The sequence below is a fragment of the Pseudorca crassidens genome, chromosome 4 (assembly GCF_039906515.1).
Source record: "Pseudorca crassidens isolate mPseCra1 chromosome 4, mPseCra1.hap1, whole genome shotgun sequence".
NCBI classification, from domain to species: Eukaryota; Metazoa; Chordata; class Mammalia; order Artiodactyla; family Delphinidae; genus Pseudorca; species Pseudorca crassidens.
Genome location: NC_090299.1, coordinates 5648480 through 5792658, shown reverse-complemented (window position 1 = coordinate 5792658; position 144179 = coordinate 5648480). Strand labels below are relative to the sequence as shown.

At 39.0% G+C, this 144179-nt stretch overlaps 1 protein-coding gene across 1 annotated transcript; it reads right to left on the bottom strand.

Annotated features, from left to right (window-relative positions):
• Positions 1–37524: 37524 nt before the first annotated feature.
• SLC7A11 (solute carrier family 7 member 11) lies at positions 37525–128920 on the bottom strand. The gene is made up of 12 exons (XM_067735064.1): positions 128254–128920; positions 124536–124662; positions 120195–120310; positions 113088–113213; positions 108261–108360; positions 101361–101405; positions 63116–63239; positions 61128–61231; positions 60284–60380; positions 58565–58714; positions 57147–57324; positions 37525–45109 (listed from the first exon to the last, which is right to left on the bottom strand). Exons 1-12 carry the CDS (start codon positions 128528–128530, stop codon positions 45042–45044), a joined length of 1512 nt encoding a protein of 503 aa, XP_067591165.1. The 5' UTR covers positions 128531–128920; the 3' UTR covers positions 37525–45041.
• Positions 128921–144179: the final 15259 nt, after the last annotated feature.

Genomic DNA, 144179 nt, shown 5'->3' with positions numbered 1-144179 from the left:
TAAATTTCTTTCCCTGACGGACTCACATCAGAATGGCATATGATATATTTGGAATCTACGGTCCAGCCTCAAGTGGCCAGAAAACAAAAGCTGCTTTCAAATCATTTCTAAGCAAAAAGCCGAAAGGCCAAAAATCACTGGAGAAATTCACTCTGGTGAGATTTTCAGTTCTATTTTATTCTCCCTTGCGGTTCCAACAAATATCAGATAATTATCTTGAACTTGGTGATGAACCAAACTCAGATTCAGACAATGGCTTCTCAGAGGGTCAGCCCTTCCATTTAGACTAAGGCAGAGCTTTACAGTGATGAGTCAAATGGGGTCAGACGCTCCACACTTGGCAAAAGCCTCAGCTGTCATATTGAAACAATGTTGACAGGACGGCGGGCTTTAAATAAACCCCCGGTGGAGGCTACTGATATCATTGTTGCTTTCCCTTCTGTCTTATTCAGCCTTGCTGCTTTCTGGAGCACATGCCAATCACACACAGCACTTACTAAGAACTACTGAGACTAGGCGACAGTATTTCAGCAACAGGAGTCAGTCCTGGGCACACACACAAGGGCGCTTCCTCGACGCCCCAGCCCAAGATAAAACACACCGCTGACACCCATCTGCCTCAACGATCAGAAAGCAACCAAAGCCACCACAGCCTCACCCACGAGCAGTTAACCCTTTTCAGTCAATTTGACCGAATAAAGTGGGCACTGAACACCAAGAGTTCTTCTCCTCAACAATCCATTTTGGCAAAAGTTCTGAGAATGTTGATTGATTTCAGTTCGGCAACATCTATCCGTGTTTCTGGTAAACGAGAAGCTGGCTTACCGACTTTGAGTTAAACACCATGTCAGGATTAGAAACACGGATCAATTAACTCTTTGGGTGGTACCATTTCTCTACGATAAACTAACTTGGACTGCTTCAAGTATAGCCTAAAAATGTAACCCAAATTATGACAAGGCTAAAGCTTTGGGTTTCCTGACCTTTCGCTGCGCCGTAATCAACTGTATCAACAGATACAGAGCTAGCCACACTGTGAGGAAAGTTAACTTTTTGACACATTACTCCTCTGTTCCAGAGGAACGGATCGTCCCATAGAGGTAAGAGAATAATAGGAGAATACTGTAATTAAAAGAAATATAATTGGATATTAAGGTGATATTGTTTTAAATGGCTCCAATTATCTTTGCCTTTGGAATCTATGTAATACAGTAATTTCAGCCCATGTACCTTTTGGTACTAAAATTCTGAAGTTGGTAAACAGATATCTCGGTAAGCACACTGGGGTGTCCTAAACCACCAGACCGCTCAGGTAAATGGGCTTTACTACAATGAAAAGTTGCAAAACTACTAAAATGAAGGGAAACGTTGAGAAAAGAATGTTCTTCTAATGGGGGGTCTTAGACTTACCCCATTCTTAGGTTATTCATCATTTTAGTGCTCTCAGAATTTTACAGTCATGGATAATTAAAAAGCTAGAATTTGAAGGGGTCAGAAGATGGCTTGATTTGGTCCTTTACAAATGGGTTACAACGCATCATTCTGAGGCTACCCAAAGGCGAGAGCCGCGGGCTGCCCACGCCTGCCTCCTTCCGGGCAGGTCCTCCACCCTTCAGCTACTGGTCTTGTAAGCAGAGTTTCTTTGGGGAAAATAAAGTGCACTGTTAAGGGAAGCATTAAAACTCATGGCTCTTGTCCATACTCATTTAACAAATGCATAAATTACACACTAAATAAAAACAGGTAACCCACAAGGACCTACTGTATAGCACAGGGATAGCACAAAATACTCAGTATTTTGGAATAACCCATAAGGGAAAAGAATCTAGGGGAAAAAAATAGATATATACGTGTGAATAACTGAATCATTTCACTGGACACCAGAAACTCACGTAACATTATAAATCAACTACACTTCAATTTAAAAAAAAGTGAAGTTGAGCAAGGTGATCAGGCTCCCGTCACCGACCTGGCTAATGACCAGGTCAGAAGTGCAACAACTGTTCCCACTGCTGACGCCAGAACGCGTCAGGCTCCTTCAGGAGACACCGGTTTTCCTCATGTTGCTGTTTCTTCTGTCCGCAGTACCCAATCCCCTCTTTTAACCTTTTATGTCCTCCTCATTTTCCCAGGATAAATCCATGAAGCCCTTTTGGGATCCCAGGCACGTTCATCCCTGTCACCACACAGCTGAGCACTTACCCAAAGCCTGAAGGAAAGCACAGGGAGAAACTGGCATCAGAGAGAAAAGCCAAAGCTGGGGTGACACCTTCACTTCATTTCAGGATTACGTCACCATCATCATGATCATGATTACGTCATCATCATCTCCTTCATCATCCTTTATATTCACACTGCACTCTATAATGGTTTACTAACATGCACGTCACTTCATTTGATGACCCGTCAACAAGTACTAGGAAAGCATCTTAAGAAACTGAGTGCTGGGGAAATCGAGAATTCGGACGACTCTGTCCTTTTAGACAGACTGCTTTGTCCACAAGTTGCCTAACGTGTGAAATTTCTCTCACAAAACAGATTTTCAAACTTTTGAGGTTGTCTGTTATGCCTCCTGTACCTTTTTTATTACACAGATGTCTAACGCAGAGACACGTGTATAGAAAACAATCTGCAGATGACTGGTTAATGGAACTAGAAATAAAGCCAACACCCTTCACCACAGAGTCCAATGGCGAAAAGTTGGGTTGAAAGTGGAATCAACTACAGAGGAACTGCAGGGGTGCTGCAGCCCTGACGACCTCCCTGCCGCTGCTGATGCTAATGACCATGCCCTCCTTCCTGAACCTTCCATGCCCTTTGCTTCATATATCACTGCTCTCTTCTTGGCCCTTTGAAGCTTCCTTCTCAGTGCCATTTTATGGCTTTGCTGACCCTCCACGGATGTTCATGCTTCTGAGTATTTGCTTATGACATTCTTTTCTGGCTTCATCTCTGCTTGAACTTCTCACCTTCCCAGATTCACCTCAATACTGCTTCCCTTCTAAATTCTTTCCTGACCATCCAGGCTGGAATGATTTGCTCTTGCCTCTTTTCTTTTTAAAAAATACTTTTAGTTTTTCAAACAAGAAATGCATTCACAGGGTTCAGAAACCAAGAACATACATAGGCATGCAGTGACATCTCCTTTACACCATTGTTTTCTGTCGCCCAATTTTTCTTCCCATTGATTGATTGGTTGATTTTTGTGTTTCCACAGATACCTAAATAAGGAAACACGAGCGTCATTTTCCTCTGGTTTTACACAAGTGGTGACGTACTACACAGTATGTTTTGCACATTGCTTTTTTTTTTTTCCACTTAATGTTGTGTTTTGGTGAGAGGTGCTTTCCTATTAATACACAGAGTATGGTATCATTCTCTTATATTCTCTTATGCTTAATATTTTATTGCAGGGTTATAAATAGTATATTTTAATCAGTATCTTATTGATGGAAATTTAAGTTGTTTCTAACTTGTACCATTTTGAGCAATGATACAGTTAACAGTCTAATAATACGTTTTTGCACATACGTACTATTATACCTACAGAGTAAATTGGAATTGTTCTATGAGAGACTATGAAATTCTGATAAACATTTTCAATAGTCCTGCATGTCTGTGTTGTAGAAATTTATATTTTCTCAAGCAATATGTGAAGTGCTTATTTGTCTCCCATTCTTGATAACACAGGATTATCAAATTTTCCTATCTCTGTCAATCTTAATAGGTAAGAGATGCTATTTCAGTGTAATATTAATTTTCATTTCCTTTATTATGATTAAGGTCGAGTACCATTTCTTAGTTTTAAAGGTCACATATATTACCTTTTTAATGAATTATTTGTTTATATCATTTCCACATTTTTCTACCAGATAATCTCATTTATTTATAGATGCTCTTTACATATTAGGGAAATTAGATCTTTTTTTCGGTTAAATGAGCTGCGATTTTTTTTCCAGTTGTGCTGTTTGCTTTTGATTCTGTTCACAGCAACCTACCTCATTTTCTAGCTGCTCATTAACTATTCATTGAACTTACTATGTCATAAATGTTTCTATATTTGCTATTACAAACAAATATTGTTGCTGTTCGACTTTGAGAATCTCAAGAGCACATATCATTTCTTATTCAATTTTCCATGACTTTTCTACATGAGCACAATGCCAGGCACCTAAAGGTGAGCAATCAATCTTCTGTGAATGAACTGGTGTTTGCTCTATTTTTTTCTTTTGAGCTTAAATGAAGGCTACACTGGAAAGGTTAAATTGGTGTTAACTACATGTATTACATAAACAGCATTTACAGCACTGCTTTGTTGTGGCTCTCTGTTTCCTTTTCCCACTCTATTGATGCTTAACTGAACAATAACAAGCAGAAATTATTCAGCAGATTGGTTTTAACTTGGGGTCCAATTCAAAGCATGTCATGAGAGTGTGTCTGTGTGTGTGAGGGTGTGCGCACATGTGTGTGGGAGACGGAAGTGGAGGAGGCATGTTCACGGAAACATTTAAGGGCCTGAGCTTTTTTTTTTTTAATCTATAAAAGAAATAAGCGCCAGAATACAGCCTCCTGGAACACACTGAAGATTTTGTGCCAAGATTCCTAGTCCCAGAAATCTATTTAGAAATTATAGCTTTGAAGTCAATCAACAGAAAATCCAAGGAAGAGACTTGCCCTTCAGTGAATCCAACATCAATCGGGACTACCTCTGTTTGTTCTTTATTTTCCTCCTTGCATATCCTAGATACACATTTTAAGATATCTTTTTTAGAAAAAAAAATGACAATTTAATTTTCTAGGATCAGCCACTTATTCTCATACTACTGCCTCTCAAGTGTTTCTGTGGTTGAATGAAAATACAAGGACAGGGCTGGAAGGAAGGTGTGGAATTCCACACACACGTTCACCCATAACTTTCTCTTGGGTTCAGACCTTAATGAGAAGCCAAGGTGATCCCTCGCTTCGTCTGGGTTCGAGGTCTCTGTGCTAGCATGTGCTGGCTCGAGAGCAATTCACCCAGACTCACCTTCCCTTTTCGTTTGTTTGTATCTTTTTTTTTTTTTCTCTTTCTGCCACCGATAATTGCAGAAAGAAAAAGAAACAGTTTTCCTATGGTGCAGTGAATAGCAGCGAAATATGCCAGGGCAAGGACCCCTTTTCTAGAAAATGAAATACAACATATGGAAGGAAACTAAGAACTCTTGTCAAAATTATTCCACTGTGAAACTAGTTACATTCCACAAGAAAATACAATCATGCCAAGGGTTTCTTTCTTCAGTGACTCTCACATAAACTGCAGTAGGAGAAAAAAATCGAATCTTCAGCTTCATAAGCTGTCAGTGCCATTGGCTACCTAAACCCATTCATATTCGATTATTTTCAGTCCACTGCAATTTCTATACAGCCCTGGTTGATATTTCTTTGGTTCACTGAATAAAACATTCACATCAGCCTATGATTGTGCTGTCGCTGTCTCTGCTATGATTAACACAGCAACAGATTAAAAACTACTACTTAAAATAACTGGTGTACAGTTCACTTCCAAACAGAATACACATAAAAAAGATTATCCCACAGAGAGCTGCCAAACGTACTGTAAACTGGAAGGATTTCAATATCCCTTAAACACTCGGCTAGAAGCTAACTGAACCACGTCTCTGCTGTCAGCAGAGCATGAAACCCTGAGATCTGTTTCAGTTCCCATCCAGTCTCTGCCAGTTAAAACTAAAGACTTCCACAGGGTAAATGCATATTTCCATTTTTACTGGCATTGTCTACTTACTCTTTTCCAAGCAATATATTTCCCTCTCAAGGATGCTCGAGTCTTTTATGAGATGACATTCTGAAAAGCACTATGGTGTAACAAACTTTCCCAACTCTGATCACTTTCCCTCGTCTCTACGAAGGCTTTCTTGGGTGCACACGGTTGTGAATGGCACCGTAAAGGAAATCTAATAGACCCTATCCTTTTTCCAATGAGAATGTATCACAGAAAAACACACACACACTCTGTAGAGAAAAAGAGGGAGAAACGAATGCAGACGGTAAATCTGCTCCACTGAATTCCCATTTCTTATCAAATCAAATTCAATTTTCTCAGCATGTCATTCAGAGACTTCCACAGTGTGAGTCTAGATTATCTTTCCAGCCTATGTTCTAGCAATCTCCTGGCTGTATCTCCCACTCCTAGTAAACCAGATTACTCGTAGCTCCTGTGACATTGGCGCTTTCCCATTATTTGATCCTACTTCCTATTTAAGCAGAGAATCAGGGCCGGTGGAGTCAACTCGTCTAGGGTATGGGGTGTTAGATGCCTGCTTCAAAGGGAGGGAGGCAGGGGCCTAGGAAGGAAAAGGTGTTCCTTGTAATCTTATCAACAGGCAGCTGGTGTGCAGCTAAGAAAGGGATCTGAGCCCGACCATTTCTCAGAGTCGCTGAGGAGGAGAGCCATGCAGACCGTCCAAATAAGTTGTCAGTTGAAATGAGTGCTGCAGAAATAAGGTTTCTGTGATGAAACCAGGAAGACAGAGATAGGGCAGGAGGCGTTTTAAAGCGGAGGCACTGAGATGCAATCGAAAGCTGAAGGAATGAGAGGAGAAATGAAATGACTCCCTAATAGTGACTGCTCCTCTGGGCGGCTGGGGACAGAGTTAAGGATGTGAATGGAACCAAGTGCCCCCTCAGGGCTCCTATTCATGGCATTCTTTCTGCAAAGAACATCTTCCTCCACTGGTTCCAATCATATCCAGCCTTCACAACCCATCTCAAAGAGCATCTTTTCCATGAAACCTGTTCCTATCCCTTCAGAAGAGGCCACCCCCTCCCTCTTTTTCACTGCATCAGACATGGCTGGTACTTCTTTACGGCCTTCGGTAGATTGTATATTACAGTCTTCCAGTTTACTTGTCTCATACCTTTACTGTATTATATACATTGTGAACTATGCATTTATTCTTAATATCAACTGTAGCAACTACAAACCCTGATGCTTAATTGTTGCTCAATAAATATTGTTAATATTATTTTACTAACATCTGGGTAGGGAACAAAGATTTGCCTGATCTCTGGAAAAACGAAAAGGGTATCATGGTCCGAACATATCTCTGGGTGTCCTCCCAGCTGTCCAGTATCACTGGCATTCCCACAATATGTTTTAGAGAGATAACTAGTTACGTTCCCCTTATATTGAATATTTATCTACAGTTCCTTATGGGCCTAGTCAATCAATTTGCTAATTTGTCAGAATAAGATTATTCACTATATTCTCAAGGTACCTGGAGGGTGCTTAATAAATATCACTGCAGAAATACAGAAATGTCCGTTTTAATATTCTCTCTTAGCACAGCCAGGAAGCCATTTCATCCCACCTACCAGTCTGATACCAAGACTAATTTAGGTTATGTTATGATTAAAATTTAGTTTGCTATTTTATTTTAGTCAACAATTATTTCTCACTATATTATCTGTTTGTTAAATTCATCATTTTGAAAATATATGCTTGAAATACATATTTCACAGAAACCAGTGGTAGGAGCCACAGGAAAAAATCTTACACTGCTATCAGGAATAAAATACTTGAATGTTGTCTGTATTAGTTGCTAGGAAGATTGAGGTCAAATTTTCAGCCAAGCTAGAGCAAAGCCTATTGGACATTAGGAAATATATTTTATGGTTAAAAATTATCCCCAGATTTATTTTACTTTTCCTACTTATTTCTCTATTTTCCAATTTTATTACTTAAAAAATTAGTATTTTACAAGTCCCTTTAAATATTTTTTATTTTAACAATGAGGGGCATAATAATAAACACATAAAATTAATCTACTCTTATGGACACTTCGATATCCTAAAGTCAACTATATTACACAGAAGTATAATACTATTAAATAAAAAAGAAATTGCCACTTAGGTATATTTTCTTAAAAGTAGAATGATTTCAAAACTAGCTGGAGGGTTCTGGAAAAATTTATTGATCTAATTGGCTCCAAATATTGAGGGAAGCCATTTATTCATTTTTCTCTCCTTTTTTTCTCTAAAGGGTAAGGTAAATGAAACTCTTACAATTCACTTTTACAATTCTATCATAAAGTAGAAAGGTGACAAATATTGGCCAACTCACTTTTACAATTCTATCATAAAGTCGAAAGGTGACAAATATTGGCTTTCAAAATCCCTTGCAATACTCACAGAGCTGGAAGATGATAAGAAGTGCGGAGTGGTCCTATTCATTAAGGACCTTGTTTTCCAAGGCTATAGGCATGAATCAAGAAAACAAACTATAAATATGATACATTGTTGGCCATTCAGCATTTGAAAGACCGACACCTTTAAAATACGTGGTTCTCTCACTAAAATAAGATGAAAACTTAGAAACTGAAGCTGATGAACAGCAAAATCATTGCAAGTGTGATGAAATTTTGTCATAACTTCTTTTTATTTCCAAAACTTCCCTATCCTTAGTAATGCTATGTTTTGCTTTTATTTGTATATGTTCATTTCCAGTTAAAATGTTTCAGAACTTAATGTTTTGACTAAAAACAGTCATCGAAAGGCCAGTCCAAAACATGAAGTTTCACAAAAAACAAAGTCTTTTCCTTAAAAAACTAAAAATAGAATTACCATATGACCCAGCAAGCCCACTACTGAACATATACCCTGAGAAAACCATAATTCAAAAAGACACATGCACCCCAATGTTCACTGCAGCACTATTTACAATAGCCAGGACATGGAAGCAACTTAAATGTCCATCGACAGATGAATAAATAAAGAAGATGTGGTGCATATATACAATGGAATATCACTCAGCCATAAAAAGAAATGAACTTGGGTCACTTGTAGAGACGGGGATGGACCTAGAGTCTGTCATACAGAGTGAAGTAAGTCAGAAAAAAAATAACAAATATCATATATTAACACATATATGTGGAATCTAGAAAAATGGTACAGATGAACCTGTTTGCGAGGCAGAAATAGAGACACAGATGTAGGGAACAAACATATGGACGCCAAGGGGGGAAAGGGGAGGGTGGGATGAATTGGGAGATTGGGATTGACATATATACACTATTGATACCATGTATAAAATAGATAACTAATGAGAACCTGCTGTAGAGCACAAGGAACTCTACTTAATGCTCTGTGGTGACCTAAATGGGAAGGAAATCCAAAAAAGAGGGGATGTATGTATACATATAGCTGATTCACTTCACTGTACAGCAGAAACTAATACAACATTGTAAAGCAACTATACCCCAATTAAAAAAAAACTAAAATTAAAAATGTGTTTAAACAAACTATGAGGCTTTTTATGAACCAGTTATTTAAATGTGTGGAAGTGAGCAAATGTTATCTTACTGTTGACTCAGAAGAAGACGCTGTGTGGGCAGAGAATGCGGAAGCTGTTTGTGAGGGAAGAGTTTGTCGTCTAAATTAATGTGGTAGACTTGCGTCATAAGCTATCTCCACCGCCCTGCTTTATGACTCTGCTGGGAAGAGTCAAGGTCAATATTCCACTCATTTAGAACACACAGAACCTATTTATTTACTAAGGGACTCACATCCCTTCAGGTTGTCAGGATACAATAAGACTCAGGTGAAAAGCTTCTTTAAGAAATCAATTATTCAGGGAAATGAATCAACTACTAAACTTGAACAAATATGTCAAAATCCTGCTTGCTCTCCTCTGCTACTGAATGCCACGACTAGCCTACCCAAACAGAGGAGATGGTCACCTACCAACTCAGATTTCAGTGCGGTTAAAGAGGATCCTCCCCGCGATGCAATATGTTTCCCTCTTTATGTGTTCGTTGAAGGCTTGATTTCTATTATTTTTCCCCCAAATCCTTTAACAAGGAACAAGGCATTTCGTTGCTCAATTAGACTTAAGAATTAAACTCCTTTATGCAGAAGGAGTGCTGTATTCAATACGGCGACCATGCTCTCAAAAAGCAGAAAGTGAAAGCAGTACCTGGAGACTAACAGAGAACAGGAGACACTGAAAGTGTCAGAAATCAACTTTAGGGGGTCAACGTTTTGCTCCTGGTTTTTGCTGAAGGTAATAACATACTACATGTACCTAGGATAAGGACTGGAGAATTCGTTCTGAATATTTAGACCGATGATTTCTATTTATAGGAAATAATCATGGCTGGTCATAAAATTAACTGAATACTGAACAAATGGACTCTTCATGGCCCTGTGGGCCAGTTTCCAACAGTGAACATAATCTTCGTACCATTTTGTTCCCAGAGATGCACAAAGAGCTGCTGCTTCGGTTTTCTTGCCCAGAGGATTAGTCCATTCAGTTCATCCATATGGTGCCCTAGACTCTACTGAACAGTCAATGAATTATGTGGGTGAATGGCAGTGGACCACTTCTACATCCTCATTTTCTTTTCCATTATTTGGGGTTTTAAAACTTTAGTTTGAGTTCATTTTGATTGCTAATTATTAAGTCTCTATAGCTGGTTAGAATTGCTGAGAAGGAGCTGGGAAGATGGTAGAAAAAGGCAAGAAGCTGGGAAAAGACTCAAGGTTGGTATGGGCCAGTGACCAGCTGGGTTGCCCATTTCCTAGTGCTCCAGAGAGATCTCTATATTACACCTTTTCTGCTAAAGTCTTTGCTTCAAAACCAGACTAATTCTCTAACAACTTCTTTCAGATGATTTTTTTAAAATACTCGTTCTGCACCCATTATACAGGAAGCACTGTGACAGACTTTCAATTACAAAAATATTTTTTAAAAAATAATTCCTGTTTTCACGGAGCTCAGGGTCCTTGCGAAGGTCAGCATGAAAGCAATACAGCTGAATAAAAACTATTATAAGAACTGGCGGCAGATTATGAAGAGATGCAACTGTCTCAGAGAGAAGAGATGGAAGGGTTACTTAGCAGGAAAAACAAAGATCATGAAAAAGGTAGCACTGGAAGGAAGTCTTAAAAAATTGTGATTGAGAAATATGATGTGATTTCAACATTATGAGAACCAGGGAATCACTTCCAATTCCTCACCACCTGAGGGTGCGTAATACAATTGGGGGTTTGTGTTTCCATCCTATGCACTTTTAGCTACTTCCTGTTTCTATTTATGCACCGTTAGCTGGTTGGCTGGAAACTATGCTACCACGTGTTCATCCTTACTCGTCTTTCATTCTTTGTAAAAAATGACTCAACTTCTGTAAGATTCTATGAGATTTTCTCATAGGTCTCTATTTCCCTATAATTTTATCATCTTTAGGCCCTTCCTTGACCATCTGTAGGCCCTATCAATTCAGCTGTAATGGGGCTCTCCAAAGGGCAGAAGTATCAGACCTGGGGCAAATCAAAATTGGTTTTCCTTCTCCCCTAGGAAGTACGGTTAAAAAAACATCAATGAAATCTATGAAGGAACTAAACAGAGAGGAGATCTCCCAAAACCAACTGACATGAAGCAGAGTAAGGCCTGCTTCTTCCTCTTGTTGAGGGAACACTGTCATAGAGGAAAGAGGAGGGACTCGGCCACTGGGAGCCTCTCCCACCTTTTCTCCCTGTGCTTTCCACGTGATACAAGGCAGCTAAACCCTTGGTACCCACTTCAGGCCTGGATTCAGGTTGCATGTCTGTGCTTGTAAGAGCCCTCCATTCGGCTGGAACAGAGGAGACTAACTTAGTTGTCACAGCAGATAAGAAAGCACACGCAGTAGCAGTGGAGTTGGCAGAACAGACAAGAACACACGGGTGTTGTGGAGGGCTTCCAGCCACCTGAAGCAGAAGAAATCAGGCCGAGCTCACACAACACAACCCGGAGCAGAAATGCTGTGTGTGTTCAGCACACATTCATCACCCTTCCCCTCCACTCACTCATTCTTTAATAACTGTATCCTAGAAATCGATGCTCTATCTCTTCCATCAGTTATATTTTCATTTGCCCAGATGTACTTTTGCTCTCAGCCTCTTGGCGTAAGAAACAGGAGGATAGAATGGCCACTATTCTCCTGAAAAGCAGATTCCATCTTCAGTAGCTTATTGAGAGGCTGACAATAATTCATTCCTACCAACCACTTCCAGAAAGTCAGAGAAGGAACAGCCTAGCGCCCTGAAGGAGAAAGTTAATTTCTCTGGGATTTTTAAATGTACAAAAAGAAAAATCTCTCCTGCAGCATTGGCTATAAACTGCACAAACAATAAATTGTTTTGAAGATTAAGCTCGCAAGAGTTGCTATGACCATTAATTAATGGCATCAGCAAATTGTACATGACATAAACAGAGCGTTTGTGAAAAATCAACACGCACAACTAAATTTGGTTGTAATCTGTTCAAGCCATCTTAGAAATCTCACGAAAATGGAAAACAAAACAAGTATTAAATGGTACAGACGTCTAAGTATTCTGATTTTCATTACTACTGCACCAGCAGAGTTGGATCTTACATTGTAAAATTTTAGGGTAAATTTTGGTTTAGAATGTGTTCCCATTTTCAAGGATGTAGTTTTCTTAGGCCAAAAACATAGTCTGCAATAACTGTAAGGTTTTTTCCCCCTATATTTTTGTATCTTTGACAATAATACTTTATTTAACCCCTTTTCTCACCCTGTGTATTTTCTACCTACCAGAACAAATTTGAGGTGAATGAATAACCTATCCAATTTAGCAAGCATTTTCTTTTATTTTTTAAGATTTATTATTTACTTATTTTTATTTTTTTTTTTGGCTGTGTCGGGTCTTAGTTGCGGCACGCAGGCTGTTCGTTGTGGCGTGCAGGCTTCCCTCTAGCGGGCCTCTCTCTAGTTGTGGCGTGCGGGTTTTCTCTCCCCTAGTTGTGGCGTGCAGGCTCCAGGGCACGTGGGCTCTGTAGTTTGCAGCACAAGGGCTCTCTAGTGGAGGCGCAAAAGCTCAGTAATTGCGGCACGTGGGCTTAGTTGCCCTGTAGCATGTGGGATCTTAGTTCCCTGACCAGGCATCAAACCCGCGTCCCCTGCATTGGAAGGTGGATTCTTTACCACTGGACCACCAGGGAAGTCTCTGGCAAACATTTTCTTTTTTAAGTTTATTTATTTATTTTTGGCTGCATTGAGGCTTCGCTGCTGCATGCAGGCTTTCTCTCGTTGCGGCAAGCAAGGGCTACTCTTCGTTGCAGTGCACGGGCTTCTCATTGTGGTGGCTTCTCTCGTTGTGAAGCACGGGCTCTAGGCACACGGGCTTCAGTAGTTGTAACACGCAGGCTCTAGAGTGCAGCCTCAGTAGCTGTGGCGCATGGGCTTAGCTGCTCTGCAGCGTGTGGGATCTTCCCAGACCAGGGCTCAAACCTGCATCCCCTGCATTGGCAGGTGGATTCTTAACCACCGCGCCACCAGGGAAGCCCCATGAGCAAGCATTTTCAATCGTTAAAAAGCTGATGTAATGGTAGCTGAATATAACCCAAGAAAATAGAACGGATCAGTGTAGGATTACCTGAACCGTACATCATCCTAAAGCAGAGGGGTCATCTCTAATCGTTCTTGCACCTCTTCTTATTGCCTAATACAGGACATGGCATAGAACAGGTTCTCAGAATCGCTGGGTGAAAATGGTTAGAGATGAATATTCTTATCTTGTAAGAATACAGTAAATTTTGTTACCCACCTCTTTCAAATGGCCTCTATGGAAGCAGGAGACCATCCTGCCTCTTGGCACTAAGCTTGAAAAGTGGATTTGCCAAGGTCAATGTCAATAAGGCCAGTTACAGGATCATCCTTAGTAATCAGATCTGTGCTGAAAATTTAGTTCTATATGTGTGAATTAGAAGTGATCTTATTAGAGTTTTATTTATTTATTTATTTATTATTGTTTTATTTATTTATTTATTTTTGGCTGCATTGGGTCTTACTGCTGCGAGCAGGCTTTCTCTAGTTGCGGTGCACGGGCTTCTCATTGCGGTGGCTTCTCTTGTTGCAGAGCATGGGCTCTAGGCGTGCAGGTTTCAGTAGTTGTGGCACGTGGGCTCAGTAGTTGTGGCTCACGGGCTCTAGAGTGCCGGCTCAGTAGTTGTGGCGCACGGGCTTAGTTGCTCCGCGGCATGTGGGATCTTCCCGGACCAGGGCTTGAACACGTGTCCCCTGCCTTGGCAGGTGGATTCTTAACCACTGCGCCACCAGGGAAGTCCCAGAAGTGATCTTATTAGGCTTTTAAAGTGTGAGACCTGACCGCAGTTTAAATCAAAATATCTCTTCAAGGAGGAGTCATGTATACAGGAAGAGCGCTGAGGTAGGAGTTGGCTGACAGAACTCTACCCTGACTGGGTCACTCTGAATGAATCTCTTTTAACTTCCTAGGTCTCAGCATGCTCACCTATAAAATGAAACAAGTTGAACCCCCAAATCTTCTATGTGTGTCAGGGTGAAACTTTTTAAGTAGCCTGTTGCCTTTCACCTAGTAAACCAACAATTGTGAGAAATGACCAGAACGGAGGTCTTTAAAATTTACCTTTAATAATTATTTAATAATAACAACAACTGAAATAAAAATGTGATGAAAGGGCGTCTCTTACTTGATTCCTTGCCCACGGCCTTGGCTTTCCTCATCACTTTTTCCTCCTCTGTCTGATGCTGTTAGAACCTGTGGGAGAGTGTGTGAGTGTACTTCTGGTCCCACTTGCACTACCGCGAGGGCTTAGTTTCTTGGATTTCCCCACAAGATTCTATTTGTCTGCCTGTGCTAGCACTTCTGTGATTTTTTAGTAACTGCTTCTCTAATCCTCCAACATCACCCTTCCAGAGCATCACTTCCTCAGCAAGCTCCCACATTCGTCTATAGTCTAATTTCTTCCACAAAACCTAATACATCTTTTATTCCCATGGAACTTAGAGTGGCTCTGTTCTCCTAACTGAAAGCTGATGGGTACAGTGGCATGACATACCATGGGGACCACCAATTATAGTCTCTGACTTGTTGGCATATGTTCAGTCTCTACCTTCAAATCTCTTTGTCCTCAAGAAGGTACCCCCAAGAGAAAAGGACAGTGAACTTCCCTGACAACGTGATACATGCAGAATCACTGCATACCTATGTACCTATTCTTTACCAGGTGGAACACAAGGTCTTAAAGACGCTTCCTGCTAAAAGGAGATCCTCGCCTATTCTGCGAGTATGAGAAGAGAAATCGTATGAAAGAGAAGTGCTTCCGGGCAGTTCTCTGTTTCAGCACCACTCCTAAAACTGTTCCCGAAGGGAAGAAGGTGTCAGGAAAATGGTTATCACGTGAAACTCTTGTCCGTGTCCCCAAGATCTTCACACATTTTAAAATCCATTCATTCTCTCCTCAGAAAACTTAGGGTAAAATGCAGAAAATAATGAGAAACTGAAAAATAGATATGAAGGAAGCATTGAGTTAATGAAAGTCAGTATCAATAGACGTAAAACATACTAAAGAATAAAAGTAAAATCCTATTTTATTGACAAATAGATTTCACATTGTTCAGTGACGCAGAAACCTAATCACTAGTGGAAGTGAGGGAAGGTAAGACCTTCATTACTTTGAAAGGCACTCCGTCTTCTTTGTCCTATTGGTTTTCTAGTCCATTTCTAAGTGCCAATGCCCTATCAGATGCTCAAATGCGAAAACTTGAGTTCAGGTAATTGGCAACACTCAGCTGGACTGTTTTTCATTCCATCTTACATTTCTAAATCATGTTTATTTCATAACTTTAAACTCAAGCCAGATGAAATCCCTTGACAAAAGAACTGAACAAGTCCAGACTGATCTCTTAACTGGATCAATAGAAACTTAACTGAAATGGATTGGGGATTTAATCAAACTTGATATAGTAGAACACTAATGAGATCACTTGCAACTCACACATACAGAACTAAATTTTCAGCACAAATTGATCTGATTATTAAGGATGAATGGTCACCTTTAATAATGGATTAAGGTGGTAAAGAATTATCTTCTTATACAAAAATCCTTTTTTTTCTTTTAAACTACTGGAGATTGCTTTAACTTTTCTTCTTATATTGAACTTTACTTGCTTCTTACACGGTCAGGTTTGAGTTTGGGATTGTTTTAATTTTCAGAATTTGACCTGAAGTTTTCAATTCAGAAATATCTTCTGAGGTATTCTCAAAAAGGAATTTTGTAACAGCCAGAAAAGTCACGGTGATACAAATGTACTGCTCCAGTAAACCACAACATCCCTAAAAGCTGTTTGTAAAATAAAGCAAATAGTAGTTAATAAAGCCGTCAGTATGACAGAGGATTGTACATTTGAAGTGTTAGCTTTGTCCATTTTGTGACTATTAATATGATAATCCGGATATACATTTCTTAGAAGATCTGTTACACATTAGAATTTTTAAATATTATTCATAAAACAAATGCATGAAAATTTGATGATCAATCTTCCAGTTGGTTGGGGTAAAGACTTAATATAGTGATGAATAAAGGCCAAAAATTGTCTCTCTCTCCAATCCATTTGAAACATTAGAATATTCATCCATCCAACATCCATCTCTTCATTTCTACATTCAGTGCCTAGCTCCTGCAATGGTGTCAAGTGTTGGCTCAGAACGCTCCCAGCAAGCTTCACTTTTCTTCACCAAAGACAAAGAGTGGTACTATGAAATGGTCAGATCCTAGGAGACTCTGTTGGACACTTTGTTAGTGAATGCATGTGAATGTACCTTTTCCAGATCTTTTCTTCCTGGGATCATAGAATAATGTTCCATGACCTAAACCCCTTGAGAAAATCAGTCAGTCAATCTCTGCCTCTCTCTGTCTGTCTCTCTACTTTTCCTCTATCCCTCCCTTTCTCTTTGGTCTCTCTTCAGGTCTTTAACTCTACTGACTCAAAATCTCCCCGTCTAACATTAGGTAAATAGATCCAAAAGCAGAGAGCTTCTCTATACCTAAGAAAATGTTCAAACACTCAACCAAGGCTTTGTATCTTGTTCCTGCATTCTCCTTTGCTTACTGGTGGGTGTGCTCTAAATTAGAAATTCTTAAACATACTTGTGCTTCAGCAAGGAAAGAACAAGATAGAACATGTGGTCTACTTTTTGCTTCTAGGTTCTTAGAACATAGATGGTTTAGATGGAGAAAATCCATCTAAAACGTTCTCTGTCTTTCTGGTTCAGGGTAACTCACAAGAGTTTTATATTGGAGTAGGGGTCTAAAGCCCTAGAACTTCTGCAGTATCTTTGTCCCTCGGGATGCCTTCTCTGTTCATCTTTGTGCCCAGAAGCGCACACACACACAAAGGTTGATTTGTCTAGTGTAGATCTGGATATAAATCTGTTCCTAAAACTAATACCACCATAAGGGTCACACACATCTTTCAACACTGGGAACTATAAGAAATATAAAAATGAACAAGATATTACAAATGTTCTCAAGTGACATGGAATTATCCCTGATTTCCCTGAAGTCACTCTCCTCATGCAGGACTCTTAATTTTTATGTTGTTTTTGAAAATAAGTTTATTGTATTTTTTTCTAAATGTAAAAGTAATGATGTGCTTATTGTAAAGTAAATATTTGGAAAATATAGAAAACAAAAAACTAAAAGAAATAGAAACTCATATATAGTCTCACAACCCAGAGAAAATCATTAGGCTTTAGAGAGGAACTACTCTGTGTTTAAGTTGAAAAGTTCTGGAGCTGAAGCGCTAAATTGAAAATTTCTTTCTGTTTCTAGACCAAAGCCCAAATAATGGCCACATATCTTGGATATTCAATGCAAGTAAAGGTCACCATTTCAGAAAGAAGAGTGGTCAAGATATCCAAGAGACATAGAATAGTTACCTCAATTTTTATTGAGTTATTAACTGATCCCATCCCCATTCCACTCACCCATCCTACCTGATTATGTTGGAAGGAATTCAAAAGAGAGAGATGGCAAATATAAATGGTCTAAATGAGAAAGAGGATGCTCCCAGCTACCGACAGTACCAGACCACTCCGGCCCTGCACAGAGAAAGCCCCTACCCATTTTCAAGTGGATGATAAGGCCTCTTTGGCTTTGAGCAACACATCTCCTAAAAGCACATTAAGTGGACTATTCCTACCTCTTCTGCAATAAGGAGTCAAGAGGTTCTGTGGGGAGATAGGGTTTGAGCTCCTTTGAGAGACCAAAACCATAGTCTAGGATGTGACATGAGTATGGGTAAGTAAAGTGGAGTAGTGGCAAAAGTTAATTAATGTGAGATAGTGGACAAAATGAGAGCTGAGGATCATTGCTTGCTGTTAGATCAAATGTTACTACTTCCCTTCTTTGAGTGACCCTCTTGGAGGGATGCTTCAACATCCCCACTCTGCTGAACCTAGACGTGCTTTGGCCAAATAAATGTGTGTGAAGTGGTGTGAGTTAAAGAGATGTAGAGGTTTTAAGAGCCTATTTGTGGTTTGCCATGCCTCTTTTCTCCTTCCAGCTAGAGATGGTTCCATTACCCTAAGTTCTAAAGGAAATACGAGGAACAGAGTCAACATGAACCAGTGAAGGATATTAACATGAGAAAAATAAACATTTATGGTTATAAGTTAATAGGACTTGTGTGTCGTTGATTACTGTAGTGCACAATAGCCTACTCTGATGAATACATGCCACGCGCCAAAGATTTCACAAACTGATGAGAGATAGATAATAATAGATGCTACCAACAAGAAGGGGTAGAGCAAACACAACTGTAAGAACTGAGCTGCAAAAGAGATTTGTTTTTTTACGTAAGAGTGAAAGGTGAACTCTGGCCGCTGCATAGGCTCAATTTTTTCACTGTGTATTTGAGTCATAGATTAATGTTACTCAACGTAATACTGTGAGCGTTTCTCCTGTTTTAAACATTTTTGGAAAGCAACATTTTTAATGCTTATGTTCTATCCCATTTATTTACTTATTGTGCCATTGCCAGTTGTCTCCTATTATATACCATTTCAATGATACTCTAAAAAATATCATCATCTTGATACTCAAGTTTTGAATATGTAATTTTATAACCTCAGTTGACTATGAATTTTACTTATTTAAAATCTCTTTTTGTACTGTCCCTTGCATTAGACTGTAGCTCCTCATATGCACATATTACGTTTATTATTTTCTCTTAATTTCCCTTGACATTTATTTCAGTAAATGACACAGAGCTAATACATATAGTAATTATAACTGGCCAACGAACCCAATAGTGCTACGAACATACTTTTCTCTGACTCTTATAGCGATAACTGACAAGATGGTGGAGTGTTTTCTTAACAATAGCTGCTGTATGGGTGATGTAACTGCATAAACATTTATATTTACTTATAGGAAGGCTAACTCTGAGTTTTATTCTACGTTTGATACAGATAGCCAGGCTCTCATCAAAGTTCTTTAGAAGACAAATTAAGAAAACTGGCAGAAGCCAGTATTTTAATACATCCAAATCCCTATTTCCCTTCTTATTCAATAACTAAAGGCTATTAAACACAGTAAGATTTTACAAAGTCAAGATCATGACTGATTCAAGTGTGGAATAGAAAAGTCTGTGACTGAAAGAAAAACTAAAGTCTATACAATTAATCATCCGTCGATGACACGTATTCACGCAGAAAATCTAGATAATTCCAGCAGGGAGTGAAGGGGAAGAACTAAGCTTCACCCCAATTATCATGTATGCTATACAATTAGATTCTAAATTCACCAAATGTAATGTGTGTAGATAAGATAGAGTGGGGTGATAGTTGAGAATGACAGCCAAATTTCTGACTTGAGCAATGAGGTAAATGGTGATACCATTCTCTAAGAGAGGGAAATCCAGGTTGAGGGGCTGGGTGGAAGGGGAAATGTCTCACATCGTCATGAACATGTGGAAAAAATGTGAGGCCAGGGTGTCTGACGTGTCTATGTGCCTTTATCCATTTGTCAGTTTCGTGGTAATTTCTCATGTGTATCAACCTGGTTGGCGCAGGTTGATAAGTATCTACGGGGTATCTAATCCTATTCATTAGCTAGTTACATACTGTTATTTAAACTTACAAGAGAATAGAAAAGCAGTGGAGAAACAGGACAATGTTTTACCAAGGCAGAAAAGTCGGGAAAATAAAGGCTTACACAATAATATGCTTTAACTCATTTGGAGTAAGTGCTGGCCATTAAATATAGTCAAAACAGTTACCAGATTTATTCTCTAGGTAGCAATGTGCTGCAGATCGGTGTCTACTTAGTTACTTCGGAGTTTTGAGTGTAGCAATAAATCTAAATAAACACTATAGCCTTTCAAAAGTTAAGGGGCCTCCAGCCCAACCTAGTCTACTTTTAGCTTCTAAGAGTATACTTCGATCTGAACTGCCAGTGATCCAAATTCACATCGTCATTGCAAACTCAAAGCAAGTCAAAGATTATGCTGTATCGACCTCCCATACCCCAAGAGTTGTCTCCGAACAAAAGTTGCTTCAAGAAAGGCAGTTGGCACTGGATATTCATTCATTCATTCAACCATTTTATTGAGGATCTATTTATTGTCAGACATCATGTTGTACTGATATAATCAAAATACTAACTGCATCTGCCCTATCTCTCTTTGGGACCTAGATATATGGCTTGAATTGCAAATTTTAAAATACTGGCAAAGTCAAAGCCTTTCTCACAATTGATATGATTCCAGAGCCCTACTTTATCTTGAAGTCATCTTTTTCCATACCCATCCATATCTGAAACTTAGCTCCTTTAACAGAAGATATACACACACACACACACACACACACATCTGCCTATTCTCAAGTTTAGTAATGCTATTAAAAATACTGTACACTCCCAAGTATAGAATTATATGGCAGAATGTACAGCCTTCTCCCGTCTCTCTAGCTCCCTGTCTCTCCCCATTAAAACTCTCTCCTCTTCTCCACTCTCCTTCACCTCTCAAGACCTAAGTGGCAGTGCACTCGATGGTCCTACAGATCTGTCTCTTGCTTCAACAGTGTTTAGATGCACCAGACCCAGGGACGCCCCTTGCTTCAGTCTCTGCCCACCCTCCAACCTTTTTTCCAGTCTCAACCTTTCGAATCAGCCACTCATCTACCCTCGGCCACCAGGACCTGCCAACACCATTTTTCGATCTTAACTCCTGATTACCGATCAACCATGAGCTCCCAGATTCATCAGAATTATTTCACTGAGGTGGAGGCTGTCGTCAACCACCTGGTCAACAGGCATCTGCGGGCCCCCTACACCTACCTCCCTCTGGGCTTCTATTTCGACCACGACCATGTGGCTCTTGCCGGCGTGGACCACTTTTTTTTCCCGCGAAATGGCCGAGGAGAAGCGAGAGGGCGTCCAGCGTCTCTTGAAAATGCAAAACCAGCGCGGCGGCTGCGCCCTCTTCCAGGATGTGCAGAAGCAGTCCCAAGATGAGTGGGGCGAAACACAGGGTGCTGTGGAAGTCACCATGCTCACGGCAAAGAACCCGAGCTTGGCCCTTTTGGAGCTGCACGCTGTGGGTTCCGCCTGCAGACCCCGCCTGTGACTTCCGGGAGAGCCGCTTCCTGGAGGAGCAGGTGAAACTTATCAAGAAGATGGCAACCACCTGACCGACCTCCGCAGGCCGGCTGGTCCCCAGGCTGGGCTGGGCGAGCATCACTTGGAAAGACAGCCTCAAGGACAGCTAGGAGCCTCCAAAGCCCAACAGCCTTTGAGGAGCCCCTCTGGTGTCAGGGTTTCTGCCCGAAGCCCCTCTCTGCAGCCACTAGGCAGCTTTCTAACTACCCTGGAGCCCTCTCCCAAGCCTTGGACCAAATGGAAACAATAAAGCTTTTAACAGAAAAAAAAAAAGACCTAAGCAAATTCTTTTCCTAGTTGCATGCCTGACATGTCTGTCTTATTTTATTGAAATGTTCTTACTCAAACCCAAGTCTCTCTCTAGTCTGCGACGTTCTATTTCCCAATAAAATCTCTAATGTATAGAGCAAGGCTGTTCAGTAGAACTTTCTGCTGTGAAGGAAATGTTCAATATTCATCTGGTCCATAAAATAGCTACTAGCCATATGTGACTACTGAACATTTTAAGTGTAGCTCATCCAAGTAAGGATCTGAACTTTTATTTAATTTTAATTAATTAAAGTGTAACTAGTCACATATGGCTGGGGGCTACCATCTAGAACCACTCTAGATCACGTAATCTTTGCTAAGCATTGGAGTACCTGCTCAATTATCAGGGCTATATTGGCAACCAGATCGTTAAGTGTATCTTTACAGACCTCATCTTCTTCACGTTAAATATTCCATTCTCTTAATGAAAAAATGCCAAGGACTGAATCATCAAACCAGACTCACTTGAACCAGAGTTTCAAACTTTAGTAATGATTTTGAGTTTAAAATTAATCCATGGAACAGGCAAAGCAAAGAGAAATCTAGAATCCCTAGGGCAGGTCCCCTGATGCTTTCTTATCACATCAATACCTTCCAGCCCTGATGAATGTATGAGATCACTAATAATGTATGTGACTACAGTACCTACACAGAGGGGATCTATTTTAATCCTGAAATTCCTTCACTTTAATACCAAATAGCTTTCATGACACTTCCTAGAAGGCCATGGCCACACATCCATAGATTTCATTCCCCGCCCCCCCGCAATCCACAGACCATCATAAGCGATCATGGACAGACCAGGTGCATCAGCTCAAAGTATTCCATAGATAAAAGACTCTCCCACTACTGAATGCATTAGTGCTTTCCCGAGGAGCTCTGTAATTAGAATGTCTATAAGAAGATTGACTGGGTCACCTTCGTTCTTTCTTGGAGGCATTTTCCAGGTAAAGGAAGAGAATGCATTGAAGACCTGACGCTTAACCATTTTCTTCCTACTCAAGAAACTGTGTTCACTGATACTCTGTTGAGTCCTAACTTATACGCATCCAACAGTTAGGCGGCTATGGGGAGAATGTATTACTGGTTAAGCATTATCCAAGATGTACTTCCATATTTGGTCCAAGTTCCACAATCCCAGGGGAGCACTGAAAAATGAACTCTTACTATCAGCTGCAGGTTACCTGGACTATGGAAATCTACAGTTTTGAGGTCCGGTATAGAAGCCACTAGCCACATATGGAGTCCTTGAACGTGGCTAGTTCAAATTCAAACATAAATACAAAATGTGCACCAATTTTTGAAGACTTAGTGTCAGAAAAGGAATGTGACACAGTACATTAATAATTTTTATGTTAATTACATGCTTATATGAAAATATGTTGGATATATTTTGTCAAATAAAACATATTATTAAAATTAAGTCTACTACTTATTTTTACTTTTTTAATGTGACTACAAGAACATTGAAAATTACCTGTGTGGCTTGTCTTTTGTGATTCACATGATGTTTCTATTGGGCAGCACTGTTCTAAAATATTCTATTTCAAAAACCCTTTGCTGGGCTTCCCTGATGGCGCAGTGGTTGAGAGTCCGCCTGCCGATGCAGGGGATGCGGGTTCGTGCCCCCGTCCGGGAGGATCCCACATGCCGCGGAGCGGCTGGGCCCGTGAGCCATGGCCGCTGGGTCTGCGCGTCCGGAGCCTGTGCTCTGCAACGGGAGAGGCCACAACAGTGAGAGGCCCGCGTACTGCAAAAAAAAAAAAAAAAAATCCCTTTGCTAGTTAAAGCTCAAAGCCTCTTTGTGATCTCTTCAAACTCCCAGATATTACATTTCCATGGCACTTTTGCCAAATACCTCCTCTATCCACACTGTCTCTGTTTTGCTCTATGTTAGCTCAGCCCCAAATTCATAACCTTTATCAGTTATTAATTTAAAGGATAGGATTTATAAGCGTAGAAACATGATTGACAACTTACGGACCGGAGTTGCATCTTAAGATCTCCTGCCTTCTCTTTGCTGCCTTTCTTTTTATTCTTCATTCATTCTTCCTTTTCCTCTCCTTTCTTCTCAGGAACAAAACAATCTCTCTCTCTTTCTCCCACAAAGCATCATATTTTATTTAAGCACGCTTTTGAGGTCTCTCTCTTTACCTAAATCCAGGCAAAATTTCTCCTTCTGATGAAGTCTAGGGAATACATTTTTCTGCATTTTATTACACTTGCAGTACAAAGATGAAAGCCACTGGGGAGACCCTTAGTGTATTCATAATCTAGAGGGGGATACAGAGAAGTTAAAACAAAAATGAAAATGGAATATGGAAGGAGCCATGATCAAGCTATGTACAAGATGCTGTGAGAACATAGGGAACCGACAACACGAGTTGTTAGTTACACAGATGGATAAACGCAATCACAGCTGTATGGTTTTGGCCGCATTCACCCTATGCTCTGCCAAGCGACCATGTGACGTCCATCATTCGCTCTACCCCAACTTCTCTACTCTAGAGATTTTCATATTTTAAGTACAATTTTATTAAAAAGCCCCTTATTTAAATAAAACCCTATGGAAAAAATGTGAACCTATGACTCACATAAAAGCACAGTCACTCTGATTTTGGTGAGCAGTGCGGAGTCCTATTTATTCACTCCTCTCTGCTACTGTGAAATGCAGTAATCCCTAGCGGGACTTTGAGGGGCACAGTCTGCTCTGTTGCCTTGGTTCTTGAAATATTCCCTTTACCAATTTTCTGACAAATCCTCCTTGGTCAACGTTGAGGGCTGCTCTTCCAAACACCCCTAATGGCGGCTCCCTGTGGTTCTCCCCACTCTCAATTTCTCCCCGTGTGTTTTCGTCCAACACGGCTTCAACTCTGCTCCCTAAAGGCTGGAAACATCCAAATCTAAACTTCCAACACGGTTTTCATCCATGCTTCAGGTTCACATAGCAACATACCTGCTGGATAGCTAGACGTCTCCTGTTGGCTTGAAGTTCCACAGGCACCCCCATCTCTACGTGCCCCTCACCTCACACCTGAATGATACCCCTCACACCTGAACGGTTTCTCCTCCAGCATACTTCATCACAGTTGATGACACCTCTTTTCTTAAAGTCAGCCTGGTAAACAGCCGGGCATGTTTTACTTTCTCTTTCAGTCATCCCACAGCATCTTCGTAAACCACCGAGTCCTCCTAAATATTTTTTCAACATGTCCTGTGTGGTAGACAGAATAACGACCCGTCAAAGATGCTTCCATCCTTATCCCTCAAACCGGTGGATATATCACCTTACGTGGCAAAAGGGACTTTGTAGATGTGATTCAGTTAAGGGTTTGGGGATGAGGCTAATGACACAGGATGGTATTATCTCGGTGAGCCAACCCCAACGTGATCACAGTCATTATAAGAGGGAGACAGGAGAGTCACAGTCAGAGATGTGACGACAAAAACTAGGAAACCAATTCATCCCTTATCTCAGTCTCTATGTCCATAGCCCTGGTGTGGTTCTTGTCACGTCTTGTCTAGAACACTGTCACCACCTTTTTATTATGACCCTTCTTACACACTGGTCCTCTAGAATCCAGTCTCTACGCACTATAGGGTTTTGTGAAGGCTGCCCCTTGCTTACCCCCCAAGGAATCCTATAAAGATTGCTCACCAAGGCCTATGTGATCCCAAATGACCTGGCCTTTGCCTCCTTCTCTGGCTTTATGCCTTTATACCTGCCACGAACAGCACCTGAGGTCCTGTAACAGAGAAGAACACACCTGACTCCATATTGGACCTGTTCCTTTAGCCCCATCCCTTACACTTGTGCTCTGTAGCCTATGCTTAGTCACGCTGGCTCTGCACGTTTTGTAAAAGAATGTTGCCTAAAGCCTGAAATATACAGGATAGCCCATTCTCAAGGCTCTGATCTTTAAAGGAATAACACTTTTCCATTCATATAGAGATACAAAGTTGCAGAACAGAGAACAACGTTTGTCTGGCTGGAGTTTTATAGGAAGCTTGTGACAGGCCCCACATGGATGGCTGCAAGAACAAAGGATTCCTGCAGCAAGAGGTGTGTCACAACCTGCAACACTCTCTCCCCTTTTACTATAAAAGAAGCCTGCCTGCTAACTCAGGTAAGATGACTCTTTGGGACACTAGTCCACCATCTTCTCGGTCTGCTGGCTTTCCAGATAAAAAGATGGAAAATCCATCTAAGATAGCAAATGTTGTATAGAACAGACCAGGGTTGCCATGGTGTATTTCCAGTTTAAAAGTATAAATTACCTTTGCATTGGTATGTTGCAGATAAGACTCATACTTGGTCAACGAAGGAAAAAGAGTTTATAGGATAAGCAGTAATTTAAAATCCATATTCATATTGGAACACAAATGGAAGTCTCTGGAATGATCTCCCATTGCCATATTTATCTTATATAGCTGAAAGGTTAATAAGCCCATCTCAAGGCTTCTTTTCATGTTTCATGTACTATAGAGTTAAATGTAAATTGTGGAGACTATCTTATGATTCATGTGATATTGGTATTTGAAAATTATACTACCTGGAAACTTCCGATTATTAGGTCAAAAGTTCTGCCAGGCAAGGTGAGAAGTGAGAAAGTTTGTTCTCTGAAATCTAGAAAACAGGACTGAACTCCCTGGAATGAAGCAGAGGACTGCAGTAATCCATGGGTGAGAGGGACTTCTCTTGCTAACATGGTAAGCTAACCATCCTTATTCTTCTTTACTTTTTACTCTCTCTTTTACGGATCTCAGACGCATAAATAACTAAGAAATCTGTGGTAACTTACAACACGCACTGACAATTATTTCATTGGTACATGCATTTCTATCACAGTTCCTCAATATCAATTTAATTTCCTGTAAAATAACCCCCCTTCCATTCTAAAAACCGATTTGAATGGAACACATTCTTATTGCATGATGGCAGTTAATTTATTCAAAACTATTGTCGTTTAAAAATACTAGTAAGCGGTTTCTCAGTTCATGATCCTTCATCTTGATCAACCTGGGCAGTCTCTGTCCTGGTTTTGGTGCTGTTGTGCTGTTATTATTGTTATTATTTTCCCCCTACATCTGCATCTCCATGCTTCTTGCCTTCCAAATTTCCCTCTTAGAATGCTTTACCTGTCACCTAAAACTCCTGGCTTGTTTTTGCTCTTCATTACCATGTAGTTCAAAGTATTCTGTAAAATATTTTTACTTAAGAGTTTCTTACAGTCTCTTTTTAATATTACAGATATACAGACTTTTTAAAGCTATCTTTTTATTATTAGATAATAAAAAATTATTAGATTTATTAAAATAAATCTAATAATAAAATAAAAATAATTTAAAAATTATTAGATTTATTAAAATTTTCTAATTTTATTACATTATTATCATAATCTCCAAGATATTGATTCCTTGAGATTTGGTGGGTTTTCACTGAGTCCCAGTAGAAACTCAGTTTTGGTGGATGGTCCATGGATGCGGAAAAATAATATTTGCTTATTAAATATATACATATGTAATTTTATATATAAACATAATTTATATATAATTAAATATAATTATGATTTTCAAACATTCTAAACTTCATGTCTTGTGTCTGTTAAAATTTTCAATTAAAATTCATAATCCATCCAAATTTCCCTGTCATTCTGTCCACTGCTCACCCCTTCACCCCTACTAAAAACAAGTCCTGAAAGCAAGAAACCAAAAGGAATGTAGAATTGTCAATTAGAAGTAAAATCGTTTTTTACTAGCTACGGCCTTAGGGCAGGACTGTGGAAGTGAGGTCTGTAATTTGAGGTGAATTGCCTTACTATTGGCAGGATGTTCCAGTGGTGAGAGAGAACCTGGCGAATTACACTTCCATTCTTAACATCTCCCCACAGCTGGATAAGCCATCATCAAAGTGAACATCATTATCCCACGGGTATCCCAAAGAACCAGTAATACCCATCATCAGTCCTCCTACCAGTGGAGGTTTCTTCTGCTTTTGCCCAGTAAGCAAAGAAAATTCAATACTTAGGAACAAACTGAAAAGAAAACATTTAGTGGTTGAAAAATAGGAATAATATTTAAATGCTTTTATGCAAAGATATCTGAAATGTTCCAGGCACTTACCATGTGACTTTTGAACTTTTGATGCTTTGGACTTAATTCCAACTTGCCTCTGTTTCTTCCTAATTGTGAGAACCTCCTAAAGTCGCCATGAGGATTAAATGAGATAGTATATAGTTAGTGCTTAGAACAGTGCTAAAGGCACATAATATGTATTTGTGAAACATTAGTTATTTTTATCTTATTCCCGCCTACATTTCACTCTTTCTATTCTTTCCAACTTCTTGAATGATTCATGCTTTATAGAATGTGTGTGTGTGTGTGCGCGCACGCGCGCGTGTGTCTAGAAGCCTTTTATCGTTACTAAAATCTCCAAGAATTCTGCTTCCTCAAAACCATTCACCCACTCAGTTATGCAGGAACCTGAAAGCCATGACTGGATTCTGCTTGGGGTTAAAATTTGTTACCTGGAATTGTGACTAAAAGATTTGATTCTTCGTCTGAGTTTTTCTCTTGATTGGAAGAGATGTATAAACTCAGGCATTGTGTAACGAAGGCCAGTACAGGGAAGAATAGAAGTATAATAGAGTCACACAGAGACAGAGATAAGAAATGGAGAGAATGTGGCCTAGCTTCCTGTAGCTTTCCAGTTCCAGACATGTGTTGCTTTCTAAGGCCAGATTGCATTCCTGACAAATGGTTCTTCAAGACATGGCTACATCCATATCCCATTCCCTCTTGTGCTTCAATTACTTGAACTGGTTTCTGTTACTTGCATCTAAAAGAGTCCTAAATAATATAATACAACACATCACAACCACCTTGTTAAGGCTGAAAATTGTCTTTGATGGCTTCTGGGATCAGAAGGTAAAACAGTAATCATTGTTCAACATCTTTTCATTTACCACATACCTGAAACCACAAATCCCAGAATGGCTGTCAACCTGACCAAAATATGAGAAATAGAGAATGACATCATTGGAAGTGTTCTGAAACTACAATACATCATGCCGTCGTCCAGAACAGACATCCCCCTAGATCCAGAGTCTTAGTAGGTTTTCCTGTTTAGTTCCCCTGCCTTTTTCCATTTCCTACCTAGCTCATGCAGGCTTACTCCATGGGGTTACACGCTTCTCCTCTTACACTCTCTCCAGTGGAAATCCATCAAGTTACATCATCTTCAACTGCCAACTTTATATTTACCCATTTAATCAAAAACTATTTGTTGGGTAATAGACATTTTCCAAGTTCCATGCTTGAGTCAGATTGTGGATAAAAAATAGAAAAGACATGTTTTCTGAACCCATGAAGGTGCGTTTCTATGCAGAGTACTCTTTTTTTTCCTTAATAAATTTGTTTGTTTATTTATTTATCTATTTATTTATTTATTTTTGGGTCTTCGTTGCTGTGTGCAGGCTCTCTCTAGTTGCGGTGAGCAGGGGCTACTCTTTGTTGTGGTGTGCAGGCTTCTCATCGCTTCTTTTGTTGCAGAGCACACGCTCTAGGCACATGGGCTTCAGTAGTTGTGGCACCCAGGCTCGGTAGTTGTGGCTCGCAGGCTCTAGAGCGCAGGCTCAGTAGTTGTGACGCACGGGCTTAGTTGCTCTGCGGCATGTGGGGTCTTCCCGGACCAGGGCTCGAACCCGTGTCCCCTGCATTGGCAGGTGGATTCTTAACCCCTGTGCCACAAAGGAAGCCCCAGAGTTCTCTTAAATGTGATGGGCTGGGCAGAAGGAGCGATGGTTCTTTCCCATAGCTGATATTTACTTCCATGTAGAAGGCACCATGTTAGGGAAACACCCTTAGCCTCATTCTAGAAGAGTAGTGTCTTAATCTTATTGGTGAGTTTGGAAAGAAAAAAAAAACCCAACTGTATGTCTTTTCTCGCTTGGGAGCCATCCTGACCTCAGAGGACATTAATTCTGCTGTGCTGCTCCACGTCTTAAGTTTTACAGGGGCAGAGACCCATGCGAAGAGGCCTGAAATGGTACAAGACTGCCTGCGGTGGGGTGAGTACATCTCTCTAACCCCAGAGTTCAATGTTAGAAAGCCTACTTGCCCATAGCTATGAATCACATTCTCCTATATGAGCTGTATCACAAATAAAGGCGATATTTTGTTCTCCTATCTGCCTTCCAGTTTCGACTTCTGTCTTAATTGATTCATAACTCAAGCAGGGAAGAGAGGTGCTATTTATAAACCTCCACCAGAACATTAACGATGTATATCTAAATTCTCTCCTCTCACCTGAGCTCTTGACCTATAATCTGATGATCAGGGGATGTGTACAGATGGAATTTTCACGACCTCAACTTTAGCACTTCGCAAATGAAAATGTGCTGTAACCTCCAATCACCTCATAAAAGGAAATCAGATGTTTACCACCAAAAACCTCTGGTCGGTCACATGCCCCTTTGTTTATCAGCTCATTCAGGCCTGACACCACAGAGTCACCTATGACTTCTCTTCCTCTTAATCCTCCAGAGTGAGTCAGGCACGACGTCCTGCTGCTTTTTTTCTCCAGAATTTCTCATTCATCTGCCCTTTTATTTCCCGTCCCAATCTAGACTTCTTCACACCTGTTTACTGCACAAGCTTGTCAGCTAGATTTTGCTGAAACCAGATCTTTCCTCATCAACTCTAGCAGAGTTGACAACCTTGCTCAGTTGCCACTTTGACCATATGATTCCCTTCAGAAATGTGTTCAGTGGCTTCTATCTTCAGGTCAAACTCATTTTCCTGATATAAAGGCACTGGCATAAGTGGACATGATACAATCAACTTCTCTGTATTTACCCTCCTCAACTCCACTCAGAATTAGCTCTGTTATGAACCAAAAGCATAGTATGCTTTTAATACATGCCTTCCACCAAACTGCAAACCACACACACTTCATCCAAAGTCAACATCTACCGACCCGACCCCCTCCTCCAAATATTTAAGAACTAATGCGAAGCCCAACACACATTGTCACGGTTAATCACACACTGTATTCAATGATGTGTTCCTGCGGTTTATTATTAGACTATAGATTCTTCTTCATCCAAGCTGAATTACTGTGAGTTCCTTGCGCTGAAGAATCAGGGTACATTTCCCATACCATAAAGTTCACTGTTAATCATATAGCAGATACGAAATAAACATTTAATGACTGATGGATGTATAAATATAACAAAGTAATTGTCTTTACCTGAGAGATGGTTTGATCCAAGAGTCAGGAATTTAAGAGTGATCTGATAATCAGAATTTCTACTCTGACCTTTTTGACTTTCTCTGTTGCTTGAGGCAAGGCATGTTAGCTATCTTGAACTCATTTTCTTAATCCAAAAATGGAAGTAAGGCTTGTCGCCTCTCTTATTCATAGAGCGGTGACGAGTGTCCCAGGCAATGCAACGCACGTGGCTGATGCAAGGTTGATGAAAATGATAAATAACAGCTATTACAAAATTGAACCGTTGTTCAATTTCTTCTGCCCTTTCAGTCCTTTGATTCAATATTCTCTCACTGAAATCTGAGCGCTTTAATTTGAGAAAGCGTTTTACTAAGAATCATAGACTTTCTACATGAACCTTTTGTTATCATTAGGCACGCCTGGATGGTATCACATTATTCTCTTAAGGAAATCAATATGTCACTATAAGTGCATAGAGAAACACCTGGTAATGGAACTTCAGATTAGGGAGACCTGGGTAGGAAAATCTGCTTCAGAGCAAAATGGCAAAATGATTTCATTCCCCCTCACAGAAACAGCACTGCCCACAGACAAGACGCCCTTGTGAAGATCCCAGGACGTAGGGGTGAGGTTGAAGCACCCTCCTGGACCGCAGAAACCAAGAAAAGACGCATTAGAAGGGTGACCGAGTCTCCCCTCCCTCAGGTCAGTATGCCATCACACCTAGCAGTTCTCCCCTGGCCTACAGTTTCTCCAGGGGGAAAAGGAGAGCCCAGGGCAGACACCCAGCTTCCCCAGCATCCAGGAAGCTTCCCAGGAAACCCACTTAGGTATCTCCTCATGGGAATAACTGGGGGAACAGCTAGAGCTGGAGGAGAGAAGCAGGCTCACAGAAACGAGCGTCTAGATCTCGGCAGACAAATTTCTGCTGGCAGTGATTTTAGCCTGATCTTAGATCTCAGCCAGCAGCTCTGCCCATCTGCAGACCCAAGCCGGTGGCCTGTCTAGCCAGAGAGCTTAGTAGAAGTTCTGCCCAGTTTGGGTGCACAGCCGGCGGGCTGTCCCAGTGGCGGAGCCCCTCCTCTAAACCCACCAAGAGAGTGAAAGTTTGTGAGCAGCTCCGTTCAACGGCTAGACATAGCCTCCAGCCCTGCCTGACCCGCAAGCCCAGCCAGAGACCTTGGGCAGCTGTGACGCTCATCCTGGAGCCCAGCTGAGGCAGAGAACCAGGCTGGCAGCCCCAGCTGCAGAGCATAGCTTCCAGCCCCGTCTGCAAGGGAGCCCAAACCAAGACCCCAGGCAGCCTCCAGCCGAGCCCGCAGTGCTTGGGGCTGAGCACGGCAAGCTTCCTCCTGCAGGCAGGGGGCCCAGCCCGCAACCCTGCCCAGTCACGGAACACAGTCTGTGGCCTCACTAGGACTGCAGCCCCACCCACCGCCAGGTAAACCTGGAGACCCTGCTCCACCAGGGATCCCAGACAGAGACGTCGCCTAAGAGTGGAGCTCAACCAGTGGACCGCCCGATCCCAGGCGGCAGCCCAGCCTCAGCGGAGTCCAGCCAGTGGCACCATCCGGCTGGGGAGCACAGCCTGATGAACACAGATTCGAGAATTCTCCACAAAATCCTAGCAAACCAAATTCAACGTTTAAAGGATTTACACAATGACCAAGTGGGATTTCTTTTGGAGATGTAAAGATGGCACGGTATCTGCGAATCAGTAAGTGCGATTCATCACATGAATAGAATCAAAGATTAAGATCGTACGATCTTCTCAATAGACGCAGGAAAAGCATCTGACAAAACAGAATATCCTTTCATGATCAAAACTCTCAGCAGATTGGGTATAGAAGGAATATACCTCAGCCTAATAAAGGTCATACACAGCAAACCCACAGCTGACATCATACGGTGAAAGGCTGGACGCTCTTCCTTCAAGACGAGGAAAAAGACAAGGATGCCCACTCTTACCACTCCTATTCAACATAACACTGGAAGTCCTAGCCAGAGCAGTTAGGCAAGAAAGAGAAATAAAAGGAGTCCACATCAGAAAGGAAGAAGGAAAATTGTCTTCGTTTACTGATGACATGATCACATATTTAGCAAACTCTAAACTTGCCACCAAAAAACTATTAGACAAATACTCTTTGATCTCACATATGTATTATCTAAAAAGTTGAACTCATAGGAAGGAGATTGGTGGCTACCAGGGGCTAAAGGGTGGGGGTACTGGGGAGATGGTCAAAGGGTACACATTTTCTGTTAGAAAATGAATACATAAGGCACATGTAACGTACAACACGGTGACTGTAGTTAACAATACTGTACTGTATACTTGAAATTTGCTAAGAGAATAGATCCTTATGTTGTCACTACAGAAAAAAGTAGTCACTGTGCGAGGTGATGGATGCGTTAACTAACCTTAATGTGGTAATCATTTCACAATACGTACATGTATCAAATCATCCCATTGTACTAAACTTAAACAATATTACTTGTCAGTTACATCTTAAGAAAGCTGGGGGGAAAACTGTATCAGAGAATTCCCCGTTTTCCATGGAAGTGTTCTTTAAATAATCTCAAATAATTTTTCTTACTTTATTTCCTTATTTCCTTAAATGAAATTCTTGTTCTCTTGCTAGAAAAGTCACTTTTCATCCATCGTGAATTATGAAGAGTGGGAAAAAAAAACACTAAAAGTTCTTCTCTGTGTTTCTACAGAACCAGAAAAAATTTCAAATATCTATAGTATTGACATTTTTCACATTGACCCACTAGAGTCAGATGAATGATACCTTTATTCATAAGACAATAACTCTGTTAATAATAGGTCATGCAAGGTAGATTTTTGTTTAATGTTTTCATTTGGGCAAAAAATAAATTTAGAAGTTAAGAATAGATTTAAAAATTATAGCACCAGAGGAATCTCTCTCTCAAAAAAAAAAATTACAAACCACCCTAGAGATAGTTGATGAATGTTCAACACTGTAGATCAGATGTTAATCTAACTTGGAAGAGAGAGGGGAAAACATGCTAAGGAGAGACAACAATAAAATTCCCAGAAAAAAGATTTCCCTCGTACGTTGATTACATATTCCTGTAATTACTTCCTCTTTCAATATTAGACACTGAGCCTATTGCAGTTTACAGATACCTTTGGCAGTGTGAACTAATTAGATAAAATATAGGAATAATACGAAAGTGGTAAAACAAATTATTTTTACTACTGAAAAATTCTATTTCCAATTTTAGGAGAGGGTAAGATTTGAAATTTTGATAAAGTTCAATGTTCATGTTGTGTGTGAATTTCTTTTTGTCTGTGACATCTCCATTATACTGGGTAAAGACCAAAACTTTGAACATTGCCTAATAAGTCCTCTACAATTGCTCCTCTTTTAAAGTGCATTATAGACTTTGTCCCGTGCTCTAGTTGCACCGGTCTTGCATTTATTTCCTTTAACAAACCTTGCTTTCTGTGGTTCAGGGTCTTTATCACACAGTCTGCTTTGCCTGTAACACTCCTCATCCCACCTTCCCTTTACCTGGTTAATGAGCACCCATCCTTCAATATCAGTTCATATCACATCCTCAGGAAAGCCTTCCCCAACCTCCTAGACCAGATCACATTGGGGTATACTGCCTTCTAGCACTTGAGATCTACCCTAATTCTTAACAATACAATTGAGCGATCAAGAAAAAGTATCTCTGTCTTCAACTTCGTAAGCACAGGCAATACCAACTGTTCAGTATTGTATTTCTAGCACCCATCTCTTTGCTTGGCATGGGGAGGTTCTTGTGGAATTTTTCTTGAATCAATAAACAAATAAACTTTGACTTTAATGCCTTGAGTAACAAATTCTTAAAGGAACATGGCAGAGTGGGAGTGAGAAGTAAACCTAAGGTTAAGGTGGAATTCAGAACATGAGAAAAATTTTATGGCATATTTAGATTTTAGGAAATGGAATACATAAAAATAATGACATATTGTTATATAATTACAATGTTAATTACTATGACAAAAGTAAGATTAGTTTCTCTTATTTTTAAGAGAAGTTAGAATAAGAGGAAAATAACTGGTTTGCTCATACCTTTCTTAGGGTTATACTCATTTATACTTATTAATTTAGTTTATTACAGCTAGAGGGGATTTCAATTTTTATAGTAATTTAACCTGAATTAACACCTTTGAAATCCTGTTTCATATCTCTTTTCAGAGATTAATAAATCTTCAAAGCTAAAAACTTAAAGGATATGGAATCCTAATTCTATTTTTATTTCTAAATTCTTTCAAACATCAAACATTTTAAGATCATAGTTTTTAGTCAACGTCTGCTGGTGACCAGGTGTTCTTAGGCTTAATACTATAAAAACAATAAAATCGCTATGAAGACCTGACCTTCTAAGTCAGATTCCTAGAAAGTCTGCACATATAATTTTTAGGGCATGTGGAAGCAAAAGCAACAGTACAGTTATCCATGACCTGCCCACCCATCCCAGGATACATCATCATCTCAAATTTTTATAAATTAGACACAGCCTAAAAATTACAGTAGAAAATTATTAGATGTAGTTCAGCTGCAAAAAGTCATTGTGAAGCTAAACCAGCATGTTTAAGAGCCTAATGAAAGTTTTAAAAAATTATTAGCCATTACGTATTATCTAATTTTTCCTATACATTTTCGTTACACTTCCAGTCATATTCATTAATTTTAAAATAAGTATATCTACATATCACATGGTTTGTATTTCTTTTCAAAAGTGTTTAAATTTAACAGGTGCAGAAGTTACGTTTCCTTTTTTATTGATCTCTCAAAGTATGTCATCAGGAAAAAGTGCTACTTAATCTCCTGTGTCTACTTCAAAGAGAAGTTTGGTCATCAGAAATATAGATTTTCTTCTGCTCTCCATTTCAGACCATTATTTGTTTTCAAGTTAGTATTATGAAAAAAGATACCTTATCAATAACATAGGAGCCCAAATGCATTTTCATGGGAAGAGATCATAGTAGGTCATTTGCTCATTTCCTCTATTCAAGACCCACCTACCAACATGAACTGGGGATGCAGGAGTGGGGAGAAAGAGAGAACGAACAGGAGAGGAGAGAGTCTGAAACTCTCCAGTTTCCTTATATTCTGAAGGTAAGACATTTCACAGAATTTCACAGAAGCTAACAGATTGCTTAAATTTAAAGGTACTGTAAACTACTTCGGAAAAAAGTTTATCATGAAACCTAATGAATAAAAGTCATTTGTTCATTTATTGAATGTATGAATCTAAAGCACTGAGCACCTACTATACTTTAGTCAGTAAAAGACAACTAAAAATTGGCAAATCCAGGCAGAGAAAGGAATCGAGCATATCGATTACAATGGTGTACAGCGAGTTCTACAAAAGAAGCGCACCCCAGAAGATGGAGATGGTCAGGGCTCAGGTCCTGAACGAGCTTGGGGAAAGTTTTTGGAAGAAGTGACTTTTGAATCTCAAACTTGAATGTTGAGTAGAAGTACGCTACGCTGGGTATAGGAGATAGGAATGGTAGAAGAAAATATAATTCCTGTAGGAATCTGCACTATGTCAAATGAAATGATGGCATATTTTCCTTGTTAGACTACTAGAAAGACATTTAATATTGTGGCAGAGAATATGGAAGTGGTCACTTGTACCTGGAGAAAGAAACGTGGCAGATTATGGAAAGCCCAGTGTGCTGTACAGAAGTATGGATATTACCCACCCAGAAAAAAATATTAATAATTACTAGATGTGAAATCATAGAGGGTTTTTTTAAACATGTACAAATCTCTTTTCTTAAAATAAATTTATTTCACTTACTTATTTTTGGCTGCGTTGGGTCTTCGTTGCTGCGCGCGCTTTCTCTAGTTGCGGCGAGCAGGGGCTGCTCTTCATTGCAGTGCAGGGTCTTCGCATTGTGGTGGCTTCTCTTGTTGTGGAGCACGGGCTCTAGGGTGCGCAGGCTCAGTAGTTGTGGCGCACGGGCTTAGTTGCTCCACAGCATGTGGGATCTTCCCGGACCAGGGCTCGAACCCATGTCCCCTGCATTGGCAGGTGGATTCTTAACCACTGCGCCACCAGGGAAGTCCCCATAGAGGGTTTTTACTATATTTGTGTTTCAGAAAGAACATTCTGGGGAAACATGTGAAGGCTGACTTATAGTGAGACAAGAAATGAGACTTTTGTTAAGAGGTGGGAAATAAGAAGACCGAATTAGGACAGGTGAAAAAAGAAAAGAGAAGTTGCTAGATATTTCAGAGCAGAGGACAGATGGATGTAAGCCATGAGGAAGAAGAATGTCTACAGTGTTTGCTAAATCCGCCACCACTTTCAGTTTTTCGTACAGGAAATCGTTGTGAAGTGGGATACTTCAACAAATTCACATAATGAGTGACAGATAAATCCAATCATTAAAACCAAAGCCTTCAATTTAATGGAATGGACACTGCTAAAAAAAAGAACACAAAACAAACACAAAACAACCAAAAACACAACATGGTTTTTATTAGGTAAACTATCAAATGTTTATTTAACTTCCATGTCAAATGTTTTCTACTAAAGATATGTACAAAAATATATATACAAAGGTTGAAGCAACTAGAAGCATGACAGGTATACGTATACATAAATACAATTGAAATTAAATTCAATGCAACATTGAGTGACGTCATATTGCACCAAAATCTATTCCATACAAAAACACAAGAGTTTCCATCAGATGAAATCACACTTATTTCATAGCATCTTACCACTCACACAAATAGCCCGTAAACACCATCTGGCAGTGTGATGGCTGTACCAGAACCCTCCCTGGAGGGAAATCATTAAGCTGTAGAAAAACCCATTTTATGTCACATATCACATGCTGGTATAGGCATCAGTGCCACAGAACCCTAAGAAACAGCACAGTCCACAGATGAAAGTCCCTTGGCACCATTTATATTTTCATAGTTAATTATCTTAGTACTTCTAAGATGGTTGGAATGTAGATACAGAAAAGAAATGTTGCTCTTTAAGAATTTAGCAGTAGAAGATATTGTGCAAAATTTGTATAAAATAGCACAATCCCATTTACTGAGTTGCATTATCACGATGCTAAGATGAAGAGACCCCACCACAGATGAGGACCATGTAGGATGTCAGGCCTCCCTCTCCCTCAGCTGAACTTCTTGTTCCTGTATTTTAGAGCAGCCCCGCAAGCGCACCCGCCCCGACTCACAATGAATGGTCCAAGGTCATGATGAACCCATTCCAGATCCAAGTTAATGGATATAGCTGGTCTATAAATGACAATCTAAGCACAGATCAAAGAGACAGCTGCCAGAACAGCCCTTCAGGATAACCGGACTGCTTTCCCACTGGGTAAATTGATTGCATTGGCACATGTTATTGAAGCTTATCATAGACTGTGAAAAGCACTGAAATACATTCATATATAGTACCTAGTAATATGTTAATGAACATTACAATACATATGGATTTTTCTGCCCCTTGATAGTTGAAAAAGAAATTATTGCTACCAGGTCAAATTTTAGCACAGAGCTCGCTAAACCCATGTTAATAAAGTCAATACAGATATACAGACAATAAAACAACGTGAAAGATTCATCCTGAGATGAATTCTGAGTCAATAACTGAAAACCATGTCTACCAGTACATCACTACCATCTAATCTGCTCTCTGATAAGTAAAAACCAAGCTCTCTGAAACCCAGAGTCAAATCTTTGTCAGAAAATTAGGACAAATTAAGTTCTCGAAGCATTCAGTACAAGAAGCCATTTGTCTTGCCTCTCTGTGACTTGCACTTATTATAAAACTGCAGGTAGTCAACATTTAGCATCAGTGAAACAATTCTATCAATACACGTTTGTTCACCAGTTTGGCGTCAAGAGAAGACACTGCATTACATGGTAATAAGCAATTTTTGTTTGTTTTTTTTTTAAAACACATCTGATGCTTATGTTCGCAAAGTTCCCCAAATGCTGAAAGGTACCCCTGAAAATTCATTACTATTGTGCTGCAATCCATCTACAAAAAGACAGAAATTTGGGGCAAATGTCTGTGTCCACAGTAAGCAAGAGTAAGGTGATATGCCACTCTCTGAACACAGATGGATACTGTCAAAAGATGAACCCTGTTTTCAAGATACTAAGTATCAACAGTTAAGTTCTAGATTTAAAGCAGCAGTAACAACATTCACAAGGAAAAACCAAAAGGAAAAAATTTCTCCAAAAAGAGGATCAAAATAATCCCAGACTTAAAAAAAAGAAAAAAAAAAAAAAAAAGAATCCCAGACTACTTAAAATCTTTGCAGGGGTCTTGTGTGCTAACCATAGTTATATGTACTGTTTTTGCTTCCAGAGCAATTTAAAAGTGCCCCGTGGTAGTGTCTGAAGTAATTAGCATACACAGTAGTTTAACGTAGATCATTTCTATTGTTATAAGCGTACGCTCATTTGAAATAATCTGTGTTTTACTTCTCCAAAGTATTTTTACTTTATATTCCATTAGTCAGTAAGTGGAAATTTGGAATGAAGGAGAAATGCTAGGGAAAAAAATAATTCAGACATGCTTTAAAATAAGACAGCTCAAACCTCAAACCAGGGAACCACATTGCATCGCCTCCTGGTGCGCTATGAATGTGCTTCAGAGCATGCACAGAAGAATATTAATCAGTAGGAATAAGTGGGCTCTAACTTCACAATCCTCAGTTCAGTCAGGCCAATCACAACCCAACCGGTTATACAGCTGTAACAACCAAAGGCCTAATCTGTCTTCCCACAAGACGCTGTACAAAATACCCTGCTGTACAAAGTACTCAAAATACAGTCACTGCTGCAAAAGAGATAACTGTGCATGTCTTTTTTTTTTTTTTTTTTCCTCTCCAGTTTTCAACATGGCCTTTAGAGGCTTCCACAAGAGGTAATAAGGATTCGGGAGGCAAGTCTTCTAACCAAGAAATTAATTCATTTGAAAGTCATACTTTTAAAAATAAAATCAGTAGTGTACATGTTGAGGGAAAAAAGTATGCTCACTTTCAAAACAGTGCGTCCATCTGTACGGCCGCTAGACACCTAAATGCTCCACAGTTTCTTGAGAGATTATCTATAAAACTGTTAAGGCACTTATTGATACTATAAAGGTACCCTTGATCCAAGTAGCCAAAATGCACACGTGTAACAGATAACTGTCTGGAGACTGTAACCATCTTCCACTGACATTTTAAAGCCAACGGTAACAGAGAGAAGGGGGCAGGGACACACACAAGGGCATAACCGGAGTGGTAGTTTCAGGCTAAGAATATCAAGTAATTGTATAAAATGAAGACTCACTCCTATCTTGAAAAATATCATGTCAAAAAAATAAAACATACAGGGAACCATGTGATTAACTCGAAGGAAACAGAGAACCGGTTCAGAAAGATCAAGTTATTATCCTGACGAGACTGTAGGGACGGGCAATTATCTCACAACATACGGAAAACTGGTGAACTTTCTGTGAGACCATGATGTATGCCTCTGTGAATTTGTTATCAGACCTAAAAATAGACCAAGCATTTATTTTTAGACTCCAACTGATTTGAAAAATGCGACAAAAAGAAGGATTAACTCCCAAAACTGGCTATTTAAATATCTTTTTAAGTACAGTACTAATAATACCTAGAGGTTACACTTTTAGGTATTATATATATTGAGATAAATTAAAAATACCGTTTATGGGAAAATTAACCTAAAATACATTTATAGGTAATAATTCTTTTACCTATATATATAAATAATGTAAACAGAAGCTGCTAAGATGACTCTATCTACTCTAATTTATATCCACCATGAGCTTCTTGTCAGTCACACAACGCCATGCTTTAATTCCTGACTTCGAATGGTTACGGAAAATGTAGCTCTGTAAACATTATCAGCACCAACATACAGCATATCACGTAGGGTGAAATGAAACAAGGTTTTATTTAACTAAAATCAAATTTCTTGACTCCTCTGCATTCAAATTTCAAATCTCTCTCTATTTCTTTCCAAACTAAGAAAAAGAGATACAATTAAAATCCCATTCATTGTTCTTCTATCATTCAGAATTGACACATAAAATATGTCCAAAGTGAAACTCTCTCCTTATATACCACATATAATATGTACTATGAGAAAGCCACTTAGTTATATAGAGATATTTCAATTAACTCACAACTTTACTACTTAAAAATATATCCTACAAATACCCCACGCTTATTTCTAATAGATAAAGTAATGGGAGTACTTTGACCTTTCTCACAGGGACAGATGCAGATTTTTTTAGGGCCAGAAGTATATATAATTTTGCTAACGTTCAAGAAACGTAATACAAAATTCCTAATGAAAAATTAGGTACAGGACCTAGGAAAGGGCATGTCTAAGTAAGGGGCACTGAAGCTTACATTTCATTAGCTTTTAGGGGATTCACAAGGGCATAATCAAAGTCCCTGTGTACAGCAGACAGTTAATTTTTAATATTTCTCTGATTATATTGCATAATAAGTTAGATCAAAATATCGTTCCCTCCAATCACATACTAACTTTCATTTCCTGCTACTCTGACCTTTAGTTTTCCATCTTTTCATAACCCACTCCTCAATTATAAGAAATCAGCTATAGGTCAAAGATGCTCCCTTTCTCAGTTAGCATTACATTCATCTCAAATAGAGATAATAAGTTTCCTGAAGACTGATTCAGTTCAACATAGAATTCTATTGAGTTATGTAATTACACTCATGTTAACCATCTGATGATATATCAAATAGCAACTGGGGAAACAACTGTACCAGACACATAAAACAATGTAGAAACTTGTTTCAACTTGCATATCTTAGTGTTAGAGAAACTGCCGTGAATTGGAAATGTAATTTAATAATCTGTCCTATTTTTGTGCCAGCAGAGGCAGGGGAGATACGGTATAAGCACGTATGCAAACGTGTGCATACACACATCTAACGTTTATGTTTGGCGCTGGAGTCAGCCATCTTTTCTAGGGCAAATCTTTAATCTCCTAAAGAAAGATAAGAAGAGGGTCTACTCCTAGCTGACCAAGACACCAGTTGTAATAGTCAGTTTTCTTCATTCAATCTTAGAAAAATCTCAGAAAACTAGTCTACTATTTCTTAAAAGGGGTCAAAAACGTTTACTGAAATATTCATAATTATTAAGGAGAATCACTCCATTTCTCCTAGCAAATTGTTTTAGCTTTGGAGGTCTTTACTAGATCTACTAAATTCATATTTAAATACTTGAGAATCTATGCACCAAAAGAGCGGAACATTTGAAAATAGTGTATTAGCCGTCGTAAACTATATTGGCTACTTTTACTTTTTTGTGTTACAATAAACTGATAAAATGTATTTAAACATTTGAATATGCACACTGGTACAAATGTATCACATCTAACAGTTCGATATATGAGAAAAATATATATGAGAAAAAATTTTCCTAAATATATGAGAAAAAATTACTTAGCATAAAAATATATACATATAAAAGTGTGTAAGAGAGTTTTCAAGCTAGAATCTGCTTGACATAATACCATTCCAAATAAATGGTACGACTATTGAATGGATGATTACAGAAGCCCTGTATCTTGTCATGATGTATCCTAAGGATAAGTAGAAATACAACTTAATCCTCATCGCTTTAAAAAAAAATTACTGGGCTTCCCTGGTGGCGCAGTGGTTGAGAGTCTGCCTGCCGACGCAGGGGACACGGGTTCGCGCCCCGGTCCGGGAAGATCCCACATGCCGTGGAGCGGCTGGGCCCGTGAGCCACGGCCGCTGAGCCTGCGCGTCCGGAGCCTGTGCTCCGCAACGGGAGAGGCCGCAACAGTGAGAGGCCCACGTACCGCAAAAAAAAAAAAAAAAATTACTGACTGACTTTCTATCAGGTTAAAATGGTATTACAATGGCATTAGCAATTTAACAATGCAAAAATAATTTTTTAAAATGATGAAAATAATAATGAATATGTAATCTAGTTAGCTTGTATAATGACATATTTAAAGAGAAATTAGAACTAAAACTAAAATAACTAAAATCAGGAGACCTATCTCCCACTTTTGATATAAGCACATTACCTCAGGAATTAATCAGTAACTATACAAACTTCTCCATGAGACTTTACCATTTTTTTTTTCATTAGAGGAAAAAAACAATTCCAGGAGAGTTTGCTGGTTTAGATTACATGGGCCTAGACTGTAAACAAGAATATAAAGGAAATCTGTTTCCACCGATAGCAACAATTTAGTGGGGACAGATGTAGGCAAATGGATATAAGCTGTACAGACTACAGATCAAATTCTGAAAATCCATGGTAAGAGAAAAAGGAAGGAATTTTTATAAATTCACTTAAAGACCCAAACACTACGTTTGGCTGACAAAATTTCAATCTCAGATAGATATTAAATTGAAATTTAATTGAATGAAATTTAATTAACTGAATTAAATTTTGAAATTGAAATTAACGAATTGAAAATTAATTAATTGAAATTGCCTCAAATTATCATCATTTCTACTTTGATCAACTGTCTATGAACTCTATATATCTGCTCTTAATGATTTGAATCAGTGTAATTCTTCCAAAAATTCTTCTTTTCAAATGGACAAAAATTACAGAATGAAAAAATTCTGGCCATGACTATTTACTCTGAGGCTTAAGTAAATAATGGTTAACAAATTTCATCATTATATTATTCTTATTTGAAAATTCCACAGTATTTTCTAAACCCAGCATAGTAAATATCTGTCTGAATATATACATTTCATGTACAGTTTCTTTCAGTGAATTTATCAGTTATCTCTTTTACTTTGTCTGGAAATTACTGATAAAGCCTAGAGAGAGAAATGGAAACATTCTTAGAAACATCAGTTGTAAATCTTATTTAGCAGTGACATTTCTTCCTTAATTTTTATGTAAATATATGTCTTTTCCTAATTGATCTGGACAGTTTTGTCCAAAGAGATATTTTAACAATATAAAATGTATAAAGAAAACGTAAAACTGTCAAAATTCATCACCATGTAAAAACAGCTATGAGATTTTTAAAAAATGTTCAGAAACACTAACAATGTATGTAGAACTATAGAGTTGGGCATAGTATTTTGGGCATTTTCTTTCTTGGTGATTTCCGTCTCCTGTTGATATTGTAACTTGAAGATTTAAAAATGCACATATTTAGATGTATTTATCAAAGAGTAAATTATTAGTGAAACACATGATCATGCTTAAGAGGATTTAATACCAAACTGACTTTTGTTTTGCTCTAAGACAGGCGTTACATCCTTTCCTGATCAATTAGGCTGCCATGAAAACAAATGGCACGTAACTACGGAGCTTCCTGATAATGAGTGAAAAAAATCCTAACATAATAAATTCTCAAGTATTTTTTTTACTTAAACATAATTCCTGAATTTGCCTCATAAACAATAGCCCCTAGAAACTCTTCTTTAATGTATTCATCACAATTAGGCATACCCCTAAGCTTTTTTTCTTTTTCAAAATGCTCTGGGTATAATCCATTAAAACATGTATGATATCTAAGTTGATATCTGTGGGAAGCAATGCAATGCCAATGTAAAATAAATTTCTTTCTTTCCTCTGTCCATAATGATGACATACACTTTTTTGTTTTCCCCAGAAGAGTAGAAAACAATTTTCACAGTACAGTTATCTATAGTATATAAAAATTGTTTTTACAAAACCATATTAAAGAAAACATCTCAGTTTTCAGTCTGAAGGTTCCTAGCCATAAGATATGTTATAGAGAAAGACCACTAAAGTAATTTCCATTCTGTAGTCGTTTTTCCTAACCTCAACAGGTAGGTATCAGGGACTCAATGATCATGTGAACTTATGGTATAATTGCATATCAGCGTTCTATAACCACATGGAGTAATAACTAAATTTCTTAGAAGATCCATTTTTTGTTTCAGCCCTTTGGGCAGAAACAAAGCCAAGGATGAATTGCCAAGACTTCAAATGCATTAATTTATAATTTATGACAATCTTCTTCTGGTACGACTTCCAGTATTATCTGTAATGTTCTGGTTGTAATGTCTACAAAGAAATAAAGAAGAGAAATTTAAAATGCACAGAAATCAGAAATGCATAAAAACAGCAAAATGCAAATTATTGGGGATTGAATATTGAAAACTCACAACCGCCTATCTCATAGAGCACTTTCAAGAATTACTTATTTCATTAGAATCCTATCATGCTCAATTAATTTATTAGTCACCTCTGTAACTTCCCATGATGGCGTCTCAGCAAGAATACATTAATACTGGGGCTTCCCTGGTGGTGCAGTGGTTAAGAATCCGCCTGCTAATGCAGGGGACACGCGTTCGAGCCCTGGTCCGAGAAGATCCCACATGCTGCGAAGCAACTAAGCCTGTGTGCCACAACTACTGAGCCTGCCCTCTAGAGCCCACGAGCCACAGCTACTGAGCCCACGCACTGCAACTACTAAAGCCTGCGTGCCTAGAGCCCGCGCTCTGCAACAAGAGAAGCCACAGCAATGAGAAGCCCGCGCACCGCAACGAAGAGCAGCCCCCGCTCACCACAGCTAGAGAAAGCCTGCATGCAACAACGAAGACTCAATGCAGCCAAAAATAAAAATAAAAAAATAAAATTTATTAAAAAAAATACATTAGTATTTTGCGTTCAAATAAGGACTTTTATTCCCGAACCAGGAGGCTGAAAATATTTTGAGACAATAGGACCAAGATATAAATAAATGTTCAAAAATATACTTCATATCGAGTCTAAATTGGTTTGTTGTTTTTGCACCTATGAGAGTACATCCAACTCCTCAGCAAAATCAGAAGAATCAGAATATAATTTCCAGTCTCAAACTTGCAGTGTATTATTGAGCAAAACATTTTATCTCCTAGGGCCTCATTTGCCTCCTCTATAGAATGGGGGGGACTTGGGAGTGATGTCAGCAAGACGGAGGGCCGGGAGGTCCCCCACCCCCCAAAACAAGCAAACAGAAAAGAAAACCAAGAACAATAAACAGTTACAGATGGAAGAAAACAGCTCAGGGAAAGCTCTAGACAACAAAGAAGCAGCAGCAAAAAACCTGGCAGAGCTCAAAAATCAAGGATGGCCACGGACAAAAGCAAAGGAAGCATTTTGTCCCCATCACTCCATCCCCCAGTCGGGAGCTGCTGGGCACCAGGAGGAATCCTCTCAGGAAGGTCGCCGCATGGGGAGAAGGAGAGCAGAAGGACCACAGCAAGCCTCGCCCACTGTGGATGTCTGCAGCTTTAGGTACAAGAGTCTCTCAGTCTTCAGTGACGCTGACCCTAGCTGGTGGAGCAGCCTGTAGTACCCCCCTCTTCTGGATCTACTCCCAGAGGCTGGAGGTGTTGCTGAGGTGAGACCTGCCCTCAGGGGTCCCAGTTGTTGCTGTGCCCGCCTCTCACACATTGGGCACCACAGCACATCTCCACAGAGGACACCAGAGCTGCCATGGCTCTTTGCCCACCCCAGCCCCAGGTTGGGGCCTTGCTCCACCATTACCAAGGCAATCTCCCTGACCTGAGCCGTGCCTCCTGGGTCCCAAGTCGTGCTTTGGCTGTCCGAATTCGCTGTTGCCCTGTGCCTCACCCCCCTGCCCCAGCCCAGGTCAAGACTTTGAAGTGTCATTGCTGAGATGAGTTCTTACTGCCTCCCAGGTCCCAGGTCCTGGCTCTGACTCATCATTGCTAAGGGCAATGCCACTATCCTGAGTCCCACCCCCATGGCAGGTCTGGTCAAGCCTGAGACCCTCCATTGCTGGGACTGGGCTGCCTCTACCCTGAGCTCCGCCTCCATCCCAGCTTGAGGTTCTTGAGCCATCTTTGCCAGCGGTGCTACCACTGCCCTGAGCCCCGCCCCTCAGATTTCAGGTCAGGACTCTGACCCACGGAGGCTGGGACCAGGCTACCACCGCCCTGAACTTCACCCCCCATCCCAGGTTGCGGCTCTGAACTGTCATTGCCAAGGGCTTGCTGCCACTACCCTGTGCCCAGTTCCCTGAGTCCCAACACACAGCTTTAACAACTACCGGAGTCGTACTATTGCTATCCTGTGAGCGCTCCCAGCGGGCGGTGGGAGGGGTGGGGGCAGAGGTCAGACTTTGACCTACCATTCCCAGGCTGGGCTACCACTGCACTCTGCCTTTTCTGCCCAAGCCACCACCGCACCTTGTCATCCCAGGGCCCCCGTCGCTGCCATATTCCCTTTCACCAGCACAAGTCACAGTAGTGAGCCCTTGAGACCCCAGTACCAGTTCCATAGGATATCTGCACATGTCCATGCCCTAGACACCTGTGTCACAGCCACAGCAAGTGTGCCTGTGCTCCAGGACCCTGGCACTGTGGTAGTTCCATGAGTGCCTGATCCCCGGACCTCAGTTCCAATGCTGCTCTGAGGACTCTGGGTGTCAGCACATCAGACCAGGCACCAGGAGGGGTGTCCTCACACAGAGGCTCCTTCCAAGAGCAAAAAAGTAGAGGAGCGCAGGAAGATGTCAGCAGCCTTAGCCTCTGAAGATACCAATAGCCCTACCTGCCACCTATAGGTCCTCTGCAGCTTTAGCCATATAAGAACTCCACAGTCTGGCCAATTTCAGCCTCAACCAGTGGAGTGGCACAGAGACTACATCGCTGTGCCTTCTCGGGAACCAAAGACACTGCATCCCAGTCAGCAGGTGCTCTAACAGCCACCTCCAGGTGAAAGTCTTTCCCTACTGAAGCCAGTCTGAAAAGACTGGAGGAGGTGACATCATTCTCAAATGCACAGATATCAACACAAACCCATCAGAAACATGAAAAAGCAAGGAAACATGACCTCACCAAAGGAATGCAATACCACTCCATTACCTGCCCCTAAGGAAATAAAGATCTGTGACTGATCTGAGAAAGAATTCAACATAATGATTGGAAGGAAGCTGAGTGATATGTGAGAGAACACAGACAGATCAATGAACTCTGGAATAGTATATGAACAAAATGAGAAATTCAACAAAGAAATAGGACCCGTTAAAAAAAAATCAGAAAATTTGGAGAAGAATACAATGAATGAAATGAAAAATGTAATCGCTTTGACGAGTAGGCTCAATCAGGCACAAGAAAGAATCCTGGAGCTTCAAGACAGACCTCTTGATATTTTCCACTCAGAGGAGAATAAAGAAATTAGAATAAAAAAGAAGAAAGCCTGCATGAACTGTGAAACATGATCAAAAGAAAAATTATCCATATTATGGGAGTCCCAGAAGGAGAAGAGAAGGAGAAAGAGACATAAAACTTATTTAAAAATATAATGACTGAAAACTTTCAAATCTGGGGAGAGATACAGCCATCAAGGTACAAGAAGCTCAAAGATCTCCAAACCGATTCAACCCAAAGCGGTCTTCACTGAGACATTCACTTCACTGAGACATTATAGTCAAGCTCTCAAAAATCAAAGACAAAAAGGGAATCTTGAAAGCAGCAAGACATAAAAGAATCATCACATATGAGGGAATCTTGATGAGGCTATCGGCAAACGTCTCAGCAGAAATCTTACAGACCAGGAGAGAATGGGATGATATATTCAAAACGCTCAGAGGAAAAAAACTACCACCAAGAATACTTCACCCAGAAAAGCTGTCATATGGAAATGAAGGAGAGAGAAAGACTTTCCCAGGTCGACAACAGCTAAAGGAATTTGTAGTCGTTAGACCTGCCCTGCAAGAAATGCTAAAAGGAGTTCTTTAAGCTGAAACCAAAATATGCTAATCAGTAGCATGAAAAGATATGAAAGTATGAAGAAGAGGGAACACTTCCAAACTCATTTTATGAGGCCAGCATTACCCTGATACTAAGTCCAGACAAAGACACTCTAAGAAAAGAATATTACTGACCAATATCCCTGATGAATACAGATGCAAAAATTCTCAACAAAATTTTAGCCACCCAAATTCAACAACACGTTAAACGGATCACTCACCATGATCAAGTGGGTTTTATCTCTGGAACGCAAGGATGCATTCAACATAGTACTAAGCCAGAGCAATTAGGCAGAAAAATAAGTAAAATGTATCCATATCAAAAAGGAAGGGCTTCCCTGGTGGCGCAGTGGTTGAGAGTCTGCCTGCCGATGCAGGGGACGCGGGTTCGCGCCCCGGTCCGGGAAGATCCCACATGCCGCGGAGCGGCTGGGCCCGTGAGCCATGGCCGCTGAGCCTGCGCGTCCGGAGCCTGTGCTCCGCAACGGGAGAGGCCACAACGTACCGCAAAAAAAGAAAAAAAAAAGGAAGAAGTAAAATGATCTCTGTTCACAGATGACATGATCTTCTATAGAAAATCCCAAAGACCCCTAAAAAACTGTTAGAAATAATAAAAAAATTCAGTAAAATTGCAGGATACAAAATTGACACACAGAAATCAGTTGTATTACTATATATTAACAATGAATTATCTGAAAAAGAAATTAGAAAGCAATCTCATTGACAATAGCATCAAACAAATTAAAATACCTAGGAATAAATTTAACCAAGGAGGTGAAAGACCCGTATACTAAAAGCGATAAGACTTTAAGGAAAGAAACTGAAGAAGACACAAACAATGGAAAGATACCCCATGTTCCTAGACTGAAAGAAGTAATATTGTGAAAATGTTCATATGACCCAAAGTGATCTACAGATTCAATGCAATGCTGATCACAATTCCACTGACATTTTTCACAGAAATAGAAACAAACTATTCTAAAATTTATTTAGAGCCACAAAGTAATCCTAAGAGAGAAGGACAGAGCTGGAGGTACTGTAATACCTGATTTCAAGCTATATTATAAAGTTATAGCAATCAAAACATTATGGGGACTTCCCTGGTGGTCCAGTGGTAAAGAATCGACCTTACGATGCAGGGGACATGGGTTCGATCTCTGGTCAGGGAACTAAGATCCCACATGCAGTGGGGCAACTAAGCCCACACACCCCCAACTACTGAGCTCGCGCGCCTCAAGGAGAGAGCCCGAGTGCTGCAAACTACAGAGCCCACGTGCTCTGGAGTCTGCGCACCACAACTAGAGAAGAGAAAACCTGTACGCCACAACTAGAGAGAAGCCTGTGCATAACAATGAAGAGACTGCGTGCCGCAACTAAGACCCAATGCAGCCAAAAATAAATAAATAAATCTTTAAAAAAAAAACAGTATGGTATTATCATAAAAACAGGCATACAGATCAGTGGAACAGAATGGAGAGCACACAGAGGTAAACTCCCACATATATGGTCAACTAATTTTTGACAAGGGTGCCAAGAACACACCATAGAGAAAGGACAGTTTCCTCCATAAATGGTATTTGGGACAACTAGATATCCATATGCAAAAGAATGAAACTGAACCCCTACCTCATGCCAATCACAAAAATTAACTTGAAACGGATCAAAGATTTAAATGCAAGATCTGAAACTATTAAACTCCTAGAAGAAAACATAGGGGAAAAGATCCTTGATATTGGTCTAGGCAATGATTTCTTGGATAAGCCACCAGAAGCACAGGCAACAAAAAACTAAAATAAATAAGTGTAATTGCATTAAACTAAGGAGCTTCTGCATAGCAAAGGTAACAATCAATAAAATGAAAAGACAACCTACAGAATGGGAGAAAACATTTGCAAACTATACATCTGATAAGGGACTACTCTCCAAAATATAAAAAGAACTCACAACTCGATAGCAAAAAAGAAAATAATCCAATTTAAAAATTGGCAAAGGACCTGAATAGATATTTTTCCAAAGAAGGTATACAACTGGCCAAGAGGTATTATGCAAAGGTGTTCAACATCACTAATCATCATGGAAATGAAAATCAAAATCACAATATCACCTTCACCTTAGCAAAAGGATGGCTTTTATCAAAAAGACAAGAGATAACAAATGGTGAGGATGTAGAGGAAAAGGAACCCTTATACACTGTTAACGGGAATGTAAATCAGTATAGCCAGTGTGCAAAACAGTATGGCGGTTCCTGAAAAAATTGAAAATTGAACTATGGTAGGTATGATCCAGCAATTCTGCTCCTGGGTATGTACTCAAAGGAATTCAAATCAGTATCTCAAAGGGATGTCTGTACACCCATGTTCACTGCAGCATTATTCACAGTAGCCAAGATAACGAAATAACTTAAGTGTCCATCAACAGATGAATGGATAAAGAAGATGTGGTATATATATCACAACTGGAATATTATTCAGCCATGAGAAAAAAGGAAATCCTGCATTTGCAACAACATGGGTGGACTTGTAAGACATATGCTAAGTGACATAAGTTAGACAGATAAAGACAATACTGTATGATGTCACTTATATGTGGAATCTTAAAAAACTGAACTTGTGAAAGCAGAGAGTGCTTACCATGGGCTGGAGGGGTGGGGAAATTAAAGAGATGTTGTTTAAGGGTACAAACGTACAACTAGTAAATATATAAGTTCTGGAGATTATTGTCAACAATACTGTATTATAAAAGTTGTCAAGAGACTATAACTTAACTGTTCTCAACAACAACAAATGATAAAAGATGTTTACCATGATAAAGACATTGTCAAGGTGCTAGCTAATGCTACTGTGTTTTATCTAATGCAATATATAAATATATCAAAATCAACACTTCCTACACCTTAAACTTCCACGATGTTATAGGTCCGTTTTTTCTTAATTTAAAAATTAATTAATAAATAAAGAAGAATGAGGGTCTTGGACTAGATCAGTGGTTCTCAAGGTATAATCCCCAGGCCAGCAACATTAGAATCATCTGAGATATCAGAAATACAACTTGAAGCCTCATCCTAGACCTACTGAATCAGAAACTGAAGGTAGGGCCCATAAATCTGTGATTCTGATAGACACTAAAGTGCAGGGGTCACTGGGCTAGCTGATTTCTACTGTCATTTTATCTCGACAGTCTTAGAACCCTGTGACTCCACCTTCCTGAGATATTAGCTCTTGTCCACCTCTTATCTCTGTAATTGGTCTCCACAAAACCTCTTCGAACTGTTACTGGTCCTGAAGCCCCTGGTGCCTATTGTCTTGATGGTTTTCAGAGCCACATCATCTCTCATCCAGACAGGCCATCTTTCTCCTCTTCTATGACTTGTCACCTGTAAGAGTCCCTTCCCAGCAATATTTAATGCCACTAAAAAAGGCACGTTTTTTCATCCTTTATTTTCTAACAGTGTTCCCAAGTTGTTTTCCTCAGCACACTGATTTTTATAATATACATTCACTACAAAGGGTCCAGCGTCATTCTTGCAAATGATAAACTCTATGTAAACGTTCCTCGAATGAATTCTATTCTGTCACAGCCCGCTCTTGACATTGAGATGTACATGGAGCACAAGGGAGTGCTCAAGAGCAACTGAAGTTCATGTTTACAGAAAAGGGAAATGATAGAATTATCCTCGAAAAATAGACTGTGGAAAAGTAGATATCAGTCAATAGTAAGGGCGATGTGGCTTTTGTGGGCAGAGATGGAGCTAGGACTAACTGATAGCTTTAAATAACAAGAATTCTGCCACGGTCAAATGCAAAGCGGTGGGGTTAAGGTGACATGCTCTGCAGCCCTTCCTCTCCGGAGAAGTCCTGCAGTCGCTACTCGAACTAGTCTCCATAACGACGGCCGTTCTTGAGTGTGTGCGCATGCGCACGCGTGTGTGTGACTATTTATGCAGTTGTCTACGGAGATTTTTTTTTTTTTAATGCAGCATCTACTCCTCCATGTCCCAAATGAAAGCCTTTTCCAAAAGTGTGCCTCTGTAATTCTGCAGCCCTCAGCTTTCTTAGACATCTTACTGACCCATGTCACAACACTGCATGGGTTCCAGACAGAGGGAGAACAACTTAAGAGATCCTGTTGCTCCGCTCGTGTGGCATTCTCCTTCCTGAAAGCTCCATTTGGATCTCCTATTCAGTAGCACTTTTGGGGCCAAAGAACCTCTCTCCTCGTTCTACACACCCAGTAATACCTCCACGCTCAGTCAGCCCTGTTGACGGTCCCTCGTGTGGCTTTCTTATGCCCTCTCTTGGGATCTCGAGATTTAAATAATTTTCAGCATGATGGAGGTTTGAGCAGAGTGACTGATTTGGGCTCTGAGTGGCTTTTGGAGTCCTACCAACTTTTCCCACCAGGTCATCTACAGCCATGGGGGTCACAGAGCAGTGCTAAGTGGACCCAAGTAAGCCTCTGAGGAAGCTTCCTGCTTGCCCCCAAAAGCTGCAGAGCATGTGGTCTCCAACTACATCCCTACCCATATAGGGCCTTTGGCTTTGGGAATAATCAGCCCCCTGACAATATTTCTTTAAATAAAGTCGAGCCATTGAGTCTGCATTTGGTGTTTTTAGTTATGTAAGCTATAAGACCAAATAGCAATGGAAATATTTTTAGCTTTGTCTTCCATGTTCAGTCGTTGTTTTGGAAATCCATTGAAACAACTACTGCCCTTGCAAAATCTGATTAATCCAATCATACCTGGTACAAGCGTGGGAACTACAGCCAAAATGGAATAAGCCTATGCAACATTAGCACAAAACCAAGCTTCCCCAGAAATCATAACCACAGTGTCTACGTTTTTCTTTTCTTTTTTTTTTTTGGAAAAGCCTTCAAAACCTTTTCACGTGCATGGCCCCATTTGACCCCTACAGTGAAGATGGTTTGGTAAGAAGTGCAGGCAAGCTTAACTCGTGTAAAACATCGCACCTCAGTCTTCGTGAAGTCTGTCAAATGCCTGCGGCAGCTTCCAGGGGAGCATCATAAACAAACTGATCACGACATACTGTATGCAGAACATGCTTTTAGAATTCTGGTTTTGCAAAATCTGTCCACGATGGACAACAGGCGTTCTGTGGTGCTGCCCAGTATGATTCTTTATCACTAAAGATTTTGTTTAAATACAGCTGTCCTCCCCAACTCGCCCGGAGCCAGAGGGACCAACTTCCAGTCACCCCACGCACTCCCAGCTGTGATGGGGTTGGACGGATAAACAGAGGCGGCCGAGGAAAACGGCTGCGGGGAGCCCTGGCTGGGGTTTGCCGGCTCCAGCATCCCCATGAATTAGAGTATGTCAGTGGGGTATCTGTCCCCTCTTCCTTGGGTGAGAAGCTTGTCTTTCTATAAATAAATCGATCCAGATGAATTAAGCACTCCATCACAGATGGGGGAAAAAAGCTCTCTGCACATCCGAGTATTCCCTTAAGAGCACATTTTCTTTTCATCCCAGGAATGCTATCAAATGAAGCGTGGTTCAATGCTGGCATCCTGTGGCCAGAGAAGTTCATCAAGTCTCTGAAACTCTCAGCTTCTCGGGTTCTGAATGTCCTCTGGCTATCTCAACTCAGCAGCCTGTCTCCGTTTTCTGAACGCTGTTCGGTGACCCTGTGTTTTGTTAAGGGATGCCCCCCTGGTAAGATGTATTTTGATAAACTATCATTTCACAGGGATGATCTGTTCAGGTATACTCGGGTGAAAATAAGTGATCAGACCAAGGCTAAAGAATGTTCCCCAGCAGAACAATTTGGTGTTAACTCTACACACTGCTCCAAGCAGAGGCTCTCTGGCTCCAAGTTTACACTGAGTTTCTCCCTGACAACAAGGAGGCAATTGGGAGAAGAGGCGAGGTGATGGCTCAGGACTCTGCTGTGTTGTGTGTCCGTGTGTGAGTGTTTTGTTTTGGCCAAAGGCTAGGAAAATACTTGCTACGGCCGCGATAAATATTATGAATTTTCTTTATTTTACTTTAAGAATGCTGCCTAAGTGGAAAATCAAACAAAATTACAGAGGATTGTTGCTTTTCGCAAACTCACTCAAAAGGCAGCTATAAAGATAAAGGGTTACAATGATCGCAGTGTCAAGGCAGAATTGCCACGCTCCCTGATAAGACTCAATGGCGTTGTTGAGAACCAAATAACCATCATGGGGCTGCGACTTGCTGCTACTTTCACGAATGGCTAACGCTAGATTTAGAGTCCTTGGAGATGTTCAAAACGCCATTGGAGACAGAAAAATAACAGAAAACTTCACAACTACATGAGCATGGAAAAACATCAAAGAAGGAGCAGGCATGAAAACCAGTAGTTGATACGTACCGGCAAAGAAATGGAAGAAAATAGGCACATGTTAGCAGAAGGAAAGCATTTTTAGAGTCGGCTGACTGCAAACAGGAAGGACAAAATGCCTACTAAGTGCGCAAGCACAGGAATTTGTTCTTTCATCATGGTCTCTCACACTGTAGTCCAACTCTAGGGCTACCCACTCTTTCTTCCTAAATTCTCATGGTTTTCCATGCATTCAGGGGTTTTAATTGTCTCTAGCCAGGATCCGAGATGGACACAGACCCCCCCCCCACAGTGGTGAGTACTAATCTACCCTGAACATTGGTAACGAGCAATCCTAATGGTACACACTGTTTAACAAGACTTGGATTTGTTTTTCAGCAAAGGCTCTCTATGTATTGCCTACAACAGATAAAACGTAACTAAGAATACTCTACCGAAAACCAGTGTGATCTAACAAGACACAGAGATTAAATACCCTGCTAGGCAATCTGTGTGCCTGTGTAAACCTTGAAGAACCAACTTTTATAGTAACACTTCCTCTGGGAATAATGTTGCCAGCTAGGAAACAAAATGCAGGTATAAATAATAGTATAAGGTCTAAAGATATCAAACACCAATTAAAAGCTAATAGAGAGTACTAGCAGAAGTCTATTTTACACTTGATCTTAGCCAAAAGGCCGAGAAGCGATGCAGATGTCTATGTTAAATGACCAGCTTCTAAATGAGTTTGTGCAGCACACTAGAGATGCAATATGTACACAGAGTTGTTCGTTTTTTATTTTTAGTAACACTGACATTATTTATTAATAATTTTACCAGAAACCTCCCTGAACTTTTCACTGGGCTTTAAAAAATTAATGATGGTAAAGTAAGTAAATTGAAAGGAATGAAAAGAAAAAAAGTGGATTTTTAAACTCACCAACCTCACCAGCAAGAACCTATCTGCTCCTCTGGATAAAGTTCTCCCTCTCTCTCTTCCCACAGGTACCCAGTCTAAAAAGAGCATGAATTTGAAGTCCAGCATACTTGGGTTCAAATCCCAGCTCAATGGTTTAAAATCTATACACTTAAACTCTCCATCTCCCTGCACCCTGGTTTTCCCATCTGGGTATAGAAATCAACCAGTTCACACGTGGATCTTGTGGAAGATTGAATGAGATGATGATGTGAGGAAAAGAGCTTCACTGGCAGAGCCCCTGACAGAGGGTGAGGCTTTTGACAGAGGCTGTTCCTAAGCACCCTTCCTACCTACTGATTTTTTTTTTTTTTTTTTTTTTTTTTTGCGGTACGCGGGCCTCTCACGGTTGCGGCCTCTCCCGCTGTGGAGCACAGGCTCTGGACGCGCAGGCTCAGCGGCCATGGCTCACGGGCCCAGCCGCTCCGCGGCATGTGGGATCCTCCCGGACCGGGGCGCGAACCCGTGTCCCCTGCATCGGCAGGCGGACTCTCAACCACTGCGCCACCAGGAAGCCCGGAACACGGAGTCTTAACCACTGGACCACCGGGGAAGGCCCCTCATGAGCATTCTTGCTGTTCTTATGACCCTCCATGATTCACCAATAGGGTGGTGTTATAATAATGATATTTAAGCCCTTTGCAGGCTCTACCTAACTCCCCACCAAATCTCATATCACTCATTAAGTAGTATGTTATCATACAGAATCAATAAACTACGTTCAACCCAGGATAGAAACAATTAAGTTAGTAAGGGATTCGGAAGAACAATTAGGTCGTTTACAGAACTGCTGATAAAATTCTATCTAAAAATTTGTTCTCCTAAGAAGTGATTAAAGCAACTGGAACTCAATATCCTGAAAGGATTCAGCGGCTCTACCCTCAACATCCTTCCTGCCTTTTCTTCTACCCGTTCTCATTAGAATACGGTAATGTATTCAAACTAGCAATTTCCCCACTTACATTTTCACACTTTAATGCATGCATGTTATATAGGTACACATAGATGGGTTTTCTACAACACGGTCTCTCAAAAGGTCCCGAAACTGCTTAAAAGTCTTACCTGACATTCTTCTGAACCACCTGGGTTTCTCGTCCCATATAATAAAGAGATAGTAGGCAGGGACCCCGGTCAGAGTGATGATGAAGCCAATCCCTGTACTAAATGGGTCTGAATAAAGGGAAAGGGCGACCATGAAGAGACACGTGAAGGAAAACAAAGCCGGGATGAACAGCGGCACCTGGAACACAGCACAGAAGAAAATCACTTCAAGGGTGGTTCAAGAGACAGAAGGTGGATTCAAGATGAGCACATCAGTCATGTGATCAGGTGATACACCTTGATCACGTGACCAAGTGACAGGCTCCATCCTACCACACCTTCGTACCGAAATCTCTTGCATGGGGCACAGAGACTATATTAAACACACTCCTTTAAATTAAAAAAAAACACAAAAAACTTTGGGTAGAACAAAATCTAAGGATAAATAAGTGTGTTTCATTAGAGATGTTCTGTTTGAACTATTTTACTAGTTAAGCACTATGTTTTACGAGTTATGTTTTTGATTGTAAAAGATTGGTTCTCTGATAATTATGATTAGAATCCACTTTCATGTAGAGCCAGGAGCACGGGCTGCTTGTTACATGTTAAAGCCTTTCAGTACATATCGATTTTCTGTTGGAGATTCACAATAAGAACTGACAGGGACAAAACAGGCCAACTCCTATTCAACCACTAATAAAGATGTTGCCGGCATTAGGCAATGAATATAATTAGAAACAAATTCTGACAACATGATGGACAACATGATCGGTGTTATTTCTTAAAAGCAAATACATAGTAACGACAAATTAGTCCGTGAACTTTCAAGGCTAGAGGCATATGCGCCAGCCCTCCCAAAAGGAAACACTTAGCTATGGTAAATGGACATTCTATTAAGGGGTATATTCACACATCTTCACTTTCCCTATGTATTTCACATTTCTACTCCTTCTGGAGTGTACAACGCAGAAAAGGGGCAATAAAACAAGTCATAACATTTAAGAACTCTTAAAATGCCTTTTTGTAAAGCAGCGTCCTTTTTAAAGTTTGAATTAGTGATGATTTCATACATATGGGCCTCACTCTGAGTATGGTTGTCCACAACTATTCAGCATAAAAAAAAAGAAGCAGTCCATATTTTGAACATATCAGGTCATTAGACACATTCATGAAAAATCAATATAACAAACATTGTATATTAATATCCCCACTTTTCAACCATGTGACCTACAAAGTTCGGTACATCACAAACGAGCCGATGAACTATTTTTTCAAAGTAAAATAAATCCCATATGAAGGCATGACCTGCAAGGGTTAAACATTTTATTCCAGAGGATTCTGCCCCTCTGCCCAAGCTCTTCACCATCAGCTTATGACAAAGGGAGGACCAGGCATTAGGAGGAAGATTTATGTAAACCCATCAAGATTGCGGAGGTTACCTTGAAAGGACGATGCATATCTGGGCGTTTGTATCGAAGATAAATCAGCCCGGCAACCGCCAGCCCAATAAAAAGCCATCTGGCAAAACTGAGGAAATTCAAAAGACTGTAGAGGTCCCCAGAGAAGAGCATTACCATCGTCAAAGGGTGCTGGGGGGGTGGGGAGGGAGAGAAAAACCAGGCACAGTGAGTTAAAAGAGAACACACGTGATAACAAGCAATATCATCACTGCACGTTATTATTATCTTTTCCAAACGATTCTTTCTACTGATAAACGACCATTGCGCTTAACACCTATAGTCAACTAACCTCCTAGCTATAGATCCAGCTTTTCTACTCTCTCTTTACACACACACATGGATGCATTATTTTTAGCTGTTTTTCATTTGAGTTAAGAGCACGTGCTTTCAAAGAGCAAAACACAGGACACTCAATGACTCAAAATTTAAAGACCCAGAGACTGAGATGGTCGGTAAATAACTAACGATAAAAGTCAAAAGCGCATCCAATACACACATTTGCAGAAAGCTCTGCGAATGGTGTCTGATGAGCCCCTGGCTATGCATACACAGGAAAGACAGCCACCTCTAGAGACTGTGTCCTCTCCTGAGTGCAGAACGTTGACCTTTCCCTCCTCCACACTTCCTCTCCCTGGGTGCTTGCCACATGTGACCCTCAAGACCGCAGAAAAGAATGGAGCGCAGAGTTCAGCATAGCAAGTCTCTACAGCTGCACAGACCAAGGACAGCATGACTGATAACGCAGGCTTACAATGAAAGCCCTCTTCACCAATAATATATTCTGTTCCCACAAAATAATACATTCTGTTCCCACAAGTGAAGTACATTTCCAGAATCCACAGAGTACCCCACCCGCCCACCGGCCTTCACAAAGAAATTTCAAGGAAACATTTTGAAACAAATGAAACCCATGGGGGGTGGAGATGGGGGCACAAAAGTGTTCAGTGCATTCTGTGGTGCGCCTGACAGCAGGAGATTGGGAACAAATGTTACCGGGAAACATTTCTGGGAAATGTTTTTGGGTTTTGGAAACGTTATTGGGAAAAAATAGTAGGTAAAAAGGAATATAACATTGCCAATGGGGATCTGAGGACTCCTACACCTTACACAGTCTTTCATATCCCGTGTTTCACAAATACTTTTCTCTGCATAAAGGATCGTACAGCTCAAATTTAAGTTTTGGTGCTTTTATTTCTCCCATTTAGGGTTGCTCTCAAAATTCTCACTTTCAAGCACAGAATCCCTGCACTGTCTAGGATTCTGTCCACTTTTTCTATAACTTTGTATGCATTTCATGATACGGGGCCTCTGATGAGACATCTGGGCGTTTGGGGACTGTAACTTTTAGCTCCACTTTCAATAAGTAGAATCGGGACTTATTCCTCGACCTCCTTTTCTGCGAGGCTCTCTGTCAGTGACAGGAGCCCAGGCAATCATTTCCCTTTGATCTCACAGATTTCTACAAAGATGAAAAAGAAGGGACGTGTTATTGCTCCAAAGCATCAAATATGCATCAGATATACTGGATGAAGGGAAGCGATGGAAAATATTCTGCCTCTGCAAATCCACCAGGATACACATAGAGCCACTTTAGCGATGACTGAGAACAGAAAGCACGAGCTGAAGTCAAGTTTGGAATCCTCTTTGCTAAGCTGTTCTTTGAGGTTACATCTAGAGACACATGTTACTATGCATTACCAAAACAATAACAGCTGGCAGAGGAGTGTGCTTGCGGATGTGAATCATGGAGAGAATTTCCGGAAGGTGACCCTCCCGAGATGCAACATAGAATAACCTGACAGGAGAAAAATGCATAATTAATCATCTCCAAGGGAAAAAATCCAGAAATCGAAGAGAAAACTTGCATCTTCTTCATACCAAATGGTTTGACATTTCTTAGGTGATTACTTCGAATTTTATAAAATCTGCCAAAATGTTACGTTCCTTTGAGGAGAAACGGTAGCAACATCTGACTCAGCATAACTCACCCCACATATAAATAGCTGGTGGTGAATTTCGTTCTAGATTTCTAATACTGCTCGTGTGTTATCAATCCAGTCCAACTCAACACACACACACACACACACACACACACACACACACCCCATTTACATTTATCTGATTGGGTTTTCATCAAATTAAAACAAAAAGGACTTCTGCATCAAACAAAAGGGATACAGATGGTGGTATGGTGATGTCTGGTGTCTCTTACTTTACTTTTTTGCTTGTCACCTTTAGAGAAACAAAAGATTTTATTGCCAGAAATAAAATGTTGTTGTTAAACTCTGTAGACATAACGTTAAAACAACAACAAAAAAACCCTTCATCCCTGGCTTCAGAGTAGGCTATGAGTAGACAAACAGTGCCCTCTAATGGACAGAATAGAACACGCTATTGATACTTGGAGAAAGATTTCAATCTTGCGTTTCCCTTTAAAAACAGCAGGTTTAGAGGCACTATTTCTTTTCTTTTTAAAGTTATCCTTATCACATCCCATCTCAGACACAGAAATGCATTTCTAGAAATGCTTGAACTCACTCACCTGGAGACAGCAAACACACCACCATTCATGGAACCAAAGCAGGAGAGGGCAACAAAGATTGGAACTGCTACTGAGAAATTTCCCAGGAGCCGCTCAGAAAAAGTCTAGTGAAAGACAGAAGGAAGCAAATTAATGCTCTGGCAGAAAGTGGAATAAAATGAAACAATTTAGGCCAAACTCGCTCTATGACTTTCTGTTTACCTGGTGATCTGTGTGTGTTTTATAATCCTTGTTTTGGGTTAGGGTCAGACTAACCTCTTAGAATAATAATCAAAGGCAGGTACCATGTCCCTGCTTGTTGCAGAATTATGGGCAATAGTCTAAACAAGCACCTTCCCTCTACTTCCAAAGAGCGATGATCCATTGATCAAATCTTTATCAACTATGATATCTATTGTCTCTGACTCTGGTAAATTAAAAAAACTCAGTACAGAAGTTCTCCTTTTAGAGACAGAAATCCTTCTGTAGAACACCTTCTCTCTCATCTGGAAAGCCACATTTTTATAGCGAAGTACAAAGGTACACTGAGAAGTGTTGCAGATACCTGTTTCATATACCAATCCCACTGTTATGACTTAAAAGCGTGGCAAAAAATAATTGAGGACTTAATCATGTATATTATGGATATGAACAGTTCTGAACATCTTTTGCCCAGAATAATCACATCAGCTGAATCTCTGTTTATGAAGTCCATCCCGCCCTCTCAGTTATCTGCCAATTCCTTCTGTAGTTTCCTATTAAAAGGCTAGAACACCAACACAAGTCCAAGGAAACCAAGCTACAGAAAATATAAAAGTTAAACAAAACTTCTGACCTTTCCTTTTGTTGCATGGCATGTGCAACATTGCAAATTTTCATGAAGGATGTATTTTCCAAAAAAAAAAAAAAAAATGTGGGATTCTTTACTTGTCCTTGATACAGCCGGTGCTATGTAATTAATGGACCACATTACGCTCAAAGACTTAAGTGCTGCCCTTTGTCTAGTAAGATGAGATGACGACCTGACATCAGGAAGCTCTTGCATTTGGTTGTCTGGTAGAAGTTACAGCAGTGGACAGAGTCTTTTTTAATACAGTGAACTCGTACATAGGTTCACATGAAATGAGATAATTTGTTCCCTGTGGATGTTTCTGATATGACCTAATAGTGACTATTTTAAAAGGAACTGACATCTAGTGATGGGAAGTTCTTTTTTTTTTCACCCTTCATTGTTACAAGGTCATGAATGAGTGCCCTCTTACTAGCTAAGTTTTTATACCAAAAAGTCTGTGTCACAGAATAGCAGTCCCATAACATGACCTTTGAAAGCAAAAGATGCCCCTGAAGTCAAATAAATTTTGGAAAATGCTGTAAAATTATGAGTATCCGCATCTCAGGGAGTTAAAATGCACATTAGCTTCTCTAATATTCTGAGAAGTACTATAGCAATGACATCTGTTTAACTTTGAATAACTCAGCATTTCCTCAAATTAATAATATCCTAGAACTTGTATTCAAAATGATATATATATACCAGGAAAAAAATGTTATGTGGTCCATTTGGAAATTCTAAAGTGGTACTTTGGGAAAAAGATTTTAAGTTAGCATTTGAAAAGCGTCTAAACAGGGAGGAGTACAGAATCAATTGCCATTTGCATACCCCAAAATGCATTCATTTAAACTCAGTAACTGCCCACCTGTCTTTAAAGACATGTTGGAAGAATCATGACTTCTATTCAACATGTATGTGTGGAAATATGTTTTCAAGCAGGCATATGTGGAAATGTTTTACATGAAATTAACAGTGCAGAGAAATCGTATAGGGGTGTAGCTGTATCAGTTAAATGGACTATGCTAAGGTATGTTCTAAATTTTTAAAATATTCATTATCATTCAGTTAAAAAAGAATTACTGGATTTCAAAACACTTTCTGCTGGAGGGAACTACTATAAAATTGCATCATTTCATTAACCTAAATTCAAACTGGCATTTTCCCAACTTAGACTTACCACTGCCACGGCCTCTGAAAGCAACAGCTCCTCGGCACTGATGGTCGTAAAGTAGGCCACATTTGTTAGCACGTAGCCAATGGTGACGACGGCCATGGATATACATATCGCAAGGGGGATGGTTCTGAAATGCACAAAGGAATCACTGATCAGTCATCTTTTGTTAGTCATTTCTCTGCAAGCAAAGAAGATAACAGGCTCATTCAAACAGAACAACATGGTATATGGCTAACTACAGGCTCTGCTGGGTGTGTCTAAACATTTCATCAGGGTGAAGTACCACATATTCCTTTGTAATTTAATAAAGTCCATCGGGGAGGTACATTTGTCTTGTCTACTGCCCTACCCCAGAACATGTGGGTCTGTCCGATCCTTGTGCTCCATAAATCCTACGGCAGGGTTTCACACACTTGAGCACGTATCACCCGGAAGGCTTGTTAAAACAGAGACTGATTGCTGAGCCCACCTCAGGAGTTTCTGATTCAGGCGGATTTGCATCTTTCGCAAGTTCCTGGGTAATTCTGATGCTGCTGGCCAGGGGACCACGCTTTGAGATCCACTGTCCTATATATATGCCTTTCAAATCCTGATTCACTTGCCTTGACACCTTTCTAATACTAGTTTCCCAAAAGATCTTTCGCATTCAGTGTCTTCCCCTTCAGTAATTCCCCTTGCCATCAAATACGTGTACACTTTTGGAAGCATGCCAGCAACATATATCTACCTTTCTAAATGACAGTAATAATAATTTTGTACATAACACAAAAAGCCCAGAAGTGTTCCCCATAACGCCTTTGCACTGCCCTGCTGTGAGTTCAAAGGGAGCTCAAGATCATGAGTATCTATTAAAGCAAGAGCACAGATAATCCCATGAAGTTAGAGGTGACATGCTGTGAAGTACATAGGACCGGACGGTGCTGACGCTACGTGGCATCAGGAAGCAGCCGGCGCAAACACAACGTTATGTCTTCATTTAATGCACTGGGAAAGCCAGGAAGTTACTGACCCTCATAATTTGACTCCATGTTACCGATACACATTACTTGCTTAACATAATCACCTCTTCAGACTGTTTCCAGTTCAAGCAACTTAAACCTTCGGCTCCCTGCACAAAGGCGGATGGGTTTGTGGGTTTTTTTTTTTTTTTAGCCATAGAGCTTATCAGCCTTCATGGGGCCTTAACCCTGCTGGGTACCACTAATGAAGACCTCCCTATAATTTCTTCCAAGATGAAAATACAGGTCCGGACCAGGATAAAAAAAAGGGCACAGCCTGCCTCACTTCCCAAGCTGGGTGTGTTGAGCACACTAAGTCCCAGCTCATTACGCTGAATTCTCTATCCCCTGTTGAGAACAGGCAAACCCAGCCAGCCAGCAAATGCCATTCATTATGCTGCTTGGAGCTCGACACTTCCCCTGGTCCCCAAAGCCTTAAGCCTTGATGGGGAAACACATTGACCTCTAAAATCCTGGCATCCTGCTAGAAAAGGAGCAGATGTTCCCCTTCCCCAGTGTGAAGAGGGTCCTGTGGAACTTTCTGTTCATGCCGTACCACGCACTGCTGCTTGTGATTGATAAAACGCTAAACGTAAGCAAAGGAGATCACTGGGCCAATTAAACACAGAGGGGTAAGTGGCATCAGGCATATTACAGATAAAGGCAGCTTTTCAACCACTCACTGTATTCTCAATATTTGAAACTCGAATCCTTCAGCTCTTATAACACGCCAAATGGGGTTTTGAGTTCTTTCTATGGAGGAGAGAAGCAGAGAGAAAGAGAGGGAGAAAGACACTCTCTAGAGATCTCCTCGCAAGAGTAGGATTAAGTAATGCAAAGGCTCTGCTAATAAAAAGTGAGGTGATTTACTGTTCAGTGCGGTGAAGTCACCTAATCTGTCCGGGACAGGTAGTACTGTCATGTCACATGACGCTGTCATAGAGCACAGAGGAGTCACTCTGAAATTTGACTGTGGCCCTGCCGGCATAGCATCTAGCCTCCCAGCCCAGCTCTTTCAAGGCAGCCTGTGTTTCCTGCCCGGAGATTGCGGTCTTTCTGAGGGAGGATTTCTAAACTGACTTTAGCAGAAGGGACCTTTAAAACATTTGAAACTTCCAGGTTAGTTTTCCTTTTGTTCTTCCTCAGCTTGTCAATAACAAAAAACAGCAGATGCTGCTACGTACCCACCCTTTTATTAGCTACTTTACATATTTGCCTCATTTTGTCCTTGGAAAATCCTGTGAGTTAGGAGCACAATTACCACTTTATATACGAGGAAATGAAGTCTTAGAGAGTTTAAAGAACTGTTCAAGGATACACAGCTGGTAAGTGGAAACCCAGAATTCAGCTGCGGATCCAGCTACCCTGAAGTCAAAGCATTTAAACCACTGAAGTGTATTCTCTCTCGTGCATGTGGGTCCTCAAACTCTTAACTATTACTTTTCAGAGAAATTATAATTATTGAATATAATGTTTATTGGAAAGCTCTTATCCAGGCTGTATTCCTCATGTATTCACTGAAAATACAGTTTTGTGTAGTATGAAGGAGGGGGAAAGACTTATTCCATGATTTTCATAATTTTTCTGTGTGATACGAACTATAATGTCAAGTGAACGTTTTCAAAAGTTTCAATATTTTGGAAATACTAGTTTATTTTGAATTTAAAAAACCACAGAGGCACACTGAATAAATTTCCCTAGACAACTGTTATAGAAAAGGAGGAAAAGGAAGCATACTTATCAGACAAAATGAAACAGATTATTAACAGTTTTACTATCAGACAAGTATAGATAGCCTATAGGTATAGCCTATAGATAGCCTATAGATAGATCAGCCTAGTATATAGATACTAGAGGAAAAAAAAATCAAAGGAGCTTAAAATATAGGATAAAAGAGAAAAGGGGTCTAACCTTGCAGCAATTCACAGCAAACCCAGTAATTCCACCCTAGGTAAAATTAAGCCATGGGAACTGGAGGATGTGGCCAGACAGCCCGTAGCTTCTGTCCTTAAGGTTCCATTTCACCTTAACAAAGGGAAGGAGAAGGGTTTGTGGCTGCCTTGGCATAAATAGCAATCATTTACACCGAGGAAATCAGTTGACTTGTTCAGAAGGGCTTGGCACTGTGTGGGTAACTCCTGGATTTCAAGCAGCAAAGCTTAAGGGCCACTGGGTGAGCTGATAAGAGCTATTAGGGCAAGCCAGGGCCATCTTTCTGGAGGCTTTAGATGCAGAGGGCAGATAAACACAGTTAGTAATCCAAGATTAAGGCAAATGGCACATGATAATAAAAGGAATCACAGGAACTGGTAGGCCACTGACATTTCAAAGCCCCTGTGTAATTGCGAGGTAGCCACCAATTCCAAGTGCAACAAAAGCATTGTCTTTAAGCTGAATAAAAGTGACTCACACCTATGAGTTGTCATCTTTCTCAAATGTTGTGTATATATTTTTTTATGATTAACAAGATACGAATGTATTGGGAAAAGTTACTTAATCCTTAAGAGCTTTTTGTCATTATAGTCTTTTCAATTATGTATTCATGAGAAATAAGCACTAAGTGAGAATCTGATATTTTTATTAATCGCAAATGGTTTTCAATCAAAAGGTCTTGGACGGTCTTCTTTCCTTGCAGGTTTATTTTAAATTGGCATCTGTAACCAGTCTATGTAACACATAGATAAATATTTGTTTATTGGAAATTATTAAATGGAAGTCTCTGGAACATCTGCTTAGAAGCACTCTCATTCTAAGGACAGAGCTCCCCAGGAATTTAAATGGCCCCAATAGTAACGGCAGGTAGCTTATATTTGTATAATCTACAAAGCACTGGCAAACGCATTTTATCTCCAAATATACACATTTCACTTCAAGTCCTTTGTGGAATAACATAGAATATGAACAAATGACAAAATCCACAACAACCCACTGAAATAGGAGGTAATACCACCATCTTCAAACAATGGAACCAAGGCTCAGAGAGGTTAAGTGACTGGCCAAGGTCACAAAAGTAGTAAGTGAGAAAGCTGGGTCTTGAATGCAGATCCTCCATCGCTAAGTCCCACATTGCTGAAATATCTTGTCCATGATATCATGGCTGTTTTGTGCCTACTTTAACTCTAGGTACAAAATTCCTAGGATCCTCACATGCTGAAAAAACATGTCCTCTATTTTATATACATGATACAAATATCAGAAGGCTGATGGTTACAACGTGACACATTTGAAGCCAAGTACATTTTACTATGCACTTAATAGTCATCACAAATAATCTTGCAAATGATGGAGCATGGGATGCATTTTTAATATACTTTGCAACTCCATGGTAGAGCATCAGCAATGATCATTGTTTCCAGTGCTTTATGTTGGCTAAAAAGACTCCTGCCATGAAAACAGAATGAGTAAACCTAGCTTCAGAGAGTTGAGGACACATGAAGGTCACAAGGATTTCTGAGATTCAGGCCATCCGAGTAATTCTGTAGTCACCTGTATTTAGGACATTCCTAAAATTGTTTTATAACTGGCACAAAATCTTCTGAGGTTTATGTGAATCAAAATAAGTTTCATACATTCCCCGGTGTGGATACATCCACTGGAGACCACAGAAACCATTGATCCTGGGGCATCTAAAATTGTCTTTGAGCCATGGGACTGGGCATGATGCCAGTTCTGCTAAAACCTTCTCTTGTGTGTTCTGGAATCTTCTAAGAGAAGTGCCTGATGCTTCACATTTTCTATTTAAAAATCATTAATGTTTTAACACATGTATTTTGCATTCAGGAAAAAAGAGGGAGGGGAGAAAAGAGGAATTAAGAAGGGCAAGAAAATGATGAACTTCTTAATATGTGAGATGCAAATAAAAAAGAAAACAGGGTTTTTCAAAGAACTTTAAAATTTTTTAGGAAACTGTTTATATATAATTGAAACAAAGCCATGATTCATCTCAACATAAAGTATTTAAAATTATAAATGAGTATGTCTTGATTCTGAGTATTTATTTTAGGATCATACCTATTTCACATTGTCTTTTTGTGTGTGTGTGGGTGCTTTGTGACCGCCTGGAGGGTGGGAGGGAGGGAGACGCAAGAGGGAAGAGATATGGGAACATATGTATATGTATAACTGATTCACTTTGTTATAAAGCAGAAACTAACACACCACTGTAAAGCAATTATACTCCAATAAAGATGTTAAAAAAAAAACCAAAGCATTTTCTTTATAATGACCCTGTAGAGACCTTGAAAGCTTTTCTCTAGATCTGACCCAGAAGTGACTCGAGTACCTCTTACTTCTCTCTTTTTGATCTACCAATTTATTTTTACAGGATTATTCAGTTTATTTTATTACCACTGCTGTTCATTTTATTGTACTCCTCAAACTTCAGTCATGTGTTACAATCCAAAAGATCAATACTAGTATATCTCAAAGAAAATCTATCTATATTTTTCACTCACGTGATTTTTTTCTTCCATACATTTTTACATAATTTCCCTGATTCTTGCTCATCTCAAACTTTCCAGAGAAACCCCCCACCCCCCGGCAAGCATGAAACTGTACTATCTGGCTATGTGATTTCTGATATTTCTATCAGGGACTGAATTACAAATAAGGGTCCTTGATTGTTTTCCAGACTTGAAACAATTAGATTACAGATGACCGGAACCCTGTGAACTGCCTTGTATGTTATCGGTGATTCTGCCCCCTTGTCATTTAGTGCTATCACTGTATCTCTAGTTGCACATTGTGAGTGGGGACCGGACTGTGAATAACAGTGTAAGAGAAATGCACTTGAAGAGACACGGCAAGTTGGGGGGGAAGGTGTGGGTTGTCACTGAAAGAAGAAAATGTAGCAAGAGGAAGAGTACATTCCATAAACCTATTTAGAAATATTCTTAAAGGTCCATGGTTCATGTTCTAACTTAATGACAATTTCTGGGCCAAGGCTGAACACAGTGATGTGACGAGCAGATTGTCACATAAAGGTACACAGTGATCCCACTGATTTCAAGCACTAAACACCTGCCCTCGGCTTCTTATGGTACCACGGCAAGACCACAGGTGTTTTCACTGAGACGCTTTAAATTTCAATACCACTGATGTCTAATCTAAATCTCACCATTCTCCATTGTCCACAGATGAAGAGCTCCATAAACAAAAAGAGAAGACAGAGGGACCTGTAGGGAGATGTAAGAAATGAACAGACACAGATTAAAAGACTGCAGCCTGAAGGAGGCTCATGGAAAAAACATACACAGAGGCATGAAGGAGACAGAAAACTGCAGCAAAACCACGCAGAAAAATGAACTGAGATGGAAACTTATAATTCAGAAACATAGGGTCATAAGCAATCAGAAGCATGAGTCTAAGCGTTTTTAGCCCTAATAATACTTTATTTTTTTATCCAACTAGCAGAATAAATTCCTGCCTAAATAAAATTATTCAGCAAAATGGAGCTTGGGGGTAAATTTTCATTTGCTTGAATTTCATACCAATAAAAAATCTGCATTGTCTGCATCTCATTTGTTCTCATTTCTCAAGATTTAGAGTGTGTCGTCCGGATATATTACAGTTATCCATATTTATCATGGATGAACGTAAAGAAATTAGTAGGCAAGTTTGAGTGCACAAACATAGAAACAAAATTGGTTTTTGATAAAATGTTAGCAAGTAAATAACTAAGAAAACAAAATATTTTAATAACAATAAATTACATTTCATACTAATGTTCAGCTCTTATTTTTTTTTTTTTTTTTTTTTTTAGTACGCAGGCCTCTCACTGTTGTGGCCTCTCCCGTTGCGGAGCACAGGCTCCAGACTTGCAGGCTCAGTGGCCATGGCTCACGGGCCTAGCCGCTCCGCGGCATGTGGGATCTTCCCGCACCGGGACACGAACCCGTGTCCCCTGCATCGGCAGGCGGACTCTGAACCACTGCGCCATCAGGGAAGCCCCAGCTCTTATTTTTGTTATATTATTTTTATAGTATACTTTTTAAAATGTTATTTCCCTCAGGATTTTGTCTAAAGTACTCTAAGGTGATGCAATATCTCAGTGAACCTTTTTTTTTTTTTTTTTATAACTGAGTTCCTGAGATTCAGATATGCATGGCTGAGAGAATGAAGTACTCACCACCGTTTTGTACTCCTCTTTCCAAAGTATCAGTCATTCCTGAGAAGAAGCTACCCAGATAGACCACATTTTCCAGACTCTCTGGTACCTAGGTGGGAGTGTGACTCATCCTTATGTGTCAACTGATGTGAGTTTTAGGCCAAGGTGGTTAAGAAGTGGGCTGCCTTGTCTGCCCCCAACCCTTTCTCTAGTTGTATAGAGGATCTATAGAGAGGCAAAGCCACAATGTGGAAGGAATCTGGGCCACAGAATCAACATGAGGAAGAAAGTCTACCGCTCGGCCAGGGACACCAACTGTAACATGATCTAAAAACTAAACTTTCGATTGTTTAAAGCCATTGAAAATTTGTGGTTTGCTTGTTGGAGCAGCTGGCACTACCCTAACTAATAAAAGAATGAAGGGCCTCATTATATCAAGACTTTTTGTAGATCCCAGTGAATTAGTTTTTATGAGACAAATTGGGTCCTCATTAATTTTTATCTCATATTTTTTTGTTTCGTAAGAGACCAGTATATGATATAAAGTCTTTAAAATAATGTCCCAAATGAGATCCAACTGAAACACTTACATTGGCTAAAGTTAGAACAGTGAAAATTCTATTATTCCAACTTCCCAGAAACAGAGCAAACACAGACCCCATTGTTCACTATTTTGAAATATAAAATCTCCTGCACATTTGACAACTGCCTCCGATCCAACAAAGATCAAAGTATAATCGCCTCTTGTTTTGGCCAAAGATACATAATAAAACAATGCAATGTTAAATAAATATACTCTTATGCTAAGTACAAGGCAAGGTAAAATAAACATACCCACTTTGGTATAATAAGTGGGAATTAGAGTCAAAATTCCCTCTGGTCATAAACACGTGTCTTAGAAGGAACTGATAACACTTCTCCTACTATAAACCCATAAATCAAATCCAGTCACATTTCTGACCAGCTGCACAATAAGAAATGGAACAGGTACATATGGAGACATTCAACCCTGACAAATGAACTACTGAAAACTGCCTTCAATATCTGTGACCAACAATGACAAGTCTAATTATTAGAAACCATTTTACTTTGACATCTGGTAGTCAAGGAGACACCAGGGTAATATGGGAATCAGAATAGAAGATGGACAATTGATAAGATTAGAGGCTAACCTGTCCTCACTCACTTCAACCAGATCAGTCCTCTCTTCCTTGTTTTATGTATTGATATACAACTGAAGGGATCCAGCGCTTTCAAACAGTTTTAACATCACTCCACTAGATGCTACAAGTCAAATTACGTCTTTAAATACTTTTTTGGGACTCAATGCTGGCTTCCTAAACTACGGTTTTCAAACTCTATGAATTGGTTTCATAACATGCCTATCTACGAATGATTATAGAGGTATGTATGTATGTATATATATATTTGATCCTACAAAGTTGAAAATAATTTTTCACTGCAACAAATCCTATTTATAGGTAATTGAGGGAAACATTTATAGTAGGAAAGGTATAAGGTTGATAGGGGAGCCAACAGCTATGGCCTGGCTTTAATCAAAGTGGTAAATCCGCATGGCTGGGCCCCAGAGAACATGACACAGCAGCTAATGGAGCTGCAGAGAAAGGTGAAGATGAGAAGAAATTGAATGGATGGGTTAAATACCTTTCCAGTTGAGAGAGATGATAGGTCATTGTCAAGAAAGTGATGATTTTGACTCCTGCTTGGAACAGTTGACAGCTCCCTGCAAAGGTCACAGAGGCCCCCAGAATGGCAGAACCTCCTGTAAGTTCCCCTCTCCTCTCCTTGGGCTGTCCATTTACAAAGATTCATATTCCCAGCAGAAACGGAAATTTCATTATCTTTCATCTTTCAGCTCAAAAGTTAAACTTTTCAAAAATTAAGCTTTGTGCTTTATTTTATATTTGCTAATGCCTTTTCTTAGACTACAAGGATTCGTAGGCAAATTTCTCCCCAAGGATACTTTAGCAAAGTCAAACACAACATGCAATGGTTGAGGGACTACCTGCCCCAGAAAGAGAAGTGGTCCCCGCATTCACCCACCCTGTAATTTCCCTTCTCTTTCATATTTTCCCTCAGCCCCATCCCCAAATTCCTATAACCAAGAAAAAAATGTATATGTACCATCCCAAGTGTAAGTTTTCCTTATGCAACATCTTGTCTCTGATGTTTGCCTTCAGTGTTCATTTTGATTTCATAGAATTATGAACATTCTCTGGACTCCAATCTGAAAGCTGGGTCCAGTCATCTTCCAGTCACTGGCAGGAACCCAGGAGATCACTGGACCTCTCCAGGCATAAACTTCCTCCTTAGTTAAAGAGGGTGCTGAATTAATGAAATCTAACGTCCATTTCTCTTGGAAGTTCATTATTCAATCACTTTAACAAATAAAGCTGATTTTTAAAGATTGTTTAACAATACCTTGAAAACTTAGTTCAGTCCTTGCTCGTGTAACAGAGCATCCTACGGAAGTGCCTGAGTCTGTCCTGTTCTGTCGCTCAGAGGAAAAAAACAGGACACAGATTTCACTAACTCTTCTCCTGGGTCTTGAGGTTATGATCCTATCCTCAATCACGAATACCAGTCCATCACAGTACCTTCATAGTATCAGTCTGGCTGATAGCAGTGATCATTACAGAAGAGCATATAAAGGAAGAGTGGTGAGGGACCTTCAAAACGGCAGAGGAGTAAGACATGCAGATCAGCTTCCTCCCCACAGATACAGCAGAAATACATCTACGTGTGGAACAACTCCTGCAGAACACCTACTGAACGCTGGCAGAAGACTTCAGACTTCCCGAAAGCTTCCCAAGAAACTCCCCACATACCTGGCCGTGTGGCTGACAGGGTCGTGGTGCTCCGGTCAGGTGTCAGGCCTGTGCCTCGGAGGTGGGAGAGCTGAGTTGAGGACATTGGTCCACCAGAGACCTCCTGGCTCCACATAATATCGAACGGTGAAAGCTCTCCCAGAGACCTCCATCTCAACGCTAAGACCCAGCTCCACTCAACGACTAGCAAGCTACAGTGCTGGACACCCTATGCCAAACAACTAGCAAGACAGGAACACAGCCCCAACCATTAGCAGAGAGGCTGCCTAAAATCATAATAAGGTCACAGGCGCCCAAAAACACACCACGGGACGCAGTCCTGCCCACCAGAAAGATGAGATCCAGCCTCACCCACCAGAACACAGGCACTATTCCCCTCGACCAGGAAGCCTACACAACCCACTGAACCAACCTTAGCCACTGGGGGCAGATACCAAAAACAACAGGAACTACGAACCTGCAGCCTGTGAAAAGGAGACCCCAAACACAGTAAGTTAAGCAAAAGGAGAAGACAGAAAAACATACAGCAGATGAAAGAGCAAGGTAAAAACCCACCAGACCAAACAAATGAAGAGGAAATAGGCAGTCTACCTGAAAAAGAATTCAGAGTAATGATAGTAAAGATGATCCAAAATCTTGGAAATAGAATGGAGAAAACACAAGAAACATTTAACAAGGACCTAGAAGAACTAAAGAGCAAACAAACAATGATGAAAAACACAATAGATGAAATTAAAAATTCTCTAGAAGGAATCAATAGCAGAATAACTGAGATAGAAGAACGGATAAGTGACCTGGAAGATAAAATGGTGGAAATAACTGTCGGGGAGCAGAATAAAGAAAAAAGAATGAAAAGAATTGAGGACAGTCTCAGAGACCTCCGGGACAACATTAAACACACCAACATTCAAATTATAGGGGTCCCAGAAGAAGAAGAGAAAAAGAAAGAGACTGAGAAAATATTTGAAGAGATTATAGTTGAAAACTTCCCTAATATGGGGAAGGAAATAGTTAATCAAGTCCAGGAAGCACAGAGAGTCCCATACAGGATAAATCCAAGGAGAAATACGCCAAGACACATATTAATCAAACTATCAAAAATTAAACACAAAGAAAAAATATTAAAAGCAGCAAGGGACAAACAACAAATAACATATAAGGGAATCCCCATAAGGTTAACAGCTGATCTTTTAGCAGAAACTCTACAAGTTAGAAGAGAATGGCAGGACATATTTAAAGTAATGAAAGGGAAAAACCTACAAAAAAGATTACTCTACCCAGAAAGGATCTCATTCATATTCAATGGAGAAATTAAAACCTTTACAGATAAGCAAAACCTAAGAGAATTCAACACCACCAAACCAGCTTTACAACAAACACTAAAGGAACTTCTCTAGGCAGGAAACACAAGAGAAGGAAAAGACTTACAATAACAAAAACCAAACAATTATGAAAATGGTAATAGGAACATACATATCGATAATTATCTTAAATGTAAATGGATTAAATGTTCCAACCAAAAGACACAGACTGGCTGAATGGATACAAAAACAAGACCTGTATATATGCTGTCTACAAGAGACCCACTTCAGACTTAGGGACACATACAGACTGAAAAGGAGGGGATGGAAAAAGATATTCCATGCAAATGGAAATCAAAAGAAAGCTAAAGGAATAATTCTCATATCAGACAAAATAGACTTTAAAATAAAGACTACTACAAGAGACAAAGAAGGACACTACATAATGATCAAGGGATCCATCCAAGAAGATATAATAATTGCAACTATTTATGCACCCAACATAGGAGCACCTCAATACATAAGACAAATGCTAACAGCCATAAAAGGGGAAATCGACAGTAACACAATCATAGTAGGGGACTTTAACACCCCACTTTCACCAATGGACAGATCACCCGAAATGAAAAGTAAATAAGGAAAGACAAGCTTTAAATGATACATTAAACAAGATGGACTTAATTGATATTTATAGGACATTCCATCCAAACACAACAGAATACATTTCTTCTCAAGCACTCATGGAACATTCTCCAGGATAGATCATATCTTGTGTCACATTTCAAGCCTTGGTAAATTTAAGAAAATTGACATCATATAAAGTATCTTTTCTGAACACAATGTTATGAGACTAGATATCAATTACAGGAAAAAATGTGTAAAAAACAGAAACACATGGAGGCTAAACAATACACTACTTAATAACCAAGAGATCACTGAAGAAATCAAAGAGGAAATCAAAAAATACCTAGAAACAAATAACAAGGAAAACAAAGCGACCCAAAACCTATGGGATGTAGCAAAAGCAGTTCTAAGAGGGAAGTTTATAGCAATACAATCCTACCTCAAGAAACAAGAAACATCTCAAATAAACAACCTAACCTTACACCTAAAGCAATTAGAGAAAGAAGAACAAAAGAATCCCAAAGTTAGGAGAAGGAAAAAAATCATAAAGATCAGATCAGAAATAAATGAAAAAGAAATGAAGGAAACAATAACAAAGATCAATAAAACTAAAAGCTGGTTCTTTGAGAAGACAAACTAAATTGATAAACCATTAGCCACACTCATCAAGAAGGAAAGGGAGAGGACTCAAATCAATAGAATTAGAAATGAAAAAGGAGAAGTAACAACTGACACTACAGAAATACAAAGGACACTGAGAGACTACTACAAGCAACTATATGCCAATAAAATGGACAAACTGTAAGAAATGCAAAAGTTCTTAAAAAGCATAACCTTCCAAGACTGAACCAGGAAGAAATAGAAAATATAAACAGACCAATCACAAGCACTGAAATTGAGACTGTGATTAAAAATCTTCCAACAAACAAAAGCTGAGGACCAGATGGCTTCACAGGCAAATTCTGTCAAACATTTAGAGAACAGCTAACACCTATCCTTCTCAGACTCTTCCAAAATATAGCAGAGGGAGGAACACTCCCAAACTCATTCTATGAGGCCACCATCATACTGATACCAAAACCAGACAAAGATGTCACAAAGAAAGAGAACTACAGGCCAATATCACTGATGAACATAGATGCAAATATCCTCAGCAAAATACTAGCAAACAGAATCCAACAGCATATTAAAGGGATCATACACCATGATCAAGTGGGGTTTATCCCAGGAATGCAAAGATTCTTCAATATACGCAAATTAATCAATGTGATAAACCATATTAACAAACTGAAGGAGAAAAACCATATGATCACCTTAATAGATGCGGAGAAAGCTTTCGACAAAATTCAACACCCGTTTATGATAAAAACCCTCCATAAAGTAGACACAGAGGGAACTTACCTCAACACAATAAAGGCCATATATGACAAACCCACAGCAACATCGTTCTCAATGGTGAAAAACTGAAACCATTTCCTCTAGGATCAGGAACAAGACAAGGTTGTCTACTCTCACCACTATTATTCAACATAGTTTTGGAAGTTTTAGCCACAGCAATCAGAGAAGAAAAAGAAATAAAAGGAATCTAAACTAAAAAAGAAGAAGTAAAACTGTCACTGTTTGCAGGTGACACGATACTATACATAGAGAATGTTAAAGATGCTACCAGAAAACTACTAGAGCTAATCAATGAATCTGGTAAAGTAGCAGGATACAAAATTAATGCACAGAAATCTCTGGCATTCCTATACACTAATGATGAAAAATATGAAAGAGTAACTAAGGAAACACCCCCATTTACCATTGCAACAAAAAGAATAAAATACCTAGGAATAAACCTACCTAAGGAGACAAAAGACCTGTATGCAGAAAATTATAAGACAGTGATGAAAGAAATTAAAGATGATACAAACAGATGGAGAGATATACCATGTTCTTGGATTGGAAGAATCAACACTGTGAAAATGACTATACTACCCAAAGCAGTCTACAGATTCAATGCCATCCTTATCAAACTATCAATGCATTTTTCACAGAACTAGAACAAAAAATTTCACAATTTGTATGGAAACACAAAAGACACCAAATAGCCAGTGGTGAAAAGACTCACAAAACTTACCAAATTTAAATCACTTCAACCAAACTAAGCTATCGTTTTGACTCTTCCTTTTACATTATTTTCATAGCTTTGAGGTAAATCTGTACAAACCTCCCAAAAGAAGACTTTAAAAAAATAAATAAATGGAAGCAGCAAAGAGGAAAAAGGAAATAAAAGGTTAAGAGGCAGCTTTAACAGAGAAAAGGAATGTTTATTCCATCAAAACCTCATGTGAATTCTAAATTATTAAATCTCTGAGAACACCTGACTTATGAACAGGATAACATGGCCCCTAGCCAAAATCATTTTTAATAAAAATCAGGAAACCTCCTGAAGTTCATCTCAGATTTAATATCAAATGCAGCAGCCGCACATGAACATCTCCCCATAAAACACGAACAAACACAGCACGGCACAGTCAGCTGGCCGCCATCGGCAGGGAATCAACAGTACAAACAAACAGGGTGTCCGAACCATGGAAGGGATCAGGCCTCACAACCTGCAGGGAGAAGCCAATGGAAATGGAACACAGACTAAAATGACGTCATTGAGGAAGGAAAAGGGCACAAGGGAGACTCATTTCTAAATACACAATAGCAGCTGACTCACTCTTGGTCAAAGCACTGAGGTTCTCGATTGACTATTCGATCGAGAGAGCAACACAATTGTGTCTTGAGTTGATTTCTGTGCATACATTTGGAATATACCAGATGAATTGGAACCAGCATGAGAAAACAAATGCTAGAAATGACATAATCCAATATTGCCACTCTCATTTTGTAAGAAAGTAGCAAATGTCTAAGAGACGCATAAAACATGATTCAAATATTTTCCAACAGATGTTTGGTTCAATCATAAGAAGGATATCAAGGAAAAAACTTATTCTGTCTAATGTATGTTGCTTAGGAATTGTGTTTATTACCATGTTAATAATCTATGTAGCAAAGGATTATTTCTCAGGAATATAAACTCAACTATTTGGATACCTACATAATAATTAAATTCATTCATATTTAATCCCTTACAGGGCAGTTTCACCAATTACAAGGACCATAAAGAAATAATTTTTTTGCATGTTTCCATTGATATTTCCACTAATATTTTGGCATTTGGTATTTTGTTTAAAAATATTCTGGAAAATAGAAAATCATTATAAAAGGTGCTTCATTAGTAGAGCTCAGAGGTTAAAAAAGAAAGGCTGAAAGGGGAAAAAAGTAAGACTAATATTATCAGAAGATATCTTGTAGGTTACTTTAATTAGTTAGTATTTTTAAAATCTGATAGAAGTAAAAGAAGAAACCAATTAACCATAATATAACCAATATACAGAAGTCAACAATTAACCATAGTACACAGCAAAAGAAATTTCTGGAGTACAAAGGACTTAGTCATATGTGAAGAATATATCTTTATACGAAACAGATTATGAGATAACACTACCAAGATAATCTGAAAAACTATGAGCTTTAAATTTCAAAGCACTGTATAGATTCTCTTCCTATGCATGAAAAGCTGAGAGTAAAAACTGCCTTCATACAAATAAGTTATACTCAACGTTGATTTACTTAGAGAAAAAGAATAATACCTAAGGCTACCTTTCCCTCCAGATTAAAGCGTATTAAAACTTGTAATAATAAAAATTGTATAGTAATTGGCTGATATATCAATAGAAAGATAAGTGGAGCAGAACAGATTACCTTGAAATAAAATCTAGTATATGACATAAAAACTTAATACATAATAATGATGTGTAGTAAGTATTATAAATTAAGTAAATACCATAAGCTAAGTGGTATTATGACTGTTCAATAAATGATGGGATATTGGGAAATTTGGAGGGAAATCAAGAGCTTACAATGGATGGAGCACACTCAAAGAAATCCATTCCAGATAAGATTAAAAGTTTAATGGGAGGGTTTCCCTGGTGGTGCAGTGGTTGAGAGTCCGCCTGCCGATGCAGGGGACACGGGTTCGTGCCCCAGTCCGGGAAGATCCCACATGCCGCGGAGCGGCTGGGCCCGTGAAGTTTAATGGGAAAAGAAATCAGGGAAAAACAAACAAATAAAATATGAATGAGATTTAAATGATCTGGGGATGTAGAAAGATTTATGGTATAAAAGCAATATATGGAAAAATTTTTAAATGGTTACATCTAAATGTAGTAGTTAAATTTAAATATCTAATTTATTAATTACTATATTTAAATTTAAAGTTCTATAAGCTGAATCATAAAGAAAAATTTAGTTACCTGAAAAACTGATGAAATGTTTACAAAAAATATAGGATATAAATAATAAGAGCTTCCCTGGTGGCACAGTGGTTGAGAGTCTGCCTGCCGATGCAGGGGACGCGGGTTCGTGCCCCGGTCCGGGAAGATCCCACATGCCGCAGAGCGGCTGGGCCCGTAAGCCATGGCCACTGAGTCTGCGTGTCCGGAGCCTGTGCTCCGCAAAGGGAGAGGCCACAACAGTGAGAGGCCCGCATACCACAAAAGAAAAAGAAAAAAAAAAAGAATAAGTGCCTATGATATACAAAGAATTCTGCTGAATCGTGAATATTCATGCCCCCAAATGGCATCCACACACAGCCACTAGACGTGGGAGAAGTATTAAGCCTCATGCATGACCAAAAACTGCAAATGAGGTATAATTTTTGCTTTCAGTTAACAAAGATTTTTGTTAATGATGACACACACTGATTAAATATTCTTTTTTTTTTTTTTTCTTTTTGGGGTACGCGGGCCTCTCACTGTTGTGGCCTCTCCCGTTGAGGAGCACAGGCACCGGATGCGCAGGCTCAGCGGCCACGGCTCATGGGCCCAGCCGCTTCACGGCATGTGGGATCTTCCCAGACCGGGGCACGAACCCGCGTCCCCTGCATCAGCAGGTGGACTCTCAACCACTGCGCCACCAGGGAATCCCTGATTAAATATTCTTAATTATCACTGATGGCAAAGGAAACTGATATACCCATTTTGTAAAGCAACTTGGTAATAAAAAAGAGACTTTTTAAAAGTTCATTGCCTTTGACATAGTAATTCTCTTTCATCAATCTTCTCAGAAAACCATTGAATATGTACAAAGATTTATATATTAAATGAGTAACACAGCATTATTAGATTAAGAAAAATTGGAAACATTTTCAATGCCTAACAGGAAAACAAGTAAATAATGGTACACCTACCCAATGAAATATTATACCATTAAAAATGGTGTTTACTTAGATTTTAAAGATCTAGGAAAATCTAAAGAAATGACATGAAATGAAAAAAGGATAGATCTAGATGAACAGGAAGAGCTAGAGCTAAGCTCGAGATACAGCACATCTAGATGGCAGAGCAGATTTTAGGGTACCTTCAAACTGCTAGGGATGCAGCAATGAATGACACAGGAGAAAGTGACAATAAATAAGCAAACAAGTAAATACATACTAAATATAATGCCAAGGTTATGAAGAAAAATGCATATGTACATTCAAATCAAGTAATATAATGCAATACACACATGCATGGCACAAATACACACACATATATACACAAATGTGAAAAAAATCAACAATAACAATGAGTACTTTCATTTGATCTGATTATGAAAAGATAGGTGACTTTAATTTTCTTCTACTTTTTTTTTTTTTTTTTTTGCGGTACGCGGGCCCCTCACTGCTGTGGCCTCTCCCATTGCGGAGCACAGGCTCCGGACGCGCAGGCTCAGCGGCCATGGCTCACGGGCCCAGCCACTCTGCAGCATATGGGATCTTCCCGGACCGGGGCACGAACCCGTGTCCCCTGCATCAGCAGGCGGACTCTCAACCACTGCGCCACCAGGGAAGTCCTCTTCTACATATTTTTGGATATTCTAAACTTTGATCATCTAGTATTATTAAGAGAAAGGGGGAAAGGCTACATATTGTTATTGAAAATACTGAAAATCATAAAGTTTGACTTTGACTTTTCCTGGTAGGGGACAGAAGCCATAGAAAGTAATTTTCCTTTCTATCTCTCGACTAAATCATTTGACTACAACTAGAGATGGAGAATTGTGTCCTAGCCATTTAAAAAATGGAATAAGCAAGGTGTGTCCGTTAGGAGAAATGTGAGAATGAAATAACCAGGATATCTTGTGCTCCTAGGTGCCCCTGGATCAGCCATGTGGAGTTGTGAGGCCAGGCTGAGCGGTGAGGGACTTTTGGGAGGAGTCGCGATAGAAATGGCAACAGCAGGAACAGAATTAACACTATCTTTTAGAGAACAGGAAACTGCCGCTCTGTTCAGTTCCTGACGTGCATCATAAACTTGACGGTTTGAAAGCACCTACGTATCCAAGCAGAAGCTCTCTCGCTCGCTGCCGTTCAGAGTTCAGGCTGTGGCTTGACAGCAAGACAAATAGCTTCGTGGCCCAGACAGAGAGGTCACTGAGTTCAATTTGCAGCTGCTTTGCCCCCACCTTTGCTACTCGCTCCACCCCTCCATCCTCGGCAAGAGTACACGGCATTATGGGGACCAAATAGCCAAACACTTACATACATTTAAAACACATTTAACCTTTCCTCCATCAGACCCTGAGCAGCTACAAAACAGCCTTTTAGAATCATGACCTCCTCTTGCTATCTATCTCATTCATTTCTTTTGTCATTTCCTGGCTAAAAAAAAAAAAATTAATTGCATCTTCTATCTCAATTTCTCTTTTGCCTGCCTCAGGCCAGAATACAGGAAGGGAGGGTTTGTTTGTTTGACAATATCAAGACAGGGAAATGAAATATTGTCCCCTCCCCCAGAGACAGCAGAACTAGTTTAAGAAGCAGTCTCTCTGTAAAGATGTTAGAGAAAATAAAAAGCAACTATTTCCTGAGAAGAGCCTAACCTTTTAGCATTTGCTAATCATCAAATTTCTGTTTTAATCTTGTAACTAAAAGACCTTCAATAAACGACCTGGAATAGAATACTTAATTCAAGTTAGCCTGGGACCTCTTTCATTATGTGTGTGAACAACAGTTGTAGAAAGTCGAATGCAGGCAAATGTTAATGCTTTTACACATTTTTAAAAGCAGTTTTGTGGTCTTCTCAAATGACGTACGGGTCACGCCTAATGATTACATTCTCCTCCCAGCTAATTTCAAGGCTACGATCTCGCCCTAGCCATCTCTCTTAGATGTGCGTTCAAACAACATTAAGTATTTAGAAAGAGGACTGGAAAGGGTTCAGCATTTTAACTCGTAAATATAGACAAATTACTCTATCTCTATGACTTTGATTCTTTTATCTTTACAAAGAAAGGGTTGTGAAATTTGATGGCCACTTCCCTTCCAATTCTAACACCCCAGGCCTTTGTGATTTATTTTCCCAAGGTCAAGTTCGTTGTGTTGTTAACTGTGACAGTGAGTTAGTCTAATAAACTAGGCCACCCCAATGCCAATGTGTGAATGAAAGAAGGTAAATGGGTGGAGAAGTATCTGTACACAGAGGTAACATGAAAATTGAAACAATTTAGACCTTTAGAGACATTATTACATCCTTTGCGATCTATCCATGAGAGAATGACCATGATGGTAGAATGTTGGGGAGGAAGAAAAAATGGCATCATGAAAGGCCAACAGGTGAGACACTTTGGATGAGGTGGGACATGAGATGCCTATAAAAAGCACTGTGTGATGGGTAACCTACCAGGTTCTAGAAATGACTGTTTATAAAGCCATGAATTATAATCTTTAGTCTCTTTTTCATTTTATGATATATGACTATAAATTATAAGCCTTACTTTTCCACATATTATGAAATATTTGAGTGCTATGCTATAGACTTAATTTCATAAACTATCTTCCATATAATATTGTATATCTCACCATGTAAAACAGTGGCCTCTGTATTTCATCACTGCATTCTCAACTAATTTGCTTTGGTATTGATTACTGTTAAGCTTTGGGCAGTTCTATTTGTTCCATATGTAAAATTTTAAGAAAGAGAGAGAATACAAGGAAAGAGGAAACTTAGAATATGTCACAGTAGTGAGCAGTCAGTTGGGAAAATCATTTGATTTTTAAAAGCTATGAGCTGGTCTCCTTAGAAAATGAATGAAATACTATATGTTTTTGGAAAACAACCTCCAAATTCAAAGATTAGAAATGCCTAACTCTGAGACTGAGATAATTTCTGCCTCCCATGGCAAAGTGTTTCAGAAAGTGTGTCTTTTACCTTGTCATAATGGATCGCAAACCCAACACTTAAGCAGGACAGAAGAGAAATACTTTGCCCAAGTTTACAAATCCTGATCTGATAATCCCTATTGGATTACAAATGAGCTAATGACATGATGTTTGATGACAACAATGAAAAGTAAGTTGACTACCATTAAATAAGCATCTATTATGAGCAAAATAATGTCAGACACGTCAGTGTATTATTTCTAATTCTCACCAAAACTCTGCAAGATAAGCATTAGAATACCCATTTAATAGTTGGGTAAAGGAATGCATATACACTCTTGAAAGTTATTACCAAAATCTCTCTCTCTTTCTTTCTAACTCTCTCTCCCTCTCCTTCTCTCTCTCTTTCTCATTCTTTAGGTAGGCAGTATAAAATTATAAATAAATCAATAATTCTAATTGGATTATTGGAAATGTCTTATGCTTAAAGTAGTAGACCTATCAGAGAAGATACCTCCCTGCATAAGTAATTCCCTCATAATATATGCTTAGACTCTTGAGAAAAATAAACACAGTAAAAGGTTACTAGGAACATCCTGTACCACTTTATAGACCATTTTATGCCTTCTGTAGGCATATATGATAAAAATAGTAAACAGGACCTGGGATTCATCATCAGAGATTACTGATCATCCTAACAAGTGTATTAGCATCTATATTCCTCCTGGAACACGCCACATAAGATCCTGTACTTAAGGTCACCCCACTGCATCAGATTCCACAACTTGGACTAACCCTAGATCTTCAGATCTAATAATTAAGTTTCCACATAGAGAGGTGCCAATCTGGCTTTATCCCCACCCCACCCCCATTTGTCCATCCAAATTTCTTACCATTTTCTGAAATAACTCGAAAAACTTTAGTCCTGTCTGATCTCCAAATCATCATGAAATCTAGAAACTGGTCACAGAATCCCTTTCTCTGTGTCTGTGTACTTGACACTTTTTCTTCCTGAGATAGATCTTGTAAGTTTCATCCCTTCGCCATGCTTCTACTTGTCAAACTAGGTACTTGTGTGTCACCTACAAGAATCATAGAACATACTAGAGTTGACAGAAAACTCAGAATTTGCTACTCTACCATTCCTTTTCTGCAGACGAAAAATCAGCAGCTCAGAGGGGTAAAGGATGTAGCTAACGTCACAAAATTAAATATTTTCAGAAGCGGAACTAGAACCTTACTCACTCACTCCAAGCTCAGAGCTCTTTCTACAACACCAGTGTGAATCTCACTGTGGCTGGCAGTGCCAATTACCTCCCAGCACAACTCTTGTCCTGTACTGGCATAGCTATTTTCCTCACCTCCTTATGCCCCCTTCCCCTGGAATATCAAACGTTTGAATGTCAGCTTTTTTAACACATCTTATTTAAAATATTTCAAAACTCTTTGACCTTAAAAATCTAACTAAGGATTTTTGGATTTCCTTTATCTTCCTAGTATGTGATACCCTCCCCAATAATATAGACCTGTGATGTAGTATATGCTTCCCCACATTGATTCCTATATATTTACTAACCTGAAAAGGGAAACTTTATATTACAGAGCTAGAAGCAAACGTAGGCAACGGTCTCTCCCTTTTCAACCTGAATAAAGAACTGTGGCTAAATTATAACCCCTTCTATCTCTATTTTGAGAATTCCAATGCTTAACCAAATTCTCTTACGTCAACACATTTGCATATAAATTTTATTCTAAAATGAGCTCTCTTCTCATTTAATCTCACTTGCTCTCCTACTGGCATGGAGAATAAATGATGCCACCTTCTTCATTCATTCATTCAAAAAAAGACAACTCTATATTTTCGGAGAGTTATGTGAAGGCTACGTTGACTCACTCCTTTTCTCTGAGCAGTCTGTTTAGTCCGTATCTTTAAACTAGGACAGTGTAGAGATTATGGTGCTATTTCCTAGAATTTTCTGCCACGTAATTTGTCACCGTGTCTGACTCCAGCAATGGTTCAAGTACAGGAAACAATTACGTTTTCTGAGATACTTGCTTTAATTAAAAATAAACTTATAAAAGATTGAAATGTGACTTCTTGGATGGTAACTCTCTTTAAACTGTATATATGTCACAAAAAGAAAATCCACTGGTTGTGCCATTGGGGTCATCTTCCCCAAGTACTGCTTCACATATAACAAAAACACAACATGCCTGCACCCGTCCCATCCCACGGGCTCCTGGATCAGTTCCTAAACTCCTGTAATGGAAGCTAAGGCTCACCCCATGCCAGCACCCACATCTTAATTACCCCCGTGTCTTCTATTCCTCTTCACAATCTTTTGCTTTAGCTACAGCAGTCTACAGAGTTTTCCCTGAAACCACTGAACAGCTCCACGGCTTTGTGCATGCCCATCCCCTATCTGAGATGCCTTTACTTCTCTAGTCTACCTTTCTAGGTTCTGCCCTTCTCCCAACTTCCTCTTCCACAGCCAAGTTACTTCCTTAGCAGCCATTACACCGCCTTGCATACCCATGGATCATTTCTGCTCTGCCTCCGAAAGAGAACAACTGGCATTTGGAAAGAGCTCTGATGGATGGATCTAGAGGTGATCGTATCAAGCAAAGTAAGTCCGAAAGAGAAAAGTACCATATGATATCACTTATACTTGGAATCTAAAGTATGGCACAAACGAACTTCTCTACGAAACAGAAACAGATTCACAGATTTAGAGAACAGACGTTTGGTTGCCAGGGCAGTGCGGGTGGGTGGCGACTGGAGGGATGGAGTGGGAGTTTGGGATTAGCAGATGCAGACTGTGATATACAGAATGGATAAACATCAAGGTCCTACTGTAGAGCACAGGGAACTACATTCAATATCCTATAATAAACCATAATGGAAAAGAATATGAAAAAGAATAGATACATACACACACACACATACATATATACACATACATATGTATAAGTGAATCACTTTGCTGTATACCAGAAACTAACACAACATTGTAAATTGATTATACTTTAATAAAAAAAAGAAAAAGAAAAGAAAATCTCTGGAGCCAGACAAACAGTCCATGCGTTATGTCTAATACGGATTATAATCCTAATTTCCTCGCATACTAATTACATGGCCGTGAGGAGTGAATTCACCTCTATGCACTTTTCTCAACTGAAGAATGGAAATAAAACACATCATATTTTCAAAAATAATGAAGTGCTACCCTGTCATCCATCTCTTACTCAGGTAACAAATATCATTTATATTTTTAATAATGCATTTTTAAATTAGACAGAAATTCATTAAAAATATCATTTGGGGCTAAACTAACACTTGTATTCTCCTGTTGTGTACCAATTCTATAGCTTCTTTCCTAGAAATAAAAATAACAATTTCAATACATGATACCAGCCACTCAGATCAAGACCTTGTTTGTCAGATTTCATAAAGGAGTTTCTTGGTAAGACAGTGAGCCTAAAAATAGGTGACTGAAGCGGAAGTACAAATAGTCCATCCATTATAGCAGCACCACTGGCCAACAGTGTGACGTGGGCAGTATGGGTGTGGCTATGCAAATATTGGTTCAGAAGGAAAAAAAAACCTGCCAAGAAATTCATTCTGATTATGATGCGTGAGCATATTACCACCTGAGGGAGGTTAGAGACTATTAAATGAAAAGCAGTTCTCATCATCTTCTGAACCTTTTAACTACCGATAATTGGGTACTTTGCTGATGGTGCAGAACAACTTTTCAAACTGATTAATAAGTCATGTGTGTTGAAAAGGCAGCCCCGTTCATAAAACAATTATGCTAATCCTCTCATTTTTTCCAAAGATTATGAAATATTCTAATCTTTGAAGAACATAGGTTTGGGTTGCAGATGGGTTTGTATATTACTTGTCAGGCTCATTAACATTTTTGATTCTCACATATTTTATCCTCACAACCCCATGAGAACTGCAATATAGGGATTATTACCCTCTATTTAAAAGGGGTAAACAAAGATTCAGAAGCAATTTAGAGGTCTGCCCAAGGTCAAACATCTAGTTAAGAGGAGACAGCATCAGAATGTTTATTTTATGAACAAGTGCTATTTTCAAAGACTCAGTAAGTATTTTTATAGTTCACAAAAGCGAAGGAAAATGTCGCTTTACTGGAAAGTCTCAACTTCACTGGGTTCATTTTAAATGTTTACATTATTGGTAACACAGCTTAGCTTGCACCTACACGAATTCCAAAGTGGCTCATTTTCCCGAGCGGGTCGGTAAGCTGAGTCAGTGTTTGAATACGACTAGAACTAAATTACCAAAATTACTTCAGTGCATGGCGCGCGCACAGATAACGGCCTAGACGCATCTTGTCTCTGCCCGTAAGGAACAAGGTGGGATATTATTCTATTTTTGTGAGACTCTTAAACAACACTGTTTCATGAATGAATGAATACCACGCAGCAGTCCACAAACTAGGTATCAGGGGGTCTAAGAAGTTTTTCACCAATTATAACCCAGAATGTAAAACTTAGTTATGAGCCGCCTGTGGGGTACAATCATTAACTTTCCAATTCAGGAATAGAGAAGGGTAGCTCATTTGCATAAAGCAGAATATGGATGAGAGGACCTACTAAAGTGTGAACTCAAAAGCGGGAGACAATCTAATGACTGACTTACTACTTCTAATTGCAGGAGGTGCTTCCTTTCAGATAAGAGGATTCTAACTCTGCAACCTCTGGTGTATGAGAAATTCAATGACATTTGGGTTGTACCTATTTAGTCAAGACATCTGGCTCACCCTATGTATGCCAGCCAGCCAACAATTTATCAAAGTTTGAAATGGTTACAGAAACTAGCAGGTTGGGGGGCGGAGTCAAGATGGTGTACTAGGAGGACACGGAATTCGCATCTCTGCGAATCACCTCGCAGCACAACTAGGGCACCCACCAGGCACCGGTGGAGAACCACAGACACCTAAGGGGACGGGAGGAACCCCCAGCGACTGGGTAGGACGTGGGGCGTACGGGGAGTGAAGGGGGAGGAGAAGTGGAGGTGGGACGGGACTGGTGCCCCTGAGGGGCGGCTGGGGGAGGGGGAGGGATCCCACGCCTGAAGGGGTAAATTGGGGAACCACTGGGAGGTCAGAGGGTCCAAAGGGAGTGTGGCCAGGTTTCCCCTGCCCACTTGGGCCCCCAGGAATCTGCTGAGATCCCAGGCCTGATCCTCTGCCCACCAAGGCCCCTCCAGCCGTGCAGGTCCTGAGGGAGTGGGAGGGAGGGAAGGGGGAGCAAAAGTAAAGCCCGGACCTCTGGGACCGGCACCCTTGAGGGTGGCTGGGGGAGGGGAGGAGTTCCTACACTCAGCAGGACCCACCCACAGTTAGGGTTCCAGCGGGGACTGGGGAGACCCTGGGGGAGAACTGGGGGTGAGGGGGCATGGAGGAACGGAGGGGAACACAGCCAGCGCTTTCCCTGTCCACTTAGGCACGGGGGAGACTGTTGGGGTCCACGGCGTAATCCTCTGCCCTCAGAGCCTCCCTCCTACCGAGAGCCCAAGCCCCGCCCCTACACCCCAACCCAGGGCCCTCTACACTCGGAGACACGCCCCCCCCACCCAGACCCCCTCCAACGCACTGGGCCTAAACCCCACCCACACAGCCTCACCCAGGGCCTTACCTCCAAACTCTGGAACTCCACACTCCAGAGGCCCCCCTTTGGACGTGCTGCCTCTCCGCTTCCGGGCAGGTCTTAAGCAGGGGTCCCCTCCTAGGCCCTAACCCCCAGGGCCTTTTCCGGCTACGTGGGTCCTGAGACTACAACCCCGCCCCCACCCCCCCCACCCCCGCCTAGGTCCTGTCCCACCCGAAACCCCGCCCCTGCTTAACTTCCACCCCTGCCTAAACTCCACCCCCCACAGCCAAAGATTTTTTTTTTTTCTTTTTTCCTCTTTTAGATTGGGATTCTGTTTTACCTTGTTATTGATTCATTGTTGTTGATTCATTTATATTTTTATTTTTTCTAATAAATCTTTTATTTTTCTAATTTTATTTTATTCTTTATACTTGGTTATTGTACTGCTCCTTTTGGCTTGTTCCCCTTTTTCTTTTTTCTGTGTGGTTTTGTTTTACCTTGTTGCAGTTGTTTCAATTATATTTTTATTTTTCCTAATATATTTTTTATCTTTCTAATTTTATTTTCTTTTTTATTCTTTGCTATTGTACTGCTCTTTTTTTTCTTTTCCTTTTTTCCACGTCATTTGGCTTGCGGGATCTTGGTTCCCGGGCTGGAGGTCGGGCCCAAGCTCCTGTGGTAGGAGCTCTGAGTCCAAACCACTGGACTAACGGAGAACCTCAGGTCCCTGGGAATATTAATCGGACTGAGGCCTCCCGGAGGTCCTCATCTCGGCACCAAGAACTGGCTCTATCCAACTACATGCAAACTCCAGTGCTGGACGCCTCAGGCCAAACAACCAGTAACACAGGAATACAACCCTACCCATCCAAAAAAAAAAAAAAGAAAAGAAACGACAAAAAAATATGTTACAGACTAAAGATCAAGGTAAAAACCTACAAGAACAAATAAATGAAGACGAAATAGGCAATCTACCTGAAAAAGAATTCAGAGTAATGAGAGTAAAGGTGATCCAAAATCTTGGAAACAGAATGGAGAAAATATAAGAAACATTTAACAAGGATCTAGAAGAACTAAAGAGCAAACAAACAATGATGAACAACACAGTAACTGAAATTAAAAATACTCTAGAAGGAATCAGTAGCAGAATAACTGAGGCAGAAGAACAGATAAGTGAGATGGAAGATAAAATGGTGGAAATAACTGCTGGGGAGCAGAATAAAGAAAAAAGAATGAAAAGAATTGAGGACAGTCTCAGAGACCTCTGGGACAACAGTAAACACACCAACATTCGAATTACAAGGGTCCCAGAAGAAGAGAAAAAGAAAGGGTCTGAGAAAATATTTGAAGAGATTATAGTGGAAAACTTCCCTAACATGGGAAAGGAACTAGTCAATCAAGTCCAGGAAGCACAGAGGGTCCCATACATGATAAACCCAAAGAGGAACATGCTGAGACACATATTAGTCAAACTATCAAAATTTAAATACAAAGAAAAAATATTAAAAGCAGCAAGGGAAAAGCAATAAATAACATACAAGGGAATCCCCATAAGGTTAACAGCTGATCTTTCAGCAGAAACTCTACAAGTCAGAAGGGAGGGGCAGGACATATTTAAAGTGATGAAAGGGAAAAACCTACAACCAAGATTACTCTACTCGACAAGGATCTCATTCAGATTCAATGGAGAAATCAAAAGCTTTACAGACAAGCAGAAGCTATGAGAATTCAGCACCACCAAACCAGCTTTACAACCAATGCTAAAGGAACTTCTCTAAGCCGGAAACACAAGGGAAGAAAAAGACCCACAAAAACAAACCCAAATCAATTAAGAAAATGGTAATAGAAACATACATATCAATACTCACACTGAATGTAAATGGATTAAATGCTCCAACCAAAAGACACAGACTGGCTGAATGGATAAAAAACAAGACCCTTATATATGCTGTCTACAAGAGACCAACTTCAGACCTAGGGACACCTACAGACTGAAAGTGAGGTGATGGAAAAAGATATTCCATGCAAATGGAAGTCACAAGAAAGTTGGAGTAGCAATACTCATATCAGATAAAATAGACTTTAAAATAAAGAGATAAGGAAGGACATTACATAATGATCAAGGAACAAATACAAGAAGAAACCATAACAATTATATATATTTATGCACCCAACAGTAGGAGCAACCTCAATACATAAGGCAAATGCTAACAGCCATAAAAGGAGAAATTGACTGTAACATGATAATAGTGGGGGATTTTAATACCCCACTAACACCAAGAAACAGATCATCCAGACAGAAAATAAATAAAGAAACACAAGATTTAAATGACACAACAGACCAGATAGACTTAATTGATATTTTCAGGACATTTCACACTAAAGTGAAGAATACACTTTCTTCTCAAGTGCACACAGAACGTTCTCCAGGACAGATCACATCTGGTTCACAAATCAAGCCTTGGAAAATTTAAGAAAACTGAAATCTTATCAAGCATCTTTTCCAACCTCAACACTGTGAGATTAGAAATCAACTACAGGAAGAAAAAGAGTAAAAAACACAAATACATGGAGGCTAAACAGTGCACTGCTAAATAACCAAGAGATCACTGAGGAAATCAAAAAATACCTAGAAACAAATGACAACAAAAACATGATGATCCAAAACCTATAGGATGCAGCAAAAGCAGTTTTAAGAGGGAAGTTCATAGCAATTGAAGCTCACCTCAAGAAACAAGAAACATCTCAAATAAACAACCTAACCTTAAACCTAAAGCAACTAAAAAAAAAAGAACAAAGAAAACCCTAAGTTAGTAGATGGAAAGAAATCATAAAGATCAGAGCAGAAATAAATGAAATAAAAACAAAGAAGACAATAGCAAAGATCAATAAAACTAAAAGCTGGTTCTTTGAGAAGATAAACAAAATTTAGCCACACTCATCAAGAAAAAAGGAACAGGACTCAAATCAATAAAATTAGAAATGAAAAAGGAGAGATTACAACTGACACTGCAGAAATACAAAAGATGATAAGAGACTACTTCAAGCAACTATATGCCAATAAAATGCACAACCTGGAAGAAAAGGACAAATTCTTGGAAAAGTACAAGCTTCCAAGATCAAACCAGGAGGAATTAGAAAATATAAACAGACCAATCACAGGTAATGAAATTGAAACTGTAATTTAAAATCTTCCAACAAACAAAAGTCTAGGACCACATGACTTCACAGGAGAATTCTGTCAAACATTCAGAGAAGAGCTAACACTTATCCTTCTCAAAAGCTTCCAAAACATTGCAGAGGGAGGAACATTCCCAAACTCATTCTATGAGGCCACCATCACCCTGATACTAAAACCAGACAAAGATATCACAAAAAACGAAAATTACAGACTAATATCACTGATGAACATACACGCAAAAGTCCTCAACAAAATACTAACAAACAGAATCCAACAACACATTAAAAGGATCATACACCATGATCAAGTGGGATTTATCCCAGGAATGCAAGGATTCTTCAATATACGCAAAACAATGTGATACACCATATTAACAAATTAAAGAATAAAAACCATATGATCATCTCAATAGGTGCAGAAAAAGCTTTTGATGAAATTCAACACCCATTTATGGTAAAAACTCTCCAGAAAGTGGGCATAGAGGGAACCTACCTCAACATAATAAAGGCCATATATGACAAACCCACAGCAAACATCATTCACAATGGTGAAAAACCGAAAGCACTTCCTGTAAGATCAGGAACAACACAAGGATGTCCACTCTCGCCACTCTTATTCAACATAGTTTTGGAAGCCCTAGCCACGGCAATCAGAGAAGGAAGAGAAATTAAAGGAATACAAATTGGAAAAAAAGAAGTAAAACTGTCATGGTTTGCTGATGACATGATACTATACCTAGAGAATCCTAAAGATGCCAGCAGAAAACTACTAGAAGTAATTAGTTTGGTAAGGTTGCAGGATACAAAATTAATGCACAGAAATCTCTTGCATTCCTATACACTAACAACGAAAGATCAGAAAGAAAAATTAAGGAAACAATCCCACTTACCATCACAACAAAAAGAATAAAATACCTAGGAATAAATCTACCTAAGGAAGCAAAAGACCTGTACTCAGAGAACTATAAAACACTGATGAAAGAAATCATAGATAACATAAACAGATGGAGAGATATGCCATGTTCCTGGATTGGAAAAATCAATATTGTGAAAACGACTATACTAGCCAAAGCAATCTACAGGTTCAATGCAATCCCTATCAAATTACCAATGGCATTTTTCACAGAACTGGAACAAGAAATTTTACAATTTGTATGGAAACACAAAAGACGCCGAATAGCCAAAGCAATCTTGAGAAAGAGAAACGGAGCTGCAGGAATCAGGCTCCCTGACTTCAGACTATACTGCAAAGCTACAGTAATCAAAACAGTATGGTACTGGCACAAAAACAGAAATATAGATCAATAGAACAGGATAGAAAGCCCAGAGATAAATCCACACACATATGGTCACCTTATCTTTGAAAAAGGAGGCAAGAATATACAATGGAGAAAAGACAGCCTCTTCAATAACTGGTGATGGGACACCCACATGTAAAAGAATGGAATTAGAACACTCCCTAACACCATACACAAAAATAAACTCAAAATAGATTAAAGACCTAAATGTAAGGCCAGACACTATAAAACTCTTAGAGGAAAACATAGGCAGAACACCCTATGACATAAATCACAGCAAGATCCTTTTTGACCCACCTCCTAGAGAAATGGAAATAAGAACAAAAATAAACAAATGGGACCTAATGAAACTGAAAAGCTTTTGCACAGCAAAGGAAACCATAAACAAGATGAAAAGACAACCCTCAGGATGGGAGAAAATATTTGCAAATGAAGTAACTGACAAAGGATTAATCTCCAAAATTTACAAGAAGCTCATGCAGCTCAATATCACAAAAACAAACAACCCAATCCAAAAATGGGCAGAAGACCTAAATAGACATTTCTCCAAAGAAGATATACAGATTGCCCACACACACATGAAAGGATGTTCAACATCACTAATCATTAGAGAAACGCAAATCAAAACTACAATGATGTTTCACCTCACCAGTCAGAATGGCCATCATCAAAAAATCTACAAACAGTAAATGCTGGAGAGGGTGTGGAGAAAAGGGAACCCTCTTGCACTGTTGATGGGAATGTAAGTTGACACAGCCACTATGGAGAACAGTATGGAGGTTCCTTAAAAAACTATAAATAGAATTATCATATGATCCAGCAATCCCACTACTGGGCATATACTCAGAGAAAACCATAATTCAAAAAGACACATGCACCCCAATGTTCATTGCAGCACTATTTACAATAGCCAGGACATGGAAGCAACCTAAATGTCCATCGACAGATGAATGGATAAAGAAGATGTGGTACATGTATACAATGGAATATTACTCAGCCATAAAAAGGAATGAAATTGTGTTATTTGTAGTGAGGTGGATGGTCCTAGTATGTGTCATACAGAGTGAAATACATTAGGAAGAGAAAAACAAACACTGTATGCTGATACATATATATGGAATTTTAAAAAGTGGCACTGATGAACCTAGTGGCAGGGTGGGAACAAAGATGTAGATGTAGAGAACGGACTTGAGAGCATGGAAGGGAAGGGGAAGCTGGGATGAAGTGAGAGCGTAGCATTGACATATATACATTACCAAATATAAAATGGATGGCTAGCGGGAAGCAGCCGCATAGCACAGGGAGATCAGCTCGAAGCTTTGCGATGACCTAGAGGGGTGGGATAGGGAGGGTGGGAGGGAGGCTCAAGAGGGAGGGGATATGGGGATATATGCATACGTATAACTGATTCACTTTGTTATACAGCAGAAACTAACAGAACATTGTAAAGCATTTATACTCCAATAAAGATGTGGAAAAAAAGAAATTAGCAGGTTGATAATCAACATATGCAGGTAAAAAATATTGGTAGCCCAGTCGAAGAGGTTATAGTAAGTTTCTCATTGTATTTTACGTGAATTATATCTGTTTAAAGATATTGTGGAGGAGATTCGTGCATTTGGTGAAAAGCTAGATTATACAGTGTCCAAGGTCCTCCTCTAGTTCTGAAGTTCTTTGATTCTATTCACTTGTGGTCTCATATTTTATGGATAATTAATGGGATCAGAAACACAGGGTAGAATTAAATCAGCCACTATTACTGCTCCTAAAACACGAGTTTATGATTCTAGACTCAAAACATAAACTTCAATAAAGCTAAAATTCAAATTTAGAAACAACTAATGTGAAAGGACGTAAAGCAGTCAAAAGCACTGACCTTCAAATTTTTGCCTCATAATGGGGTTAGAATCCTTAAAATTTTTTAAAAACTATCTAAATGTCTTCCACAAAGCATTGAAGGATTAATATCTGTCTTCTTTGATTACTGCCTGATAAAATACTATAACATAATCCTGTAATTTCTGCACCACTTATTTGACATTTCAGCCTTACAGGAACAAACTGTGTTTGAGCCAGACGTATTTTTTATGCATATGTGAAGCTGAGAAATGCAAGAATTTTGATCCCAGGGTACATCAACCTCATGTTCCATCAGTGAGAAATTTTCAAACTGCACAAAGGCAGAGTAACTTGGTGACCTTGTTGTCTGAACATAGAATCATTTCTTCTCTGTGTCATCTGGACAAATTCTGATCTTTTGTCTGCCTCAGTGGCTCAACCACTATATTTAAAAATGAATTTACCAAATTTTTCATATATATATATATTTCCAGAAGAAATGCATAAAATAGAGTGATTTTAATTTAGGTTTCAATTATTTCAACAACTGAAGAGAAACACTGTCACATATTAAGATAATCCTAACAATGTCTTGTTGTCATTAATAAAGAGATGCCTCATTTTGCCAAAGAAATCTTTGTAAATTTTGGTATAAATTCAATTTTACAAATTAACCTGGTTAGGAGATGTCATTTCTAAGAAGTTCATTTGGCAAATTCTTTTTGCAAATTAATTCTGCTTAATAATCCCTATTTTTTCTATCTACATTTATCTATAGTGAGGTAACTATGAAAATCAGTTTGCATACCTTAAGAACATATAACCCTTGAGTATTTGTAAAAGACACTTTGAAAATATTCTAAGAATGTAGTAGATAACATGACTTTTTAATAAAAAGGTCACAAAACATAGTATTACTGTAATCTGCACATGTATACATTATATGCTATTTTCTAGCAACTGTTGCATTAGAAAGCTGGAAAGCATAGAAAGCAGAAGATTTGCCTCTCATAGAAAACTGCATCCTTAAAATGCCAATATGCAAGATAAAAGACTTCAAGTCAACTTTTCATATTCTGTCATGCAACTGTGCTACGGCACACTTGGGCAAGATTTTTAAATTGCTTTGTTTTGCTGTGTTTTTAATCATGTTAACAGTTGTATATGTCCTATAAGCAGTAGGCCTTATAAAACAGTAAAATATTATTAATAAATGCCTTTACTCTGGCTTAATATAAGTCAGTGAGGATTAGAACATATATGCTATGAATTTAAGACTGCACCATCTGAACGGAATGCAAGCAATGTGATAGTGGACCATTTATGAGTCCCTGTGATCGACCACAGACCTTAAAGGTTTTGGGGCATTTTTCCCAAACCAAATTTCTCTTCTTCTAAGTTATCATTGGTGCAAGGTGTGATGACTTTCAGGCATCAATTAATATAAATTGAAAGCAGGCAAAGTATTAATTAAACATGACACCCTGATTATTTAAACCTTCTATTAAACTTGATTATTCACAGAGAGTTGATAGCCTGCTCTTCAGCAATGACGGATGATATCAAGGTTTACTGACTTCCTTCAAGTCTAGCGTTTCCAACTATTCAGAACAGAAGGAATAAATGAAGTGAGAAGAACGCTGGAACGAGTCTGATAGACAGACTAATCTCAGACCCCCAAGGTCAAAGTAAAGCAATTCATCTCTTGGCTTTCATGAACATGAGACATGATTTATCCATCTGAGAGCAGAATTACAAACATTATACATCTCAATGATAGGTTCTTCACACCGTGTAACTTTTTGAACAGTGATCGATTGCACAGTTGCCACAAAATTAATGTCATAAAGCAAAACTCATTATATTTGCAAATAAAAACACTGATTTTTAAGAACAAATGTACACATTAGCAATTATTACCACTACATACTTCATTTGGGGGGAAAATAACATTTTAAAATTCATATATTCCTTGAGATTCTATCACCTTCATGGTCCAAACTTTGGATATATGTGCTCCTCAAAATACTATTCTTACTCTAATATTTATTGCTTGTGGAGCCAGTTAGCATGCTATAAATAATTATTCAATGAAATACTTTTACATTTCTATAAAACTTCAATGATAATCACTGTGTTTTCAAATAAAAATGTTAAATACCTCGTAAAGGGTAACTACTCCCTTAGATCCAAAGCTACTCTTAGAGAAGAAAACACAAATTATAAGACAGACCATGGGAACATTTTTTAACATTACGAATGTAATCACAGAACAGGAATTTTGCCCAATTTTTTAGGATTAGTGCTTTACAAGCTTTAAAGAATAGACGAAACTTAAGAATAGAAAAAGCCACGAGCTAGTTATTTGGATTGCATTAATCTCCCAGTTTATCTCCCACTTGTTACGGTATTAAGGAACTGTTCTGTAACAGTTCAGAATAGCAGTTCAGAAATTATTCCATAAAGTATTAGCTAATTTGAAAGATTTCCACTGAAATTAAATTATATGTAAAGGGTAGCCAATTGTGACCATGAAACCTTATTGCACATCCTATATATTTTAACGCACATTGCTGTTTTCACTGATCTAAATTAATGATCCCTTTTTCTATCGGGTCACAATTTTAGGGAAATTTTATTGCCTAGGTGGAGAAGGACAGTAAAAAGGGTTGTATATCTAGCTGATGATTCATTTCACCAGCTGCTGAATGCTGCCCATTACAACACACCTGGACACATGCACCCGTGACTGATGGGCAAACACATTTATCTCGGCACGTCACAAAGGAGATGGAATTATAATTATTCTCCCTTGTATCTAAAGGTATTTTGGAGCCGGTCTCCCTACAAAATAATACAAATTACACATCTGGACGAGGTCCACACAATTTTACCATCTATTCTCAATATTCGATCATCAATATTTCCCAAACCACTCTCTGTGTTTAAAAAATAAGATTTAGTTTTACAAGACCTGGAAAAATTGTCAACATTTCAGGGAAATGCTATTTTTAAAATTAAGACATTGAATAAATTGCTCAAAACCCTGAATTTCTTTGGTTGATAAATACATAGTACAAATTTCAGCTTTACTTTCCATTAAGGGGATTTCTCGTATTCTGATTTTGAGAAAATAAACGTGTTGTCTGAGTTTTACACAGACTCCTCCATGCAAACATCGAATATCTGAGTACCTAGCATAAAAGAACCAAAAGGGGGCTTCCCTGGTGGCGCAGTGGTTGGGAGTCCGCCTGCCGATGCAGGGGACGCGGGTTTGTGCCCCGGTCCGGGAAGATCCCACGTGCCGCGGAGCGGCTGGGCCCGTGAGCCATGGCCGCTGAGCCTGCGCGTCCGGAGCCTGTGCTCCGCAGCGGGAGAGGCCACGGCAGTGAGAGGCCCGCGTACCGCAAAAAAAAAGAAAAAAAAAAAAAAAAAAGAACCAAAAGGTATCAGAGGTTTCTTTCTTCAAGTTGTCTTGGCGGTTACTCATTATCTTGACCTAAAATCGAGAGATTTGTAATCTCTCCTGAAAAGTTCCTAAGTTTAAGAGCTTAAAATATAATTTTAAAATTAAAAGTATTCTAGGAATATTTAATGAAATTTGCAGAATCATGATTTCCAGAAAATGACAATATTTCATCCACTGTAACCAGTGATAACAATCTTAGTCTTATACAACAGGCTTCAATATGGTGTGAAAATTTTTTTGCATTTCTTTCAAAAACACTGAAGAAAGAGAATTGCTTAGGATACTGAAACCTAGGAAACACTCTGATGGGAGTAACATTTTACCTTGCTCCTAAAATAAGGATATGATAACAGTAGCAACAACCAATTATGTAGAGATTAAAAAGTAACAGTCACTAATCTACGTTCTCACTACCACCGCCCAATGAAGTAGGCGCTATTATTCTTCTCACTTTTTGAGATGAGGAAATTTCTTTGCAACAGCGGACAACAAACCCCGAATCAACACATCCCTGTTCTTTAGTATTTGTATATCTTGATCATGAACATTATCAATGTGTGAAACTAAGCCTCTTAAATTAAGAAGAAGAAAGAGGGAGAGAGAGAATCCTAAACTGGCATACCTCTCTGGCAGAATGCATCAGAAATTCAGATCAAGCTAATAATGGCATAGTTTGAATATGCTTAATATGCACAATAGTATAATTGTACATATTGAAAACAAAATCTATGCTTAAATTATTAAATAACATTAAATGAGAATATGAACTATCTCCATGCCACTGATGTACCATGTAATAACTGTTCCATTATAGGTCACATCCACAGACCTACAGTTTGCCATTCTTTTCATAAGAAATATTCTCTGATATTGGATTTTAGTAATTGGTCTCTTTAAAATGTTTGTAGACTTAAAAAAGACAGTCATAGGGCTTCCCTGGTGGCGCAGTGGTTGAGAGTCCGCCTGCCGATGCAGGGGACACGGGTTCGTGCCCCGGTCCGGGAAGATCCCACATGCCGCGGAGCGGCTGGGCCCGTGAGCCATGGCCGCTGAGCCTGCGCGTCCGGAGCCTGTGCTCCGCAATGGGAGAGGCCACGACAGTGAGAGGCCCGAAAAAAAGATAGTCATAAACCATAATAATCTCTTTCACACAATGGAGACTCAATAAATAGTTTACATAAAATCTAGTAAGAGGAGTCTTTCCTCCTCATTGCCACTTACACACTAATTATTTGCAAAAAAATTAAAAGGCAGGGCAACCCATTTATCTCTGTAATCAGCGGATTTAGAGTCATAATGTAGTTTACCACTTCAGAGCCATGCTAGAAAGAACCAGTTCCCGGTAAATGTATGTTCTCTACCACAATTCCAGGTATAAATACGAAAACATTGCTAGAAGTTTATCATATTTCTCAATAAAATAACCATTTCACATGTTTAAATTACATAGTGATTTGCATAATGGTTAAATCAGATAGTATGAAACACTATTTGAACCTCAATTACTGGTTTGCATATTCAAAATTCTGACAACTCTGGTACTTGGCCAGATCTAATCGGCTACCTATATACTCGCTGCCCGAATTTTAGTCTACCTTAATTTGAATTGTCAACCCTTAAGCATGTTCTCTGAAGTCCAGGCTACTTCATACTGACTCACCTTTGTACTTGTTTCCCTTTCTTGGAAGTTTGTCCCTTCCTCTCCCTTCTCTCACGCTCTCTCTCTCTCTCTGTCTCTCTCTCTCTCCTATAATTACCTAAGGAACACCTACTTATCATTTGAGTCTCTATATAAGCAACATCTCCCTAGATAAATATTTTCTCCTTTCGTCTCTGTCAAATGGGGAAAATAATCTACTATGGTACCAATCACACCATGTTAGTTATTTGTTTACACGTTTGACTCAATGACTAGACAATGGAATCTTGAATACGTCTTATTCATCATGTCAGATGGTGCACCATAGTTGGAACATGGTATAGATATTTCATAAAAGTCAGATGAATTAAATAACTCTAAAATTCTGTCTTTATCTTACACTGTACTACTTAAAATTTCCCTTTTCTGGCTGTAGATTATGTGATTTTCCTGTAAAAAGTCAAGTTTTTAGACAAATCATCAAAATAATTCAGTTTCCAAAGTTCTAGGTTAAAAATAGTTCATTCTGAAACATTATATAAATCATCATCAAATCACCTAATCATCAAAAGGATGATTTTTACCAATAACAAAAAGGAAAAGCAGTCATCCAGCTCCCCAAATTTACAAGTTCCTAGAATATTCTGCACTTATTTATAGGTTTTCATAACTACTTGTTCATTAATTACATTATTCCCTTTAATTGGATAGCTCTGAAAAAGCTCACATGAATTACTAGAAATAATCAACATTCGGAGTTCACGTTTCATAGCACGTTTGTGAACATCCAAGAGTCCGTTTTAAGTTGTATGTATGTTTTTATGAAATGAGTTACCTAAAATATAACTCTATTCTTTTATGCTTTCAGGTTACCAGACAATTTTATATTGGATGTAGAATAGACAATAAAGTTATTTACATCTAAGTTATGATAAAATCAAGTAAGTTTTACTGCCCAAGAGAATGATGGTAGTGAGAAAGCTAATTAACCCTCACTGAATTCCTTCTTCAGGTCCACTTTTTTAACCATACAACCTTACATTTCATTCCTTATAAATATTTCAGAGTAGTTATGGCTACTTACTTTTCAGGATTTTCCACTTCTTCAGTAACAAAGTTGAGATAAAACCTAAAAAGACATCCATGAATTATAAACCATTAATATATTTTATGATCATCACCCAAAGTTTGAAATTTTAAATATTTAAAATCAAACTCAGAATCATAAAAACTTTATAAACAAATAACCTAAGATGAATATCTCCAGCACCCAAAGCTCCCACAATTCATTTTTCTATTAAGCAGTATTTATGGAGCTCTTTTTTATTTCTTAACTTTTTCATAGAGGTATGTATAGCACACAAACAGTAAAGTGAACAAATCTTAGTATACAATGATAAATTTTTACATATGTATACACCTATGTAACTGACAAAAGGATTTAAAGGTACAACATTTCTAGCACCCTGGAAGGTCCCCTCAAGGCCCTTTGCAATCATTATCATCTCCTCCACCCTCCTGTAAAGGCAACCACTATTCTGATTTCTACCACTATAGATTAGCATTGTTCGTTTCATTACAATAGACTAATAACATTTGCTTGTATAACTATTATACAATATTTATTCTATTGTGTCTGGCTTTTTTGCTGGACTTTATGTGTGTGGGTCTCATCCATGTTGTTTGTAGTAATTCATCATTCTTTATTGTTGCTTTTCATTGTATGAATGTAACACTATACACTCTACCACTGATGGATATTTGAATCATTTCCAATTTATAGCTATTATGAATATAGATACCATAAATACGCTTGTATATGTTCTTTTGGGGACCATGCAATCATTTCTCTTGGGCATATACTCAGAATAGGGTCACTGGGTCAGAGTAGATACATGTTTATAGTCAAACTATTTTCCACCATTTTTGCATTCCTACCAGCAATGTATGAGATTATCACATGTCAGGCACTGGGGAAATAAAAGTAGAAAATCTATAATCTTTCTTGTCAAGGAGCTCATAGTTCATAGAATGGTCCATAGAGTGGTGTGATACAGCACAGAAGGCAATGTTAGAGCATGCCCAGGTTACCATGGAAGCCAGGGGTGAGGTCTAAACCAGACTGGCAGGTCTTGGAAGGTTTCTGAGAGAAGGCATCACCCAAGCTGAGTCTTCAAAAATGCTTGAAGTTTAGCCCTGGTCAAGTGGCGTGAGGACATTCCAGGCAGAGTACAGCACATGAGCACGGGGGTGTGGGAAAGCGCTATATGCACAGGGGTGTGAGCAACAGCGTAGTACCCTGCAGCACAAAGCGTGCCCTGGGAGTGAGAACAGGGTGTAGGTACAAGATGGCCTTTGGCTTCTGGGAATCCAGCTTTTAGTAGGCGTGATAAAAACTTGCAGGACAATAGAAGCATGATAATAGCATTTCTTAGTTTTAGGGGATTGGCTTCTGGATATGAACACAGAAGGCACATAGGAAATAAAAATGGGATAAAGGATAATAAATTCTCAATTTGCACTTTTTTTTTTTTTTTTTGGCGGTACGCGGGCCTCACTGATGCGGCCTCTCCCGTTGCAGAGCACAGGCTCCGGACGCGCAGGCTCAGCGGCCATGGCTCACGGGCCCAGCCGCTCCGCGGCATGTGGGATCTTCCCAGACCGGGGCACGAACCCGCGTCCCCTGCATCGGCAGGCGGACTCTCAACCACTGCGCCACCAGGGAAGCCCGCAATTTGCACTTTTTCCTTTCAACTCACTGTTTTCCACCCAAATAACCTCAAGTCGTAAGGCAACTATGCCTTATGCATGATAGCAACGGTGAAGTTGCTTTGCGTGTGTGTGTGTGTGTGTGTGTGTGTGTGTGTGTGTGTGTGTGTGTGTATTTAGGCAGCTAATTTTAGGCCCACTGTTAGTCATTACACTGTAAGTTGATAACTAAAGGGCAGAACACTTTGAGTATTTCCCCCAGATCCTGGACACTTTAGTCGTCTCTTACATGACAAGAAGCATTGGAGGCACACAATATTTCACTTTCAAGTCCCATAGGATTACACATATTACCCTAAACTTATGGCCCTAGAGAAATTCAGATTCCTTTCCCTCACTTTATGACATTACTTATCCCATCCAGGCATGTCAACTGCCTTGTATCCTTGACTTCTTTTTCTAATCTAAAGTGACTTCTCGAGACCATTTAAAGCCCTTAAAGTTCTCTTTCAAGGTTCCAAGATGTAAAATGGAGGCCACTCCTCAAATAAGCGCACAGAGATTAACTGGATCATGAAGATGGGAGAACTAAGGGATCGCAATGAAGAGAACTAGACATACAAAGACCTTTCTACTTCTCCATTTCAGAGGCTTAGAAACTTTCCGCAAAGTAAAAAAGTCATATTTCCATTGTATTCCTCTATACTTTTATTATTCCTTAGAAGATAAAATAGCTATTATATAGGTCCACAGAAGCACGGTTCTACAGGGACAAATTCTCTATCATCTAAAACCAAGAGGCTGGAATATTAGCCCATCAGCCTTTAATATAATTAAGGTATCTCACACCTTAAAGCAAAGATGAGAAAAGCTGTCTTATTCCACCTTTATTCACAAATAGGCAGTTGATGTTCATGGTTGTAAAACAAAACAAAACAAAACAAAACACAAGACAACAGGCCCAAAATGGAGTCGCTTATGCTAAGCCTCGTGTCACCAAACCAAACTGTAATTCACTTAAAGTTTCAGACCTCCCAGAAATGGAATCTGAAACCAGTCGATTAGGAATTGCATTATCTAAGCATTCTGCCTGACAGACCCCTGCCATCCCCTAAATGAAAATAACTTTGTAATAACCAAGCTGTTTTATGGCTTAGTATAACTTCCTTGTTCTCACCGCCTTCTGCCTATAAAAGCCTTCTCTTCTGTACAGCTCCCTGGAGCACCTTTCTGTCTGCAAGACGGGATGCTGTCAATTCATATCGATTTTTGCTCAAACTCTTAACATTTTAATATGCCTCAGTTTATCTTTTAATAAAGTTCAGGTGTCTCATACTGTAAGGACCATGTTCTAAGTAGAAATATTTGAATACCTGAGAGAAAACAGTAGCACCAAAGGTGATCTAAAAAGTCAGCAGAGCAGCCAAGTATATTTTTTAATGACTAGAAAGTAAGTTTCTAAAATTAGAGGTTGCAGTTACACCAGGAATGCAAGCAACAATCAATACTTATATCTGGCATATGCACTCTGAGGGATCTGATGTGTTTGCTATAAGCCCAAGGCAGTGGGAAGTACAGGAAGAAAATGAACAAAACAAAAAACCTAAAAAAAAAACCCACGCAAAAACCACACACACACTTAGAAATATTTCCAGGCTTCTCACTTCAAAAATAACCAGTTCCTTCTAAACAGTTGTTTTAGAACTGGTCTTTTTCCAACAATGTTAAGGCGAGAAAGGAAATATGAAAAAAGAACGAATTGCAAATATTTTGCCATAGAGAAAAGGAAAGGGCTTGGGACAGGGCGGGAGGTGGGAAGGAGAAAGCTTCTTATTTTGGTCCAAACATTCACTCCTGTGGGAAATACACCTTCACGCTCTCTAAGGCTCCAGCCATGCGTCCATAGCCCATCTCCTCAAGTCCTCTAGAGAATGTTCATAAGATCCATTGTTCCAGCTTTTCCGTGATCGTGTATAAAAGGCACTGCAAAGCTGGCAATGCATTCTGATACCCAACCATGTGAATTATTTTGAAACGAAGCTTATTCTTTAGATTCGATTTGACACAACACTACAAAATAATCCCAGCGGGTGCTTTAGAAAGACTAAATCCACTGAGGATAGGATTTAAAAGGGAGAAAAAAGACAGACCAAAAAACTATTTTCTATCACACAATTCAAAAAAAAAAAAAAAATCCCACCAAGCAATAGTTAGCTTTGGATCAGGATATGGGACTGAAATTGATTGAGTTCCCCCGGGCCACCAGGGAGACTGGAGGACATATTTCTCTGAATGCAGACGTTGGCAATCATACAAAAGTTGTTCTGACCCAACTCTGTGGCCTGGCTGGGTTAATGATTTCTTTCCCCCTAATCATGTTTCCGTGAAGGAGTTTTCATCATTCTACAAAGGTCCAGCACTCCTCGTAAACCAACAGCCTGCTCTATTCAGGTCCGAGGTTTGGCTGGTCTTGTTCCTATTCAATGCACAGGGGGTGACTTAATAATGGAGCAGGGCCTCCCAGACAACAGGGGTCTTGCTGTGTTTACTTACACCCTGGGTGGTTAACTTCTGAGGACGACAGCTGCTTCTGTCTCCTTATTTGCAATGCGCCCTACACCCTCTTTTTTTTTTTCTTTTTTTGCATCAAAGATTGTCAGGGCAGCAGCACAGGGAGTGGAGGCTCATTTCTGGCGCCCAATTTACAAGTCCACAACCCAGTCTTGTAATTCCATCATGAAAGACAAAAAAAGGTCAGAGAGGCAGGATCACATTTGGAAAGTGCCTGAACACCCCCTGCTTTGGGAACTCTTTTAGTCTCCATCTTGTTGCGTTTATATCCAGATATTAACTTTTTCCTCCGGCACTCCAAACCAACAGACTAGTTCTTCTACCCACAGCTCCCTTTTTCTAAGACTGGTGGCCACAGATTAACAAGCAGATGATTTCTACCTATCCACAAAGCAGCATGCAGGTAGCAGAACAGCCTGTTGGAGACATACGGTTACTTATCTGCCCCCTTACATTAACCATTGGTAATGCGTAACAGTCCATTGAAAATCCCGGCCTTAATTTCCTACACTATGATTGAACCCTCTAGAATACAAGAAAACCAACAGTTTCCTGTTCTTTAACCTAGGATGTGGACATGAGGATTCGACGGGTAAAAGTATGACCAAAGGTTCATGTAAACCCCATTTACACCGTAAACAGAGTATTGAAATATATTTCTAGGCCCAAGATGGAGCCACTCAACCTCCAAACGCCAAACCACCTCTGGGGTCTATAATTATTTCCTTGTTTCCTACTCATTTTCTATTTTTCTTTTCTTTGCTCCTTACTCTTCATCCTATAAAGGCTTCCCATCCTCCACCCCATTTTGCAGTTCTTTGGACTCGTTTACTATCACCTAAATTGTCATTTTTGATCATTTTAACAAAAGTAACATTTGGGGTTCAGCATCAACAAAACTAAAGATTAAGATAATAAGATCATTCAAAATGAAGAGTCTTTATACTTGGAGAAATCTACCGGCCCTCAAAAGCTTACAGAAGTGGAGAAGATTTGCTCTCCATAAAGCAGGTAACCTGAATATTCAGCACTTAGAGTAGGGGAGTGAGTTGGATAGAAGAATACTGTTAAGATTCCGTGGGAACAGATGCATGGTACTCACAGGCTAAAGAAACTTCATTCAATAGAATTAATCAAATCTCCCTCGTGATGATCTCCACATTCCGCATTCCTGATTGAATACCGCCAAGCCCCCAACACTTGGCTCTAGCTGAAAGCTTTTGTCACCTCCCCCACTTGCTCTAGTGTCTCTTGGTGACCCTCCCAGGGCTTGGCTGGGGCCCCAGGGGTGCCAGAGCTGTGATCAGGCTGAATAGCCATAGAATAGATGATTCTGCTGCTAACCCTGCGAGCACAATTCCGTTCTATTTTTTGTTCAGCACCACGTTGTGCTTTGGACAAAAATAAAAAGACTTCAAAAATACTAAGAGTAATGCTTACACGCAATGGCTATCAAAATATTTCGAGAATACACAAACATTTACACTAGACATTTTAGTGCTACAATCGTCTAAGAACTTCAAACATTTTACTTCAAATACCGTATTAAAATTTTTAGTTCCTGTACTCTCCTAATTCTCCTCTATAATTCAGTGAGATTAACAGGGTAAAAATATCTTTATATTCCATGCATTAGCTGGAAGGTAAGATCCTAAAAGCAAAAGAAACAAAAGAAAATTGTATTTGTATTTGAAATGAATTTACATAATTTTTGAGCTAGTGTAGTTCATTATTTTTAGACTCATAGAACATTCTCACAGCAACTGTACAACTATTAGCTCTATAAATAATAAAAAAGAAATATTGCTAGTAATTATTCCAAAACAATGAAATTTAATTGCATTACAATTATTTTGATGTTTAAGTAGTATTTTTCTACCTAATAGGATTTCTTGCAGTAGTCGCTTCAACTAAATCTTATTAGATCAGTAAAATTTAATTAGGAAAAAAATCCCACTCCTGGCCATGATTATTGTTATTCAAGTTCCTGAACAAAGCAAGACATAAATACAAAGCTTTAATGCTTCAACCAGAATGGCATCACAGTTGGACAGGGATTTAAGGAAATGTACTTGTGACACAGTGATTTTATTCATCCTTCCTGCATTTTTTTTTTGTTTTTAAGTGTTGAGGAAATTTTAAGGAATTTGTAAGGTCCTTTAAAATGTAACAGATTATCTAGTACACCTGATTTCACTATCCCTTTTCTCCTCCCTGCCTTTAGAGTACCATTTTACCTCCTGGGAACATCTTATTTCTGTAACTGAATTATTTCCTTCTCATGGGAAGGTGGAGTAAATCAATTAATCACTATTGGGTACACCTCCGTAGCTTCTGCTGGGAGGCTTTCTGACAAAGTATCAATACTAATCTTTAATTTCTTGTGGCGCTCTTATGCCCTTACTGATCCATACTTATAAGTGATTTGTACTGGTTCTCAAGACCCAGCATTTGTTTCTTTTTTACCTTATCAGGTTAAACCTGGTAGTTGCCTTGACTGGAAACCTCAGTGATGTTTGTGTTAAGTTGTGTGCACGGTAATTGTCCTGGTGAAGGGAGCCACATCATCTTTCTCACTTCAGGTAAAGCATGTCACACTGGATTATCCCTGTTCACATTTGCCTAGCACCTTGCTTGGCACTTAAAGTACTTGAAGGAATTAATGAACCACCCAAATCACCTGTTGATAGTGATATCAACTTACCAGCCAGCGTATGCATACATTCCATAATAAAAGGCCAGTGGCAATCCCATAATACTTGCATCTCTTCCTGAAAAGGCATCTTTAAAGTGTTGTGTTTGCCCTACAATAAGAATAGAAAGATTTAGGACTTTTCAAAGAATTGGTTATTATTCATTCTTTAACCATAAACCTGAAGGTGGGGGTGGGGAGGGGGATTGGGAATGAACTATACAGTTTCAGACCTAGATTTCTTACTCTCTGCTCATTCCCAACTTTACTAATGCTGTATCCATTCTACAGAAGGAGTCCCAAAAGTATACTGATTGCCACTAACACTACCTCACATTTATTTTAATAAAATCATGGCAAAGAGGAAAATGGCATTTCAAAAACAATCTCTTTTTTAAGCATGCCTCTACTCGTAACAGAGTTTGACCAGGAAAGAAGACTAAAGGATAGTCTGTAAACTATAGTTTTTAGGAGTGTGATATAATTCTTAAAAATGATGGTAATATAATGTTTGGGAAGAAATATTCAAGGGTCTATCTTCAATGAGGAGGCATGAAACCCAAGAACCACCTTCTCAGATCATTTAACTTACTTTCTGCTTCCTCCCTATAGTTCATTAGATACCAACAGGGGTTGGAAAACCCTGTGGAACCAATCTGTTCCGCACCCCCAAGCTTCTTTTGTAAAGAAAGGTTTATTGGAGCACACTTAGGTCCACTTATTTACCTATGACTGATACTATCAGTCTATGGCTAATTTCACTCTCCAGCGGAGCTGAGAGTTGTGGCAGAGACCAAATGGTGCACGAAGTGGAAAACATTTACTATCCGCCCATTTACGGAGAAAGTCTGCAGACCCTTTCCTAGAGAATGGCATGCTTTCCTTCTAGAAACAGAAAAGAAACTATACTGAACTCTAAAATAAATAGGTTTAAACAAATTTTTGCAGCAACATGTGAACTGAGCACTTTTATTTTTATTTTTTATAAATTTATTATTTATTTTTGGCTGCGTTGGGTCTTCGCTGCTGCGCGCGGGCCTTCTCTAGCTGTGGCCAGCGGGGGCTACTCTTCATTGCGGTGCATGGGCTTCTCATTGTGGTGGCTTCTCTTGTTGTGGAGCATGGATTCTAGGTGCACGGTCTTCAGTAGCTGTGGCACGCAGGCTCAGTAGTTGTGGCGCACGGGCTTAGGTGCTCCACAGCATATGGGATCTTCCCAGAGCAGGGCTCGAACCCATGTCCCCTGCATTGGTGGCGGATTCTTAACCACTGCGCCACCAGGGAAGTCCTGGACTGAGCACTTTTATGCATAACAGTTTTCTCTACTTTGTAGAGACTTTTCCTGTATATCTTTTGGATAATTAAAAAATAGAAATTCAGATTTACTTTAGTCAATCAGTATTCAAAGTTAGGCATGAAAAGTCTCTATTTCCCAAAGAAAACAGCAAATGAGATGATCTAAATGGGAAATGTGACTTGTTTCAAAACTGGCCTTCCCGTAAGAAAATAAAAGGCGGATGAGAGGTAGATGATATACATAAGACCCTTTTTCTCTTCACTCAAATCTCAGTTTTTGCCTGCATTGTACAGACAACAACACATGTATCAATATAACGTGCAAGTTTTGAGACCCAAAATGGAGAATATTGAGTTATCCACTAAATGACTTTCCCCTCAAAGCATCCAATTCCTAAATATAGTTCATTTTTTAAAATGCTACTGTCAATTCAGAAATACCTATTTTACAAAAACATCTCTTATTCTCATAGAAGGAAAATATAAATACTGGAAACCCTGTAAAAACATCTGTTGCATATTGCCTTACCATGATCTGTAGTCTACTTGGCCTTAAGGGACAATATTCCTAAGAGTGCAGCACTGAATAATCAATAAAAGATATCAAATTTTTTTTTTTTTTTTTTTTTTTTGGCCGTACGCGGGCCTCTCACTGTTGTGGCCTCTCTCATTGCGGAGCACAGGCTCCGGACACGCAGGCTCAGCAGCCATGGCTCACGGGTACAGCCGCTCCGCGGCATGTGGGATCTTCCCGGACCGAGGCAGGAACCCGTGTCCCCTGCTTTGGCAGGTGGACTCTCAACCACTGCGCCACCAGGGAAACCCAAAAGATATCAAACTTTGCAAAGACTGAATCCCAAGTACAGATCCTGAAAAGGGCCATTTTGAGAGTATTACGAAAGAGAGGTGTTTCTAAGTTTAAGGAATATTTCGGCTGCATAACAGAGGTCTCACAAAGATGAAAGTTATTATATTCAAAGGAAAGTTTAACAAATCCTCATAAGAGAATACAGAACATACAGCTAGTTTCTGGATCTCATTAGATTAGAATAAATGCACAATCTGTATAAGTAAAATTTCTCTCTTCTTGAAGTTTCATATTAATGTGAGAAATATGTGATAAGTTAGAGACAAAGAGAATCACTGTTTTATAATAATAGAGTAAATAAACCTGCTAAGAATACTCTCCAAAATATTTAATTTACTTTAAATGTAGTAAAATTCTCAGGTCACTTCTCTGTTAAGCGAGATATAAGGAAACATGGTCACATTAAGCACTGATATTGAAACTGAGCAGGACCCTGTGGGGCCTTCCCCATGCCCCCTGCCTCTTGTTTGTAGAAAACCTTTAACCTTCTAGGCCTTCCCTGAGTTCCAAAGAGCAATTTTAATCAGAGAAGTGAGAAAATGCAGAAACAAAGGAAAGCAGTCAAACAAGACAAAACAAAATAGTAATAGTTTAGCCGTAAAACAAACTCAAGGTCTTTTAGTTACTCCTCAAGGGCTATAGATAACATCCTGAGTCACACCCTTGAGTTCTTTTCCAGATACTAAAATCCCCACCAGGTGGAAGAAGCTAACTGCATGATCACCGCAGTCTTGTGGCCCCAAACTGGCTGCAACCTGAGGATCGATAATGCTGACCTCTGTGACCTTACCTGTTACCTCCTCATCAACCAATCAGAGAATGGTGCATGAGCTGATCATGAACACTGTGACCCTCTCCCCCACACTGTCTTTAAAAAGCCTTTCCTGAAAGCCATCCAGAGGTTCAGGTCTTTTGAGTATGAGCTGCCCATTCTCCTTGCTTGGCCCTGCAATAAACACTGTACTTTCCTTCACCACAACTTGGTGTCAGTAGATTGGCTTTTCTGTGCATCGGGCAAGCAGACCTAAGTTTGGTTCAGTAACAATACCGTAAGTATTAAAGGATCATTCTGTTGTAATGTCAAAAAACAAATCTAAACAATCTATCATGACTTTTGCTCTCAAGGAATTTGCAATACACTACCACTTGGGCAACGTCACCTCACACACATATATAAATAAGTGGTAAAAACTGACTACAGTCTTACATTACATCAAAAAGAAAAAAGAAATGAAAAAAAATCTTTGTTTTAAAGGATAGTATATCATCTTTTGGAACCTAAACTAGAACAAAAGAAGGGTCCATGACCCAGAGTTTCTGCACTTTCCAAAAATGGAAGAAATTCCTTACAGAAGTCTAAAGAGTTAGCCCAGAAAAGGAGAGCAGCAGCAAAACAGATTATTTTCCCTACATTTCTGACGGGTCAGATAAAATATGGGCAGGCCAGCTCTGTGGAGGCCAAGGTGAATTAGAAGAGTGAGCCCACGTCTTCCCTTCAGTGTAAGCTATAGTGTTAAACATCTTCATTGTGTTTACGTTGGCTGATGTTGCTGGATTTGATGCAAACATTCAGCCAGGAGAGCTCTAAGCTCTCCCACAAGGCTTATTAAATGGACAGCAGCAGCTCCCTTTCCCCAGCTACAGAATGACGAACCGTTCCACTTTTATTACTGTTTAATGCCTCTACCATCAGCAATGACTTTTTTGCTTAATTTTGGCATTTCCTTTTGTCTTGTGTAATTCTTCTCTTGCCACTTCATTAAATTTCTCTATAAATTCCGTTTCTTGGAACAGACAATATCAATGTAAACATTAAATACTTAACATGCCCAAGTTATACGTCAGTCCTTTACAATTTCATCTCACTTTCTTACTTATTTCCTACCATTGTGCCCATTGTTAGTTAAATAACTCACCTGGACCTCCTTCTCATCCAACAACTTCCCCTGAATCAAGCAACTACCTGTGCCTTCTTACCTAGAACAACTGAAACTCGAAATGACATCACCCTCAACCATCTCATCTTTGCTTGTTTAATAGTCAAGTCTATAAGGCAAATACTCCCAGAAAATGGTGTTACATCTCCCCAGAAATGCAGATTTTACATTAAAAATAATGTAACAATAAAACTTACATTTTTACAGCTATCTTTACTGTCAGATAATATTTGTCTTTTTGCGAACGCTATTCCCATATCTGACTCTCCTTCTGTCAAGAATCTATTCTCAAGGTAAAAGGAATAATAACCGTAAAAGAATTACTCATTATTTTTCATTATTTTCCAGATAGCTTTTTCTCTCTAATCTTTAACACTGTGGCTGAACTACTTTAAAGTAAAAATAAGAAGACATATTTATCTGTAGTTAAAACTAATGGCTTATTTTTCTTTCTCCCTTCGTGTTTTCGCTACAAATAGTTTAGACCAAGAGAAAATTCACTGATGCCTTATTTTGTTGCTTGGCTCAGTCTTAATCCTCTTGTTGCCATTCAGCTGTAAATACCAACTCAGCCCCCAATGTTGCAGGCTTTCAAATCAATTAGGTGACGGTACAGAGCCTAAGTTCCATGAGCAGAGAGTCTAATTAAGGGATTCTGCTAGCACAAGTGAAAGTTAGTGTTAGAAGAGACCAAAAGCAGAAACGTATTTTAAAAAGCATTTACTTTTCAGTCCCTACCTTTAATTAGCTGCATCACTCCAGGGACTATAATTATCAGAATTGCTGTGAGCTTGCAAAAGGTTAGGAAAATCTGGATCCGGGCGCTCCAGCTGACACTCATGCTATTTAGGACCATCACCACAGCTGCAAACAAATAGATGAAGTTAGAAAAGGTGAATCATCATTGGTATGAAGACGTCTTAGGTTGTGGCTCTTCAAAGTGCCATCCATGAACCAGCAGCGTTGCCATTACCTGGAAGCAGTTGAGAAATGCTTAATCTCAGGTACCACACCAGACCTAAGGGCTACAAATCTATCTCAGCAAGATCTCTAGGTGATTTTTATGCACACTGAAGTTTCAGAGGCTTGGATGAAACCTGTGAACAGTAAGAAGTTCTCTCTTGTTCTTTGTATATGTCAGTAAGAGTGGACAAATACTGTAGCGCCCTAATAACCATATAAAAATACCTTCTAAGCAAATCCCGAAGTCATCACATGCAATGAGATTGTTGAATGCAATGAGATTGTTGAAGTCATCACATGCAATGAGTCATCACATGCAATGAGATCTTCAGCTTGATACAGCAGGCAACTCTTTCCTCGTTCAATGATTGACTTTGTGCATAGCCACCCGCCAGCTGGGCATCACACTCAAGAAGGGGCAATGTGTGAGCTGGGACATGATTCTTCACCGTCAGGACTAGCTGTAGACAGCATTTTTTGCGTTTCCTTTCCATTTTCCAATCAGCACAGTCAGGAGTGACTTTCAACCTACCCTAAATGTATAGGCTTCCCAGATACGTTTTGGAACTTGAAAAAATGTTACAAGGGATGAATCCAAAAGAGTTCCCAGAGGCACAGTGGGTCTGAAGCCAGCAGAATTTCTCTTTCTTGGTGATACTGTCCACAGTGTCCCGAGTAGTATTCAACCATTCACTCTCCCCGCACTGTGGACCATGAGAACCTTGAGGGCAGAAGAAGCATTATTCATCTCTGTCTTGCTAGTATCCAGCTGCATCCCTGGCCCAGGAAGATCGTCAACATGGTTTTGTTGAATCAATGAATGAGCTGGATCCTCAGTTTTAAAAAACCAACTTCAGCCAAAGAGGAATGAAATGAATGGCGATATTCTCAAACCGTGCCTCCTATACTCTGCTGGAGTGACTTATTCTAGACAGTGGATTTCAACTTTACGCTCTTTCTAAAACCTTATGCTTAGTGTTAACTTTCTCCCTCCCCCACTGCCCCAAAAGCTACTTCATACCTGATATTTGTAGTTATTATCTATAAGCTTTATTTTTAAAAAGGTGTGTTCTCCCTAAACAAATAACAAAAATGTATGAAAATACTTCTTGGAGGATAAAACCAAACACAGAATTCTTACAGTTCAGGTTGCAATAGGAAGCTTTCCATATGTACAATAATGAGTCATCTTCATAGTTCCAATTGCCTGATACAATCATTAGCTCATTTCAGAATTTAAGAATTGGAGCAAATGTATCAACACAATGTATAATAGCAAAATTTTTAAAATAACCTAGCCCCCAAAGGAAGGCTAATTAAGGTATACCTTTTTAAGGGTTTACTATGCAGCCATGTAAAATCATGATGCAGTTAAATATTTATTCCACGAAAGATTGTTCATGACGTTTTACTGACCAATACAGCAAATTACAGAGAGATGGGTAGATGATAAATTGTTAGGTAGATAGAAAGACAGATAAAGACACAGAGAGAAAGGAACGGAAAAATTCTGAATGAGTGTTTACTAAAACATTAACAGAAGGTACCTACAGATGATAGAATATTGAATAATTTTCAAGTTTAAAAATTTATTTTTCTGCATGATTTAAAATAATTTTTATAATGAACATGAAGTATTAAGTAAAAACTCAATAAAAGCAATTTTCATTTTTGAAAACAACTCAAAGATGGGAAGAATAAGGGACCATGAAAATTTAGATAGGAGGTTACTAATGAAGAAATATTTCAAAGGAATAATGATGAGAATGATTAGAAAGGCTGGAGCCCTGAATAAGCTACAGGGGAAGCTAAGAGAAATATTTCATCTGTGTTTGAAGCTGGAAACATGAAGAAATAGACAGGTCTATTGTTAATCACCAAGTGCATTATTTTATCAGTGAAAAGATAAAAAATAATTATTTTTCTCTCCCCTATACAAAGCACTTATATACTGAAAATAATTTAATGCAACTCTGTGTTCATCTCCATCACCCAGTGATTCTTTTCCTTTTTCTATGTAAATTACTCTGTGATAAATGAGTCATGATAAGAAAGGGATTATTTTTTTAGTTAAGGAGATTCAGCACTGATCTGAAGATAATTGGGTGCATGTTCCCACCAACAACAAAAGAGCACTGTTTTCTTTTAACTAGAGCTCCTAAAACCCCAAAGTATTTTTGAGAGTATTTTTGAGAGTACTCCACAATAGAAAACAGCTGTTGTAAGGAGAGGAGGGGAGAAAAACGAGGAAGGAGAAAAAGGAATAGAGGGCGGGAGGGCAGGAAGGAAGAAAAAGAAGAAAGGGAGGGAGGGAGGAAGGGGGAGGGAAAAGAGAAAGGCATTCTCGTATTTAGAACCTCTATATATTTGCAAAGAGGAAAGAAGGTTTGTTACGTTCATAAACAGCATAGGCATTACATTCCATGCCTATTGAAATAGAAAAAAAATGAGTTTTGGGAATTTTATATTTTGTAAAGTTTTCTTAGAAAAATGGAGGACAAAATCAAACAAATATTATGAATGGATAATCTCACCTTGCTTTCCTCTCAGACAGCTGAAATAAAAATTCTGGTTAAGCCTGATTTCTCTCAAAGGTTTCTCAAAACCCTGCTTTATCTGAGCATCCAGACATTGCCCTCATTATTCCATCCGCCAAATTCCAGCTGAGATGTACCTCTATGACCCTGAAGGGATACAGCTTAACAAGTAACAAGGTAGCCAGTACGGAGGCACTGTGAAGGTCCTGAAGGGCTAGAACTGCTGTCTCATCATGTGTCTTTCCAGAGAAATTTAAGTCTATGTATATTGCTTATCCAACAATCCTGAAAAGGGATTTGGGATTCACTAAATGCAAGTTTTCAGAGCTTCTGGAACAACATCTACAATACTTTGGTTTTTATACACTATCTATCCACATTGTAATCATCAAAGAAACGTGAGCAAGCGTTCAGCCTAGCTTTACTTCCTTTGAGTAATGATGGCTAACTTCATGCATTAAGAATTACCTGTATCAATTTGGGCTTATTATTATTGCTTACCTTAAATGTTACCAAAATGAAAACGGAGGAACATACAGTTTTTATTTACTTATTAATGATGCCGTTTCCTAAGAACTGAAATGCAGCAACAAGGAGTGTTGAAAACTGGTACCATGATTTAAGGACTGGTAAGTATTTCTTTCTGCACTTCCGTCATTCAAGTCTGTCTTTTATTTTGCAGAGTGAGATGACCGAGCCTGGATATATTGGGTTCTCTCCCAGGTTCAGGTTCTCCCTGGCTTCTGGCTTCTGACTGCTCTGTGCTAAACTGGTAAAATATATGGACGGTATATGGACGCGACATGGTGAGCTAAGGTGAAATTGTTCCACTGTTCTTTGTAGCAGCTGCCTGGGTCGCCTCTGTCTCTTTGCATTCATTTCCTGGATACGTTAATTTCAGATAGGCTTTTAGCAATAAACAACCTTTATAAAGCAGAGAGACTATATCTAGGATCTCACTATTGGGAATAAAAATGGTAAGCCTTAAATAAATATATAGTATTGTTATATGACAGACACTGCGCAAGGACCTTACGTGGATAATGTTATTTAATCTTATCTCTATGACGTGGTTACCATCACTGGTGTTATTTTTCTGATGAGCAGGTGAGAATCCAGATATTACTTAACTTGCCCGTGTTCACGAAGGTAAGGTGCAAAGATAGGACTGAAGCCAAGTAAGCTGACCCCAGAGTCCACACTTCTACCAGTCGTTCACAGGTAACAATGCGGAAGTAGCTCAGAAGACACATACGATCTCACTACTATACCTAGTTCTTCCAAACTCCCGGTGACGCTTCCTCTCTGCTGTGGTTCATGTTTATCTTGGCTGGGATTTCAGGACACTTTGATTCCACCTTTTATTTCTCATCCTCCTGAAGGGTACGGCTGCTGTTCTGCGGTCCTTGTATATTTCAACACGACATGTATTTCCCTAAGAATTGCTTGTCATGGTATCTAGTTATGGTAGAAAAGGAGCAGGGATAGTCCAGTTTCAGATTTATAGAGAGTCACTCCATGTACAATGTCTGAGAAGCTAGCACAGAACTGGGCCTAGAGTTTCTTTCATGTAATTTAATGATGCCAGGAAAGGACAGTTCTAGAAAAGAAAGTACAGTACTGCATTTGTAGAAATGGCTATTCCTTTTTCCCACATCGCCATCATTAGTGTTACTTTGTTTCCTTCCCCCAATTACTCCCACAGGTTATGGGAAGAAGGTAGGGCTCTTTACTCACCTACGTAAACTAAACTAGTAAGAAAATTGAGATGGAGAGAGAGGCTGTTAGGGATGCATCTGAGACTAGATCCCACATTTTATTTTATTTTATTTTATTATTTTGCGGTACGCGGGCCTCTCACTGTTGTGGCCTCTCCCGTTGCGGAGCACAGGCTCCGGATGCGCAGGCTCAGCGGCCATGGCTCACGGGCCCAGCCGCTCCACGGCACGTGGGATCTTCCCGGACCGGGGCACGAACCCGTGTCCCCTGCATCGGCAGGCGGACTCTCAACCACTGCGCCACCAGGGAAGCCCTAGATCCCACATTTTAAGGAAAGTATTTTTATTATAATATTCTGCCATTCGAGTGTATACTTAAACAGGGTCTAGTTTCAGGAGTGCAGAACCAAAAAACTAAATATCATTTCAAGTATTGAACATACTTCAATGTTTATTGAAGCTACAAGGAGAGTGAAAATTCATGAGGGAGTAATGTCAGTATTGGGCTAGAGGAGAGAAGACAAATGTGAATATATAAGATTTCCCCGTTCAACTTCCATGTGCCTGATACGTTTACCAGAATGGACAAGATTTGGGGTAAGCAAAAACTTCTCATTTTTATTAATTTGACAGAAACGAGGTAGAGTACTTTTAAAAGGGTAGGGGGTGAATTAGTATTCAGTAACGCCCCCCTACCACCCCACTCTCATTTCTCAAGTGGTTGGTTAAGGCACTCTGCTAAGTCTTAAAAATCTGACTAACTTCGCCCTTCCACAGCCATTCAAGATAGATGATCTTTTCACAGGTGTTTTACCAATAAATAAAAACAATGCTTAAAGAGGTTTAATATTTAGCCCTAAATCACATAACTAAGAAATTATGACACTAACTTTCAATTCCAGGTCATTTGCCTCCAGAGCCTGAGTTATCACCACTACGCTAAGATGGTTCAAAAATTCAAAAATTCAAAAATTCATGGTGTTAGATCGGAGCAAACTATTTACCTCCATCTTCCTGCTGCCTGAGAGACCTGAAGATGTGTAATCCTCCAAGTTTAACACACAGGCATTCCATTGGCTTCTCTACTAGAGAAAAATTCTTAGACCTCTTCTCATAAAAATCAGTTGTCAATAAATATTTACTGAGCGCAAACGACATGCTAGGTGCTATGGGAAGGGCTGGAAACACAGCAGTGAGTAAGCCCCTGGTCTCATGGAATTTGATGAGATGTTTTCCCACAAGAGTATAAAGAGCTACCATTTGTAACTTCATTCTTAAAAACTTTCTGGCATTCTCCAAAACACTTTATATACATTGTCTCTTTTACTATCGTTTCATCTTCACAAGACACCTGATGAGACTGGGCACGATTTAAAGGTAAGAACACGGAGGTGCAGAAAGTTGAAGTGATGTGTCCCCAAGTCTCACATCGGTAGTATGTTATCAAGGGCAAGGTGAATCAAGAACACCATTACCTTTCCAGAACTCAGAAATGTCTAATTCGAGTATTTTTCTTTGCCTCCCTTCAAAGATTTCGCCGAACAATTATTTGTGTAGGTTCCATGAATGAAGGGGGAGAATCCAGGATGAACCTACTTAGTTCAGAAATACATGTACCCAGCACTAGGGATATTTTAAGTGCAATTCCTAACTCTTTCCTGCTAACTGACCACTCACCCCTCTACTGTCAAATGTTCATGTCTCTCTTCGTTGTTCTATTGAAATACTTCAGTCATGTACAACCACAAATTCTTTCATGGGTATGCAGTTCAATTATTCCTGGGGAGCTCTCTATCTCCAAGTAGGTCAAACTTCATCAAGTGGGATCACATTGATTCTGAAAACAGTGATTCAGTTAGTATCTACAAGTAAGTGATCATCTCCCATTATATTTAAGAGTTTGGAATGTCGACTCTTATAACAGGAAGTTAGAGTCATATTGGGCTTCATATCACTTACATCATTTTGGTCATGTTCCTCTTTTTTAATTTCCTTTTTTAAAGAGAGTTCTAATATCTGTGCCCATTGGTGAAAAATGAACAAATTCCTAATTTAGAGACAATAAAGAAGACTCCTAGTTGAGGAACATCACTAATAATCAAATACTGGAGGAAGACTCTTGTGACCATCGATGGACAGCTAAAATCCTAACACTGAGAGTGACAGCTGCTAACACTAGAAAATGCATGAACACTACACACACCCAACACACAAACACCATTCCATGAGGCTAAGTGCGTTCTAATTCAACACGTTATCGGTGAGGAAGGATATTTTCCAATACAGAATCCATTTAAAAATTGGGTTTTCATTTGTAAACGTCTCTTTTTATGTACAATCCAGTTACTATTTTACTAACAAAGTGGTTTTGTTTGCCTATTTTAAAAGCTTAGCCGTCAGAGCTACTGACCCGGTGCAAAACGGGCATGTAATGTCATATCAGGTATCACTCCACCTCCTTATTCTTTTCTTTGTTTTCCAAACACAAACTTGGCACTGAACTGTAAGCAAAAAGAACACCATGTGGGAAGCAGTCCCACCACACAAAAAGTCTTAAGAAACTTTGTCTCCAATCCCTGTTGTAGGGATTTTTTTTTCTCTTTCATATGTACACCTATGATACTCACTTATGCCCACAGCTGTAATGAGCTTGACTGCAAGTTCAGGAATTTCACACTGAATGAAAAATGGTTCCAGAATGTACCGTCCAAAGGCCAGAGATATCACAGCAGTGGCTGCAGGGCTAGAAAAAAAAAATACATATTTAGGTTAACTACAGAAAAAGAAAAGAGCATCTTCACTCAACTCGTTCTACACTGAGGTGCTATTATTCAGCATGTGGAACATATTAAATACGGAAGTCTGTGATTTTCAGAAGTCCATATTTGATTAGGTTGTCATAGACATTCCAAATGAAATACTGTCTACAACTTTGGGGGCTCCTTTTTAAACTTCACATCTCCTTGCGTACAAGGCTGGGTACTGTCAGTTTTGCCCCTGCCTTCCCGTATTTGAATTTTTCTTAAAAATTGAGTTTATTACTTGAGATCCTGACAGAGGTGGGCTTCACAAGAAGCAATCTTCTTTCTCAGTAAGTCAACAATTAAACTCCAGCACGGTATGAATGCATTAACAGTGCAGGTCTAATGGGTCGGGTCATGGTCAGAAAAGGAACACAAAACTCACCTTAAAAAAACTAGTACTAATAAGCGTTCATTGCAAATATATGCTTATGTGCTTGATACCGTATCAGTCTTGGTTTTCCATACAGACCAAAACTTGAAGAGCCAAGTGATTATTCTTAATTCCACAGAAATATTTAGATGCAAAGTATATATTGAAAAATAAAAGTATTCTTGTAATTTTACAAATGGAGAAAACATGCATGAAATAAGAAAATGCAATAACTTCAGGTATATAGTGAAATAGGTAACAGACCATTCTATCTTAATTTTTCAACTATTTCTATGCAAAGATTACAGATGCCTTTCAGTTTAAATATATCTATATATGAATGCATATCTGTTAGATACACAGGTAAGTCCATGATATTATCTACTTTGTCCTGCCTGTCTTCCCTTTCAGCTTATCTTCCTTCTCATGGTTATACCACACCCATGTCCAACTCCTAATTGTCAGAAAACCAACCACCATTATGTGTTCCAACCTTGACCTGCCAGTACTAGCATGACAGATTTCTTGATTTTTTTTTTTCTTTTCCAAGAGTACCTCTTCCTCACCCCAACAAGATTATTTTTCTCGGTCACCATCATTTATAAATTTTTGACGTATAAATTAAAATCTGATCATGACATCGTAGTGCTTTCAAAACATGCTCAGGATATGCAAAAACTCTTCAATTCAAGGCTCTATCTGCTCTAAGCTTTTCCTTCCTCTTCAGTGTGCTTCTTCCCACACAAGGATATGAACACCCTTTGCCTGAGACCTCCGCAACTCACTGACGGTTTCTCATACCTCAGGTCTTAGTTCAGTCTTTTGCCCAAGGAAGCTTCTCCACTCCCCCGACCGGGTTAGATCTCCCAGAGTGTACTCTCCTCCAGAACCTCATGGTTTCTCTTTCACAGTGTGTATCACTGTAGTAACTTTATATTCTCTTATGTGATGTCTTGATTCATAACTATTTCCCTCATTTGACCCTGAGATCCATGAGTACAAGGCTGTGTCCAACTTAATCATTATTTCATCTTCAGTGTATAGTATAGTGTCTGTCATACAGTAGAAACCCAATGAATATTGAATATACAGTCAATGTGTGAATTCAATCAAATGACCCCTGATGTGTGATTTTTTTTCCCTTAAGATTTGTTTTTACAGACTAATTCTGACAAGAGTGTGTTAACCTGAGGTACAATTTTAATAGTAAGTATTTAGGTACCATGGGTGTTTTCAATGGAAGAGAAATGTTAAAGTACCTAGGTATCTTGTCACCCCTCAAGCCATTCATGACTCTGCCTATCTGAGAAACCAGTTGAGTCCATTATTACAAAGAAATATATGAACCCATTAAAAAAGCTTCTAGAATATATCTAGGTAGTTTCTTCTGTAAACACACACGCACACGCACCACGAAGTAGCTCTCCTGTGATTAAAGTAACGTTTGATCATGAGCTGCTTGAGAATAGGGACCATGGCTCACTCCACTTCAGGTCGCTTTAACGTGCCATTCACCGTTCAGTAGCCGTTTGTGGAATGAATAAGTGAACGCATAAGCACCGTATCGGTGCTACTGCTGCAAATGGAATGACCATGCTCATCACACCGCCAATACAATCAGCCAATGCAGGACTAAAGCAGGACTCGAGTCCAGCTACATCAGGTTCCAAAAGCCTACTGGCCTGACAGGCCAGCACTCTAGATAGGTAGTGTAGCCATCTGAATGCTGAGTATGTTGTATTCAAAATATTATAACCTTAATCTTTCAGTTACTGGTTCAAAAAGAATTTAATATCTGATCATCAGGGCACTGAATTAAGTGGTATAAGGGTTACAAAAAGTGTGAGACTTGGTCTTATATGCTTGAAAGGCTTGCAGTTTTAACAGGGAAACAGAGCGCGGATTCCTAAAATATTAAGTAAGGTTATAGGACATCATGTTCAATGTCAAATGAGAAGATGAGACTGCATTTTTCTCAGAAGAATTAAGAGAGGAAAGACATACTATAAACTAGGGTGAACAGGAACTTGACTGTGGAAATGACAGAATTTAAGTTGACCTTTGCAGAGTAATATTCAGATGATCAGAAAAGAGTGGAAGGTGCATCCCGGGCCAATCCCAGAGTTTAGAAAAGGAACAAAATACCTCTTTATCATTATTTCATTCTAACAAACTTTAAATAATGCAGAATTGTCTAAAAGGAGAACAGATTTCACAAAGAAGTAAATACTACTCTAAGCTCTTTGATAAAAAAGAGACTCCTAGAACTATAAAAACCAAGATTAGTGTTAAGTCAATACTTACTAGCTCTGCATTTGCCACTTAGGCCCACATGACAGGATAAAAGCTCACAGGAGCTCTCAGCTGTGTAAGTTTGATAAGTTTACAGTAAGAGCATGTTTCTCTACTTACTCATGTTAAACTCTGCAATCAGAATGTGTTAGTCACATTTCACGGACGCCATCTGCCTTCAAGATACTTTTAAACTTCTCAGGTGACATCATAAGTTTCCCACAAAGTTGGAGGAAATTTGCCGCTCAGGGTGACTTAGCATTATTTGGTTTGATTTTAAACCAGGGCTATCAGGAAGAGGAACGTATTCTTACAAAAATAAACTCAAAAAAGCTTTTCGCAACAGTAGTTCACTGATTTGTTTAAGATGAGGATATGAGTCATCTGTGACAAGTGAAGTTTTGTTCTTTTATAGAGTATAAAACTTGGTAACGGGCTTCCCTGGTGGTGCAGTGGTTAAGAATCCGCCGGTCAATGCAGGGGACATGGGTTCAAACCCTGGTCCAGGAAGATCCTACATGCCACGAAGCAACTAAGCCCATGTGCCATAACTACTGAGCCTGCGCTCTAGAGCCCGCATGCCACAACTACTGGGCCCACGTGCCACAACTACTGAAGCCCGCATGCCTGGAGCTTGTGCTCCACAATGAGAAGCCACCGCAATGAGGAGCCCACGCACTGCAATGATGAGTAGCCCCTGCCTGCCACAACTAGAGAAAGCCCACATGCAGCAATGAAGACCCAATACAGCCAAAAAAAAACAAAAACAAAAACAAAAGCAACAACAACTTGGCGATATACTAAATTGTTAGGAACAGAAGCTTCCTAGTCACGAAAACTGAGTAAACTAAGATGTCTTAATGGTGTAATCTACAAGAAGAAAAACTCCAGTTCCTATAAGGTAACATTTAAGTTTGTCTAATTATGATTTACAATCAAACAAAAGGTCTGATTTATCAAGGTAGATTTTGGTGCTTCTTATCCTTTTCAAGTCAGCATCTGCCCTGAAAATGTCATGGAAAATAACTGAATATTAACAAAAAGCAGATGCTTTAAAAGTTTGGCAAGGTTGGCAAACTACCGCCAGTGGCAAAATTGTATTAAACACATTCATTGAGAAAGGTATTCCATCCCAGATTTTATGTCCTGAAGTAGACATGTTTACCATATAATCACATGACATGTATATTTCTAACTACTTAAAAATAATCAAGGTGATTAAAAAATGGTATAATGAAGGGCTTCCCTGGTGGCGCAGTGGTTGAGAGTCCGCCTGCCGATGCAGGGGACACGGGCTTGTGCCCTGGTCCGGGAAGATCCCACATGCCGCAGAGCGGCTGGGCCCGTGAGCCATGGCCGCTGGGCCTGCGCATCCGGAGCCTGTGCTCCGCAACGGGACAGGCCGCAGCAGTGAGAGGCCCGCGTACCGCAAAAAAAAAAAAAAAAAAAGGTATAATGAATAGGTTTATTTTTCCTTAATTTTTTTGTATGTAGGCTCTTACCGTATAATGAGCAGTTCTACCCAGACTCGCACAAAAGCTGGTAACGGGCCAAAGACTTCCAGAATGTATGTGTAATGACCACCAGATTTCTTTATAGTTGTTCCCAGTTCAGCATAGGACAAGGCTCCTGTGAAATATTTATAATAAAAAGGTGAAAAGTTAAAATATTACCAAGTCATCCAGCAGTAGAATGGATACAACGTTTCTGTTGTGTGAGATGTTACTACCTCCTTTGATCTGAATGACATCCTTTTTCAAAATTAATAACAGTCATCGAATTCCTAAGAGCCTCCAGATTCCTCTTGTAACCTCCTCACATTTGAGATCTAGTTCATTCTATTCAAACAACGTAATCTGACCTGAAATAGTAAGGACAAACTTCTAAAACAATATCATATTATTAAGAATTTTGAATCTCAAACCTGACAAAAGGAGTAGATGGATGCCAATATTACTAACCTATTTTTCAAAGAACTTCACATCAAAACAAGGAATTATCACAAATTGACCTCATTATATTGAGAAGCCTTTTAATAAATGATATTTCTGTGGCATGTCAAAATAAATAAGATTCATCTGTTCTCCAGAGAAGTATGGACCCAAGGCTTTGGAAGCCTTCATTTAATTTGTAGGATATGTTTTGTTTGTCAACAAAATGAATTTTGACGCAGCTATTCTGTTTTTAGGAAAGTTTTTCTTGCATGTCTTCGAAGTACACACTCTGTATGGCTGAAATAACAGCTACTTTTAAAAAAGAGGTACTATGACGTATTTACACACGTTAGGTAAAATTAACTATAGACCAAATTTTAACATTTAGCAATAAACTTCACACAGAGTTGAGCAAGTTCTATAATCTCCCCAAACCTCAGTTTCATCCTCTGTAAAATAAAGAGCTTAATTCTCACATCACAAGGAGTTTGTGTGTTTAAATTTGAAATGGATGCCAAGGACAGCGTTGAGCCTGCCACGCAGAAAGCGCCTCGTGAAATACAGCTGTATCTACTAACGTGAGCAATGAATTTCCAAGAAAATGAAAAATATATTTTGACATTATGTGAAAGGTTCTCTCCATACTGCCAAGTACTCAAACGTAAGACGTAATTTCTGCCTGGCCTGCTCTGGGGACTCAAAGTGTGGGAACTTATTACTAATCAGTAAAGCTTCAGGTAGAACTGTCCAACATGAATGTAATTCGGATATTCAGAAAAATCTTAGCGTCAGTTACTGTATTCCTGTATCACTTATTGTATTCCTGAACCTAGTACTGGATCAGAGTCACCCGGGGAGAATTTTTTATTTAAAAACAAACAAAAAACAAATGCTAAGGCTATACCCCAGACCTACTCTCTAACCAAGAGATGCCAGACTGTCCAACAGAGGCATCCAAGAAGATCTATTATTTTAAAATTCACACAGGTTAATTTTAAAGTAACTAGTCTACAGATTGATATTTGGGGATCACTGATATAGCCTGTCTATTTATAACTAATTGGAACTAGTTGCAATTCACTCTCTGTTGGAAACCAGTCACCATGTTGGTAGGCTGTACAAAGAAGCAGCCGATATAAAATGTTATTGGAAAGTGTCTTAAGTACCTCAGAATTTATCCCCCAAGAATCAATACCTAGACCTTTGTATGCTTTGCTGAAACTCCAGGATAGTTGCCCCAGGTTTAAATTGAGTTCTGGAGAAATGAAATTTTCATTTAAAGGTCTCAAGCTCTATAACCATTTTACCCAGATGAAAACAGTTCAGAATAGGTTGTAAGAATCCATGTATTGACCCTGGCTTAAAAAAACCCTGTAAATCCAATATACAAATTCTTTACTTTTAGTCCCAGAGTTCTAGAGTTCTAAGACAAAGGATTTTTTTCCTTATATTTTGCTTTGCTTCCTGTTAAGAAGGTACTCCTATCAAAAGTTCCTAGTAACTTAAGTGATAAATGCAATGCAAATATAGATAAGCAGGTTAGTACAGGAGCACACTCACTGCAGTTAGTAATCAAAGAATACCAACTCAAGTATAAACTTAGCTAGTCCCTTTAGCTTTTTTTTTTTTCCTGAACTTCTTGAGATGATATACTTATGCAGAAGCATATTTTCTTAGTACAGGTCAACATCACTTTCATCACTTTAACTAGTTAATGCTCAGAGCCATCCATTTTATTATATCTGAATAACCTTTTATTGTTTACGAAAATGGAATCTCATAGTGGGAGCTGCACGCACACAGTATGCAAAATCCAGGAAACTGGTTATGGTTTCTCCCATCAGACACTGATTTGTTCCGAATATACCACGTGTTGGAGAAGATTAAAGGCTGAGGAGGCATAGTCATTTAGAAAGATCAACAGTTAAGTTTCTCTTTGTTCATCTATAAACGTACATGCCACACCATATGAATACCACGAACCCTTTGTAAGCTAAAATAACCCCAAAATAATTCCTCTGTAGATCTTTCTATGCAGCTTTTTTTTAAACAAGTTTTATTTAAAATACCTTCTTCCTAATAACGGAAGTTGGAGTTCTCTTGATGAATGCTCAGACCAACGCTGAAAACACTGCAAGGCCTTAAGAAATAATGGATTGGTCCTTGTAGGACCAAGAGTTAGTACTTGGTCCTAGAGTTTGGACAAAGAGTTAGTACCTTTAAAGAACAGTATCTTTTGAAATCAGAATACACTGTTTGCCAGAGAAGAGCAAATATGTCTTAGACATGTTTCCCATAACATAAATGAAATTTCATTTTCTTGACCATTCACCAGTTTTTGTCACCTTCACAACTAACCCAGGTAGCTTTCTAGTAATGTGCCCACCTCATGAGGGGACATTTATTACCTCTTTACTATTAATGATCAAGTCAATAAAAGAGATCTAGATTTTGAAGAAAAATTAATAATCATACTTCTACCAGTTCTGTTTAGACTAACTCAGCAGACAGGTGGGCCAATGACCTGTGTCTCTGAAGACCAAGTGAACTAGAAATGAAGAAAACAGAGCTGGGCAGACACAGCAAACTAACACCCAATTCCAATTTTACAATTTATATTGCAAAGGTTTATGGGTACTGGGGAGAGATGAAAAGTTGAAAAAACTGTGAACTATGCCCAGACCCTTGCAATATTCTCATTTACAAAAGGAATTGAATTGTATGCCATCACACTTCTTTCCACAATAAGGACTTCTGAAAGAATACTGGGAACTGACAAGCGCCTGAAGTTAAAAAATTAAAAAGGAAAAGACTGCCACCCATTTGTTTAGCCAATAAAGAGTCAGTAAAACTTCTGCTGAACACTCAGTTCTGTGTCTAAACAGGCCACACCGGGTTTCACTTCACAGGTGTTTCATTCAGTGCGCCAGCTGCCAAGATGCCCCAAACACAGGTAACTGAGCACAGATGCCTGGTACAGAAAGCTTGCCTGTGTTTTACTGGGTCATCAAAGCCAGCCTTGACGTCATTGCCACAGGGAAAAATCAGAAAATAATCTGCCTGAGTCAGCAAAAGCGAGCACAGCCTACAGGTCGCAATTTCAGGGAATTCAGGATTCTGCCAACAGTGGAGAGTGTGCGTGGACAGTTCGCATACCTCCCCCCAGATCAGAAAATCTGGGGGAGCCCTGGCCATTCATTCCCTCCTTAGAAATCACCCTCTGTTCTCCCAGAGAGCACGGCACCCAGCCCCACAGACACACCCCCAGAGAAGCGGCAACACTCACCAAACAGTGACAGGACCCCGCACACCGTCCAGACAACCAGGGACAAGCCCACGCTGCCCGTGTTCTGGAGCACGCCCTTAGGAGAGATGAAGATTCCTGCTCCGATGATGGTGCCGATGATGATGGAGATCCCTCTCAACAGACTGATCTTCCTCTTCAGCACAACTTTCTCCTGCCCAGGTGGCTCCTTGCCACCCAGGGAAGGCAGCCTCGTGTTAACACTGCCCTGCAGGTAACCCCCATTGGAGATGGTGGATGCCACAGCCTTTCTGACCATGGTAGTGACCCGCAGGGTAAAAAGCAAACAGAGCAAAAGAAAGAAAGAAAAAAAAAAAATTTAAAGAATAAAACCTCCAAACTTTCAACTTTGGTGTCTCTTGGGGTGACTGACCGATGTGATCTCTTCCTCTTTGCCTTCGGATTCCTTCTCAGCGCTAGTGTGCTCCCAGGTAAAAACTCTAAGGTGTATGTTCACCTTCCGCAATCTAATTACTCACAGGAACACCTGTGTGCTCGTTCATGGTGTTCTGGTTTCTCCACCTCCCCGACTACCTCTGCTGCTGAGGCTGCGGCTGCCGCCCTATCATTACAGCCCAGCTCAACTTCCTCATGGGCTGGTATTTAAGCTGCTGCCTGTCTCACCAACTTACTCCAGCTAGATGATGATGCAAATTCTCCAGGTTTGCATCAGCCACATGAGAAGGCTCCAGCATTACTCAGCGCTTTTTTTTTTTTTTTTTTTTTACCACGAGCCGCAAGTTGCTCAACTGACCAAAGCTTTCAGAGAACAAAGCACACTCTTAACGGGGATCTTAACCAATCCAGAAGTAGTAAATTCGGAACAGACCTTCCGAGCGATTTCAAGCAACTCCTAGTGAGGGACAAAAGCTCTTCACTCGAAAAGAAAATGAAAAATGAAACAGGAAATGATCACTGTGTTGAAAGGAGTTTCTTTTCTTTAACGTACAAATAAAATCGTTCATACCAACCTTTTGATCACAGAACAGAACTCAAAGCTGCATTGTTTATAACAACAAAATTTAGATTTCGTGATGTTTCCTGCTTATTTAAATTTCTTTTTGGGTTTCCTAGCAACACGGTCAAATCTAATATTTACAAACCTAGAATGATTCTGTATAGCTGCTGTCACGCACATAACAACTGTGAGTTTTACTTAACATTAAAAGATAAAAATTATTTCTTACTATCCATAATGACACCGGTACTTAAAATTGTCATCTGAGTGTGACTACTTCAAAAATTACAGTGACTCCAGAAAAGAGTCATTTTCTGATTCTCATAAGTGCTAGGTGATCTCCTAAACTAAGTAAAAGATAGACTCTTCACTTGTATGTTGTTCCAAAAAATTACACACACACACAAATCTAATTTCAAGAGTAAGCAAAATTTACAATGATATAAAAACATGCATATAACAAAGGCTTGAGAAGGGATACACAGAATAAAATCGAGGAAAGTGTTAAGATTATGTAGGAATTTTTTCTAAAGTATAGCAACTATTGTTATATTATGATTACAAACTTAGAATGAATTAGAAATATAAGCTAAGATTAAAATGTTTAGTTTGCTAATAAGGACCTACTGTATAGCACAGGGAACTCTACTCAATACTCTGTAATGGTCTATATGGGAAAAGAATATAAAAAAAGTGGATATATGTATATGTATAACTGAATTACTTTGCTGTACACCTGAAACTAACACAACATTGTAAATCACCTATAGTCCAATAAAAATTTTTAAAAAATGTTTAGTTTGAAACAGTAAGAAAGGCAAACATTTTAAAACCCTATTAACTTTCTTAACCAAGTGTCCATAAAACAAATACTGAAAGAAAAGAAATCCTAGGTATCACTTTTGGCTGTGGTCATAGGTGGTTTTGGATTCAGTGAGAAGAATTAGATGCTATCATTACCCTGAAGCTACATTTGCAAACGCGATTAAATATGCTTCTGAACAGCTAAGCAAAGACAACAGACAGAAAACGTGTGTGCAAGGTGGAGGTGGGGATGGAGAGGGGGTCAGGATGACACAAGAAAGGAACAGCCACTAGAAAGTAACATGGAGAAGGTCAGACTGTTTTCTCTTACGTTGGCACCTGAGGAAATGATACCACGTCAGTGCTCTATCATCCAGATAACTGAGGCTACATCATTTCTTATTGGTATTATGTAGCTAAACCCTACGTAATTTGCTTTGAGTATACCAAGTTAGGGTTTTTATCAAGACAAAATAAATACTTTTCCCAGCTGCATGGCTTTCAAAAAATAAAGATGGGTAGTTTTCCTCATCCAACCTTGTTGAAATGCCAAAAAAAAAAAAAAAAGAAAAGAAAAAGAAAAAGCTATAGGAAAAAAAAGGAAGATTCTGTTTCTCTTTCTCCTCCTACGAGTCCTTCAATCACACAATTCTCTTGATTAATGCACATAATGAAGAGAGGAGAGGCCTTTGTTTCCCAAAAAGATTAGCCCTGAAGAAATACAAGTTAAAAGTAGAACGCAAACTAACGCAGAGCCACAGTTCAATTTTAAATTTTGTGCTAAATGACTAAACTCATAAATTGAGAGTAAGAATGCATTCAGACAGAAGTTAGATACATTCTAAAGGAGGAAAAATATTCTTTTAATATCAAATGACATTCTCCTCCTTTGGAGTTTTTTTTTTTTTTTTTTTTGCGGTACGCGGGCTTCTCACTGTTGTGGCCTCTCCCGTTGCGGAGCACAGGCTCTAGACGCGCAGGCTCAGCGGCCATGGCTCACGGGCCCAGCCGCTCCGCGGCATGTGGGATCTTCCCGGACCGGGGCATGAACCTGCGTCCCCTGCATCGGCAGGCGGACTCTCAACCACTGCGCCACCAGGGAAGCCCCCTTTGGAGTATTTTTAAAAATTATTTACAAAGAAAAGTTACTGAAGTTAGAACAATGGCCAAAAGGATTGTACTATCTATATAAAAGACAGTCACATTCAAAACCTCTGCATAGCTGCAAAACAGTTACCAAAGACACCAGTATATCTCATCCAGTCACCCAGAAATTTACCGAAAGTGTAGTTTGTAAAGAAAATATTAAGTTACCTTCTGGGTTACTTTATAAATCAACAGTCCTAAACTTATAAATTAAAAAATTGTATGGTCTTCAAATATGTGTGTATCGTGAAAATTAGTTCCAAGCAAATGCATTTATATCCTCCGTCCTGCTTTAGGCCTTATTTTAAGCGTTCCTGTCAAATTGGGAAACTATTCGAGTGCTATTTACAAATATTAATTTAGTGCACAAGAAATAGCCCCCGTTCCCTAAAAGCATTTCATGGAAGAAAAAGATGTGATATATCGTGGTAGCTTCCCTTTTCTGGTAATAATTTCTGTTCCATGATTATAACTATGGGCATATAATGAATGACCGGGCCAAATATAATCATCTCCCCAGCTGCAGGGTATAGGAATGTGGGCTGAGCTGGAATATTTCTAAACAGAATTAGATTTATTATTTTTTTCATCTGTCAGAAGTTGTAAAGATGTGACCCTAGAACAACTGGAGGCCATGTCCCCTGCCATGTTGAGAAAATCCTTGCAGAATAAAAGAGAATAAGCAGAGAAGAGAGATACGTAGTCCCAACATCATCAAGCCCTGTCTTCATTCCTAAGGAACTCAGATTGGCTCTGGATCCTGAAGGTCTTCCTTCAATTCTATAAGCTACTTAGTTTCCTGGTTAAGTATGCTACCTCATGCTACACACGAGAAAACAATTGCATTTGGGCGGTCGAGTTAAATGTAAATGGCATATCATTAAAACCTCTAAACTAGGTTAATATGGCATATTGACAGCCACATATGATAGCCCTTAGACACATATGGGTATCAGCACTTGAAATGTGCCTGGTCCAAATGGGGATGTGTGCTGTCAGTGTGAAACAGCCACTAGAATTTGAAATCTTTTTTTTAAAGAACAAAAAATATCTCCTTAATAATTTTGTTATCCCTATTCATTTCTCCAGCTTCATTATATTTTTAATATGGCTACTTAAAAATTTAAATCATATGTGTGGTCCAAATTTGTGGTTCACATTTTTTCTAATGAACAGTGCTGATCTACAAGAAAACATAGACTGTATTTCCCGACTTGGTATAAGTGGGGATTTCTTAAAAGGGACACACAAAGTACTAGACATAAAAGAAAGGTACATTGTAATATATTAATATTAAGAATTTCAGTTCATCGAAATATACGATCAAGAGATTCATGATACAGGGTTCCCCTGGTGGCGCAGTGGTTGAGAGTCTGCCTGCCGATGCAGGGGACATGGGTTCGTGCCCCGGTCCGGGAAGATCCCACATGCTGCGGAGCAGCTGGGCCCATGAGCCATGGCCGCTGAGCCTGCGCGTCCGGAGCCTGTGCTCCGCAAAGGCCACAACAGTGAGAAGCCCGTGTACCGCAAAAAGAAAAAAAAAAAAAAAGAGAGATTCATGATACAAAATACATTATCAAAATACATAATCAAAAGTGAACCATAAGGTGGAAGAAGGTATTAACACCTGGCAAAGATCCCATATCCAGAATAAATAATACATTTCTACAAATCAATAGGAAAAAGACAGATAACCCGGTAGAAAATGGGCAAGAAATTTGAATACACTTGATAAATACATTTGATGTGAAAATCTACAGTAAATGGACATCTTTTTGGAAAACAAATAGATACTGAAATGGCCCTGAAAAATAGAAAAATTAAGCAAATAGAAAAAATTGAATAACCATTTAAGGTGGTAATCAAGGATATCCTTGGCTTAAAAAAAACAAAACAAAACTAAGCTTCATTTGATTTACAGATAAGGCCTACCAAATTTTTATGAACTAAATAATCTTTCTTAGAAAAGTTATTTAAGAGAATGGAGAAAGAAGAAACATTATCCAACTCATTTTTGTGAGTCTAGTGTAGGAGTTGGCAAACTTTTCTGTAAAAGGCCAGGTAGTAAATATCTAGGCTTTAAGGCCACACGTAGTCTCTGTCCGGTGTTCTTTGTGTGTGTGTGTGTGTGTGTGTGAGTGCATGTGAATGCATTTGTGGTTTACAACACTTTAAAAATGTAAAAATGATTCCTAGCTCTTGTGTAGTTTGCCAACCCTTGGTCTAGTAATACCTTGACTGCAAAGAGGATAAGGTCATGCAGTCACTGCACTAGCTATGACAGATGACTTTGTAAATAATTTTTTATTAAAGCATAGACATGCCCACTTATTTGTATATTGTGTTTGGCTACTTTCACACTACAACGGCCGACATGAGTAATTGCAACAGAGACTGGATGGACCACAAATTGGAAAAGGCTTACCATCAGCTCTTTACAGGAAGTGTGCTGACCCTGGCCTAAGAGAACACGCAGAACTGCCAACCCATTTTTTTATTTTATTTTGTCTCTTCCTAGTAACTGTTCTTGAGTATTCAGAGCTTGCTAGTCCTACAAGATAGACATGCTGCAGCCTTAGGGCATTTGCAATTGCTATTCCCTCTGCCTGAAATTTGATTCCCTTAATATCTACATGTTTCATTCTCACCTGCTGTACTAACTTCTATCACAAATAATCATTCTTTTTCAGTTTTATTAGTTTTATTAATTTTCTAGTTTTATTAATTTTATTAATTATTTATTTATTAATTAATTTAATTATTTATTAATCTAGTTTTATTAATTTATTAGTTTTATTAATTTTCTCTGTACGTCGTTAGATTGTGAGCGCTGTCCTCTTGGACTGAATTTTTATTTCTGCATCTTGAGATGCCTACCCTGTAATGTGTTACAGACTAGTAAGTACTGGATATGTATTTGATAATTATTAACTCCCAGAAACATAAACAATATTATTCTATAGCTCTACTGGGGGAAAAAAGGGGTGGATTAAGGGGAGAGAGGAATAGCCAAAGAGACAAGTCATCATCTTTCATAGCAGAAAGTTGATATATAACATACAAAACAATAACTGTAACCTAACAGGACACACATATTATTTAGAGATATGGACACAAAGAATAGGAGAAAAATCAGGTTCTGGGGGAACATGTTGTGTCTGGGGAGCACCAAGAAGGGTAGGGGAAGGATGGAAAGGGATATAAAAACAGGAACACCAATCGTGTTATAAGCCTTATAGAATAACTTGAATTTTCAAACTGTCTTCTTATCTTTGATAAAAATAAGACCAAAAAATAAAATAAAATTTAACAAAATATAGCTAGATTTGGATAAAATAACATAAAAATGGGAAGTGGTTAAAGTAAGATTACTAAGGCCTTTTTACTTGAGCATAGGAAGGTAGAGGTATTAATCAATTAGATTATATAAAGTTGTGTATTCATGTGAATAATTTAAGAGTAATTATAAAAAGGGAAGAAAGGAAGGAAGGAATAAATGAGGGAAGAAAAAAAAGAGAAAAGAAAAAAAAGAAGTGATTCATGACTCCCAAATCCAAAGAAAGGAAAAAGGAAATAGAAAAACCTCAGTTATTCCAGACTGCAATCAGGAAAGAGAGAAAAAAGAGCCAAGTAAGGGCAAGCTAAACAAAACACACAAAATTAGATGATAAAATATATCCAAATATATGAATAATATCTATAAATGTAAATGGAGTAAAAGCACCAGTTAAAAGACAAAGATTTAGATTGAATTATAAAAATTCCACATTCAGTTAGGTTCTACTTACGAAGAACACATGAAGTTAAAACAAAATAACTTTAAGATAAAAAATTATTATGGATGAAGCCACTGTGCAAATAAAACATATTTATGCACCTGAAATATAGACACAACATAAGTGAAGCAAATTTGATTGAATTACAAAGAAAATCTGATACACAATTGTTGGCAACATCAACACTCTTATTTTATTTTAATTTTATTTATTTATTTATTTATGGCTGTATTGGGTCTTCATTGCTGCACGCAGGCCCTCTCCAGTTGCAGCAAGCGGGAGCCACTCCCCGCTGCAGCGTGAGGGCCTCCCACTGCAGTGGCCTCTCCCGCTGCGGAGCACAGACTCCAGGCACGCGGGCTTCAGCAGCTGTGGCACGCGGGCTCAGTAGCTGTGGCTCGCAGGCTCTAGAGCACAGCCTCAGTAGTTGTAGTGCATGGGCTTAGCTGCTCCGCGGCATGTGGGATCTTCCCAGACCAGGGCTTGAACCCATGTCCCCTGCATTGGGAGGTGGATTCTCAACCACTGCACCACCAGGGAAGCCCAACACTCTTATTTTAACGTTTGTTGAATGAATAAGAAAAAGTTTTATCCATTGTAGCCAATTATTGATGTCCTATCCAAATTTCCTCGTGTCACTATTTTTGTTTCTGTGTACCTACTTCCTGGCTTGTGATTTTGCTTTATAAAGCCATAGCTGTGACTCTTCTCAGAGGACTGCCCACGGACTAATGGAGTCATTTCCCAGGTTCATAGAACAGGAAGTACCTGGGAGTTTACATCCCTTACGAGATGTCAGCCAATGACCCACTGATCTGATTATATGAAAGTTCAATATCCTTGCCTTGAGTTGAGAAAAACTCTAAGGTATAGTTTACCCTCAAGAAGTTCTTCCTGCAGAATCAGGCTGGAATGTTACCTGAAAAGTTGTATAACGAAAGTTGTATAACGAAAAGTTGTATATTTGCTTGTCTTCTTCCCCCTCCTTGCCCTGTTTTCTGTATTCCCTTACAAGTTTTCATGAAAGGATTTCTTTAGAAAATCACTTGCATATGATTCCTCATCTCATGATCTTTATAGAGAATCTGAACTAAGATGGTTGATATTGAATATAGTCTAGAATGTAAACACTAAGAAAGTGATAGTGTAGTTTACTCACTCATCTGTCAAATGGCAGTAAGGACCCCATAACTAACAGCAAGTAGAGCAGTCATAGCCCCTTTCAGGCTGTTGTATTGCAATTACTAAGGCTTTCACCTGAGGTGAACTGGAAAAAAACACAGCTGGAAAGGGATGCACTGCCTTGTGCAAGTTCTTTGGTATCTGAGAACACAAGAAGCATTCCTCTTAATGTCAAGAATAACTCAAAGAAAATTTTTGTTACCATTATTTAATATTATCTATGAGGTACTAGCCACTGCAATTAGAGAAGCAAAAGAACTTAAGTATTTAAAAATAAAAAAGAAGAGGCAAAAATGTTCACTATTTTATGATTAATTACATGTAAAAAACAACATTCAACAATAACAATAAAAAATTCCTACCAGAATCAAAGAATTTATAAGGTAATTAATAAAAACAAATAAATACAGAAAATCAGTAGATAATAAATATATATATCTACAAACAAGTTAAATGAAATAATGAAATCAGTATGTCATTTATACTAACAATGATAAATTTAAAATCAAAGAATGAACTTAATAAGAGACTTGTAAAACTTATATTTTAAAAAGATCAGCTTCACCACATGGAAAGGTATGTCATGTTCTTGGATAGGAAGACTAATATCATAAAGCTGTCAATTTCTTAAATTAATTTATAAATAGAACATGATCCAGAGGAAAATGCCAAGAGTTTGTTGGTTTTTAAGTGATTCTGCACTTATACAGAATACTGTTTTTAATTCTGAAAAATAAGAGCATTAAGGGAATACTAGGTTATCAAAATATACTACAGTTATTCATTAGTTAAAATTTGTGGCATCAGTACATTAAAAACCAAGTAATAGAAGAAAATACAAATCCCAGTATTGACCTAAATACATTCAGGACTTTATGATAAAAGTGTCATCTCAAACTACAGAGGAAAATATGGACTATTCAATAATGATGTGGGGGAAGCTGGATAACCATTTAGAAAAACATAAACTTTTATGTTTTACACACCAGTTCTACACACCATATAAGAGGAATAAAAGCCTAATAGGTCAAAGGTATAAGTGTAAAAATAAAATCATAGAAGTCCTATAACAAAACATGTTATAGAATTCCTTTAGAATCTAGGAGTGCAGAAGGTTTATCTAACTGACACAAACTCCAGAAGTCATTAAAAAAATGATAATGTTAAGAGGATACAAATTTTAAAATCCATATAGCAATAACCCCCCCCCAAAACACAAAAAATAAAATGGGAATGATATATTTAATATTACAACCAAAGATCTAGCCTCTTTAAATTTAATAGTTTTATACAAGTAAATAAGAAAAAAAGACAATCCAACAGAAAATGAGCAAAGCATATGAATAAATTCTTCACAGAAAAGGAAACACAAATGACTTTCATAAATATGACCAGATTTTCAACCTTACTCATGTTGAGAGAAATGCAATTCCATAAATCAAGAGTGTGCTCAATAATGAATAGAGCTGGTTGAAAGAGACTCTTTCTTGAAGCAGCTCTTATAGTCCAAATTTGGTAATTTGAGCATCAGGAAAGATAATGATTGCAATGGATTATAGCATACTTTTGTAATGGTGTGTATAGTTTACTTCGGAAAGGCGGGGAGAAGGAAAAGAAGAAGAAAAGGAAAGTTCTCTAAAGAATCACCACTAACACATGTAAAATGATTCATGGATAAACAAAAATTTTGAATGCTTCAATATTTAGAAATTAATCAGCAGTTTAAAAATCATGTATAACAAATGGACAAAAAGCATACTGGTAGTTTTATAGGAAAGATCCGTAAATAATCAAAGAACACATAATTCATGTCTTAAGCAAACTGTCACCCAAAGTAGTAAAAGAGAAAAAACTCCCAACTCTTTAATTATACTCCCAGTGTATTTAATAATTCATAATTATCATCAGGCTATCTCAGTAATATAAAGTAGTTACCCTGTTTTATTTTTCATCATAACAATTTATTTTTCATCACTGCTGAGATAGGGAATTTCCCAAGACCTAGTACCTAGCACATAGAATTCCCTTGATAACATATTTAGAATTATAAAAATACCAAAAGAACTTATTTATAAATTTATCACATTAAGTTGACATTTTTCAGTACATTAAGTTGACATTTTTCTGTACATTAAAAATCACCGTAAACATAGAAATAGGCCATATCTGAAAGTTAATATTTGTATTTCCAGTAAGAGAAATACTTAAAGTCTAGAATATATAAATTTGCAAATCTATGAGAAAAGATAATCCAAGACAGAAAGGATTTAATCAAACTATTCCAGAGAAGAAAACCCATTTGGCAGAAAACATAAAAATGTGTACCTCACTAGGTACACAATCACTTTATTGACAAATGGTAGTAATAAATTTGACTGGAAGACCAGCACCACTTAGGAAAATCAAATGAGGTTTATGTACCTGAAGTACAGAGAAGGAAGCAAATGCACTCAAGGTATACCTCAAAGTTCTCAGCTACATTCTTCAGCACAGACAGAAGTTCAAGTTCACCAGGTGTAGACCATAAGATATCAATGAGATGAGCGAGGTCCCCCTGGCTTTCTGTTAGCATGACATCTACTCTCCAGATCTAGCCTTACATAATCCTGGAGCAATTGTGCATGTAAACCAGTCTGAGTAAGTGCCAAGATCACCTGATCTGGGCCAGGTTTACCTCATCAATCTCAGAAGTGTACAATCTACAATTTGATTACAACTTACCCTATGTTTTACTCCTAGACATGAACGAACCTTCTCATCCAGCCTCGTAAGCCTTCCTGGGGTCAACATAGTCTCATCCAAGACAGAATCAGAAGAAAAAAACACATTCTTCTCAAATACACATGGAACAGTTATCACAGGTGACCATACACTAGGCCATAATACAAATCTCACAACTTTTCTGAGAAAAGATATCATACAGATTATGTTTTCTGACCACAACACAATCAAGTTAGAAGGTGGAAATAAGAAAATTAAAATCCACATGAAAAAAAAAATCATTGGTCAAAAAATAAATGGTAAGCAATTTAAAAATCCTTAGAGATTAATAAAAATGAAAATACTATACCTAGATTTGTGGAGAATACTTAAGGCCTTTCGAAGAGAGGAATGTATAGCCTTAACTACTCACACTAGAAGAGAAGAAAGATTAAAAATTAAAGAGTAAATGTCCAACATAAGAAATTAGAAACAAACAATAAGCCCAAAGAAAGTAAAGAAGGAAATAATTAAAAGTATGAAATGGAAGTAAAGAAAGGAAATAATTAAAAGTATAAAATGGAAGATGAAGATAAAATAAAGAAGTCAATAAACTCTAAGTTGGATCTTTGACAAGTGACAAAATAAAAGCTAGCCTCTGGTAACACAGATGGATGAAAAGAGAGAGAGTGCACTCATAATTTTATGAGTGATAAAGGAGACATAATGCTAATGATGTAAGTGAACTTTAAAAAGATAGTAAGTAAACATTATCAGCAACTTTATTCAAGTTTCATTGAAAACCTAGGTGAAATGGAAAAATTTTTAATAGAAAGGTAACCTAACAAAACTAACCTGTGAAGACAGAGAACACCTGAACGGCAATATAATTTTTATTAAAGAAATTGAAGAGTTGTAATATGTTAACAGATGGTTTTACAGGTGAATCTTACCAAAACTTCCAAGATGAGTACAGTTGGAAATTTGCTCACCCTACAACCCACCGATTCTCCCCATAGCAATTTAACTAAGAGAAAGGCTGACACACACACTGCGAGAGGTCCTCAAGAACAGCTAGAAAGCAAAAATTACAAACAACCCAAATTCCCTTCCACTGCAGAATTGTTAAATTATGTTTTATGTACACAATGGAGTGTGAAAAAAAAAAAACTATAGCTGCATATAACAACATGGCTGAATCTTACGTAATGTTAAGTAAAATGAAGTCCCCAAACCCTTCAATAGGATATTCTTTTCATGAAGTTTAAAAACAAGCAAAAGCAAACACACACACACACACACACAATTCCTAAATGGCAAGGAAATGATAAACACTTTAAAATTCAGGGTTATGGGATGCAAAGGGAGAGGATTTGAGAGTTCCTATGTGTCCATGACATTATTTATAAAACAAACAGGTAAATAACAGTACGGCCATGCATGGTCTAACATGGTTTTGCATCTTGAACCTAGGAACATAATGAATGTAATGCTTGAGATCCTAAAGGAAATAAAAGAAGTAATTGTACCTTCTGTTCTCCTAGTAACAAACCTTAACCAGCTAATTTACACAGGGCAATGAAAGAAAAACTAACATTTTACCCCTCTCAGGTTGACAAATATTTACGATGGATAACATCCACGTTTGGTGAGGTTATGGGGAAAAAGAAACCTAAATATTGATCTGAGAGTGTAAATTTATACAACTCTAGAGAGCAATTTAGAAATATCCAGAAAATGTAAAGTTGCACTTGCCCTATGAGTTACGAGTTTCACTTCCAGAAATCTACCGTAAAGAAATTCCGATACAAGTGTTCAAAGGAGACAAGCACAGGATCTCTCATCGCAGCAATGTTCATAACATCAAAAGTGTGGAAACGACCTAACTATTCGTCATAGAGCAATGGATTAACTGGCTTATTCCTATAAAATGCGATAAAACTGGTAAAATGTATGAACCAAATGCGCATGTATCAACATCTCAGTGAAAAAAAGCAAGTCGCAGCAGGATACACACAGTGTGATTCCACTTATGTAAAGTTTAAAAGCACACAATACGATTTTGCATAGCGTTTATGAATCCATGCCACATGTAGTAAAAGAACAAAAAACACAAACGGATATAAGCAACTCCAGAAGAGTGGTTACCCTTGAAGAGGAAAGAGAGGGAAGAGTTACAGGAACGAAGCTTTGTTGGACTCTTTAATGTTGTATTTCTTTCAAATAAACTGTGATCTCCAGGAAACACCACATCTGTTAAATAACGTCTGTTAAGTCCAAATTGTGCACCCTGTGTTTGTTACATTGTTTTCTAATTTTTCTGTATGTTTGAATGATTTCATCAATAAAATTTGATTGAATTATATGACAAAATAATCTATTTTAAACTTTACCTGAAGTCCCAGTGAGCACCGTCATGTCCAGGAAGGGTTCAGAGCACACACCAGTAAGGGAATCGTTGGAATCTGTGGAATGGTAAGATGTGTCTGGTCTTGCTTGTAATTATTTTACTTAACTAAGCCTAAATTGTGACTTGAAAGAGATTTGGGGAAGAGTACTTAGCCTCCCGTAACATACATTTTTATCAGTCATCAGGGAATGCCTGAAAGCACTCTTTTGTAACAGATGGTTGAGGTTACGTTAAACCTAAACAAACTAAAATCATTCATAAATGAGCAATTTCAAAACACCTAGAGTAATTAAGAGCTTTAATTTTTTGTACTGTGATTTTTTTGGAAAAGGTGTGAACTCCAGAGGAAGTATTCAGAAGCAATGAAGGAAAATTATAAATATAAGTTATAAATACGTGCAACTGAAATATCATGATTCTTATGGTATTTCCATTTCAAAAACTCAAGCTATAAATGAATCTTGTGTTTTAATTTCAATCATAACATTGAGTCATCACAATATAAGTACAGGCAAGTCTCAACTTGGATTTCTACTCTTCGTTCTTTTAAGAAGCAGGAAATCTTATAATCTCTGAAAAGGATACACCCATCACCACTACTGACAGCACACCTACAATACGATTTATGTCAACATTCAGTGGTATAATTTGTTAGAGGTCCCGTACTTCATACTTTGTACCAGGAATGAGCTTATTAAAGGAATTTTCCAAAAGATAGTTACAAACAAAATCATTGCTGAATGGAAGGGAGGGTGGAATCTTTGCCTCTAACATAGACCAATTCACACATTTTATCTATTAAACAAAGTAAGTTAAAAACTGTGAATTGAACCCTAGTTAATTCAGTCATGAGTTATATGAAAATCTCACTGTGAAATTCAGGCCAGAATTCACCAAAATAATTTCTATAAAATGGCTAACTCACTCTCACAAGTGTCACAAAGAATGAGAAACAAATTGTAAAATCAAAAACTAATAATATAAAATTATTTTGCTGAAATTGGATTCTTTTCAAATCTGTTTGTTAAGTATTTGAATTAATTTTGCCAAGCAAATTCTCTTTCTGCTTGAACATGCTGTGAAAGTATAAAGATGAGATATGAAGTCATATACCTGACTGTATGTAGCCCTTAGATGAGAACATCCACTTTGGAAGAACCAAGCCAATTCACTGACCTCTTTAATCTATGCTTTTCCCCTGTGCATCTCAAACATGTAATGAATATTTACCAGGGGCCAGGCATTATATTATACAAGGTGGGAATATTTAGTAGTTAATAATAATAATAGTAATAATAATGTATGTACTTGGAACTGAATAACCACTTTACAATCCCTTCCTTCACGAAGTTTACGGTCTAGTAGGGAAGAAGCAGCTAATGAATGTAGTTCAATTATAATAAACAATTAGAAGGAATCCTATGGGAATCTAAATGACAGGGAGATGCTCTGAAAGTCAGGGATGATGTTCGTGAGAAACCACAGGAACAGAAAGTACACCACACCTCCTTGTCTTGCCCCACTTGTCCGATACTGCTTTTCTCCAAACACCCATGCCGTACCCTGTGGACTTCACTCAGCCTCTTCCTACCGCTTCCCCTTTCTCTCCCGTGTCCTGACTTGCCCTTAATAATAAGCTCATACTTGGCCTCCATCTCCACATTTAGGCAAATATCCTTCATCCCACTGAATATGCAAAGACTCACAGGAGCACACATGTGCAGTTATTTCCCTGCGTCAAATAAGCAAACCCAAAGAGCATGCAGGAATTGCTGATTCAAAGCTACCTTTTCCCCAAATTCTTACATCGCTCCTAATTCGCAATCCATTCTCTTTCCTTGCAAGGAAGAAAATGAGAACAAGAGGGCAGGAAGGAGGAAGGAATAAAAGAAGAGAAAAAAAGAACAGAAAGAAAAACTGGAAGAGAAGGAAAGGAGGAGGAGAGAAGGGCACCAGCAGAACGTTGGTGATCAATTTTGAAAGCACAGGAGAACTCTAACATGCCTTTTTCCTCCCTCTCCCTTTTTCCTTCTTCCTCTTCTTTCTTTCACCTTTCTCCTTATGTTCCTTTTTATCTCCTTTGGCCATCGATACACACAAATGCACAAATTACATAACCTACATCATGCGATTAATATAGCCAGAGTTCCTTCCTACATGCAGATGACATTGCAATGCAAAAGTCAGTCCCTGGATATGAGGGCTGCATAGTATTGAGGTCACCTTTCTGACACTGGAGAGTTTTGCCTGGTCATCTTCCTTCCAGAGAGAATGCCAACCGTTGGAAAGTTACCCAGTGGCTAGTTATCCCTTAGCTACTTTCATTTTCTCTCTCATTCTCAGGCTGCCTAGAGCACCTCAAACTTCTTATCTTGCCACCAGAGCAATTGGTTTGCCTTTGCCTCACGCCTAGCCCAGCCTGTTCTTACACCAAGAGACATCATTCCACAAACCAAATGGCCCATCGTAACACTTGTCTCAAGAAGGTGTTTGCTTCACCAAAGAGGAATTGTTTCCTATTTTTTAAACTAACAGGTTCTTTTCTCTTCCTGTCTATAATTTTGAAAGTGTAATTGTGAATTAAAATAAAAAATAAGGCAAAAGCAAACAGAACAAATCAGTCTCAAAGGAATAATATTGAAAGGTGAAATATACTGTCATAAGTATGTTTAAAAATTCTGGCTAGTACCTTATAGAAACAGTACTTCACGGAAGCAATTACAATAGAATTCTCTCCAACAAATACAAGTTTTGTTCAGTTAGACGTGTGTGTGTGTCTTTGTATCCAAAAGTCTCTAAGATAGTAAGAAACAGTCTAATATGTGGCATACCACGCTGTGAGGACAAAGAAAAAAAGAATTAAGACTTCAGTGAACAGTCAAGCAGTAGCAGAAACCTCAGAAATATATGCACAGTCATTGGTACCGAGTCC

Coding starts and splice junctions, on each gene's coding strand:
- SLC7A11 (XM_067735064.1), bottom strand. CDS start 128,530: ATGGTCAGAAAGGCTGTGGCATCCACCATCTCCAATGGGGGTTACCTG. Junction 120,311..124,535: donor GTAGAACTGCTCATTATACG/GTAAGAGCCTAC, acceptor TTTTTTTTCTAG/CCCTGCAGCCACTGCTGTGA. Junction 108,361..113,087: donor AGTGATGCAGCTAATTAAAG/GTAGGGACTGAA, acceptor TTCTTATTGTAG/GGCAAACACAACACTTTAAA.